This window comes from Schistocerca americana, chromosome 10 (assembly GCF_021461395.2).
Source record: "Schistocerca americana isolate TAMUIC-IGC-003095 chromosome 10, iqSchAmer2.1, whole genome shotgun sequence".
Lineage (NCBI taxonomy): Eukaryota > Metazoa > Arthropoda > Insecta > Orthoptera > Acrididae > Schistocerca > Schistocerca americana.
The window spans coordinates 119395425-119539603 of NC_060128.1; the positions used below are offsets into that span (position 1 = coordinate 119395425).

Consider the following 144179-nt stretch of genomic DNA (forward strand, 5'->3'; position numbering starts at 1 on the left):
CATATATGTTGTGGAACAATACTGTACCTACTGAATTAGTGTATCATGTAATACAAAACACGATAATCTTAAGAAGCATTTGCATATACTGTTCTTTAGCACACCAATGAGAACACATTTTAGCTTACAGCATTCCTTACCCATTACACATTCTTGTCTCTAAATTATTTTTTTAAAATCATTAATTGTTGTTTGTCAGACCGTTAGTCATAAAATTACGGCACTTTCTCAAGATGCCACATCCAGTGCAGCTTGAAATCCCATGGAGACATCAGAAGTGGCAGCAGATCTCACGAGAGCAGCAACTGTAGCGGAGACTTCAGTGTGGGGTGACAAGTGTCATGTCGTCTTGTTCCTCCTCAAAAGATGACAGTAAAACATTACCATTCTCTTCTGTGTCTTCAGCAGAATTGATAACTGGCTCTTCAGCAACATGGATGTTGTCATCTGTCTGTGTACGTTCTTCCATATTCGCAGTATGAGAGTACACCAATCAGTAGTAAACCTGTATAAGAGCGATGTCAGAATCCGAAGTTGTATCCATGTTATGAATAAGTTCAGGTACTGGATCATATGTTTCCTCTTCAGTTTCAGAGGAGTTATCAGGCCTGCTTAAGAGTTAGTTATGGTGTCTGTCGTAAGTGGATCCCAAGTAGCAGACATGTTCTGAACCGCTTGCAATTCATTCCAATGTGCAACTGTTTCTTGTAGTTCAATTGCACTGACAGCAGCCTAAACAAGTCAGCACCTGCAGTTACACTTCTCATTGAGGTGATTATTCCTCAGTCCAATGACTGCAGACAGCTAGTGGTGTTACATAGCTGGTAAGTAGTAGTTACAGATCATTGAACTGATGTGCTGAGCAGTGGTCTGATTTTTGTATTTTCCAATCACTGTTGGTTTGTGCTTCTCAGAATCATTGAATTGCAACACAAGATCATTGTGTGTCTCTCCTTGCTGCATTTTGATTCGTGATTTTTTTCACCACTGACATTTAACATTTTTTCAGGCAGGTTATAGAAAGTGCTAGTTTCATCTATATTAAACATCTCTTGGATGATACAAATGAGATATCTTGGATTTAAATTGTCATGACCACTCATTGGCATCTTCCTCATTTACTGCATGTGCCTCCCCACAGACACTGACAGTACTATTTTTATGCCTTTCCTGAAAACACTGTAGCCAGCCCTCAGGAAACACACACAAATAAGTTCCCTTTTTCTGGGTGATTTCTTGAAGCATGTGGCCAGGCAATAGAATTTTCTGTTAGCGTATGTTGGAACCATTCAAATATTAACTCCTCCACTACTTAGTGTTTGACTGGCCACATGATGTTATGAACAGCTTGCCACTTTTGTCTCTATTTTCTGTCTTGAACCTCTTACTGATGAAAGAATAGACTTCAGATTTATCACGGGATGCTAACACCCGGAGGTTGAAGATTAGCATAGCAGGGGAGGTACCCAACATCCCACCTGAGATGTTTCAGGCAGCTGCAAAGTAATCTCTAATGCAGTTCCAGGCTGTTGTGAATGCAGGTGGTTGTCACATCAAGCAACATTTGTAATGTGGAAGGTAAACATGGTACGCAGTTAAAAAATGTTACCCTCTCACAAGGAAATTAAAATGTGTTCCTTTCAATAGTTTATTTATTATCTCTCTTCCACATGTCATTACAAAGATGTTTCCACAAAGTTTCATTGCTCTATGGTTACTTGTTTTTCATGGGCCCCTCTCCAGCAGCAAAGTTTAATTATAACCACCCTGTACTCATTCAGTTTAGGCGAAGAATAAGATATGGATTATGTGATTTTAGTTTGTAATAGAAGTTGTCTGAAATTCAGTTTAAGCAGTAAATGTTTTGAAGTAATTCGACAGGGACTGAACAGCTAGTATGGGTTAACTGAGTTTTCAGATATCTGATTTCGAAATAACAGAGGTCTACTGTATGCTGTTTGCGTGTAGGGAGGTTTACACATTTTTGGATGATAGCTCTGGTGCTAAATTCCTTGTAAGATTATCCAAATGCTACCTCTGCTGCCCATCACGACTCCTGTTCGCATCTGATTTTATGACCTGCATGTCAGGAGCACACCCCCAAATGTGAGGACACTAGGAAGGCACTCGAATGGAACTTGACTTCAAAAGTGCCTCTCAATTGTTGCACTTGTGTCCAGTGAAGTAAAAAAAGCATTATGGCTTTAATTGATATGTGTAGGGAGGAGTTATGCTGAAGAAACTGCCAATTGTTACAACAAACATCTGCACCAGAAGCAGACATTTTGCCATCAAACAACTTGCTGCGGATCTTGCACCATGTGATAGCTTATGTAGGTAAACTAGCCATCTGTGCTAGTCAACAGTTCAGCATACAATAAAACAAATTTATGGTGAAACTTCCTCCCTCTGACACGGCATTTAACATGATCCGAATGCTAGCATCGTGTGTGCTCTGATAATTTCAGCGGAAGTCCCATTCACTCCAAAATTTCACATTGCCGTACTTGTCCTTCACTGAACATTGTCTCGCTGCTACTCACAGGGGAAGTCCTAAGACATTGCCAACCCATTTATCTCATATTGTACTTGAGAGGTCACTTGTGTACAATCTAAAATGAAAGACTTAAGATATTTTGGCTTCTCCTCCCCCCCCCCCCCCCCTTCCTCCTCCTCCTCCTCACATACACGGTTTTTTGAGAAGACCACCCCTAAAGTTCATGTCTTAATTGGCTTGAAAATGACAGGATCAATAGATAATTGAAAACTGGGTATTTTTCATAATTATACATGGCATCTGAAAATGAGTATTTTCTGGTAATCAAGGATACTGCTTATGTACGCATAAATGCTGTTCAACAAAAGCAACGGTGATGTAGTGGTGGAGGCATCTAGCTGGGGAGGAGAAAACCTGTGTTCAAATCCCAAATGCTTTGTCCAGTTTGCTTTTTTTTCCCTGTATCAACATTGGTGGATATAGAAGAGTTAATCAATAAAGAATAGTAATGAGGAAAGCAAATAAATTTCTCAAACGACTTGGACTAGTAGAGAATTAAAATTTTAATACTGGTTACCTTACGACGACTCTGTCACCCACTCTGCTACACATCCTCACTTTCCTTCAAACAACTGCATTGATGGTAACTGTAATATCAACATCTGAAACAAATATACCTGCAGCATCAAGACGTCTCACGGTTGCAATCTTAATGCAACTACATTTTTCCTTCTAAAGATTTGGCTGAAAACAGACCTCATTTACATTTCAAAATACAGTATTTCTTTTTCATTAATTAATTTTAATTCATACCACACATACAATAGCATTGTCGCAAAAATTAGTGCTGAAAGTTGATCGTGAATTACGCTATGAATTATTGCATCCACATGGTTGTACAGTTCCTGCTGGATTTCAGGGAGCACACTGAAATTCTGAAATGTCAAATAAAGTTCTGCATCATGCCTCATCGTAAACAAGCATCGCATGGTTGACTGTCTGTAGTCCCTCCTGATGAATTCACAGCAGTATTATTCAGAATTGTTGAATATAACAAGGCTTACAATTTTAGTCCTTCACTAATCCAAGTCATTTGAGAAATTTGCCTGCCTTGTTATTATTCCTTACTGATTATTTTACTAACTCTTGTACCAATTACGTTACTGAAAAAAAAACCACAAATAAAAAAAATACAAAATGTGTTTGAGAATCAAACATTGGTTCTCTGCTCACCTGTCAGGTACCTCGGTGGCTACCTTCTATACGCAAGTGCCAGTCACAACAGTTTCTTTCTGCGATTTCTGGGACCCCATATACAGGGAGCGGCAGAACTGCCTAACCTTTTTTAAGGAGCAATAAAAGTAAATCTGGATGTATAGAGAAAAAATGTTTTTATTTTCTAAATTAGTACAATATACCATTTTACATTCATTTAGTTTTGAAAATGATGACCTCAAGATGGCTGCCGTTAGCATCAATACATTATTGTAGACAATCCCTGAAGTTTCGAGCAGCTCTTGCACACATATCGCGGGGTATGGCATTTACTACATCAGTAATCCGCTCTTGTAACTTTGGTAGGGCATGAGGGTGGCTTTTGAAAACTTTTTTCTTCAGATATCCCCAAAGAAAGTAGTCTCAAATGCTCAAATCTGGTGACCATGCAGGCCACCCAACATCATCTCTCAAAGAGACAAGACGGCCCAGAAACATTTTTCTCAAAACACCAAGTGAAATTTGAGCTGTGTGAGCAGTAGCTCCATCCTGTTGGAACCACATGTCCCCCAATCCATGTTCTTCCACAATTTCGTCCATTCTGGGTTGCAGGAAATTTTGCAACATTGAAACATAACATGTTGAATTCACTGTCATGGTCACTCCTTCCTCAAAAATGTAAGGTCCTACGATCCCAAATTGTGATATGGCACACCACACTGTCACTTTAGGAGAATGTTGCAGACTTTCATGAATAATTCAGGTGTTATTTTCAGCGCAGTAGCGAAAGTTTTGGTTATTCACGCACCCACTAAGATGAAAATGTGCCTCGTCACTACTGAGGGAAGCTGCATTCTGAGGGATCTGAACAAGCGCTTGCTCACACAAATTTTGACGGTAGGTGTAGTCTGCTGGGCGTAATTGTTGAACAATCATTATTTTGAAAGGATGGAACTTCAAATCGCTTTGGACAATCCTCCTCAAACTGCAATCTGAAATCCCCAATGCAACAGCATGTTGTCGAGCAGAACATTGTGGCAATTGTTGAACTGCTGTTCTCACCCGCTGCACAATTTCTGTCTGATGATGGATTATTATGTTAACTGTGTTCTTGGACTCACAAGGGCCCACACTGGCAGAGTTCATGGAAAAGGGAACGACTGTCAACAGTGGGGGGGGGGGGGGGGGGGGGGGGGGGGGTTTATAGTGAATTATTGGCAAGAAGCTGAAGCCAACAATTCACACCAAACACAGGTTTTCTGTTGAAGAAGGTGTCGTCGTTGCATGACAATGCATGGCCACACACGGTCCGTCACACTATTGAAACCATCAACAAGATGAAATTTGAGGTATTGGAACACCCTCCCTACAGCCCAGACCTTTCTTTACGTGACTTTCACTTGTTTGGGCCACTCAAGGATGCTTTGTGTGGTTGCCAATTTGCCTCAGATGTGGACGGGCGAAATATGGTGCAAAAGTGGCTTCACGATCAACCACATACTTTTTATTTGGAAGGAATATGTAAGCTCGATAACCTTTGGGCCAAGTGCATTGAGGAGGAGGGAGAGTACATAGAAAAATGATGTGCATTGAATACCCCTAGCTTCATGTTAATAAACGGTAGAATGAAAAGTGTACATAATTTTTGACTCGCTGTCGTGTATAAGGAGGTAAATAGCAAAAAAAAAAAAAATGGAAATTGGTCCCAAGGTGCTTTGCTATGTGTTGGTACTGTCGCAGTAGAATATTTGACTTTGTTGTCAGTGGCACCTCAACTTACACTGCTTCATCACTATTAAAGTGAAGTGCTTGATGGTGTTCTTTAAATTTTGGAAACAGATGAAAATTGGGTGAGGCCAAATCAGAACTGTATGGAAGATGATTGATGACAGTGAACCTAATGCATCACATTGTTGCAGCACTTGTGTGTGGCCTGGCACTGTCGTATCAAAGGAGAGGATGCTCTATGTGCATTCACTGACATTTTTACATTACATGCTACAGTTTGGAGACCTCTCGCGGCAGAGGGTTGCAACTTGTATTAGCGAAGTGGTAAAGTCAACTGAGTAATATGCGTGACATGTAATATTTCTCCCGATACTGAGAACTGAAAAATTCGGAGGCATTACTTTTCAACACACCCTCGTATTTTGCATGTCTTCATTCCCTCTCACCTTATGCAATTATCTTTCAAGGCAGTGTACTTAAAGAAAAAAAAGAGAGTGTTTTGCGGAAGAGAGCATTAAGAATACTGTGTAAAGTAGATAACAGTGAATCGTGGACTTCTTACACTCACTTCCCAATACATTTACTCCTTAATGGTTATGTTGCTGATAATCAAAATCAGTTTTAACTGAACTATGATATACACAGTCACAATACAGGACACAAAAGCAATTTTCATGTAGTTTTCCTCCTTGCACAGCGTTCACAACTGAGTTATGTAATATGGTAGTAAGATATACAATAACTTTCCATCTTAACATAAAGCAAGAATTCAGGAACTGCTACCAGTTCAAAATTTTTTTTAATGTAGCTGTAATTTTTCACTCTGTACTGGAGTGTGTGCTGATATGAAACTTCTCGGCAGATTATAGCTGTGTACCAGAACAGGACTTGAAACCAAGACCTTTGCCTTTTGCAGGCGAGTACTCTACCAACTAAGCTACCCAAACATGGCTCACAGCCCCTCCTCACAGATTTACTTCTGCCATTACCTGATCTCCTACCTTTCAAACTTTTGTGAAACTTGTGAGACTAGAACTCCTGGAAGAAAAGACATTGCTTAACCACAGCCTGGACAATATTTCCAGCATGAATTTTTCAATCTGCAGTAAAGTCTGTGCTGATATGAAACTTCCTGGCTGATTAAAACTGTGTTCTGCTGTGGCACTCCGCTACAGAGTGAAACATTAATTATGGAAACATCTTTCAGGTGATGGTTAAGTCATATTTCCACTATACCCTTCTTCCGGGAATGCCAGACCCACAAGTTTCACAGAAGGACTTCTGTGAATTTTGGAAGGTAGGAGATGAGATACTGGCAGAAGTACAGCTCTGAGTGAACATCATGAGGCGTGCTTGGGTAGCTCAGTTAGTAGAGCTCTTGCCCACAAAATGCAAAGGTGCCAGGTTTTGAGTCCCAGGTCAGCACACATTTTTAAGCTGCCAGGAAGTTTCAGAAAAACAGCTCACTAGCCATTCTTTCTACATGTTATATTAACATGTAGATTCACACACACAGAAGTCATGTTGGCTGCATGGCAGTTAGCTGTGTTTGTTATAAAGCTGCATAATAAATAACAACACACTATAAATAAGACTCAGCACTTATAGATATGCAAATACTTCAAGGATACCATTGCAATCAAGTAAATATTAAGCTAATAACAGCAGATGATCAGCAGTTATGTAGTAAAACTGAGGAGGCACCAATGCTATATCTGTAGGTACCCGAATATCGGTGTATGCTTTGCAGTTCTGTGTGAATGGAGGAACGGAGGAAGCTTCCAGGCAGGAGGGCCACATTTGGAAGAGTAATCCAAATTCACAGAAATACAACAGACGGACTGAGGACAAGACAAGCGGCCAGGACAAGGACAAACAACTTATACCAGAATGAGACACTAAGTGAAGCCATCCCCACCACGATAATAAAAAGGCCGAGAACAGCAGAGAGATGAATCTGAGATGCGGCCAGAGAGAATAAGTGGACAACAAGCAAGGTAGTCATCAAACAGTCCTGACACAGTGAAGGTAAATCCAGTAGTTCCGAACACAAACAATGAACTGGATGGCTTCCTATATACCGGTTGCATGGAGTTGTATTGGCTGCTGTACTCACATGGTGTGACAGTGGCACCCTTGCCATGTGAGCACAGGGCAGTGCAGCTGCAGTGCCCTCTAATTGCTATCTAAGTCCATCTCCTCTTATGGGCATTCAACATCTGCAGTGCCCAGTACCAGAAGCAGATTTCCTACTAACTTATTCGATTCCTCATCCTTGCACACTAATTCGAAATGAGTGTCTTTAAGATATCCTCTGATCTCTGCCCCAGACAACATTTATACTGTCACTTTTTCAAAACTGAGCATCAGAAAATTTAGACATAGGTTAGTGAATGCAGAGCCATTTACATATCAAGCTTAAAAAAGTTGTCAATAAGTAGCAATTTTATAGATAGTGTGAGAAGAAAATCCTTGCTTCAATTTGCCAACTGTCTGTGTGCACAACATTTGTCATTCTGGGAATTAACATCTGTGTCTTGGACAACTTTTCTGCTTATAGCTTTTATCCCTAGTACATTTATCTGACTCGGATAAGAATTGATAGTACTTTTTGCAGTGGGTTTTCAGTCGTAATTGTATGGTAATAACTTTAAAATCCACATAGACTAATGGCGTGCATTTGGATGTTTAGCTGAGTTGTTGATAGAATGAACATCTTGACTGAACACTCAAAAGAACACCGTTAATTAATCACACCGAGAGAGCCCAAGAGATCACTCTCCACAGACTATAACATTCATATCTCACATAGTAAGTGTAAAATTTTGCATTTCACAAAGTTAAAAAAATGTAATATCCTACGACTATAATATCAATGAGTCGCTGTTGCAATTGGGTAACTAAAACAAATACCTGTATGTAACACTTTGATGGGATAAGAAAGGTAATGGTCACATAGGTTCAGTTGTGGATAAAGCAGGATGCAGACTTTGGTTTATTGGCGTAATACTGAGGAAGTTTAATCAGCCTACAAAGGAGACTGCTTACAAATCAGTCATGCCATTGGTTCTGGAATGTTGCTCAAGTGTGTGGGACCCATACCAGACAGGATTAGCAGGGGATATTGAACATATACAGAGAAGTTCTGCATGAATGGTAACAGGTTTGTTTAACCGTAGAAACACCAAGGGATTTTAGGTTACATGGAGCACCAACCAAGGGCAAATTTTGCCCGTGTTACAATAAGTTGTAAATCTTGTAATTTGTTGTAATATGTATTTATTTTATGTAATTCTGTTTCCATTGAGATATTAGTTTAACAGGAAATAGTGACAACATAATTGAAAGCTTAATTTTTTAACACTCATAGGGTGAATGTAACAACCAAGAATGGTCAAATCTTGGTCAATGAAAGTTTGTGTAAACAAGATAAGAAGGTTTTTAATTGAATACAAAGGCTGTCTAAAGTTTCTATGCACTCTTTGATCTATTAACTGAATAATACAGCTTTGTCACTGAGAGAAAGTTTCAAAAACAGAAATAAAAAAACACTTGCTAAAATACATGTTATTTCACATTGAAAACACTTTTCACTTGGAGAGAATATTTTCACATACAGATGACATTTACCTCCTACACACAAAATGGTTGATTCTGAACGAGTTTCACACAGATGGCACCCACAGCTTCCACATGTTAACTTGGTGAGATGTTGTCTCTTGCTCTCTGGTTACTTGCATTCTTCAAGCATAAGTAGCACCTTGCTTTCCTTGTTGGTTTTTCATTTGCAGCAATTTTTTTACTTCTAGTTTCTTTCCTAGGATCTCTCCCATCGCGCAAATAATAGGCAACTGGAGCCCTTTCAAATCCATGACTCGCTATACTACGTATGGTTTCAAAAGTTCGTAGCCTAATTCATGGAGATACAGTTTTCTGGCATTTGGTTTCCCTTCATTCCATTTAGGCGCATTCATCTTGAACAGTGTGTATGAATTAACTGCAGCTATATCAAGTAGGCTGTAGAACATTGACAGTGGCCATCTTCTCGTGCCTATTTTTGTAGAGTATGTCCTAACCATTTGATCTACGGTATCCACTCCTCCCTTAGTGGAATTATAGTACAGGCTTATGTTTGTTCTCTTTTTTGGTGTATCAACATCTACTCCTGCATTACGATGTTGTGTAGACAACATCAACAGATTTTCTTTGGTTTTTTCTTTGTGATGTAAGAGACAGTTGTTACTGGTGGCTTCTTAGAAGATGGGTGTGTGAATGTGAATTTGGAGGAATACAGCTCTCTGCCTGCCGTCATCTTAAGTTCCTGTGGTACATGTCTTCCGTTTGATTTGAGTGTCCCAACCAATGTAAGTTTGTAGTCTTGATATAGAATGTCCGCCAACTCCACAGAAGTGTAGAAGCGGTCAGTTGTGACATTGTAGCCTGTATTCTTTATTCGTTCCACCAGTCTCTTCACAATCTCAAGAGGACCTTGTTCACTGGCAGGTTTACTGTCTTTTCCAGCATACACTTCCATTTTTATTATGTATCATTCAGTTGCACTACAAAGCATTCTGGCTAATATTCCATATTTTCGAGATTTGTCTTTGAGGAAAACTTTGAAAGGACGACGACCTCTGAAAAGACAACATTTCATCAATTGTATTGTCAGGTCCATTTCTGAAGTACCTTGGGAATATTCCATTCAATACTTCACACAGTTGCGCAAATTTGTCACGTACACGTCTTTCTGACCTGGTACCTTTATCATCAAAGCGAAGAATTTTCAATAGCTGATATGTTCTTGTCTTACCCATAGCTCCTCTATAAATCGCTCTTCCCAATGAATTTGACCATAAATCAGATAAAGAAATATTGGTGTCCTGGTAAACCAATTAGAATTAAAATTTCCGTCAATGCATATATTTCAGAATCGCTAACAGGAGATACGTTTTCTCTTTCAGCTTCTTCATTTGTATGGTCAAGTATTTTCCATACTAATTCAGGAGTGAAATTTTTTAAAAATGATTCACATATGCACTTTCCCAGCACTGGTTATTCCTTGACGTTCATGAACTATGTTACCAAAATCCATTTTTCTATGTCGTGGAGCTTCTGCAAGATACACTCTGCCAGAACTTGTAACATATTTATCTGGAGCATTACCTGCATGGTTTGTTTCTTCTTCATTGTCCTCCGCTTCTTCACTGGAATTCTTTTCTACTTCTGTATGATCTGACTCAATATCACTTAAATCTGATAATTCGTCGTCGAGTAACAGTTCTGCAAGAACTTCTGCGTCGTTCAAGCCTCTATAACTAATCTTACAAAATCTACTTTAAAATAAAGGCATTGCTCAACTGTGACAAACTGCTAACAGTAATAATGGCAAGTCTAAAATCAACAATGAAAGTGAAACTCGACAATTAGACGCTCAACAAACCACTGTAAAACTCATGTTTGAGGTTGCCAACTGAATAAAAGAAAGAAAAGCGTAAGGGAAAATTTTGCCCATGCTTGGTGTTTTTAGCGAAGGTAATAAGAATTATGGTCACGTGGAGTACCAACCCAGGGCAAAATGTACCCTTGGGCGTAAAATTCCTATTTTGTACTTGCAATTATAAAACTTTAACCATAGAAACATACAGCATATAGACAAATAGAAAAAGACCCAAAAACATAGAAGGATATTTGCCATGAAATTTTTAAAAAATAAAAATGGTCGGGCAATTTTTGCCCGTGCTTGGTGTTTCTAGGGTTAATCCATGGGCGAGTGTCACAGAGATACTGAAGGAACTGAACTGGAAGACTCTTGAAGATAGATGTGTACCAGATGCAACTGTGGCGATGGTGTATGCAAGCCACAAACTTGGAACACTGCAGCAAACTGTGTGGAATATTTTGTGACAGCAGTTACATTTCAAACTGTACTGCCTGTAGCTTGTTCGACAATTAAAATCACAAGATTATGACCAGTACCTTAAATTTTGTATCCCAATTCAGGAAGCTCTTGAAGATGAACATTTTACCGCTCATCTGATATTCAGCGAAGAATCAACTTTTCCATTTATCCGGAAAGGTTAATTGTTACAGTGTGACAGTGTGTAGCACTGAAAATTCTCTTGAAATTATGGCGCATGAACAAGATTCACTAAAGGTTTCTAAAGAAACAGAGATTACTGCATAATAGGTTTTGCTCATATGTAAAGGCTGTTACTGACACTAAATTTAGTGTCAGGTCCCTAGCAAATGAGACAGGAACTGAAATTGAGGGTAGCAAAGCAAAAGAAGAAATACTTAACTCCATCTTCAACAGCTCCTTACAAAGAAAAACCCAGGGGAATTGCCCCAGTTTAATCCTTGTACCAATGAAAAAATGAATGAAGTAAGTATTAGTGTCAGTGGTGTTGAAAACAGCTGGAATCATTAAAATTGAACAAGGCTCCAGGCCCAGACAAAATCCCTGTCATATTCTATACTGAATTTGCAGCTGAGTTAGCCCCTCTTCTAACTATAATCCATCGTAGATCCCTCAAACAAAAAACGGTGCCCAGTTCTTGGAGAAAGGCACAGGTCACACCTGTCTACAAGAAAGATAGCAGAAGTGATCCACAAAACTGCAGTCCAGTATCCTTGACACCAATTTGCTGTAGAATCTTAGAACATATTCTGAACTTAAACATAATGAGGTATCTCAAACAGAGTGACCTTCACAATGCCAACCAGCATGGGTTGCAAAAACATCGATCATGTAAACCCAACTCTCCCTTTTCTCACATAACATCCTGAAATTTTCAGATCGAGCCAACCAGGTTGATGCCGTATTTCTAGATTTCCAAAAAGCATTTCATTCAGTACCACATGTACGCCTAATGTCAAAAGTACAATAATATTCGGCATCAAGTGAAATTTGAGACTGCTTTGAGGAGTTTTTGGTAGGGAGAACACAGCATGATGGAGAGTCATCATGAGATATAGTAACGTCCCAGGGAAGTGTGTTGGGGTATTTGCTGTTCATGTTGTATATTAATGACCTTGCAGACAATATTAATAGTAAAATCAGGCATTTTGCAAATGACATAGTCACTATGTATCTACTATTCATGATTCAAAAACTTGTTAGACCTACTGATAGGTAATACTAAAGTTAACACATTGCCCTGAGATGTAAGATACCATCCATGCACTTGAAAAAAGATTCATTGATATTCTGAACGCTCTGATAAACATTCTTATGAGTAAGATATTCAAAGAACAAAATGCAGAATTCAGTCTAAAATACAAAATTGAACCCTGGAGTTTTGTTAATCTTTTGGGGGAAGAAATGTGGTGCAGTATTGCCACATATCTTAAGAGAAAATTGAATCATAGCACTTTGTTCCATCTTTAGTAATTCAGTATAAAATTTAAAAAAGCATGAGAGGTTTTGAAATTTGAAAATAAGGATTTTACAGCTGTATATAACCTCTTAGGAACAGCATTGTTAGAAATAACTAACATCAAAGGATCATTTGACAAACTGCTTGAGGAAGCTTTAGATATCTGTGAAATATAGAGCACTGAGAGTATTTTCAATAACAAATGAATAAAAGCTTTATAGAAAAAAAGGGGGCAGGAGGCTGGGTATAGGAGTTGAAGTGTGGGATAAGTTTTGTCGAGTTGAGGATGATGGAAGTGACATGCATGGAGGAGAAGGAGGGGCTCCCTGATTAGATTCATGCTCTGGGCCCCGCATGACAGGTTACGTCACTGTACAAATCGGTTGATTCACAAAACGTCCAGACTCATGCTGGACGAGTGCATGTACTTTCTATCACATAAATCGTAGTGTTCAAACGCTTTAGCTCTACACAACCTAGAATTTTTTTCAGCAAGTGTTGTGGAACTAGTAGATCCAATGTAAAGTCGGAAAATCAGCTTTGCGATAAACATTGTTCTATTTCCTAAGTGGATTTTTCGTTCTTTGCGAACAACGTGATATTTTTTCACGCTGGGCTAACGTCCTGCTGCATAACATGACATTTTAGCTGCTAATATCTCTTGCATAGGATCCCACATCTGCACAGCCGCCAGTGTATTGTGTAAATCGTTCCGTTTCACACGAGTATTTTCCGTTCTTCTTACCTCTGAGACATTTTTCACTTTTTGTATCACTTGTTATGAATTTTAATAAATCAATTTAACGTCATTCAGTCTGGTCCCCTCAATCCCCACAAACCAACCAACCAACCAACGTCATTTACTTCTGTCAATTCCCATTCATTGTGACTTACACCGCTCCACAAGTTGTTTGAAACGTCGCGCCCTTGCGACTACACAAACGTTTCATAATGCTCGATCAGATTTCTTCTTAAATCGACTAGAGTGAAATCACAGTCTAACGTAACAGTCGCAACACTTCGCCTCGATTTTTTTGTTGCCTACTGCGCCAGCAGCACGCCAAGCGGCCAGTAAATTACACTGTTGAGTTCGACGCACTCGTGAAAGCGAAAGCAAATATTAGTTGCTTATTTTGTCTTGTACAATGGTTTTTACAAATGGGAGCGTAGCGTAGCGCAATAAATTTGAGTAACAAGAAGAAGAAGAAGATACCAAATCTCTTTTTTTTTTACGTTTCCTGTATACCATCATCTTACTCGCTTGCAGATTACATGTATATTAATGATTAATGTTTCGTTGTAGGAGTAGAAAATGGCTAGTGAATAGCAGACGAGAAGATCTTATGAAAAAAGGCCCTGTTTGCCTTTATAATAATGTTAAGTTTCGTCCGTTACACGTCGACCAAAACCAGTTCATGAATGCAGACAATAATAAAATCGTGTGGAATGCAGTTAATCACATTGTTTCACATTCCATATACGCCACGTCAACAGACGATGAAGAGACTGTCACAAAGGTTCGACACAATCCGTCTAAAAGTGTAAAACACTCCTATGGCACGGAAGCAGCCAGCTCAACTCTCCATACATCAGTGCCCAATTCGTCTGAATCGTCAACACAGACCTGCTTTGGTAATGAAGTGGTAAAATTAAGTGCAGTTATTCGTGTTTAGAAAAAGCGTGTGGAGTATCAGAGTGTGCAGCTCGCTAGACTTCGTGCAAAACTGTTATGGAACAAGAAAAGTGCCTAACATTTTAAGTAAAGACAGCAACAGAAACTGTATCAGAAGGATCAGGTGAAGAGAACAAACAAAATTTGAAGACTATAGGATCCAAATATTAAAAAAAAAAAAGATGCCCTTGGCTTGTTGTTAAACCAGATTAGTATGCCCAGGGCCGGCCTTAGCCATCGAGGTGCCCCGGGCGAGTCGTCCAGTTGGCGCCCTTTATTGTATAAATAGCGAACCTGGCAGTGCATTGCAACACAGTATTTGACTGTTTTCTAGAAATCGTCTTAAGTGGTTAATGGCGTCATCTTATGATCATAACATGGTTTTTTCCATCGTAAATTTGAGTATTTTATTTTTTTAAATGGAAATGAAATCCAAATAATCTGAAAGCCCGCTAAGACGCTCCATGTGAGTCTTGTGTAGCCTGTGACGTCAGTCCAGCATGCTGCTGTCGCTGCCGTAACAGTCAGTATAGCAGTGATATATTGTTTGGGCATTCACGTTTTGGGAAATTGTCTAAAAATATTGCGTAGTACTGCACTGTACATCTACAACAACTCCAGAAAATGGTTTTTGCATGTTCCAAACAAAGAAAAGATGCGTAAAATGTGGTTGAAACAGGCTCGTATATCCCAAATATTTCTTTTCTTTTCTGAAGCACCCCTGTACTAAAGCGAACAAAACAAAACAAAAATTATTCAAATTGGTCAAGCCATTTCTTTGTTTTGGTGAGACTAACACACAGCAATTGATTTTTATATATAGGATGTAATATGTATAACGAAAACACACTAATCTTGAATTGGGTACCATATTTTTATTGAATTTAATATAACTGTAAGCCATAAACCTATATTTTCTGTCACTCATCTGAACACAAAACATATTACGCCTAATGAAAAACAATTATAAACGACTAAAATTTTACTTTTCTCGCTTTTCTGTCGGCAAAGTCTCTGATCAGATTAGGAAAGTCCAGGTTTTCTGCAACTTCATTTTCAATGGACAGTGGGGCCAAACTGGTTAGTCTTGTTTGAGACATTGTAGACCACAAGTACGTTTTTATCAACTTCTGTTTGGAAAAACTGCGTTCGCCGCTTGCGACAGTCACTGGTATTGTTAGCAAAATACGTAACGTTATCCAGATGTTGGGATATAACTCTTGAAGATTATGCTTTTTTATGAAGTTTAAGGCTTCAATAGGCGTTGCCTGGCAGTCTTCGAGATAGTGTTGCAGGCCTAAAATTTCGTCGCACAGCAAATTTCCATCAATATCTGACTTCATGTTGACAGTTAACTTTTCTTGTAATTTAGAACAGCATTATATTAGTTCTTTTTTATTTTGTTTTTTTTTTTAATGTCAAACAAGAAACTCCACGTCACAGAAAATTCTTGCATCTGTTCAAATCTTTCTTTCATGGATATGTGCACGATGTCCAACAGTGCATTGAAAAACTCTACTTTAAACTTCTTTTTTGGGTCAGTTATTTGATCATCAACAGCCTCTTCACCCGGCCTGCTTTTAATACGTCTTAATCGCATTTGTGGTTTAAATAAGACTACGTATCAAGATCCGAAGCCAGTTTAGTTGCTGTTACAATAGCTTGTTCGAAACCTGTTTGTCTATATGTTTCCAAATAAGAGAAACAATGAAGCTGAAGTCTTTTAATTGTCCTTCTAGTGTTGTCGCTTCGTGTGACACCGCAGCATCGCTTTGTTCAGTAGCATCGGCCAAGGAAACCAAAGCGTCATGCATTTCGCATAATTGATAACGAACCGCTTTGACGCTATCAATTCGAGCTTCCCAGCGTGTGTCACTTACATTTTTCAGGGTGTATATCTTCAAATGGTCGGTCAAAGTTTTCCATCTATTTACCGATCCAGCAAATAGATTAAACATTTTTTGTAACATTCCGAACAGTGTCACGGATTTTACTGATGATTTTGCCGCATCACACAATACCAAATTATAACTATGGCATCCACATGGCACAAAAAAAGATAGTGGATTTAACTTCTTAATTCTGTTCTGGACGCCTTTATTTTTCCCCTTCATGTTCGCGCCGTTATCGTAGCCCTGTCCTCTGCAGTCATTAATGTTAAGGTCAAGATCACTCAATGTTTTTAAAATGCTTTCTGTGAGGCCTTCACCGGTTGTATCATCTATTTGCAGAAATGAGATGAAATGTTCTTTTACACTTACGCCATCCTCTGTTATGTCGGCGCATCTTAAAGTTATCGAAAGTTGTTCTTTGTGGCTTATATCTGGAGTACAGTCAGCTATGATTACATAATACTTTGAACCCTTTATGCGGGATACGATTGTAGACATAACGTGTGATGCCATGAGTTCTATTAATTCATTTTGTATATTTTTGCCGCAATAATGGTCAGCCAAATCACCATTCAATGCCAGTCTGACGTGCTCTTCCATGATTGGATCAAACTTTGCCAATAACTGTGCAAGACCTAAGAATTTTCCATTATTTGGGGTAAATAATTTATCTGATAACCCTCTGAATGCCATATTATTTTCAGCCAAATACAAAGTAATGTGCATCAATCTTTGAAGCACATTGCTCCATCGTAAACTTTCTTTAGAAATTAGCTTTTGTTCTTCCTTGTCAATAGTTAATCCAGCTTTAAACCTGATTTCAGCTTCAGTCCATTGAGTAAATGCTTTTTTGTGGTTAGGACTATTTTCATGCAGTTTCAGAGCTTCACTTAAATGTTTCCAATTTCTGAAACCCACAGTGGTAGTCAAATTAGTAGTTGACTTTAAGTCAAACAGTCGACAACAAAAGCAAAAGACACTGTCGTTTGATACAGAATAAACTAGCCACTGCGTCTGATAGTTTCTTCGTTTGATAGTTTTCTTGTGTAATGAGTTGAAGAGAAATGACGCCCATTTTCATCTTTTGGAAAGTTATTTAGACATACTTGTGAGGGTCCACATATTATTATGCGATCTATATCTCTAGCATTAAGTACTTTTGGCCACGTACCTACATTAGAAACATTGTATTCTTTTATTGCAAGAACGTTGACACTTTCAACGACCACAGATGTCATGTGTTGATTTTGACTTGGAGAAACATCAGAGGATTCATGCAAAGATGTACTGCGCTGGTCAATTTGATCACCTTCAATAGGTGATTGTATATTTTTTGTGTATAATTGTTCACAGTCTGAAGAAATATTTGCTGATACATGGACTTTTGATTCAATATCTGAAGTATTTGCCTTAGAATTTCCTTTAAGGTACTTATAAATATTCATGTGCTTTATAGTTTCTTCAAGAACTTTTTCTTTTTCAGCTTTTCTTTTCCGATTTTCTGAACCAGAAAGCTTTTTTTAATCATTTCCTTCTCTTCTGGCATGATTTAATAATTTGACAAATTATTGCTTGGACACTGCTCTATTTCGCGACCACAATATTCGATCTATAACAAATAAAGAAATTCACCTATCAGTAGACGTAACTAGAAAAAAACCTGAACTGAAAGATAAAAATGTTTTTCGCACCTACCAGAAAATTAAAATGTTGACACAGTCACGACACTCGTTTCACTCACAATTATTCAGCCACGAAAACATGACCGCTGCCTCCGACTCTTACTGACAATTACTGACATGCGGGTGCAAATCGTAGCGCTGCCAACATATGCAGTCTAACAAACATTGTGTGGCGCTGTATTATTTCAGTAAGTTAGGGGAGAATTCTCTATGAATGCAGTGCACGCATTGCATGATCTATTAATTAATGTACATGAGTCATTAAGTCACAAATATTCGATATAAATACATTCGTATTAATTAAATCATAATGTAATGTATATTTCACAGTCTGTATTTTCTTTTATTTGGAGCGACCGGTAGTTTCTGTTGTAAACGAGAGATGGTGCGGCTGCATGGGCTCTTCCTTGTTGCAGTTCTTGAAACAAATAAGAGAGGCGCTTTGGTAGAGCCCGTGCTAGCCCGCGTCAAACATGGATGGTTGCAGACAATACGAAGATTGCATTCAGCATGATTTCTCTTCTGCTACCCCGAATTCATGGCGCATTCGTGAGATTAGCGACGTACGTTGAATGAGACTGAATAATATTTTAGTTTTGCGAAATGAGTGATTGTAAATTATAATTTTTTTTTTTTTTACATGCGTTTAGTACGTGGCGCCCCTTGGGCCCCGGCGCCCTGGGCGATCATCCGAGTCGCCCCACCCTAAAGCCGGCGCTGAGTATGCCATCTGCAAGATGGAAAGACAAAAATAATCTGTTTGCTCTAAACTTATTATATTACAGCACTCAGGGATACAGGTTTCGTCAAAATGCTTTATGTTTCCATCAGTGTGTACATTACAGAGGTGTGTGGAAGACATACAAATAAAATGTGGGGTAAGTGACAATAAGTTCCACCTTTTAAAGCAGAAGGTACAGCATTTCTCCAATACTCATAAACTAGTGCATATGTCATTGGATGAAAAGTCTTTAATGGCAAATTTAACATATGACAGCACATCTGACAGTGTTGATGACTTGAAGTTTACACTCACATTACATTTCTCGCACTATCTGGCAGTTGCTTGTCCCACTTAGAATAATATAAAGATGAAGGTCGTACTTGTGGCAACAGGCGACAATGACTAAAACATAGCAGGCCTATGGGACGACAAATGGGGCGTCGACCACTTTGACATGTAGAGATATATGTCTGTGCTTATTATGTGTGAATCTATGTGTATATATTCCGTTGATATTAACGTGGTAAGCTGCAGTTCTGTCCAACATCAAAAGTGTTTCTTCATGGATGTATTGTAACTTGCCACTGGATTCATGAGTTTTATCACTATTTGCCCTTATTTAGAATCATTTTAAGAAACATCTGTCTTCTGATACTACACAAACACTTGGAGGGTAAAAATTATTCAAATATTTCGTAAATCACGTAGGAAAGGGATGCAAAACAAACACTGTACTTATGACGCATCTGAAGTTCTCCTTTCTCTACACCTGGAGCGCTCCAGCTGTCAAATAGTAACACTTGTTACAGCATTGAGTGTCGCGACTGTTATGTTAGACTGTGGTGAAATTGAGGTGGATGAATTGATGGATCACGTCGCTATTTCAATTTTTTATTTTTCGCCTTCAGTTTGTTACTCACAGGGACAGAGTTGACTGTTGTAAAAGTCCGTCTTTTTTTTTTTTTTTTTTCAGCCGAATCCCAGCAACGAGAGATAGCGTCGTCTACAGCGTATCGTCCTACACCAGGATTCAAAATTATGCAGATAGCTGGCATCCTGAAGGCAAATTCAAATTTGCTGTCACATCACGCCACTCCACACCAAAACATTCAGCATATATTTCAAATGGAGTCCTTCACAAAGTCCAAGTAGGTTAAAATAAATTCTAACCTCCTCGACACAGACCATCAACAGACGTCATGTCACCGTCAAGGTTTCTCAGGGAGAAACTTTTGACTACACCGTCAACTGCTAACATTGGAGTCAACCTGTTTCGTCGCTAATAGAGGCGGCCGTGGCTCGCACATATTATTGTAGTACATTTTGTGCCTTTGTTTCTTCTTCATCTTTTTTTTTTTTTTCTTTTTTTCTCGTGGCAAATTGCAAATGTTCCATGACGATCTCCTTATTTCTTCCACTCAGTGGTCACCCGCAAATGAGGTCAGATATCTGAAATTGAAACGTTATTTTGGTTTTACTGCAACAGAAAAGAGCTGACGCTTTCACTGTGTATAAATAGGAACATAAGTTGATGAAATAATTTTTATAAAATAACATTTTTAAAAGAAAAAATCAGCTCTAATGAAGGATAAAATTACAGTTATGTATAATATTATTGGTTACGTAAAGAAAAAAACATAATGGATAAGATAAACAGGCGTATTTTTCCCTTATAAACATTGTTTGGTGTGTTTGTATACTTTCACTAGCAAATAAATGTTGATATTTGGAAATGTTGTTTCACTTCTCAGCACTTTATCACACAAAGTTGGTCAAGATCATACAGTATAAAGTTTTCTTTGAACACTAATAAACTTTATCGTTATTAGTTTCTCATTCTGATACTATACTCTTGATATTTTGTATCACAGGTGGTATACCCACTATGCCGTAACTTCACTTTCACCGTTCGATATTGGGCTTCAGCAAATCGATGTGATGTGACTTGACGTCACGTCCAGTGTGAATACACCCTGACATGATAGTGACCTGACATGAAGTGGTAGTCTGTTAACTTCTACCATGAATCGACCTTATATCTAGTGTTAAGGAACCAACTAGGGGAAATGAATATTTCAAGAGACAGGTGGTCCTCAATTAGCAGTAATCGCGAGACGTTTATTGCCAGTCTGCATGTGATTTCAAACAACTGCATCGCCATTGATACTGGTATTTGTGTCTCAGAGCTGGGCAGCTGTGCTGCGTAGTTAGCTGCTGTCTTTTTGCAGCTAGGTTTTTATTAATACCTTTGTCCACACTATCAACATGTTGATTCTGATTTAGAGACATCACGTATGCTTAACAATTGCAGCAAACACTTCTCATAATGTATTCATATAACCTATTATGTCTAGTGATGACAACAATAGAGTGTTGTGTCATGCTGTACCATTAACACTTAATGTTTTAAGTAAACCAAGAGAAAGGTGTAGTCATCATTGGTGGACGAAATCTAGTATCCAAGAAGCAGAGAGAATAACCTGCTACGGGGACCAAAGAAGAAGGCGGTTTCAGTAACTTCATGATGGGCTCAGGTTTGAAACTGCAGTGAATATGACAGCTTTGAAGGAATGACACGCATTTGAGGAAATCAACTCCAGTGAACTGAAGACTAGTTGTTACTCATCATTTTTTGGGAAAGAGCATTGCTTATTGTATATTTGTTTAACATTTGGAAGTAAGCAACATTTTAGATAGTTTGTGGTGCAATGCGTGAAGACCTGAATGATTGTTTAAAGATGAAGGTAACTGAATAAAGTAAATAATTGAGAAATCATATGTTATCTAATTTTTATTTGAAATTGGGCTACAATGAAGAGTAAATCGTTGCATATCAGCACTTATTCCACAACTTCATTACTGTCTATGTTCCATATAGTGAATGCACTATGGAAATCTGTGGTTGTAGATGCTCCTGCCATATAGTGACAAAAATCAGACATACTAGTGGGGGAAATATAATCTATTACAGAACTGATGTACAGACTGTCAAACATGGTGTGTCACAAGGTACTGTACTCAGGACAATCCTATTCATTCTCCAGGTAAATTATTTCCTAGGCAATATAGAACAGAAACTAATACTGTATCGAGATGACATAATAATTATCTGCGTAGCTCAGACTAAGAATAAATTTCAAAAGGAAGTTCTAAATACTGAAAATTCAAATAAGTATCTACTACAAATCATTCTTTTTATAAATCACTGTAAAACGATGTATGGAGTGTTTCAAACCAGGGTGAAATATATAATGCAAATATTAAAATAAATAGAGAAGCAACTAACACAACACAACATTTTTAGGAACTATAATAGATAAGTATTTAACATTGGGGGGAAGACATGGATGCAGTGTGTAAAAAGATGAACACACAGATTTTTCTCATACACAAAGAGAAAGAAGAGGACAAGAAAATCCTCAGTATAATTATTTATGCACTCACGTTCCCCAATCTGTCCTATTCAACGTACATATGGGAAAGTGCACAATCTGGCAACTTAAAAAAAAGCCTATTTGTAATTCAGAAAAGAGCACTGAGGCCTAGACAAGATTTTTACAATCTTCTATTGTTACAGTGTACTCACGGTATTTATATCAGAATATTATAGCAGTAACAGTGAGTGATAATCACCTCCTTAATAAGGGCATACTTGACTATGTCACGAGAGTAAAGGAGCAAGGAGCAACATAGCAAATCTCAAATAGAACATCAGCACTCCATTTGAAGAAGGCAAGAGGTTTATTAATAAGATATCTAACTAAGTTAAGGAAATAAAAGGAACTGTTAGCTTTAAAACCGCTGAAAAGTATATCTTTCACAGAAAAATATATGTCTTGTATGAGTGAGTATCTACCATGGACCTAAATTTCAGATGTTACATTCTAAAAGAAAATATGTAACAACTTTTCATATACGCTATTTTTTCTTTAATTGTACATTTATTATTTAGTAATTGTAATTAAGCTCCATGTAACGTAAAATAATAATTGCAGTCTGAAAACATCCGTTACATCTGTCTGTATACAAAATTGTCTGGTATACTGAAAATTATGTTAGATTCCTCAGTGTATTAAATAAAGTTATAATAAAGGGTTAGAACCAGGAATGGAGCACCAGGACGAAAATCAGGACACCTCCAAAGTTAGTCTGTGATTGCCAGTGAACTGTGTAATCAGCAATTTCACAATGCCTCTGTGGCGAGAAGCTGCACATGCTCACACTGCTCCAGCTTGCAGGGAGTATCGCAGCATTATTACGATTAATGGGTAGTCACTCTGTTCCAAATTATTCGGCGTGACACACTAACAAAATCATCATCATGAAATCAGCAGGGGCAGCAGTGTTTAAGGATGCATGAAACAGCTCGTCATTGGCGAACAGATGGGTGGTTAGGTGACATCAAGCCTGTGCTGTCCATGCCATGCTAATGACGTGGACGCCTCTACCTCCGCCAGGGCACAAACCACTGCCTGTCGCCATGCATTTTGCTGCCATCTTGAGAAGTCTTGATGTCTAGTGAAGTTCAGGGTAACAGTGGTCTCTGCCCTCACCACGGAATCATCAGAAGTTTCATAGGTACAGGCGTCTGGAGTATGATACTGCCTGATGTCCTCATAGCTGCCACTGATGGTCAACTTGTAAGTAGGCTGTTTAGGTTTTTTTATTGGTAACGCCACCTCTGTATGAAAATCACTGGCTGTGCTGTGGGCAGTCTGTGTCTGCTTTGCATTGTTGTAATACTCGCCATTGTAGTGTTGGGCAGCGGCAGCTGGCTGTGAACAGCGCGTAGCGTTGCGCAGTTGGAGGTGAACCGCCAGCAGTGGTGGATGTGGGGAGAGAGATGGTGGAGTTTTGAAATTTGTCATGAACTGCTATATTTATATATGATGATATCAAGTTTGAATCTTTTACTTAGCTGGCAGTAGTGGCGCTTGCTGTATTGCAGTAGTGGGAGTAACGAAGATTTTTGTGAGGTAAGTGATTTAGTGATTTGTGAAAGGTATAGTTTAATGTTAGTCAGGGCCATTCTTTTGTAGGGAATTTTGAAAGTCAGATTGCGTTGCGCTAACAAAATATTGTGTGTCAGGTTAAGCACAGTCTCGTGTAGAATTGTTCAAAGGGGACGTTTCATAAACTTACCACAGCCTGGACACACGGGAACATGGCACTGCTGCAGCAGCAACAGCAGAAAACATACTCAGCAACCAGAGGCAACCACTCTTGGAAACGCCACGATATTCTCTATACCACAAACTAACGATTTTAAATAAGCCTCAATAAAGAAGCCATTCCAGCTACTCCCTGGACCTTCCCCAAATGTGCTGAAGTTACAATCAGTGTCAAAACAACTGCTGAGGATGAAAATTAAGATGATCAGTTGCAGGCAGTGTTATGGTAGCCAAGGAGGGAAAGAAGGGAACAGTCTCTTCCTAGTCCACCTACCCTAGGCACTAACACTGCGGCATTGGTCACCCTGTATTCAGGAAAATCAAGGGAGGATGTCTTTGTCGTGAGTCGTGCTTGTGTAGCTCAGGTGGCAGAGCACTTGCCTGCGAAAGGCAAAGATCCCAAGTCAGAGTCTCGGTCCGGCACACAGTTTTAATCTGACAGGGAGTTTCATATCAGCACACACTCCGCTGCAGAGTGAAAATCTCATTCTGGAAATATATCTATATACTATAATGTGCAACTAAACAGTACATTTGAAAAGCAGGGGGGAATTTATAGCGAGTTTTATAGACCATATTCAGAAAATTGACGGTACATATGACCTCACAGAGGATGATAATACCAAGAAAACCATGAGCAGACGACAGTTTACGCGTTTCTACAGGGATTACAACCAGAAATGTCACGAACGTGTAGAATGGAATCCAAAGACATAGGGAGAAACTTTAGTAGCGCTAGCTGAAATTTATGTGTTCATCAAACCAGGGAAAAGCAAGGCAGTTTTAATTCAGATGTTAATTGTTTTAGATACGGTCAAATAGGGCATGTGAAGTGTAATTGCAAATAGCAGCAGTGCTGTATAGGCAGATAATTGGGACGTTATGAACAGAATTGTAATGACAAAACCTCAAGAAGCGTGGAACGCGATCATAGAAGGGGCCTCACACCCCACAGTTAAGTAGGCCAGGGAGAGCTGTGCCCACTGTGCATTTCTCCCAGTAAGGATCAACACAAGTGAAAAATCAGTGGTAGATTTTTTTGTGGCCAGTTATGTAAAAAGAAAGTTGCTTACGTTTTTATTATATGTTGGAGCTCAGAAACCTGTAGCAAATAAGGATATACTTGGTAAAGTAGAATTAAATCGCAACTCTGCGCATTTAGTAGCTGCTAACCCAAGGTCAGAAGATACAGAAACCTGGCAATGCTGCAGCAGCAACAGAACATGCGGTCAGCAGCTGGAGGCCAACCCCCTCGGGAAACACCATGATGTTCTCTATCCCATCAACCAACGATTCTAAACAAGCTTCAGTAAAGAAGCCTTTATAACCATCATTGGTCCTTATTCATATTCATGTACATATTTCCTCAGCAGCGAATGTTAGCCCACACTAAGCCATTCTAGACACACTGTTATAATTGGCTTCAGAAGTATGCCCTCTCTACCAGCCCAGTTACAAAAGGAGTAGAATACACAGGGAATAATGGTATGCGTCAAAACAATGAAAAGGGTCTTATGACCATGAGTTATATGAAATGTGAACATGTGTTCAGAGGAGGTGCTCTTGGTATGTCATCCATGGCAATGCATTACTTGTTCTACAACAGACGACTGGCCGATAGTTAATATTAACTACAACCCCTGGCACGAAATACTGTGAGGTAGGAAGGCATCAGCAGCATGTGGTTGTGGATATGAGCATCAGTGTTGCATTGGCGCTCAGTGTCATACCAGGGTCAACAGTGTTCTGGGATACGGCCAAGCCATATCGATGTAAACATAAGGTCTGCAGTGAGTTGTTCTGTTTACATTGTGTTATTGTACAGTATTCTTGTTACATCTTTTTAAGTTCATGTACATTTCTCTTACCTCTAATTGCAGACCATGACGTTTGATCTACTTACAGGTCACATTTAAAGTAAAGTTGTACAATATATTTTCTCTCTTGCAGATACTCTGACACAACATAGCAGTGGAGGCCTTTTATTCCAAAAGGGAGAGGGCAGACATGATTTATGGCTATGGTTTAGCAGATGGCGTTAATCTGAGAGCCCGTAACCTGTACACTGAACAATTTCCAGCCCGCAGGGTACCATATGTTAAGCTGTTTAGCCAGATGTTCCAACGTCTTGGGGAAACAGGTCCCATAGCACCCAATAAAGAAGTCAGTGGAAGGTGTTGCTCAGTTCACACATCTGAAATGAAGGAGTGTGTTTTAAGTGCAGTGAATGGCAGTCCAGGAACCAGTTTGTGATTAATAGCAGCAGCTGAAGGTATTAGTCATCCTCTGGTCCTGATAGTACTTCGTGAGCAATTCTTTCACCCATGCCATGTTCAGTCCGTCCAGGCAGTTAGGTCACAACACCATCCTACCACAGTGCAGATCCACAGTGTGCTGCCAATATTTTGTTTACCAATGAGGCAGAGTTTACACAAGATAGCATTGTAAATTTCCATTCGGCCAAAGAAAATCCACATGCTGTCCAATAAATAAGGCGTCAGGATCGATTCTCAGTCAAAGTTGGGTAGATATTCTTGGTAATAGATCACTAGGGTCGTACATGCTACCACAGAGATTAACCAAGGCTTGTTATCACAGCTTTCTGCAGAACATACTATCTTGCTGGAGGATGTGCCATGTCAGGACAGACTACAGATGTGATTCATGGATGATGGTGCACCAGCACAGTTTCTCTGCATTTTGCTCCAGCACCTGATGAGGACATATGAAAACTGGTGGATTGGTAGAGGTGGTCCCAGACCATGGCCTTCTCATTTCCCTGACCTAAATCCACTGGACTTCTGACTATGGGGACACAGAGAGCAATTGCTCTATGCCACTCCAATAAATGATGTGCAGTCCTACATGATTGTGTCTTCCATGCATCTCAACACATTCAGAACCATTTAGGACGATTTCAGAGAGTGCATGAGTCCATACGCTGAAGGGCAGAGGTATCTGCTAAGGTGAATGGACACCATTTGAGCAAGTCCTCTGAGCAAATGGTCATATGTCAAATTGTATGCTTTGTAGGACCCATTGTTATAAGACATTTTTTTCCTTGTTTTTGTGTTTAAACTCACCCCCTGAAGTATTGGGTGCTTTAAACACCCTATACCAACATCCTCACAAACAAGAATATATATTTTTGTACAATTTCAATACCATATGCAAACACTCACAATTAAATCTCAATGACATCAGATTTAGAGGGTCTGGTTGTTTGGGGGGAAGAGACTAAACTGCGAGGTCATCGGTCTCATCAAATTAGTGAAGGATGGGAAAGGAAGTCGGCTCTACCCTTTCAAAGGAACCATCCCAGCATTTGCTTGGAACAATTTAGGGAAATCATGGAAAACCTAAGTCAGGATGGCCAGACGCGGGATTGAACCATCGTCCTCCCGAAAGCAAGTCCAATGTGCTAACCACTGCGCCACCTCGCTCAGTTATAGATGTTAGCCAGCACTGTGGAGTGGTGATATGAAGTAGTTGGCCACAAACATTTTTCCATTCAACCATTGTTGACGCTACCACAGAAAACTGTATCTGTGTTTCAGTCATGTTTGTAAAGTTTTGCAAACATCAATCACCTAATAGTAACAGGAAACATTGTAGGAAATATGTTGAAAACTCAGTGTGTACGCAGATACTTCCATTGTTCCTACTGATACTACTACTGTAGTGCTATAGCTACCGATAAATATTTAAAAAAATTCCTAAATTTATGTTTAAAAACTGATGCATGCAACACCAGTATGACAACAAACTCCAACAAAATTGCATGTTGCTTGGAAACAAATTTTAGGCTTATGGCTTCAATATAACTTCAAGTAACATATGCATGTAAATAAATTGAATGCTAAATAAATTATGGTATAGTCTACATTTAATATCTGTTAAAATAACTTTTCACACTGTCTGAATTGGCTAGTTTGCCCTATTTTATAGCATCCTATGGAATTATGTTATGGGGTAATTTTCCACCGAGATCATTAATTTTCTTAACTTAGAGAACAACTGAAAGAGCAAGTGGGGGGTAGCCACACAGTCTAGGGCATCTTGTCACGGTCCGTGTGGCTCCCCCTATCAGAAGTTCAAGTCCTCCCATGGGCATGGGTGTGTGTATTGTCCATAGCGTAAGTTAGTTTAATTTAGATTAACTAGTGTGTAGGCTTAGGGACCGGTGACCTCAGCAGCTGGTCCTAGAAGACCTTATCACAAATTTCCAAAAATTTCAAACATCATAAATCCTTCCAACTCCCCCATACATACACACTAGAAATTTGTAAATATGTCAGAAAGAATTTAAAAGACATAAATAAAAAGTTTAATATCCACTTTGATGTGCATGCAGTAAGATCGTTACCTAACAAAACTTTCACTTCAAACAGTGCTATACAGATTTACAACTGTATTCTACATAAGGTAGAAATTATATCATCACTCCCGTTCTGGTAAAACTCTCACACATTTTTAATGAATCATTGCTACTATTCAGTAGCAGAATTTTTAGAACATTTCAGATACAAGAGACTTGAAAAAAGACAGCACAAGCTCCTTTATGGATAAAATGGGGAAAATTCATGTATTTTCTGGAATAATGATTTTTTTTTTTTTTTTTACTTTTTGCAAATGTGTGTGCGTGTATGTGTGAGTGTGTGTGTGTGTGTGTGTGTGTGTGTGTGTGTGTGTCTGTGTGTGTGTGTGTGTCTGTGTGTGTGTGTGTGTGTGTGTGTGTGTGTGTGTCTGTTCATTCTGAATACCACAATCTAAAGAGCTTTTTTGATAAATAAATAAATTAACATTGTATTGATGAGTTTAGTACTGAGTAATGAGTGTGATGATTCAAGAGATTATCCACCATTTGAGAAGTAATAACACAGTATCAGCACTAAGAAAATAACAATAATAGTGGAATTTATTAATGATGATATCAATTTTATATTGGATGTTCTTGATAAAGGCTGTGCAGTTAATCCTACAGTGTGCTGGCAATTAAAACAATAGGAAAAGCATCAGAACATTTTTTAAAACATCAGCATTTATTTGCTCAAGAGAAAACATTTACATATAAACATAACAAAAGATAACAGTTAGTACTGTATTTCTGAATTACAAATTGTAGCTTATGTTCTTTGTTATTACTAAAGAATTACTGAGGTATTCTTTAGCTTGTCTGTTAGCAGTACATTTATTTTATCAGTCACGTTACTCATGAACTGTATGTTGAAGTAGTCAGTTTTTAGACTGGATTCGCTAATCATGTGTCATAATCAGTGCATCCCATACCTTTAGTTTAAACTTAGCTTGGCCATTGTGTGGGCTCTTTTTCTCCTCTTGTCTTCGTTTTCTCACATCAGTCCATAGTTGTTTGTCTACCTTTGCTTTGTTTTGGCATTTTCAGTATCTTACAGTAATTTCTTTCTTATCTACCCAATAGTGGCTATGTGTACCTTTGTAGTGTGTTTGTAGGTTTGAAGCTCCACTCCCTAGGTGCTTTGCTTTTTCTTTCTTTCTGCTTGTGGTCCACAACTGTGTATTTGAACTTGTTTGGTTCTTTCAATTCATTACAGTCCTTTTTTGTGTGTTTGTCTGTTCATGTATGCTTCATTATTGTACTCGGAATTTTTATTGTGGGATCCTGCCCACTCATGTAATATAGGAGGCCTAGCAAGCTGCTTTTTCGGATAGCTAAACAACAATTGAGGCAAATCTTATTAATGGAGTTTATTGCAATATGTAAAATTGACAGTACTTAATTTGTCTTTCTACAAAGATTGGTCGCAAGCAAATGGCAACATGTAAATAAACAATGTCCTTGTACATATACAATTTCCAAGCAATCAGTTAGTATAGGTCACAAGTCATGGCTCATCTTCTAGTGCAGATCTTCTAGTGCAGCTCCTCTAATGCAGCATAGGCTAGCTCTAGCAGAGCTTATATTCTCTTCCTCTAGGTGCTGCTCCTGTCATGGTGCTGTCCTAGTCAGCGTTCTATTGGCTAATGTCGTCTCACAGGCTTCTCTGCTGGTATGTTCCAGGCTGCCATTCTGGCGCTTGATGTTATCACACATACGATTTTTTCATTTGGCTTCTTCACAATATCTCTACGACATACTGAATGAGTTATTAAGTTCAGTATAGTTATTTTCAGTATACACTCCAGACAATCTTTCATGATACTCTGAAACTCTTGCAAAGGCTTATCAGTATCATTTTACCATCAATTTAGTATTAATATATATTATTCACTGATGAGTCTACAATTAATTGGAGGGCTAATTTCAATAGTGGTACAAGTCCATTACCTCCACTTTTCTGAATATAAAGCTTCTGAAATTAATGATCCAAACAATCAGAAAGAAAGGTTAATCTCTAGCAGGAAGCCATGTGCTTCAATATTTCTGGTATCTCAACTGCAAATTTTTCAGTGCCCGTTGAACTTTAGGATTCTGTATCTCAAAATGAACAAAAATGGACTTGTACCACTATTGAAATAAGTCCTTGAATTAGTCCATGAGTTTAACAATATACTTGATAGGTGCACAAGATTCTGTAATACTTTCCTATCATGCCCTGCTGTAATGTGCGACGATTTCTTCTTCGACTATTACCTATGTCTTGTTCCTTATTTGATGCCAACTAATGTACATATGCTTCAAACAGCTCTATACATGACCAGAAACCCAGATACAGTGAATGTTTGTATTTGGATAGAGTCAAGACATACACTCCCGGAAATTGAAATAAGAACACCGTGAATTCATTGTCCCAGGAAGGGGAAACTTTATTGACACATTCCTGGGGTCAGATACATCACATGATCACACTGACAGAACCACAGGCACATAGACACAGGCAACAGAGCATGCACAATGTCAGCACTAGTACAGTGTATCTCCACCTTTCGCAGCAATGCAGGCTACTATTCTCCCATGGAGACGATCGTAGAGATGCTGGATGTAGTCCTGTGGAACGGCTTGCCATGCCATTTCCACCTGGCGCCTCAGTTGGACCAGCGTTCGTGCTGGACGTGCAGACCGCGTGAGACGACGCTTCATCCAGTCCCAAACATGCTCAATGGGGGACAGATCTGGAGATCTTGCTGGCCAGGGTAGTTGACTTACACCTTCTAGAGCACGTTGGGTGGCACGGGATACATGCGGACGTGCATTGTCCTGTTGGAACAGCAAGTTCCCTTGCCGGTCTAGGAATGGTAGAACGATGGGTTCGATGACGGTTTGGATGTACCGTGCACTATTCAGTGTCCCCTCGACGATCACCAGTGGTGTACGGCCAGTGTAGGAGATCGCTCCCCACACCATGATGCCGGGTGTTGGCCCTGTGTGCCTCGGTCGTATGCAGTCCTGATTGTGGCGCTCACCTGCACGGCGCCAAACACGCATACGACCATCATTGGCACCAAGGCAGAAGCGACTCTCATCGCTGAAGACGACACGTCTCCATTCGTCCCTCCATTCACGCCTGTCGCGACACCACTGGAGGCGGGCTGCACGATGTTGGGGCGTGAGCGGAAGACGGCCTAACGGCGTGCGGGACCGTAGCCCAGCTTCATGGAGACGGTTGCGAATGGTCCTCGCCGATACCCCAGGAGCAACAGTGTCCCTAATTTGCTGGGAAGTGGCGGTGCGGTCCCCTACGGCACTGCGTAGGATCCTACGGTCTTGGCGTGCATCCGTGCGTCGCTGCGGTCCGGTCCCAGGTCGACGGGCACGTGCACCTTCCGCCGACCACTGGCGACAACATCGATGTACTGTGGAGACCTCACGCCCCACGTGTTGAGCAATTCGGCGGTACGTCCACCCGGCCTCCCGCATGCCCACTATACGCCCTCGCTCAAAGTCCGTCAACTGCACATACGGTTCACGTCCATGCTGTCGTGGCATGCTACCAGTGTTAAAGACTGCGATGGAGCTCCGTATGCCACGGCAAACTGGCTGACACTGACGGCGGCGGTGCACAAATGCTGCGCAGCTAGCGCCATTCGACGGCCAACACCGCGGTTCCTGGTGTGTCCGCTGTGCCGTGCGTGTGATCGTTGCTTGTACAGCCCTCTCGCAGTGTCCGGAGCAAGTATGGTGGGTCTGACACACCGGTGTCAATGTGTTCTTTTTTCCATTTCCAGGAGTGTATAATAATCTGCCAAAAGAGATAAAAATGTAAAGGAACTCTATAAATTTAAAACATATCTTAAAGAATATTTACTAAAATAGTTCTTACTCCAATGAAAGTTCATGCAACATAAATTTATTATAAAGTAAATAATCATGTTGACCAATAATAAGGGAGACCACGAGGATGGAACATGCTTGCAAGCAACACAGTGCATTGTAGTTTGTATTTTACTCCATGTAGTGCAGAACCCAGGTATATTTTTTGAAAAGTTTTATAATTCATTTATCTTGTCTGAAGCAGGCTCATTCTACCTTATATAATGCTGTGATATATTGTGTAAAGGATATTTGTACTATGAATTCCTTATGGATACCTTGTTTTTCCCCATTATTTTATGTACCTCTATTACAGTTGAAGCATAGACCCCCCCCCCCCCCCCCACACACACACACGTACATACACCACAAAAAGGGCCACAAGAAAGACTCTAATAAGTGCACATATATCTCATTATTACTGGTCACCTACAAAATTCTCTCCAAGGCATTACTCAACAGACAAGAAACACAAACTGATACGAAGATAGATGAATACCAAGCAGGCTTCAGAAAAGGGAGGTCCTGTATTAGTCAAATATGGAACCTGTGAACGCTCCTGAAGATCAGACAGACAAACAACACTGTAGTCACATACGTGGACTTTAAGAAGGCCTATGACTCCATAGCCAGGCCGATTCTCTTTGACATGTTAGAAGAATGTGGAGCAGACAGAAAAACTAGGACACTTATACAACAGGCACTTACAGACATCACATTCAAAATAAAATTTATGGGAGAAATCTGAGACCCATTCGAGATGCATATAGCGATCAGACAAGGAGACGGTCTCTCACCACTTTTATTCAGCGTTGTCTTGGACAAAGGTATCAAACAATGGGAAGAAAAAATAAAAAGAATTCAGTAAGGCAGAATGTATGGAAACAAGATGATCATAAAATGCCTGGCATTTGCAGATGACTTGGTAAAATGTTGCAACAATAGACAAGAAGCACTGGAATACTTACATGATGTCTCTGTGAAAATAGGTTTATAGATATTGTATGAGAAGACGGTGTAGATGGAAAGAAAGAACAACAACCACCACAACATGTACACAAAATACAGAAGGTTAACTCCATGGAAAAATTGAAATATCTTGGGGAATATATACGAATAGGAGGATCAAACAAGGCACCCAGCATACAAAGAACAGAAGAACTTCAGAAAATGTACAAACTGGGATGGTCACGCTACAATAAAAGAAATATTTTAAGGCAGGCTAAACTCAGGCACTTAAGTACAGTTTTACTTTGAAAAGCACCCTACACGTCAGAAACGGCCACAATCGGAGATTCAGGCATCACAGAGACACAAAAAGTAGAACATAAAATCATGAGAAAATTTTTGGAGCAGTACACAGAGATGGTATATCGATGAAGTGACAAAACAAAGAATTATATAAACGCACAGATATGATCAGAAAACAACGAGTAACATTCTATGGACACATACATAAAATCAATAACAACAGACTCACATAGTGGATTGTTTTTATCCAGAAAACAGTTCAACCAGAACAACCAAATGTATTCAAGAAATAAAAGAAGACCTAAAATAAGCAGGAATCAATAACAAAATGATAAATGAAAGAGACAAATTCAGAAACAAAATTATGGAAACGAAATCTGAAGTAAAGAAAACGAAGAAAATAGGCAAAATATGGACAGAGTGAAGCAAATAGGAACATAGCCAGAATTAAGAGGTTTTGAAAAAAAATGGAGAAAGAAACGATGAAAAAATGAATGACCAAGTAATGCTCAAGTTAACCACTGTCCTGCAGGCGAATATATATATATATATATATATATATATATATATATATATATATATATATATATATATAGTTTGTCACGAGAGGCACTGCGGCTGTGTTCCTTTCAGAGATATACTTTGGTTTTCTCGAAGGCATCCATAGATGTCGCTGTTGTCGAAGTAGTGCTGTGACTGCAGCAGCTATTGTAATAGGAGAATTAAAGCAGTTATTTATATTTTCTGCTGGTTTATTCATTGCAAATTAGGAAACTATTTCTATCTATTCTTTTTACATCGTGCCCACTTTATACACATTATTTACATAGCAGTATGCAGTATGAAAAGTACTTAAGAAGCCCCCCCCCCCCCCCCCCACAACACTACATAACTGTGCTGACGTGTAAAGAAAGCGAAGACTTGTCAACTACATACTAGTTATTTATATAGTGGCAGTATTACAAAAAGTACATAAACAGAAAACCCAACACCGTAAAATAAATGTGGAAGTTCTGTGATGTATGTTCTAATTTGCGCAATAAATTACAATTCACTGTCAGGAAAGTAAACTTCTTCCTTTACTCTTGAAACTAACTGAAACACGAGCTGAAATCCTGGACCAGTACCAGGAATATACTTCGTCTGCATGTCTTTATATGAAGATGTTCTTGTTTGGGTAAGAAATCTCATGGAAAACTATCATAGCTGGTAGACTTTGCTTTATACTTTATAGGCAGCTGACAGTCACCCACCTTTTAATTCTTTTGCATCTGTATCAGTCCTTCTTAATTTTTTCTGTCCTGACGATGAGTGGTAGTTCGTTTTTACGAGATAACCAATACGTTTTCAAGATTCAGTCCTATTTTCGTGTTTTATACTTAATTTGTAAATTATTGGCAATGACAAGTCCCAGAAGCTCTAGAAACTGTGATGGTAAATAATAAAAATTTTGAAGATGGCAGTACTCCAACCAAAACTGGGAACATGTGTATGTGTAAGTCTCTTTCCATTCGGTGGAAGGGTACCAACTATACGACCATGAACAATTACATTTTGTAGCGCTAACTGTGACTTATAGGTCTCCTGAAATCTATAAACGCCAGTCACTCATTATCTGACAATTAATATCAATATATTGCATCCCTTTTCGAGAGATCCTCAATCTGCTAGTGTCTTAGAACAGCATTTAGTTATTGGAAATAAGTTATAATGTAGTTATAATATAAAGCACGCCAAATACGAGACTGACGAGAGCTAATATAGCCCCAACCAGGTTCTTCGACCAAAGTATATCTTTGACAGTATGTTTAGCAATATTTGTCCTTTTTTCTCAGAGTTAATTAGTAGGAGAACAAAAATAGGATTTGCTTATTTGACCATCGGTGAGCCTTGCTACGAGCTTGAATAATTTATCACTTTATACGTGAAATGTGCCACTTGCTTCAAATCAATTAAGATTCTAGTTTAATCACTTTAACCTTCAAATCACCTTTATAATCACGTTCAAGTTTCAAGGTAATTGCTGTTAGTAGCAATGCATCACCTTCTTTGTCACCTACAACTTCCAACGAAAACATTTTCCCCGTATCTCATCTCTATCACACCTGTGTGTAATGACGACCTCTACACAAAGAAATTTCTCTACTGGTGAATGAATAAATAAATAAATCACAAACGGTATTATAAGGTTACATTTTGGATCCTTCGTTGTTTCTTAAACGCACAAATACCGAGCGAAACACACACACACACACACTTTTGTCTGCTAATGTGAATGATATTTTCTCATAGTATGATGATGTCTTAAAAATTGTTTATAAAGGATACGTTTTAGACAAATTTTCTCATGAATAGATACGTTATAAAGGAGTATGGTTTCTCTATTTGCATCACAACTTTACGTCATCTATACACAATGGACTGCAAAGTCACAGAGCAAAGAGATAGTCCCTATATCTCTTTCACATAGAGTAAATTAAAATTATACAGCAGTAAATATAATAAAATATTTTCAAAATAAGTAGTTTTTTGTGTCTTAACGTAATACACTATAATGAGGCTAGCATCTCAATTTGCGCTGTGTCGGTAAAATTAATAGATAACTTATTTTAAGTGAAAAGGAGAGGGATACAGTTTTCATAGGCCGTCACGACCGGTAAGCACCTGATGAGGTTACAGTTGATCGGACAATTTTTTTTTTGTGGAAGTTACTGTGATGTTAAATGATTCATTACATATCTTCATAAGTTAATTGTATGTTCGTTACGTTCTCACTGCAAAACCAACTTGAAGTGTGATTTCCGTTTAAACGACTGTATTACCTCCATGCATTTGTGTGTACGGATCGCCAGTATTTTGTCTTGGTTTCTGGTAATTGAATAACATACTCTCAAGAAAGAGAGCAAAGTGTGACTTCATACCAAATTTTTTGAGGCTCCCCTACAGAAGACAACAGTATAGCTCTGTCTGAAAGGAAAATGCGTCCCAAACAGCTTTCAGATGCTCCTTTTATTGTAAGTAACCTCTTATAAACAAAACTTAAAATTATTGTAGCCGTATGCATCAACAGATTATTTTGTACCTAAACTTACGAGCCAAGCTTGCAGTGTTAACGCTGGTGTTTACGTGCCATTTGAACACTGATAAAATTAATTTCGTTGCAGCCATCGTGGCAGTTAGATGTAAACAAACTTATATCTCTAATTTGGATTGTCTTTGTTTTTCGTTTCATTTACATCGACTTCCCGCTTCTGCGTCACGTGACCTTATAGTACGAAGAAGACATGGCCGACAAAGAAGATGTCGCGGAAAAGACTATCGCGGAGGATTTGGTTGTCACCAAATATAAAATGGCTGGTGACATCGTTAACAGTGAGTACATTTGTGTGAACGATGGAAAATTGCCTCACTGTGAATTTGGAATGTTTATAGTGTCCTTTGTGGGTATAGTCTGAAGAAGAACACGTCGGCCCATATGGGATGCTTGCGTTTGGCTGCTTGCTGCCATGTGGGCAGAGCTTATTTAATAGCTAGTGTGAGTTTAACTAGGATGATCCTTGTCCGGTTTGGTCTTTCTTCTCTTTCACTGTGATGGCTTTACGTACATTCGTCGATATGTGGATGTTTTGTTACATAAACAGCACATGTAACGCTTGGTCACCCATTACACCGCTACAGAATTCAGCTCAGTTAAATGTCTTGTGCAGTCGGTAGTGACTAGAGAATGAAGCTTTAATTAATTGTAAAGGATTTTCAACTGGTCACAAGACATTTACTTAGAATTCGCATGTACTGGGTAACTTTGAGTGCGTTTTTGTTGTAGAAGCAAGTTCTGACACCATTGATTTCTCTGCTCGCAATATTTGTGTGATTAGCATGTATTTCGATCTCTTGTAGGGGTCCTGAGGCAGGTTATTGATAGATGTGTTGCTGGTGCGTCTGTCAGAGAAATATGCGAGTTTGGGGACACGCTTATTTTGGATGAAACAAGCAAAGTTTTCAAGAAAGAAAAGGAACTTAAGAAAGGTATTGTTTAGTATATGGTATCGTCTAAACACGGTTTGCTTGATCTTGAGTATAAGATTGAATCTCAGGTTAACAGTATAAATTATACTTTCTCTCTTTCCAGGAATAGCATTCCCCACAAGTGTGTCTGTGAATAACTGTATTTGCCATTTTTCCCCCTCTCACGGTGAACCTGATGTTGAACTGAAGAATGATGACATGGTTAAAGTGTGAGTTACTTGGTTATTCTTAATATATATAAATGCTCTGAGGAAAAGTATTTTCTATACTGCCACATTTTTAAAATAGTGTATCTCTGTGAAGGATTCAGTCACCATGTTGTTTATGTTAACTGCAGTTTGTATATGAAAGTTCAAGTAGGCTAATACTGTTGCAAGTCTTAATGTTGATGCTAATTGTAGGAAAAATGTAACAATGAGGCAAGTGTATTCGAATCTTAGGTTTTGCAGAGGAGAACATAGCATTTAAATGTCACTCTGACTAAATTAGATACAGGTGGTTTTATAGAATTCATCTGATATTCATACACATAGAAAAAACATAATTAAAATTTAGTTGAGAACTTTAAATATTTAGTTTTTTCCCATGTGTGTGTGTGTGTAGGGGGGGGGGGGTGTTAAATGACTGTAAAGTATTTTCATGTAAGTTCTATTCTTATTTTTATACACTGATTTTGTAATTTTATCTAATAGTGATCTGGGTGCCCATGTTGACGGCTTTATTGCCGTTGTTGCCCACACGGTAGTAGTTGGTGCGAATCGCAATAATAAGGTGAAAGGTCGCAAAGCAGATGTAGTGTTGGCAGCTCATTATGCATCACAGGCAGCTCTGAGGCTTTTGAAACCAGGAAATGAGGTAATTTTTGAAAATCTATGTGTGTGCCTTGTTTAAGTTTACTCTTTTAAAGCATATGTCAGCCAAAGTTATATAAACTCTGAAAGTTATTTCTAGAGATACTAGACATGTTGATGTTGATCATGGATAAAGAGGAATGTTTGATACTGGCCCTTGGCTTTGACCAGTGATGTACAAAATGTGTGTGAAGCTTATTGAGGAACATGGCAGCTACACCTTCATATCAGTGGTGATTTTTTTCTAACAGGTTAAGCAATCACAACCATGTTTTTTGCTTTCACATTCAGTGACTTAGACAACCTTCAACCAGACTCGTGTGCTAACCTAACCTAGACCTTGGGCTAAGCTAGAGAGCAATCTGTCATCCCAACTACGCTTTTTACTTTCACTTCGTTTGGATTTGGTTTCGTAGCAGCCATTGTCACTGGGCAAAACAGACGGCTATCATCAAATATTCCTCAGTCTCTCAAGTGTATTATTGTGTATTTTCCCTGTTGCTGAACGTAATTGATAATTTCTGAAGATTTCTGGAACACGAGAGATGTAAAATCTTAATGTTACTGTTATTTGGGTGTTTTTAAGAAGCTATACTGGGAAATACGGAGTCAGATTCCACTCGTCTTCTTTGACCCATGATGTCACAAATAAGGCGAAAACGACCATCCACTGCGACTCCAACATGTGGCCAATGTCATTACGTAAACATAACACACGAAAATACATCGAATCCCCCCCCCCCCACACACACACACACACACACACACACACACACACACACACACACACACACACACTCTCCAAAAAAAAAAACTATCAAAATAACGGGACAAACATGGGAAATGGGGGCTTTTGGGTGGGGACCAACTAAATATAAACAAATTTAGATGCACAGCACTATACCAAATCACACAAAACTACAGAAAAACCGATACTGCAAAACTCTCCAAATTCGACTAAACACAATATCCTCTGGAAACTGACACTTCCGTTGTCTTACGTAGCTCAACAGCAGCTCCCAGTATCAGAACACCCAAAGCCACAACCACTCATTGGAGTCAAACACTTCCGTTGACCTATATAGGTCAACAGCAGCTCCCGATACCAGAACACCCACAATGATGACCACACCTTTGACTTGAACAGTTCCCTTCACGCACATACATCAACAGTGGCTCCTGAAACCAAAACACCCACAACTACAGCCACACCTTGGAATCGAACAGTTCCCTTCACCCACATAGGTCAACAGCGGCTCCCAGTTCGAAAACACCCACAGATACGACCACACATTGGAATCGAAAACTTCTCTTCAACTACATACCTACAAACTGATACACAATACCAAATCACCAATACCACAAACCACACAGTGGTTAGACACTGGACTCGCATTCGGAAGGACGACGGTTCAATCCCGCGTCCGGCCATCCTGATTTAGGTTTTCCGTGATTTCCCTAAATCACTCCAGGCAAATGCCGGGATGGTTCCTCTGAAAAGGCACGGCCGACTTCCTTCCCCATCCTTCCCTGTTCTGATGAGACTGATGACCATGCTATCTGGTCTCCTTCCCCCAACCAACCAACCACACAACTCAGAACCAGCCCCAGCAAAACACAACAAATACACTAAAAAAAAGGAAAATAAGAACTTACCACAACAAAGTTCCGGTGCTGCAACCTAGGTCAGCCACCACAATTGTACAAAGGCGCGCGCGCACACACACACACACACACACACACACACACACACACACACACACACACAGAGAGAGAGAGAGAGAGAGAGAGAGAGAGAGAGAGAGAGAGAGAGAGAGAGGAATCGTCTCATTAGCAAACAAAGGCAAGAGACTGCTATTTGTTGTTACTTACACTGCTGCTTTCTGTGATAATGATCAACAAGAACCAAATAATAGACTGCGTATGATGGAACATGTTCTGATTGAGAGTTAGGCGAAAATTTTTCTACGTTTGAAAATCTTTGCGGCCGCTTCTTTAGTACATCAAATTCTGCACAGAAATTAGTCATCTTAGATTTAAAATCTAGTCAGTTGCCGTGCTTCGTTTCTGACTGTGTCACTATTAGGCATAAGAATAATACGAAGATAAACATGACACGATACGTATATTCTTTCGCGTTTGCTGTTGTCTCACTCTATTTTTGTAGTTTATTAGGCAGACAGGATTTAAATGAGATAGCAAACACGAAAGAATACATGACAAAATGTTTATATTCGTATTATTCTTATGGTGAAGAGAATACTGCATGCGATTCACATTTCATCAGGTTCCTATTAGCAACCATCTCTTCTCACCGGGCAGGAAAAAATTCAGAGCGTAGAGTTGGCCATATTGACAAACATCCCAAACAGTCTTGCCAGTCGGATTTTCGTAGTACATTGAAATTCTGCTACATTCAAAGATGAACAATACGGAATTTGTATTTACTTCTTTGGGTAATGTATGAAAATGCAGTGGTCGAAATGTGGGGCGGAGAAAAAAAGCTCGTCTTCCACCCCTTTTTTCTTATTTATTTACTGATGCAGTGGTTTTGGCGCCAGTATTTATCTTTGTGCCTACAAAGCATGCCTGTGTAGCGCTACATATATTCGACGGCAGAAGTTAGTTGTCTCGGCGCCTACCAACATTTTTCAGAACTTCCACTTCCTTTGCACTCGATTCTAAGCTGCAGGCGGTTTTTTTGATTACAAAAACCGGAAAAAAAGTGCGGCTTAGATTCGAGTAAATACGGTACTCAAATTAACACACAACCTACAGCAAACAGCACAACAACGACTTTCACACAACAAACACTAAATCAGTTAACTCACTGAAAAAATTCTTCTCCATATACTTCCAAAACCAGAACAAGCAGTAACACCAAAGTGAACTCAATACACCACACAACATGAAACCCCTAAACACACCACCAGAGGGCACCACGAATAGCAACACGACAACACCTACAAACACGCCACCCTTACAAACCAGACTCCGCGCCGTCATGACGTCACACGCAACAACAGCCTTACATCACGGGTCAAAGCTGACGGGTGGGATCGGACACTTCCGTTGACCCAGTATACTGCACTCATACTTCCACACAGAGAAGAAAATGGTCTTGATTGAGAGCCGATTGCCGCTTTTGGATGTTACTAACTTTCTACAGCACTGGGTCGCTAACCAGACAGTAGCCAACGGTCAGTAATAGCCAAAAGATTTTTCTCACACTAATACTCGCCCAAAATTGTTGCTTTGTCTAGACGTTTTGCGTTTGTTGAGTGGGTGTCATTCAATTTGTATCTTGAATAGCTTGCTTTAGCAAAAATAATTCTGGCTTTTTAAAATTTGTCATTATTTCCCATTTCCTTGTTCTGAGGGAAGTTCTTGCATTATGTTTATTATTTGTAAGGCCACAGTTATGATTTGCAGTATTTGAGGTATTCAAGGGATGAGCAAGTATAAATACAGAATGCAGTCTGACAACTAGGTCTGTGCCAATTTAGAACACCGGTGTGTTCATTTCTTCCGGTGCATTTACAGGAGACCTAAAGACAATACGGCTGCCTTCATCTTGCTCTTTTAGGGTGATTCATTACCTGAAAAGGTCAAGGTGATGGTTTGCCGCTGTGACATTAAACCATACATCCCCCCCCCCCCCCCCCAAATCCCCATCCCACCCCCTGTGGTGCTTTAAGTGCTGGAAATTTGGGCACGTCTTCCCACTGAGATTCCAGCACCACATGTTGAGACTGCTAACATTCACTGCATCCGAATACTCCATGTGCGCCTCCACCCACTTGTATCAACTGTGGAGACCACCATGCCCCCTGCTCGCCAGACTGCGCAGTACTCCAAAAGGAGCAGAAAATCATAGAGTACAAGACCGTGACTGGTTGACGTACTAATAGGCTAAAAGTAAATTTGAACGATTACACACCATTCGACAAACAGTGGGCACCCCGGGCCACCAGAATACCTCTGTCACTTTGGTGGTAGGGGACAAATCTTCTTCTGTTGCTCCCAAAGCACCTACTTCTGGAGCAATACCACCCCCACTCCCCAAACGCAGGGGACATCGATTCCCTCCCCCCAGCCAGAGAAGCAACAGCCTCCTCCCGCTCCTCTCGTGCAGAAGGGGTCGCTTGGGAATCTCTCTTCCAAGGTCTCCACTAATGCCACAGCGGACGCTCGCCAGAGGCTAAAGCAGCACAAGCTGCTGGACAAAGAGTTTCAGTCTTCCTCCATGCCTGAAGCTACTTTGGAGACGTCCTCTCAGCAAACCCCTGAAGAGAAGTGAGAGGGCAAGCAAATCAAGAAGAGGACTGCTAAGAAACAGCATCTGGTGGCCCCAACACCACCACTCCCTACCAGTTTGGCATCTGAGGATGAGGTGAATATTTTAGTGTCCCCTGAGGACATGGATCTCTGTTGCCTCATCTGCAGTGGATACAAATACTCAACCGGTGGCAGCAGGTGATGCTGAGGCATAGCCTACCTCCTTGGGCAGCACATGCCTTCCCCGATTCCAGAAAGCGTCGTCGTCCAGAGAAACTGCTGGTTTTTTCTACCACCTTGCTGAGTTACGTCAACTTTCAAGCGTTACACCTGCTTTTTGTGTTGTCCTTCAGGAAACCTGGTTTTGTGCACTGTGGACCCCTGCCCTTCGTGCCTATCAGGGGTACTACAAAAACCGTCCTGCCTGTGACATTGATCAGGTGGAGATTGCATCTTCGTCCTTACCTCTGTTTGTAGTGAACCCGTGCCCCTTCAAACACCTTTAGAAGCTGTGGCTGTCAGGGTGAGGACACTACAGGAAATTACTGTCAATAACTTCTACCTCCCTCCAGATGGTGATGCACTGCCTCATTTATTGGCTGCACTCATTTCGCAACTCCCCCACCTTTTCTCCTTCTGGGTGATTCTAATGCCCATAATTCTTTGTGGGGTTGCACCAAGGTTACTGGCCACGGGAAAGATGTTGAGGACTTACTAACTCAACTTGATATTTGCCCCCTAAATACAGGTGCCCCCATGCATTTTAGTGTAGCACATGGCACCTATTCAGCCATTGATCTCTCGGTTTGCAGTCCTGGCTTTCTCCCATCTATCCACTGGAGAGCACATGACGTCTTGTGTAGTAGTGACCACATTCCACTCTTCGTGTCCCTACCCCAGCATCCCTCATCTCGATGCTTGAGCAGGTGGGCTTTTCCCAAGGTTAACTGGGACTCTTTCTTATCCGCTACCAATGTTAAGGATCCATTGCATGCCACCATCGATGAAGCGGTCCATGTCGTCACTAACACCGTTGTTGCTGCAGCTGAATCGAACAGTCCCTTCTTCCTCAGGTTGTCCGTGACAGAAGTCGGTGCTTTGGCGGTCGCCAGAAATTGTTGTGGCCATTGGAGACCGTAGGTGGGCCCTGCAGCGTCATAAGCGCCACTCCTCCCTGGAGAACCTTATTGCCTTCAAACAGCTCCGTGCCCAAGTTCGCCTTCTCAACAAACGAAGGAAGCAGGAGTGTTGAGAAAACTATGTCCCCACCAGTGGAACACGAATCTCCCCCTCTCAGGTTTGGACCAAGCTCCGCTGACTTTACAGCTATCTGGACTCTGCAGGTGTACCTGGAATTTCCACAAATGGAGCTGTATCTGCCAATCCAGAGGTAATTGCAGAGCATCTTGCTGAGCATTATGCTCGCATCTTTGTCTGAGAATTATCACCCCATCTTTTGTCTCCTCAAACAGAGGGTGGAACAGCAGCAGCTATCTTTTGCTCCGTGCCACCCTGAGCTGTAATGTTCCCTTTAGTGAGTGGGAATTTCTTCATGCCCTTGCTGACCGTCGTGACATCCCCTGTCCCAGACCGCATCCATTCGCAAATGCTGAAACATCTGACAGCGGATTCCCAACACCAACCGCGTATGGAGCGATGGCTAATTCCTGTCACAATGGTGGGAAACTGTCATCATTCCAGTGCTAAAGCCTGGGAAGAACCCACTAGATGTTGATAGCTATTGTCTCATCAGCCTCACCAATGTTCTGTGCAAGCTGCTGATGAGCTGGCAGTTGTGTTGGCTCCTTGAGTCTCGGGGGCCTTGTGCCTCTGCCGCAGGGTGGTTTTCGCCAAGGACTCTCCACCATCAACAAGTTGGTGTACCTGGAGTCTGCCATTCAGTTGGCCTTTTCCTGGCAACAGCACATCCTTGCTACTCTGCATGAGTGGGGTCTCCGGGTCCCTCTCCCGATTTTTTTTTTTTTTTTTTTTTTTTTTTTTTTTTTTTTAAAAAAAATTACAGAACTGTTTGTCATGCCGCAGTTTCAGAGTTTGCGTCAGTGTTTCCCGCAGTGCACTCCATACACAAGAGAATGAAATCTCGCAGGGCTCTGTCGTGAGTGTCCCACTCTTTTTAATTGCTGTCAATGGTCTCACGTTAGCAGTAGGATCGTCTGTATCTCCCCTCCTATACGTTGATATTTTTTGTATTTCCTTCTGCTCCTCTTCTGTTGTGGCAGGGAGCTATACAGAAGATGCAGTAATGGGCCCTCAGTCACAGCTTTCAGTTTTTGGCTGCCAAAACTTGTCATGCACTTCTGTCGTCACTGTACTGTCCACCCCCATGCAGAATTTTACCTCGATGATCAACTACTAGACGTAGTGGAGACTTGCTGCTTTTTGGGACTGGTCTTTGACATCCGGTTAACTTGGATTCCCCATCTTCGTCAGCTTAAGAACAAGTACTAGCGGCTTCTTAATCTTATTTGATGCCTGAGCCACACCGATAGGGGTGCTGATTGTCCTACTCTGCTGCAGTTGTACCAAGCCCTCGTACAGTCTCATTTTGATTATGGGAGGATGGTGTGTGGTTCAGCATCACCCTCTGCCCTGGGTGTGCTGGACCCTATCCGCCACTGTGGTGTTTGCCTCGTGATAGTAGCCTTCCGATGGAGCCCTGTGAACAGACTCCTTGTGGAAGCTGGCATTCCTCCATTGCAGCTCTGGTGGCAACTTGCTCGCAAATTATACCGCCCAGATACTTAGTTCGCCTTGCCATCTGAATTACCATCTCCTTTTCCCTGACATGGCAAAAAATCTCCTGCAACGGTGACCCAGAACTGGGAATCCTTACCACCTTTCCTGCGGGCCTGCTTCCATACACCTCCATGGTCCATACATCAGCCGTGGCATCGGCTGGACCTATTGCAAAGCTCCAAAGGCTCAGTTCCACCTGAGGCCCACCACTGGCAATTTCTCTCTCTGCTCAGTGAGTTTGAGGGCTCAGAAATAATCTGCACGGATGGATCAATGGTCGAAGGTGTCGTTGGCTACGCTCACATTAGCCATACTGACAGCGCTCCTTGCCGGATGGCTGCAGCGTTTTCACTGCAGAGTTGGTTGCCATCTGCCGTGCTCTTGTTGATCATATCTGCTCATAGTCGCCATCTGTAGTGATTCCTTAAGCAGCCTAGAAGCTCTCGACTAGTGCTTCCCTAGACATCCTGTGGTACTGACAATCCAGGAGACTCTTTATGCCCTCTGCAACAGTGTAAGCTCAGTGACCTTCATTTGGACCCCAGGACATGTCGAGGTACCAGGCAATGAACTTGCTGACCACCTGGCCAAACAGGCCACCAGTAAACCATCTCTTGAGATTGGCCCGCTGGAGACTGATTTGCAATCGCTCTTCTGTTGCAAAGTTCTCGCAGTCTGGGATACTGAATGGCGCACCCCGAGTACACCAACTATTTGATATTAAGGAGACATTGAATGTGTGGCAGTCATCCATGCAAGCAACTCGCAGGGAATCTGTTGTCCTTTGCAGGCTCCACTTCGGCCATACGTCACTAACACATGATTACCTCCTCCATCATGAGGACCCACCTCGGTGTCGCTGTGACTCCCACATGACTGTCATCCACATCTTGCTGGACTGTCCAGTTTTAGCCGTTGTGCAGTGTATTTTTAACCTTCCCAGCACCCTACCTACGGTGTTGGGCAACAATGCCTCAACGACAGATTTAGTTTTATGTTTTATTCGTGAGGGGGCTTACTATCGTGCCATGTAAGGGTGGTCATCAGGCCTTCTCTCAAAGGCCTCCACCCTCCCTCCATTTAACTCTGTCACCATTTCTTTGCCTTTGTTTGGCTTGGTGTCCGTCTTTTTCCTACATGTATTCAGCTCGCCTTGTCTTTTTGTGGTGGATATTGTGGCATGTTGCAGAGTAGCTGGTTCATCCTCTTTTATTCTAGTGATCAGCCAGCCAAGAACATCTCTATATGTTTTTAATGTGTACATTTTCCCCATTATTTGTTTGTCCCTTTTGTTTTCTCTTTAGATGTGGTTCCCCATTCCTTTTCTCCCTTTTACTTTCCCAAACGTACTTGGGGTGGTGGTCTACCTTGAGCCTTATTTGCATCAGGAAAAAGGCACTGATGACCCTGTAGTTTGGTCCCTTTATACGCCAAATCAACCAACTTAAGTACAGAAACTGGCATTATGGCATGTCAGCTTCAGAAACATGGAAATCAACATGGAGCTGCTCACGTTACTTTCCTCACTCAAAGCACGTCACAAAAATGTTACTGTTTAGTTGAACAATGTTTAACGTCCCAAAAATCAGTTAATTGTAAACACAGGAAAATTATTAAGCCTGCTGAAGAAATTAAATATAAATGGTTAAGTGACATAGTAACACACAGACTGCACAATGAAAAGCAAGGCCTTCTTTTCGCATACCTTGAAATGCAAAGTAAAGTAAAGTCTCATGATATTTTCATAAAATAAACTGCAGGCATGCAATTTAAGCCATCAGTTAGGCTTGCACTCATCTAAAAAGGAACTAGGCCCTCACAGTTTTCTACCTGAACAAGTAAGTTTTATAATAATTCTTTTGTTCAGTGTGCTCTGTGGAACATGTACTCTGAAAAGTAATTCAGAAAAGATCATTCTTGCCAAATGGTGCAATGCATATCTCCTCCCACCACATTTTTTGTGTTCTGTGTGAAACCTTCAGTACTCCAGCTATTGCTTACGTGTGGAGTGTTTTTTTTTTCCGAATTTATAACACGTAGCCTTCAGTCCATTATTTCACAGTATTTAAGATGATTTTGGTTGGTCCTCACTCAGATCAATGACACTCTCACTTTCACATCATTTTCTGTTTACTAGTCTATTTCTGTAATTCGTTTTCCTCCTAGCTGATATGAACTGTTAGTTGCCCCCAAGAGCACACACTTAACAGTAGAAGGAAGGCCTGTCTCCGTACGTGTGTGAAGCTGGAAATCTGAAATGAATCTCACCGTCTTCGGATAACTTGTGGGGATACTCATGATACAGAAGTCAGATGTTCTTTCTGGCGTCATATTGGAGCTACCAGTGTCTTTTTGTAATGCAGACTGTTACCACCACAAGAACTTCCCCCCCCTTTGACCACGTCATAGGACAACAAAATCAAGTGAATTGCAAAAACTTATTACCTTTGTTCTTTTTTTGCACACAGACTTACAGGTCGTTTACATCTAGTGAGTTGATATTCTTGTCGATAATCTCTTCCTTCAGTGTATTACGAAGTGATACTGTCTTAATTAAAGCAGAGAGTCCTACATACCCTTTACTGTAAAGCCCTATAAGGGCGTGAACATAGTACAGTATTTAAAGTTTCTCCAGGACTGACTTCCATAGACTGATGAGGGATTACATGAAAACTTGGAAAAGCAATGGGTCTACTGCGTATGTCGAGGTTCACCACAAAACAAGGTTGACAACAAAGTGTTTATCGTAGTTGTTGTGGGTTTTGCTTCCTAATAGAAACGTGGTCTAACATCATGGAAGCCGTATTTCGCACCTCTGATCACGGTGCCTAAATGGTGACTACTCTACTGCTATACTCTAGACAGGTCATCAGCAGTACTTTGAGTACCTAATCCATGCCTACCCTCTACGTCAATAGTAGCACAAGTAAATTAGCTCATGGAGGACAGGCCATCACCTCATGTGATTCCTGCAAAATCTTCTTGAGAGTCTTGACTCTAACATGTAGCCAGAAAGCAGCATCATTCTGATATCTTTTGGTAACAGGACCCTCCACAGGAATGCACGGACCAGTGGTCTGCCACCAGCCATGGATGGAGGAGCTCCAGGACTACACATTCCTTCAGTTCTTACCCACACAGTGGATAAGCCTAAGAAAATACCAACCCTCTAAAGGAGGTAATGAGAAAAACAAGAAATCTTGGGAAAAGACTACTCGGGAGATGACTGAGATGCGTCCCACACTATCAGACCTGGAATCTGTGTTTGTATATGTACTTCCACTCCCACTGGACCCTCCAGGGAGCCCACAACTCTTTTGCGAGTATGTGCTTAGTGAACATGAGGCTCCAACTATTGCAGCACTACTTCCCTTTGTGTGCTGCAAGCCTATACTTCCATTATCCCTTTTGCTCTCTACCTTTCTATTGGATAGTCTTCCTGGTGCAAACCCCCACTCGGACCTGGTACACGATTTAAGACCTAGTTCCCCATTTCACTTTCAGTGCTATTTACACTTGCTCATTAATCGGTACAAGGTCCCCATTTATGGGTTTGACTTTACATCACTCTTCCAAATTTTTTGGAAGTGCAAATTGTGCAGGAAAGGTTACCCAATGTGGTATATGTTCCACCTTTGTGCCTTTGTACGATTTCTTTTTAATAAGATTGTATGTTCAAAACCCAACACAGTACCTATTCTGGTATGTGGGGTGTGAAGTACCTGCATGATGGTAGCTCACTGGCCACGCAGGGATCACAGTGGTGGTGCCTGAGCTGGAAACTCCCCATGTGTGCCAAGTAGTATGTGCCCATCGTGACTGGGGCATGGGACTCTGAGCAGCAGATTTCTGGCCAGGTAGCCATTGGTGAGGTTGGGTGGCACCCATGGGGAGAGCCCCCATTTGGGGTGGGTGGCACCGTGGTGGTGGATGACTTGCATATGAAGTGGATGAAGCGTTCTACCACTGGCGGTCACACAGTCCCAGCAGTCTCTTCAGAAGATAAGGGCTTATTAAATGCAGATAGGTATGATGCCAAAATGTTTCCTTTCCTAGAAATCTGGAAATACCATGGGTGATAGGATTAAGTGACAAGTGGAGAAATTCCCCCCTCCCCACCTGTACCTGGTCTTTTTTATTATTTTTTTTAGCCAGAAAGCCATTATTATTTGTGGAGGATATAGAGGACAAATTTGGGGAAGTTTTAGCAATCTCCAAAATTAAACAGTGGATTAGTTTTGATTAAAACAGTATTCCCTGCGCACTAGTGGCCTTGACGCATTGGAAATACTGGTTCCCATCAGGGCACCGGAATTATGTGCTGTCTGGCTTGGTTAGTGCTTGGATGGGTCACTGTCCACGTCTACTGAGTGCCCTTGGCAAGTGGAGTGCAGTCAGCCCTCATAAGGTCAGTTGGGGAGCTACTTGGCTGAGAAGTAGCAACACTGGTCATGAAAACTGACAACGCCTGGGAGAACAGTGTGCTGACCACATGCAAATGTGTATCTGCACTTGGTGACACCTAAGGGCAGAGGAAGACATTATGATCAGTTGGTATTGTAGGGTCTTCATGGCCTGTTTGAAAGTTTTCTTAATTCCCTGCCCAGTTATGGGTGTTGCTAGCTTGTGACAAGCTCGGTGATGTTCCGCTGACTATCTCTCCTTGTAATACTTTAAATATGGTTTGGGTTGTTGTGTCCATGAGGGGCAGAGGACAATAGGGTTGCTACTGGTGTCATCTTGGCGTTCGAGGGCTATTCATTGCCTGAAAAGGTCAAGGTGGTGATACACCAATGTGGTGTGAAACTTTGTCCCTCTCCCCCTGTGTGGTGCTTTAAGTTCTGTGAAATTCAGACATATGTCTTCAAGTTGAGATGCCAGCCCAGGCAGTAGGGATTGTGGATGACTGTTGCACACAAATGTTTCTCGTGTCCCTCACAATTCTGTGTCAGCGGTGGAGAGCACCATTCTCCCTGCCCATCAGACTGCAATGTCTTTCAGAGGGAGAGGAAAAAATACAGAGTATAAGATTCAGGACAGATTAACATAGCAAAAGGCCAAGAAAAAGTGTACTCCCTACATGGATGACGGCAGTGTATGCTACAGCTACAACGATGTTGCAGTCTCTGACAACAGTATTCTCACCCATTATTCCTATTATAGACGGCCCTCAGGGCTGCTGGATCATGCCACTGCCCCCCCCCCCCCCTCCCCCCCCCCCCCCCCCCCCCCGCCATCCTCGCCTGCAATGTCCAGGTGCTCCCTCTGCTGTCTTCCCCACACCCATTGCAGGAGCAATGGCTTGCCACCCACCAGGAACATTGATCCCCATCCCCCAGCTGGAGTCGCATCACCCTTCTCTCATTTCTCAGGCCAGTCCCTCTGGACACAAGCCTCCAAGGTTTCTGATGTCTGCAACTGGATACCAGCCAGTGGCTGAAGGAGCCATAGGCTGCTTGATCGTAGGGCCTCACGATATTCATGAGTCCCTGAAACTAATTCAGAAAAGTCCTCCAGTCATCTAAACCGCCTAGGAGAAGAAAGATAAAGAGAAGTCTTCCAAGGAAGAGTTTCTGGTGGCCCCATACTATCGGATTCTACATATCCCTCTTCTGTTACCGAGATGGAGATGCTGGTGGCCCTGGAGGCCCCAGATCAAATGACAGAAAAGTGTCTTAGAAACTGTGTTCATACCACAATGGCTCAACTGGTGGCGGCAGTGGTGGCAGCAGTAGCAGCAGATGACCCTTCTTTCATTCACAGTACACAGACGGCATGATTCTCCTAAGGAATTGTAGCTGTTTTTTATTTTTCAACATCTTGCTGAACCACATCATCTCTTAAGTACCTCCCCACTTTTGCATTGCCCTTCAAGGAACTTGGCCTCCAGCACTGTGGACCCCTGTCCTTCATGGCTACCAGGGGTACTTCAAGAATCATGCTGACTGTGATAGGGTGTCGGGTGGAGTTTGCACATACGTTCTGCACTCTATGTAGGCTAGCAAACTTGTTTCTTGATACAACTTTGGATACTGTGGCTGTTCAGATAATGGCATCTCAGGATTTTACAATCTGTAATGTTGTATCTTCTTCCTGGTGGTGAAATGTCTCGGAAAGTGTTGTGTACATTGGTTTCCCATATCCTCCACTTTTTCCTAATCGTGGGTAACTCTTTGTTAGGTGGATCAGTGGTCACTGGTCATAGTAGACACACAAACTTACTGATGGATGTCAACCTTTGTCTTTTGAATGCAGGTGCCCCCCCACACTCCAGTGTGGCACATAGAACTTGCTCAGACATTGATCTTTCCATTTGCAGCCCTGGTCTTCTACCATCCATTCACTGGAGTGTCTGTGATGGCGTGTATGGGAGTGACCACTTTGCAGTCTGCATGTCACTCCCGTGGCTGCCCACCCGGATTGGCTCTCAACAATGTTTACTTAGGGTGCTTTAACTTCCACTAAATGGAGATATTGACACAGCTGATCAGAGTAAAACAGGAGCCATTTTGTTGGGCAACTGACATAGCGATCCCTTATTCTCCAGTATCTTCCTGTCTGAAGATAGTGCCTTGGTGGGCCCCAGAAATAGACAAAGCCATCAGATATCACAGATGGCTCTTCAAGGCAATAAGCAGAATCTGTTGACAGAGCACCACATTTTCTTTAAACATTCTGTGCCCCAGTCCATCACCTAATAAAATGACGGAATCAAGAATGCTGGGAATGGTACATGTCAACCATCAGACCACGTACCCTTCCTTCGCAGTTTTGGGCAAAGATCAGGCTCCTCTATTGATACCAGTTTCCTGCAGGTGTATCTGTTTACTAGAATAGTGATGTCTTCGGTGACTCGGATGCTGTTGCTGAACATGTTGCTCTTCATTATGCTCAAGCTCAGGTGTCTGGGAACTATCAGTCTGCCTTGTCCTCAAACAGTGGGTAGAGCAAATGAACGTATTCTTCAATACACACCACTTAGAGCCATACAATGGTCCATTCAGTGTGTGGGAATTCTTCAGTGCCCTAGCTCTTTGCCCTGATACAGCCCCAAGACCAAACCACATCCACAATCAAATGCTCCAACACCTATCTGTGGATTGTCAGTGTCATCCCCTTACCATCTTCAACCGTATCTGGAGCGAGAGAGAGTTCCCATCTCAGTAGCAAGAAAGCATCGTCGTCCTAGTACTGAAACTGGGTAAGCACCTTCTAGAAATGGACAGCTGTCACCCAGTTTGCCCCACCAATATTCTCTGCAAATTGCTCGAATGCATGGCTGTGTTGGCTCCATGAGTCTCTCTCTTCTGGCTCCCTCTCAGAGTGATTTTTGGCAAGGCCGTTCCACTCCTGATAATGTGGTTTGCCTGGACTTTGTTATATGGACAGCTTTTGACGATTGTCAATACCTTGGACTTGCCAAAGGCATATGACACCACATGGCGACATCACATTCTCGCTACCTTATGTGAGTGAAGTCTCTGGGACCTGCTCTGTCTGTAGCCTTGGCTTAATGACAGCTGCGAGGAGAAATCTGAAGATCCGCCACTTGGTCACTGTTCCGTACCTTCCAGTTTTCTCTCACTAATACCACTATCTTGTGAAAGGGTGCTGACATTGAAACTGTTTATTTCACCCAATTTCAAATCGTCCATCCAATATTTTCCCCTGGAAATACCAGTTGTGCATTTCTCTTGTGCGATGGTCCATCCTGACCCAGAAGTCTATTTCTGTAGCCAGTGCTTGGACGTTGTTGCACAGTCGTGATTGTTGGCTCTATCCATTGATAGAAAGCTGGCATGATAGTTTTCTACCCACCAAGCAAAAGCTTAACTTTCTCTGCTTCCTTGACCCTACATTTTGGGCTGTGGATCACAGTACTCTGAATTTACAAGGCCCTGGTCTCATCCTGACTGGTCTATGGTTGCCAGCTTCTCTGGCCTTAAAGTTATTGGACCTAGGCCATCATTGTGGAGAAATAGTGGCCATTAGTGCCTTCTGGACTAGTTAAGCAGGCAGTCTCCTTGCCAAAGTGTAAAACGAAGAAATGTGGACTTTTTGTCTAAAAAAAGGTGTTTAATTCAGAAGACTGATAAATAGTACTTTATACAAAGTATGCTCCCTTGTTTGTTATACATTTTTCCTGTATTTCGGGCAATTTGTGAATGCTACACCAGCAAAAATTTTCCCCTTTTGCTGCAAACCATTCATCGAGCCATTTTTCACATCTTCATACTAACTGAAGAGCTGCTCAGCAAGTGCATGACCCACCACTGCAAGCAAATGGTAATCGGAAGGAGCCAACTCTGGTGAGTAAGCTGCATGGGGTAGAACTTCTTAGTTGAGTCCACATAAAGTGTCGCAAACTGGTTTTGGTGTATGTGAAGGAGCATTGTTACAAAGAAAAATGACTTCGTGTTGAGTCCTTCGGTATTGTAACCTTTCTTCAAGCAGCGACTGGTTCAACTCGGTCAACTGTTGTTGGTAATATTTAGTATTAACTGTTTCACTAGGTTTTGACAGCTCATAATAGATCATGCCCCTCTGGTCCCACCAAACACAGAGCATCGTCTTTCTTCCAAAATGATTAGGTCTTGTGGTAGATCTGGATGGTGTGCCTAGATCTATCCATGATTTTTTGTTATTAGGATTCTCAAAATAAATCCACTTTTCATTCCCTGTTACTATACAATACAATTATGACATCCTTTTGTATCGAGCAAGCAAAATCTCATGTGCATTTTTGTACTTCTCGATATGCCTGTCGTTCACCTCTTGTGGTCCCATCTACTGGTCTTGTGAATCTTTCCCATCTCTCGTAGCTGATTGGAAACAGCTTGTTGACTAATGCTAAACTGTTTGGTGAGTTGTTTTTGTGTTTGTGAACCATCTTCATTCAACAATGCTTCCAATTCTACGTCTTCTTATTTTTTTGGTGTTTTTTCTCGTTCCTTGTTTACAACATTGAAGGCATCGTTTTTGAAGGGCTGAAACGATGGGGCATATGTATCTTGCAATGGAGCATGTTCTCCATAAACTTCTTGAAGTAATTTGTATGATTCAGCAGCAGTTTTCTTCAAATAGAAACAAAATTTAATGCTGTCTACAAATGTTCTTTGTTCGGTATAAACTTTGACAAATTGAACTCAACACTATGCACACTCTTTTTCCAATATGTCATGTATTGATGACACAACAAAATGCTGCAGTGTCAAATCTTTATAGCACAAATGACATTGGTGCTACATGTGATGTTTGAAATCCGCATTTCATAATTGTACTCCTGGTACCTCTTTCAGTTTCAGACTGTACGAACACTTGATCACTTAACGCGGTCACCATCCAACGATTTCCTAATCTGTTAGGTATACAAGGGTCATTAATGCCTAACACCCGCCTTCAAGTAGGATAACCATTTGCCAGGATCTCTGCCTAAGGCCGGTTTTACACTATCAGATTTATTTGTCAAAGATTTGATCAAAGACGTGATCAAATATTCGTCAAATATATTTGACAAAGATCTTTGACGTGGTGCTAAATGGGGATATTACACTGTCGTCATATTTTTCGTCAGTTCAAGATGGCTGACGACAATAACTTGTTATTAACAGCAGCAGTTGCATGTACCACAATTGCACTGTGTGCACTTGCGGAAGAGAAGAAGGGAGAGAAAAAAAAAAGGAAAAAAAAGGAAACGTACCTGCGTGAAGCCATGAGTTTTACGGCAACACGATCAAAGCATTCAACAAAACTTGTTACGTGGTCTTACAGTGGAGGACGTCAAGCCATACATCAGTTACTTAAGAATGGATGAGCATTCATTTCTGTTTGTTTTCAGTGAAGTGTATCCTCATATCGCAAAGCACAATACTCACTTAAGAACTGCTGTATCTGCAGAAGATAGGCTCACTGTAACACTCAGATTCCTTGCTACAGGAGATGGTTGTGTTAGGTCAGGCCTCCAATCTTCTTAATTTATTTTTGTATTCAGGGTGCCTCACATTGTAAAGTGCCTCATCAGCTTCATACATCTCTATTAATTTTGTAGTATTGGTACTCACCAATTGTATTTACCGGCAATGTTTTAAAAACACTAAAGATGACAGAACGCTGCAGCGATAATAGCGCTCAACGTGGTAACATGTCACATTGCAGTGAACAGCAGACAAGCAACTTCTTTGATCAAATCTACAGCGAGGCCCTAGATTTGATCAAATATGTGACGACATTTGACAGTTCCCTATTACACCATTAAATTCCTTTGACAAAGAAATTTGATAGTGTAATACTGGCCTAATGCCAGGATGTGCTCCCCATGTTGTACTCCCCTCCTCTCCCCTCCCCCTCTGGTTAATACCCAGACCATGAATTAAGACCTAAAGTTTGTCACCCTTGTGACCTTTCAGCATCTCACCCTCTCCGTTCTTCAGTGGCATTAGGGTGCTGCTGTCATTAACACTGGCAGCTCTAAAACTGTGGATGGATGGGATATGCTTTTACATCTCCTACCAGTTAAGAACTACTTTTGGAGCTGATAGCCATTAAAAGTCCTTCGTTCTACTAACGAGATCTCGCTCAACTGCATTTTAGTTTGTGTAGGTTCAATGAGCGGTCTCCAGACTATTAATCAATATTACTGATGTCACCCTGCAATACCTGCTATTCACAAACTTGTCTGAGCTAAGTCAAACTAACTACTTAGTTGTCTTATCTTTGGGCAATAAATGGCCAACCGTTAGTTATAGAAATGAATACTCCCTCAGTGTTTGCTTTGACGATCTGAGGTGCTGATTTACAGTTGGAAAATAAGCCCTTACCTCACTCAGGTCGCCGAAGTGGCGTCAAATCGAAAGACCTGCACCAGGCGAACGGTCTACCCGACGGGAGGCCCTAGCCACACGACATTTCCATTTTTACTCAGAGATGGAACATCATCTGATGAACTCTGATAAACTTCTTTTGAGGAGGCTACTCCGGCATGGAACTCCTTGTGTTCTTCCTGAAAGAAATCCACCATTGCATGTCGCCTCTGCATAGGTCATACCAGATTAAACCATGGTTTCGTCTTATTTAATCAGCCACCTCCTCATTGTCGTGGTGGTGGTTTACTCAGCAACTAACATCCTGGTGGACCGCTCCCTCCTTGTGGTTTTCTGCACCAGCACGGTCTTAGAGGTTATTTCTGTATACTGTTGAAGGATGACATATGGACAGTTGATCAGGTTCTTAGCTTCATTTGAGGTTTTACTCTCAGATCTAAATTTTGAAACCTCTTGTGTATGTGATGTTGGTCGGGAAATCTACCACTGCATACTGCTGTGAATGAATGGGAGTGGGGATCATGAACCTACCTTCTCTGCCAGTTGCTATGGTCATCCCTTTGTCTCTGTTTCTAATTGCTTGTAGATGCATTTAGCCCTGTTTTCTGTCACACAGCTGCTTTTTTAGGAGTGGCTCCGCTTATAACAGTCGAGTTAAAGTTGATTCATTGTACTTGATACTAGTTGACGATAAGAGCTGTTGAACAGGTTTTTAGACCACCTCTGAGAGGGAGCATTCTATTCCCATTTTCAATACTTTCAGTTTAACATGTGGGAAATAGAGCTCCAATCCCCTTACTTCGTCCTTGTCAACATAGGTCCACCCACTTAGTTACCTTATTTTACTGTTGTCAGTCCTACTGATGATCTTTGCATTTTTAACCTTTTTACTGTTACGGATCTCCTGAATAGGTGTTACAGTATTCATTCCTTTATTGTTTTACTTTTGTAGCAAGTTGCAGGAGTTTGGGATGGGGGGGGGGGGTTGTTCTTCTTGCCACAGATGAGTGCGGGGGGTGCCTCGAAAATTCTCTGGCCTGCAGATTGGCGCGGTCAGTACATTCCTGCCTCTCATTCAATTATTTCTAATTTCTAGCATCAAGATTGCTTTCAGTTCCTCAGTTTCTTCTACTTCTATACACTATCACAATTTGACCAAATTTCTGGATATCACCGCTCACGCCAAGTGGACTGTACCATAAGTGAAGGACAGATGCCCCTACTGTTACTCCCTTAACTCCTTGGCCCTATCAGCACCAAACTAATCAAAATGTTATAGAGTATTTGACAGTGTAAAAATGCCAGGGGGTGGAATAAAATATGGAAACGTCAAAAAACACATTACCATGACATACATAGGATACGACAATGGCCGGCATTAAAGACGGCTTGCTGTAGTCGTGGAGTAGATAAATACAGGCCCTGCAGAGTTGTCAAGGGAATCCAATACCTTTATTTCTGCAAAATAGTGACAAGTTCAGGTGACGATGGTGGAGGTGGATAGCAGCTGTGCAGCCTTCTCTCCAAAGTAGACCACGGAGGCTCAATAAAACTGGTATCTGGTGACAAGTGGCCAGGGGACATACGACAAGTCATCCTCGTGCTCACAAAACCAGTCCTGGCCGGTGCAGGCTGTATGAACAGGGCCCTGTTGTCTGAGAACACACCATCACCATTGGGAATAAACACTGTGCAATGATATGGAACTGATCAGCCAGAATGGTCACATAATCCTTGGCAGTAATGTGACCTTGCAGAGTGTGCCAGTGGTGCTTATACAATACCACAATACAGCTGCCCAAATCGCCACCAGGGCCCACCCTGCTCTCGAATCATAAACGTGACAAGAATTTGAAACTGTGTGAAATTAGACGCATCTGATCAAATTGTTCTCCCATAGTCCAGGTTTTACAGTTTTGGCACCACATTTTTGTGTCATGGGTATATGCATCACTGATCAGTGGTTTTGGAATTCCAGCTTGCCCTGCAGTTCCTTGCTTCTGGAGCTTTCTTCATGTTTTGGTGCTGACAGGGTTTGCGAATGTGACATTGTTCTGTAGTAATTTCTGCAACTGTCGTCAACTTATTTTTTGTCTCAGTCATCTTCATTGATGATCTTTTACGATCACTCATTGTACACTTGCACCTGTATTGTGACTTGACAGATAATGTTTTTTTTCCCCTGTATGTGGTATAGATCTTAGATAAGGTGCTTCTTGAAATACCACACTTAGCTACTTTGGCTACAGAAGCATCCATCATGTGAGCACCAAAAATGTGTTTGGAATTCACTCAGCTGTGACATAATCCACTTGCAATTTTGGAATGTAATGAGAACATTGCAGAGGTGTTGTTCGTGGTCCAGTAAGACAACGCAACATGCAGGCTTGGCTAGCACCTGCATTAATGTTCAAGTATGCATTTCTTGCAGTGTTTCCATATTTTTGCCCAACCTTTGCACAACCGTATCGTCCCTGGAAGACAGTGAGAATGGATCACACGCATTGTTTGTGCAACTGTTGTTTGCATGCACGTAGTAGTTGCTGTAGTGTCCACAAGAACACTAGAACAATATCATATCTGTACATTGTGTTTTTCTGCACATTGTTAACCTGTAGTCAAGTGTAAACAATGTATTCAATTGCAGTTAGCCACTGCTTATTCGTACTTGGTAGAGGTTAATATTGTTTGATTTATATCTTGTCTATTCCTTTTATAAAACAAGTGTCTTTGTATATATTGTATGTAACCTGTTCCAGACATTTGCTGTAACAGATGCTGTGCAGAAGGTGTGTGAGGCATACAAGTGCAAACCAATTGAGGGCATGCTGAGCCATCAGTTAAAGCAGTTTAAAATCGATGGTGAGAAGACGATAATACAGAATCCAAATGATGCGCAGAAGAAAGAGCAGGAGAAATTTGAGTTTGCTACACACGAAGTTTATGCAATGGACGTGCTCGTTAGTACAGGGGAAGGAATAGTGAGTATTAATTTGATGTTACGGCCTTCAATCTGTAGACTCTCTCCACATCTCTGTGCCAGCCATGCAACGCTACGCTCCATACAAATACGTTCAGGAATGACTTCCCAACACTTAAATTTGTATTGAGTGTTAACAAATTTCTTTTCTTCAGAAACATTTTTCTTGCTGCTGCCAGTCGGTATGTTATATCCTCTCTGTTTCACCCATCATCAGTTGATTTGCTCCCGAAATAGTGCCTCGTGTAAAATTTGGTCCCATGTACCATCCCAACCCCATCAGCATTATCTGATTTAATTGACTACACTTCATGATGTTTTATTTAATTTTCAAGGTGCTATCCATTCCATTCAACTGACGTATGTCCTATGCCGTATGTGATAGAGGAAAGTCATTGGCAATTCTCAGAAGTTTTTATTTTTTCTTCCTGTACTTTGCCTTCCCAAATTTCTCTTTGGTGTCCACCAGAACTTATGCACTGTGCAAATTGAATTTTATCAATGATGCGACTACAACCCTGTCTCACTCCCTTCTCAACTGCTACTATCTTTTAACATTCCAACTGTGGGTAATTTTTCTGTATATAATTGTAGACCAATTTTATTCAGTAATTTGAATAATTATAAGGATTGTATTATAGCAAAAAACTGAATTTAAAAGGAATTTTTAATTGAAATTTAGTTTACATGATGTAGGAAGTGTGAAATCGTGTTCAGGGCTACGAAGAAGATTTTTACTGATAATTTTTCTGAGTGTGGTGTAACTTAAAGCAAGGTCCAATACACAAGCTCATGAAAACAGTTAAAAGACTGATGTGTGAGTGAGTGAGTGTAAAGCACACTCCCAACATTCCAGAGGAACAGGAGAAGATCAGATGGGAAAATGTCTATTTTAGAGATATATACGGTTCAGAAATTATATCCCGCACGATAACAGCATGTCCTGCGGAATTGTAATGGAAAGAGTTGAACACACACCTGTGTGTCATCCATGGATGGAGGGTTAATTTTCATAGTCTTATAACGGCATTCTGCCTTCTGTACAAGTTACAACCATTTGTTTCCATTATTTTATCCCTCCTACCCTCTGAACTTTGAATGGAATATACCATTTGGCATTGTCACAGGCTTTCTGTAAATCTACAAAGGCCACATTGTTGGTTTCTCTTTCTTTAACCTGTTTTATAAGATAAATTGGAAGACCAATAGTGACTTGAGTGTTCATACATTACTCGAGAACCCGAACTGATGTCCTCTTAGGTTTGCTTTTCACCAGTTTTTCCATTTCTCTGTAAACAATATGCCAGTATATCATGACCATGGTATCTTAAGCTGGTTATTTGGCATTATTCACTTGTCGGGACCTGCCGTCTGTGGAGTTACAATTACTATGTTATTTCTGAAACCAGATTGTATTTTGCATATGAGGTGGAATAGTTTAGTTATCGCTCACTGTCCCAAGGGTCTCGGTAACTGAGAGGGAATGTTATCTGCTCCATGTGTGTTTTTCTGGATTAAGGTCTACCAGTGCCCTGTCAAATTATATTCACAGTATCATTTCTCCCATCTCATTTTCATGTTCTTCTGTTTCCTTTCCATAATATTGTCTTTAAGTTTATTTCCCCTGTATAGCCGTTCTCTATGTTCCTTTCAGCCTTCCCTCTTTTCTAAGTACTTCTTCATGAATTTTGTAACTGCTTCTATTTTCTTCAAAAGTTTGTTTTTCCACACCTATCTTTTCCAAAATCGTAGGTGCTACTACAGATTTTCATTTATACTTTGACCACTTTAGCTTTGCTGTTTGAAACTTTGTCAGTTTTAGATGACTGTGTTCCCATTTGCCTGCTCCATTTTTATATTTTTACATTTAGTCAATTAAATTCCACATCTCATGTTTATCAAAGGGGTGCCAGTGGGCCTTGTATTTTAATCTGTTGCATGGTCTGTTCTCTCCTCTGTTTCATCTCTTAAGGCTATCCATTCATCTTATGTTTTATTCCTTTCCCCTGTTTGTTAGTCATTGTGTTATGCTCCCTTTGAAGTTTTCAACGATCCGAGTCTTTTAATTTACGCAGTGTCATGTCCTAAAATTTCTATCCCTTTTCCTGCAATTTCTTTAGTTTAATGTGCAGGTCAGGACTGATAAAATATGGTCAGTCAACATATGGCACCCTGGAACTATTCAGCAATTTTAAATCTGTTTTTAGTATCCGTCTTAACATTTTATAATCTGAAACGTTCTGGTGTCGCCAGGTTTCTTCGCTGTTTAGACCCACCTTTAATGCATTTAAACTAAGTGTTAACAATGATTAAATGATGTGCTGTGTAAAATTCTATAGGACAGTTTTTGCATTCGTTCTTTTCTGCAGTCGGTATTCAGCAATTATTCTCTCCTATTTTTCTGACTATCAAATTCAATTTCCTTATAAAATTAAATTTTTGTCTCCTGTAATAATCTGGTTAATGTATATTGTCTTTGTCATCCATGTTGGACCATGGTTAGAAAACAGTGACCGCTTATGACACAAAGGATAATTTAAACCAATTATCTCAATCAGTCATTTTCATTTACTTCCACGACACGTTTTTGAGGGCTTACACTCCCATCTTCAGGTCAATCAGTGAATTACATTATTACATTTTTGTTTGCTGGGTGTGGCCAGTTTCCATTTCTGAGTTTCATTTCACTGCAAATAAGACACAAATTGCATTTGTTAAAATAATACTGCACTGGAAATATGAATTTTAAACAACGTTAAAGCTACTTGCAGGGTGCTCCATCAGTAAGAATCCTTATGGTTGCTGTAAATATAGATTCACATCTTTAGATGGTGCACAAACGTGAAACAACATAAACAGTTTAGAAAATGGACAGATGTAAGATGTAGAAATAGTGCCTGGTAATCAAATAGCACATATATCAGCTTATATCGTGAAACTGGACACACACAATGTAGGTAAGTGTTTAAATCTTGGCAACCTTTTTGATTAAGAATATCATATTGCAAAAAAATGTAAATAATTTAAAAAGCCCTAAACAAACATCTCAGTGTATTTATTTGTTGAAGTTTCTGCTTGGTGATCTGAGAGTTTTTTCCACGTTTTAAGTCAATAGAAACATAAATGGCAATAAAAATTACTGTGCATTACCGAGTTCCACAGTTCATTGGCACTGTCTCACCTTTTCCATTGAATAGTTCTCTCCACGTTTTCTGTTGTGGATAAAAATTTTGTCATTGAGGTTCAATTTGTGGCCTTCGTTTAGTTATGAAGTATTATTAGATTATCATCTACGTTGGCATAAACATATCCTATATCATTGTGAGGAGCTTTGGCAGATTATTGGGAGTGTTGTACATAAATGTTCTCTCTCTCTCTCTCTCTCTCTCTCTGTCTGTCTGTCTGTCTGTCTGTCTGTCTGTCTGTGTGTGTGTGTGTGTGTGTGTGTGTGTGTGTGTCTAACTTGGAAGCTTTATCCAGTCTGGCATCCGTACTGTCCTGGACACACAAGGAAAATTGACTTTTGCAGTCTATTACATAATTTATTGCTGGTGGAAAAAGTAACTCTTACATTATGTGGTCTCAGTACATTCCCAGTGTTCTGTGAACTGGCACCACAATAAGAAATGCATATTGTCCTGGTGTCTGTACGATTGTTGTTCGTAAACCATTTGTAGCTGTTGTTACTTGTTTAATTATTCCAATGTCAGGTTGAAGCATTTCATTGCTCTGTAAAGACAGCAAAGCACTGAATAACCATAAACCGGGTCACCAAGACCCAGTGGCCTGTTTCACATACTTTATTAGGTTTGCGGGTTGGCTCATCACATGATGCGATAGATGTGCTCGGAGTGCACAAAGTCAAAATTATGGCGCCTGTGACGTCAATGTTGATAGGAAAACACGACCATGTGATGGCATTCGTTTCTCGACATGCCATGACAACAAATTTTGCCTCAAAACTCAAGTTTTTGAGAGTAAGTTCACCCCATCCTCAGATGTTTACATTCATCTGTGTGTTGTGAAGGCTGTTACTTTACTTGCGACGATTTGCAGTAGTGTCTTAAAAACTTCAATAACAAAATTCTACAACACCATTAGCAGAGGAACAGTGTTCATGGTATAAATAAATATAAAAATCTGAATGTTAGGTGCCAAGCATCTTGAAATGTAGTCATGGAAAAATAAATGCCTAAAAAGCGAATGGTTGGAGCCATTTCAATGTAGCTTACGTTTAGTTTCAACACTTGCAGTGTTCTGATATGTCCACAGTGGGGAATAATTATTTACTAATGTTAATACGAGAAAAACATAGAAAAAATACATCAATGAGACAGACAATCCCAGTCAGGAAGCATTAGGAGAAATTTTGCAATCAGTTGTTCGCTGTAGTGAACCGCCCTTAAGAGGACCGCAGAAAATAGGTGGAAACATTGACAGTTCAGCTGTTTTAGCAATTTGCAATGACCCAGCCCAATACTCAGTTATTTTACCCAAAAGCAATATGTAGGCATACTAATTTGTGTTTTCAACAGCATGCACAAGAACATTCAGTTCACATGTGAATGTGAATACCAGAATTCAGCAGACTTCCTTTACCTCACCGTCCCCAGAAAAAACTGTGAATGTGCACTTAACATTTACAGTAAACCTGCAGTTGTGGACATAAATATCTATTCTTCTTCATGCCACCATCACACACACACACACAAATTAGCAACATGTAAATTCATGTTACACACATCTTGCAGAATGCCATTAAGCAGTGAAATGTTTCAAACTGACCTTAGAATAATTATACAGATAGAAATTGTAAATTGTTTTAAACCTGTGTGCACAGGCAAAATGTCCAATAGTTAGAAAAGGAACAAACAGCCACAAGGACAATTTTAAGAGGAAATTGGTAATATGTTGAGACGACAATGTAAGAGTTCCCTTTACACTAGCAATAAATTACCTAATATACTGCCAGTGAACGTAAAATCCAGACCAGATGAACCTCCGAAAATAGATTTTAAGGAACACACAAATGCATTCATGTATAACACTCCCAGTAAATCTGCCATAGCTATTCACATTTATCGACATGGGATACGCTTTCAACAACGTTGATAATAATCTAATAATACATTGTAAACTAAACAAAAGCCACAAATTGAATATCTATAAATTACTTCCTCCCCCCCTCCACCCCTTCCCCACATTTCTTTTGTAAGTTTGTGCGTGTCACACATGGGGCCTGGAGCTATTGCTGCCAATTCTTCTTTCCCTGGCTGCATTTCCTTCACCCTGCTGTCCTTCCCTCTCCTCGCTCCTTCCCTGTTGCCCCCTCCTTCCCTTTTCTCGGTGTTCTGATTTATGTCGACCTGGCTATCTACCTGGCTTCCTGTAATGGTTGCAATTTTGTTCCTTTTGCCTGTTTTTCAATTCTTTTTGGCAATTAGGTCGCCACTTGAGGTTTGACCTCAACTCCAAAATCTCCTGTTTTTAGTGGAAGCCATATGGTGAAGAACTCCCTCCATAGCATCTACAGTGTGGATTCCTCTCCCCCTTCCTTCTCCTCTCCCTTCCCCACTGTAGCCTCCTTCCACCCTGCTAGGTCACCAGCACGTGTAGCCAGTCCGTGTGGTGGGGCTGTTATGTACCCATATGGCTGAGCCCCCCTGACAACAGAGGGATCACATTACTGATATCTGAGCTGTTCCCTCCCCATGTATGCGAAGGAGTGGTTGCTCGTTTCCTTGGAGCCTCAAACTCCCAGCAACAGCCACCATGCCAGATGGCCCTTGCTGTGGCTGGGTGTCTCCCAGGGGAGAGCCCCTGGTCGGAGTGGGTGGTATTGGGGTGGATGCTTAGTGTATGAAGCATACCGAGCTGCAAAAATCTGGCCGTTTTCCAATGGCTATCTCTTCGAATGGTGAAGGATAATTGAATGCTGCTTCGTATGACCCAGCAGCCTTCCCTTTCCTGGCTACACCATGCGAGGAGGGCCAGGTTCACCATCTTGGGATGAAACCCTTTTCCTGTTTCCTCGTCTGTACTAGGACAGAGGGGTCACATTCACTGCCACAAAGCCATTGTTTTTCGTGGAAAATATCGAAGAAAAGTTTGGTGAAGTGGAGTCTTCTAGTAAGATGTGGTCGGGCTCCCTGTTGATCAAAGCTGCTTCTGCTACCCAATCCGCAGCTCTTCGTGCCTGTGATTATCTTGGCAATGTCCCAGAGTCTATCACTTCTCTTCAATCTCTGAATATGTTCCAGGGGACCTCATCCTGCAAATGGATTAGGAAGTCCGGTCTATTGTGGAGCAGCATGGTGCTAATTTTGTTAGATGTAGCAGTAGGGTTGCAAAGACAACCGCACTGATACTGTCTCCTTCATTCTGGCTTTCGAGGGGGATACCCTCCCAGAGAAGGTCAACATTATGTGCTACAGATGTGATGTGAAGCCCTACGTCCCTCCACCTATGCGGTGCTTTCGGTGCATGCGTTTTTAGGCATATGTCTTCCCACTGTGCGGCGGACCCTTTGTGTGGTGACTGTGGGCACCCACTCCATGAGGGAAGCCCCCATGTTCCGCCACCTGTGTGTGTCAATTGTGCTGACCACCACTCCCCTCGCTCGCTGGATTGCCTGACTTACAAGAGAGAAAAGTAGATGGAAGAATACAAGTCCCTGGGTGCTGAGGCTCGCCAAAAGTATGAGATACTCCATCCAGTGTTACTGTCTTCAACTTTTGCCTCTGTTACTTCATTTCCTCCTCCCCCTCATCCTGTTCCACTCTCCCGCCCCCTCCTGTGCACGACCTCCCATCAGAAAGACTGCAGAAGCCTGTATTCCTCCTGTGCCCTGCCCTCATCTACATTAGAAGAAGAAGAAGAAGAAGAAGATGAAACATTAATCCCAAGAAAAGGCACCCCTGGTGCCCCTGGAAGTGCCATCTCCCCCCTCGCAACCTGAGCCTTACATTTACGGATGTCACCCCTTTCCTTGCTGGTGATGACTACAGAGTGATCTGACCTACTCCTCGGATTCTTCATGACTACCTTGGACTCTTGTCACACGATCATTCAGTGGAATTGCAACGGATACTACCATCACATACCGGAAATGCGTCTTGTCTCCTGTTCTGTGTTGTCTTGTTTTTCAAGAAATGCATCTCCCTGATAACCATTGTCCAACATTTTGTGGATATAGGGCGTTCTGTCGTAACTGTGCTGGCCCTGGAGTAGTATCTGGTGGAGTCTGCACTTCGGTTCGCTCCAATGTCATTAGTGACTGGATCCCCCTATGTACCAACTTGGAAGCGATAGTGGTTAGAGTGCAAACGACTCCGGCAATCACCATCTGCAATATATACCTCCCTCCAAGTAGGCCACTTTCTTACGTTGCACAGTCTATCTTAATCCAGCAAGTCACATCCCCATTTCTCCTCCTTGGGGACTTCAGTGCCCGGAATCCGAGGGGGGGGGGAGAATGTCACTTCAATGGGAAGGGGTATCCTAATTGACCAACTTGTCACAGAACTCGATCTGTCTCCTCAATGATGGTTCTCCTCCCCACTTCAGTGCTACTGCTCATGGCGCCTTCTCTGCTATCAGTCTCACGATCTTCTCCCCTGCCCTCGTGGCTTCCCTATATTGGTCACCCCGTGATGATCTTTGTGACAGTGACCATTTTCTGGTGATTCTATCATTCCCCTGTTGCCGCCAGGCAGACAGGCCTCCACATTGTGCATTCTGCAGGGCCAGTTGGCCTTTACATACATCTGCTGTGAACTTTGACACCTCCCTCTCAAATTATACTGATGTAGCTGTGCAAGGCATCTCTGCCACTATTCTTCATGCTGCTGGCACTGCTGTCCCCCTGTCCACAGGTCCCACTCGTCATCGACCGGTACCGTGGTGGACCGAGGGTGTCGCAGTCACTGTCCAGGACCGCCAACAGGCGCTGCAACGATTTAAGCAACATCCTTCACAGGCCAATCTCCTCACTTTTAAGTGTGTCCGTGCTATGGCCCTTTACCTTATTAAGCGGAGTAAAAAGGAATGCTGAGAGTGCTATTTTTCCTGTCTAGGGACATATGCCTCTTCATAGCAGGTTTGGTCCAAGCTCTGTAACCTTTTGAGCCACCAGCGACAGTAAACTGTCCTAGGTCTGAACCTTCCAAGGTGCTCTGTGCACCGATCCATTGGTCCTCGCAGAACACCTCACGACACACTTTGCGACGGCACAGTCGTCCTCTTCCTATCCTACTACCTTTCTCCGGCAGAAACAGAGTGGAACAGACCCCCATCTGTTTGATCCCGCACCACGTTTAGCCCTATAATGCACCCTTCACTGAATGGGAATTGGCGCAGGATCTTAGCTCTTTACGAGACACAGCCCCAGGCCTTAATTCCATCCACAACCAGATGATCCAACAGTTGGATGTTCTCCACAGGCAACAGCTCCTCAGGTTCTTCAACCACATTTGGCTCACGGGTGCTTTTCCGTCACAATGGCGAGACAGTATAATTATCCCCGTCCTTTAGCCCAGGAAAACCCGCCCAATTAGCCTGACAAACATACTTTGTAAACTGCTCGAAAGGATGGTCAGCTTCAGATTATGCTGGGTACTCGAATCTCTGGGTCTTTTGTCCCCATATCAGTGTGGCTTCCACACAGGGTGATTTCCAATTTACCATTTACTCTGAATGGAATGAGCCATCCAACAGGCTTTTATTCATTGCCGGCACCTTCTTGCAGTCATCTTTGACCTACATAAGGTGTATGGCATGGCTTGTAGCCATCACATTTTGGATACCATCCATGACTGGGACTTCCATAGTCCCCTTCAGATTTTTATCCACGAGTTTTTATCTCGTGGGCTCTTCCGGGTCCGAGTTATCACTTCACTCAGTGATCCTCAGATTCAGGAGAATGGTATCCCACATGCTAAGTGTCACACTCTTCCTCATTGTCATCAATGGGCTTGTGACCTCTGTTGGTCCTCTGGTTACCACAGCATTGTACATACATGATTTTTGCATCTGGTGCAGCTCCCACTTGGTAGCATCTGCTGAGTGCAAGCTCCAAGGCACCATCTGACAGGCCTCTATGTGGGTGGGCCACTGCCCATGGCTTCAAGTTTTCCTGTTTCTTGGGCCTTATTTTTGATAACAAGCTCACAAGACTGCCCTATATTCGCCATCGGAAGACTATATGTATGCGGAAGCTTAATGCTCTCTGCCTCCTGGCCCACACATCTTGGAGTGCAGACCATTCCACTCTTCTCCATCCTTACCGTGCTCTGGTCTTGTCCAGACTAGATTATGGTAGTCATGTTTATGGCTCAGCAGCTCCTTCCACTTTGAAACTCCTTGATGCTGTCGATCATTGTGGGGTGCATTTGGTTATTGGTGCCTTTTGCACTAGTCCTATTGATAGTCTCCTCACAGAAGCAGGTATTCCCTCTCTACACATCCAACGGAGCCAGCTCCTTGTTTCTTACGCAGTTGCCATTCGCCCATTCCCTGACCATCCTGTGTACCCTGTGTTCTTCGCCAATGAGGGATGTCTTACTCCTAACACCTGCCCAAAGGTGGGATTGCCGGCGGGCACGCGTCTCACTTACCTATGTCGGGATCTCCATCTCCAGTCACTGGACTTCTCTCCGTGTCTTTCCTCATACCCCACCAGGATGGTGCTTAGGCTAGAGATTATAGAACTGATCTATTCCAGGGTCCTAAGGTCTCTGACACTCCTGTGGTTTACCGGCGTCTTGTACCATCCTTGCAGAGTTCCAGGGTGCCACCGTCTTTTACTCTGCTGGTTCTAAGACAGTTGATAATGTGGGATACACTTTCACTTTCCTACTGGCTTCGAACACTGTTTACTGCCGGGATCATGTAGTGTGTTCACAGCAAAGCTTCTGGTCATTCACAGGGCCCTTGTTTCTGTTTCTTGGACCTCCATCCACAGCATTTTGATTTGTTCAGACAAAATGAGCAGCATGCAGGCTGTTGACCGATGGTAATCTCGTCGCCCTTTGGTCTCTGCTATCCATGACCACCTCTCTGCCCTTGAGTGTGTGCCGCCTGTTCAGACATCTTTCTCTGGGTCTCAAGTCATGTGGGCATCCCAGGGAATGAACTGGCTAACTGTTTGCTAGAGAAGCAGATAATTAACCCCCATTTCCTTTCATGATTCCAGCTGCAGATATGTGGATCTATGTCAGATCTCAGTTTGCCCAAAAGTGGAATACTATGTGGAGCGCCACTGCTCATAGTTATAAACTCCGCACAGTCAAGGAGTCTACTGCAGTTTAGTGCTCTTCCTTCCACTCGTCTCAGGAGGAGTCCACTGTTTTAAGCATTGATCATACCCAGCTCACCCATTGTTTCCTCCTACGTAACGACCCACCCCTACAATGTGGTTGTGGAGCCAGACTGACGATATTTCACATATTGGTAGAATGTCCCCTTCTTTCGGTTCCTCATGTTAAGTATAGCCTTCCCGATTCCTTAAATTTAACATTAGCAGACGATTCATGGATGGTTGAACTGGTCCTGAGTTCCCTCCATGAAAGTGGTTATTATTTCCAGATGTAAGGTTCTATTTTAGTCTTGGAGCAGGGGCAGGGTGGTTGTGGTTGGGACTTATTTTAATCTTCTCGGTCTGTGGCTCCATGACTGCCTCCCTTTTTACCAGTTTTTTTTTATTATTTTATTTTTTAATTTTATTTGGTCTCACCTTTTATGCCTTTACTGTGTGTGTTTAATGATCATTATTTTATAATTTGAGTCCCTTGACTGGATCCGTCTACTTTTAGCAGACCCTCTTTCTTCTGTGACTCAATTCGGAGTCGCGGGACTGATGACCTCGCTGTTTATCCCAAAAGCCCTTTCAATTAATCAGTCAGTCAATCTACAAACTACTTGAAATTTTTCTTCGCAACAGAAAACATGACATGAAACTCAATGACAAAAATGTATGTGTGGCAATGAACTTTTCTAGAAGCCAGATTATACAGTAACTCCTACTACCACCTATTTTTGATTGACCTAAATCATGAAAACAAATCACAAATTACCAAACTTAAACATTTACAAATCAATGTACTGACATTTGCGCAGTATAAGTTAGTAATAAATGCACTTTGATTTACTGGGCACTGAATTTCTGCATGTGTACAGTACCTGGTCTGGTTATGTCCACTCGTGTTTGTGGAACACCTAAAGATGAAAATGTATATTTATGATGACCATCAGGATTCTTTCTGCTGGAACATGTAAGTAGCTTTACTATTGTTTAAAACTCAGAATTCCAGTGCCATATTATGTTAACAAATGTACATTACATCTTACTTATATCAAAATGAAATAGTAACTGACTACACCCAGCAAACTAAAATGTAATATAATCCACTGATCCACCTGAAGTAGAGGGTGTAAGCTCTAGAAACGAGTTTTCGAGGAGAAAAAAAGTAAGCGACTGATTCAGGTATATGTTCTAATTTATCTGTTGTTCCTCTGTCTTGTCTCACAGTCTTCTGGCTCCTACAACTATAAAGCAAATAAGTATATAAGTTTGTACTAATGTGAGGAAGAGTTGGCTCTCTCTCTCTCTCTCTCTCTCTCTCTCTCTCTCTCTCTCTCTGCTGCAAGAATACATTCACTACGCTGAAGAAAACCTTCTCAGTTTTCAAGCCTAGTCAATTCCAATAAAATTCTCGAGCATTCGATGGCTTGCTGTGGCCTTGCTCCCAGGAGCAAAACTACTTATTGATGGGACTGACACTATTCGCTGCTAAAATGCCTACGATTATATCTGCTGGTACCAATCAGAGGACAGAAACGATGTTTGTGCAGATGATGAGTTGGGGGCAGCTCACAGCAGCTCTGGCCCGCTGCGGGACTGAGTGATGTCAGGTGGCACGAGGGGCCAGTGCCACATTTGAAACTGCCACTCCCTCCTCCCTACAAGTGTTAAGCATCCACCGTTGCTTCGTTTCGATGTACAAAACCCGCCCCTACACCCTACTCAGTGTGTAGCACTGGTCTCTGTTAAAATTGTTGCTGTTCGTTACAGAAGGGCGGCTGAGATTAGAATGGAGTACCAGTATGTTGGCTCTTGAACCAAGGCTCTTGTGTTCTCAATTTGTATTTTGTATCCGTATTTGAGGCAATGCTCAGCTATGGCTGGCTTGTTGAGCTCCCTTTGCTTAATATCTCTCTTGTGCTCGGTTCAGTGCTCTGCAGTTGTGCGGATTGTCTGGCCTTTATAGATGACACTGCACTGACAAGGGCCACCGTACACACCAGGCATATGAGGAGCAATATCGTCTTTAACAGGGCGCAACATATCTTGTATCTCAGGAGTGGGGCTGGAACACTGGTCTAAATGCATTCCCCTGCAGTACAAGTCCTAACTTCCTGCTCATTGCCCGACTCTATGGCAGGAAAGCCACTGGCTTGGCTTTTTCTACCGGTTCACAAGGTGTCGTCCTCTGGACACCTGAAAGCATTTGCAATGTCACTTTTGCTGTAGCCATTCTCCCTGAACATGTGCCTCAAGTGCTAAATGGCTTAGGTGGTCGTTGTCAGAAATAACTTTGGCTCTGTGTATTAACATGTTAAGGACTGCTTTCTTGTGTACAAGGTTGTGAAAACTACCAGTGTTCAAATATTGATCAATGTACACTGAATGACCAAGCCGGCCTCCTGCCTTCCGCTCAACTAAAACATCTGAGAACGGTAGCTTGCCATCCTTCTCCATTTAAATGGTAAATTTAGTTTTGGAGTGGACACCATTCACGTGATCCACAAACTGCTGCAGTGTATTTTCATCGTGAGGCTGTATCAGGAAGGTGTCATTGACATACCGAAGGAAGCAAAACAGATGCAACACCACAGAGTGCTCCTGAAAGTCACCGAAGGAGGACACCTTGTGAATCGGCAGAAGCAGCCAAGCCAGCGGCTTTCCTGCCATGGGGTTGGACAACGAGCAGCAAATTACAACGTGTACTGCAGAGACATGGATGGAGACCGGTACTCCTGCCCACCCCCAAGATAAGAGATACGTTGTGCCCTGTTGAAGACAACATAGCTCTTCGTGTCTCTTGCGAGTGTGGCAGCATCTGTGTAGGCCAGACAGTTTGCACAATTGCAGAGCAATGTACTGAGCACAAGAGACATTAAGCAAAGGGAACTCCACAAGTCTGCCATAGCTGAGAATTGCCTTGCAAAAAATACAAAATACTTTTTGAAAACACAAGAGTCTTGGCTTGTGCGTCAACATACTGGATGTTGCTCTGGCCTCTCACACCACCTGACATCACATGGTCCCGTGGTGGGCCGGAGCAGCTATGAGGTGCCCAACTCGCCTTCCGTGCATGTCTCTTTTTAGTCCTCTCTGGTGTCTGTGATCGTAATCGTAGGTATATAAGCAGGTAATAGTACCAGCCTGGGCAGTCAGTAGTAGTGGAGCTAGCCACTGAAAGCTCATAAATTTTATTGGGATTGATGCTGCTTGAAAGAAAGATTTTATTCAGTCATTCAGCTGTGAAAGACTTGAAGGACACATTCACTATGCTGTTCGTTCATAGTTGCTCACCCTTATTTCTATTTTATTATTCATTATTAAAGCTACTTCATTGCTACTCCTGTTAAACATGTTCGTATTAGCTTTAAAAATTTGAAAGTGTGTGTGTGTGTGTGTGTGTGTGTGTGTGTGTGTGCGCGCGCGATTTTCAGTTCTTAATTCAGTAGATAATAAAGTTCCAGTTTCACTGTATTTCATGTTTAAGAGAATTGAAATTAACACTTTATTGATTGAAAGTTCGTTTTGTACAAGAACTCAATTGTAGTAAGTAGTGTTGTCGACATGAGAAACTTTCTCTGTAAAGTATGTAACAAATTCAGTGTGAGATGCATCATATGGTGGACTGAGAATGTAGGGGGGACATGTGAGGCTCGTTATATGCTGCACGAATATAACCATCTGTCCATACTAAGAAAAGAAATTAATCTTTCAAGTAATTCTGTATTACAAATATAGAGTTATATGGTGTAATGCAGTCTGTTTCAGTTCTTTCTGTCTTTCCTTTCTTAATTTTGTGACTAGGTTTTGAATGAAGTATTATACAAAAACAACTGTATTGAAATGATAGGTTTGTCGTGTTTGTGTTAATTTTGCTGCTCTCTTCATATTTGGTTGATAATGGAATTATACCTACAACAAGTAGTACAGGAAGGTAAGCTACAACAAGTAGTACAGGAAGGTAATGGTGCTGATCTGAAATTAAACTGTGTATCGATTGTACCACAGAAAAATTAGGTGATATTGATAACCTGTCCTCCACTTCAAAAACTTTTTTCTCCGTATGTATTGTTCGAATAAATAGCAAGAGAATCAGTCAGTTATGGCAAAACTGTTTCATTTCCAAACTGGACAATTACACTTCTTGTGTTGCTGAAATCGGCCGCTATTTTTAATAATACATTCTTGGTTTCTCATTAAATGTCACCACTGTCACAGGTACCAGATACAATTGTAGTTGTTCAGCTGTTGCCAACTTTCTGTAACCTTTGCAGTCCAGTTATTAGACTCACCTTTCAGATTTGTGTATCCCAGACATGAGCACTTAACAATGCCATTACTGGTTTTGATTGACAAGCCGGGTCTCCCTAGAGTTAGGTGGTGGGGGAGTGGGTTGAGAAAGATTGTTAATGGAAGTGGGTTGCAGGTGAGTAACTAGAATTCTGACTATTAAGTGTGGCAGTGATAACATCCTCTTTAATGGAAAACAGAGTCTGTTATCAGTAGTAGTAGTTTTTTCAGAAAACACTACTTTTAGAGATAGATTGCCTTTCATTGCTGTGCTTAGTATGTCTTACAAAATCAATAGTGAGAACGGTTATATGACAAATTTTCTGGTATTTTGACACTGTTTCTTAAATTTTAATGGGTGGAATTTGTACAAAAATATGGCTGCAGTGACGATATGATAAAATATCGAAATGTGTGTTTGTGTTTGATACATTGATTGTATTCTTATTTTTGTGTAGGGCAAGGAGACAGCTACTAGAGTTACCATATACAAGAAGACAGACGAGACATACCAGTTGAAGCTGAAGACTTCAAGAACATTCTTTAGCGAAGTTAGTCACAAGTATGGAACGATGCCATTCAATCTCCGTGGCTTTGAAGATGACAAAAAAGCAAAATTAGGTGTAATGGAATGTGTGAATCACAAACTCATTGAACCTTTCCAGGTGCTTTATGAAAAGTCGGGTAAGTTATAAAAGGGGCAGGAAAATTGAAGCACATAATTCACGTAATTATATTACAGACCTGATTTTTCCATGTAGTGAGGAGAAGACAGTGTGGTATTAAATGTTAACCCCAAGAGAAGTGTGTGCATTAAATGAAACTCTACTGGTGGAAATAAATTCTGGAAGAAAATTACATAAAAGGAAATTGCAATTTTAAAGTGTTATAATAGATAGTATATTTTAGAGAAGAAACAAAAAGGGAAAATCATGGGCCTGGAGACGATTTGTGGGGAAAGAAAATACCTGAACAAGTTGGTTCAGTAATTTGACAGGTGACTCATATTTGAGAGCTGTGCACTTCAAACTCCCATCTGGCCATCCGCTTTTAGGCTTTCTGTGTTGTTTCCCTTAATTACCTGCTATGTATATTTGGATGGTTCCTTTTGAAAGACCATCACCAATTTTCTGCATATGCTTGTTCCTTTGAATGACAAATACCCATTTTCTGCTTGTGCTGTCTGTAGTGACCTTGTCATCAACAGTTGAAACCTGAAATTCTCCTTCCTTCCAACAAGCATAACAGATTCTTTGACAGTAGGTTGTGTGTGTTCTGCTGAAGTGGTGGTATTCTGAGCATTAGTGAAAAGCTAAAACTGCTGGACGAGGATCTTAACTTGGATACCTGGGTTCAGGAGACAATGTGTTACTTCTTTTTTGTGTCCTCAGAACATACCCCCACAGTTACTTATGCAAAAACGTCTCAATCATAAAATATCATTATTTAAAATAACTGTTTGCAGCATACAGTAGGCATCTTCAGACTGATTGCACTGTAAAGATTATAAAAAAGCACGTAGTCATTAGATCAGTCAATCTTACATAAAATATACAAAGATTAAACTAAAAAGGCATGTTGTTTTACCCTTTTGCTGGAGCTGGTGATGTGCAGAGTAGCTGCGTGTTGTCAAAGTAACTGCTGCTAGTGGCTGTACATGTTTGATAGTGTGCCAATTTGCTGCATCACACCAGCTGCAGCCAGTGGAATCTTACTATATGTAAAAATATTTATGATGTGCAAATGAAGTACATTGGAAAACTAACTGTAGAAATATAAGTATATCTTTATAAAACTTATACTGTTCAAATAAATAGTTCTGGTCATTAATAAAATTGGTTAACTTTTAATAAACTTCATATACAAGAGCACCAATATGAAATGTCATGCGAATGTTGAATGCCAGCTGGTGGTTCTTGCCGATAGCGATATATTGGCGGCTGCTTGTCAGAGCGTGGTGCAGCATGCTGTTGCCTGTGTGTTGTTGTATGCTGCCTATTGGCATCCAGAGACGATGGTATATTGTGCTGTTTACATGGAGACATTGTCCAGGTTTCCATTACCTTGGTAGAATTGCCGTTTTGCTTGAAATTTTCGGCATTGTGCATAGAGAATATAATGATTCATGAAAGGTTGGGAGAATTGGATGACATTTACAACAATCATGTGCGAGTATCAGTGTAGCATGAGGGGAAATTTTTTTTTGGATAGTTAATTAAAATTTGTAGTAAGAGCTGTGTAGTTGTCAGTCGCAAAATACAGTGATGTTTCAAAAAGGTTTTTTTTCTGTAATATACAGTGTCAGTATCTAATTTGCACTATTGAGCTTGAAAATCAAGAATCCATAGATTTTCTTAACTATCTCCAATAATGGTACACATTTTTTGTCACCTTTAGAAGCCAAACTATGACAGACGCAATCATTAATGCAAAATATTGCCAGCAGCCGAAATACGAAAAAGCTTTTTTCTATCTGTGCTTAACAGAATGCTAAAATTACCACTTACACTTGATCAATAACATAAATGAGATGAATTTTTGAAGCAAGTTGTTTATGCTAATAACTGTGATCCAAAATCATACATTCCCTATTCCAGAAAGTAAAACAAAAAAACCACAGATTCCCATAAAGACATAGTCTAAATCGCTATAGCTCTGAAGTTTCCAGTAGAATTAACTTTTCAAGAATACCAACTTTATACCTGCAAATACCCTTTTAAATAAATTAAGACACTGTATTGGAAATGCCAATGAACACCTTCCTCACTCAGGTGTATGTAAACTGATGGGTGGTAACTGTGAAAAAAATATTCATTGGATGGGCTGGTTGTAATTTTAAAACACATTTTAAGGAACATATCTCCAGTATTTCACAAAATAAATCAATGTTCTGACAACACCTTTTTTTATAAGGAACACACAGTAGGTGACATCTCTGACTGCCTTAAAATATTACACACAAGCTTAAATGAGTTACTTTTGAACATACTTGAGGAGCTTGAAACTTTTATTCACAAGAAGAATAACTCTTAAATTCTTTTAAACAAACAGTTACTTTCCATCCCCAGAGGGTCCACAACTTTCATGTGTATATGTGCATGGCCAGCACAGGACCCTTCCCTTTCCATATCCTTCCCCCCTTTCCCTCCCCTCCCCTCCCCTTCCTCTTCTCTTCGGGAGTGTTTTGTGCCTATGTCCGAAGACAGACGCTTGTGACTGTAAGACATAGTTTCTCTTCTTTCATCTACTGGAAAGTCTCTGTCCTTACTTTATCCTTCTCTTTTCCTTGGTTCTTCTCTTTACCTTCTTCTCCACTGCGGTGTTTGAGAATTCTTCTCTTCTTTCCTTTCCTTTTCTTTGTGCCTCCTTTTCTCTTTCATCTGAAGGCCAACCCATGCGTAGCCAGTGACAGGGTAACGCGTAATTCCCAGCCCCGGTTAGACAAGTAGGACACATACATACCCCTGGTAAAGGCTGGGCCCAGGGAGGTGTGATTACCCAAGCTGCTACCTTCTGAATGTACCAATTGGTCCCTCCGTCCGTTTTTTTGGGGGGTGTGGACAATCACCTAAGGCGGGAGTGCCCTCAGTGAGGGCCCCAATAGGAAGGAGCGCTCCATCAGAGAAGTCGGTAATCATGGTGGATACATTCGCAATGCTTTCTTTTAATTCTAAAACTTCTGCCCACAGGAGAAATCTAGATGAGTCTCAGCCTCGGACAATTCTTCGATCAGTGCCAAAGTTCCTAGTTGTTTCTCGGTCTGACGAAGGTAGACTTCTCCCCAGTCAACCCTTTCATTATTCAGAAAGGCGTCGACACAATTGCAGGTTATGTAAAGTCTTGTTCCCAGGTACGAAATGGCACCTTGTTGTTAGAAATACAGTGCCCTGCAGGCACATAAATTGCTTTGAAGTAAACAGCTACACACTTTCCCTGTCCAGGTGAAAGTGCACCGCACTTTAAATTCATTGTGCGGGGTGGTTTATACAAGATAAGTTGACGGATTAGCCAATGAGGACATTCAACATTACCTGCCTGATCAGAGCGTAACGACCATACATAAAGTTATGAAAAGGAATTGGTACCGACCCGCACTCTCTTCTTGATGTTTGATAGAGTTCACCTTCCATTGAACATTAGGGTGGGATATGAGAATTTCAGTTCACCCTTACATCCTCAATCCTATGCATTGCTATCGGTGTCAGCAGTTTGGTCATACCAGCTAGTTGTGTTTCAATACGGCCATATGCTTTACAGGGATGCCCATGAGGGTGATTGTCCACCTCCATCCCCTTGTTGTATCAGCTGTATGGACGACCACACTGCTTCCTCTAGGGATTGCCCTATTTTTAAAGATAAACAAATTATTCTGGAAATCCGAGTGAAGGAAAAGGTGTCTATTTGCTGCTCGTAAGTTATTCGCCAGTAGAAAGCCCACTGTGCTCCCAGCGGGTAAATATAGCACTGTCCCAGCTCTCCTCGACCTACTAAGGAGGTAGCCACGCAGATTTGCGATCTCACCTTCAGCACTACTGTCGGCAGAGCGGACATCCCAAAGGTCGCCCGTTCAACCTCCCCACTATCACTCACTCACTCTATTCTCAACCTTCATTGGCTCCTGCTAAATCACGGACCCCAAGATTGGAAGCCCGGACTTCCAAAAAGGAGCCTACTTTTGAAGATTTTTTTACGGACCTGGACCTCACAACCATCGACTCCTCCATCTTGATGTCCTGCTTCCAAGAAGACTCATAAGAAACGAAGTTTCTCTCCTCCTCCGTCACGGCATATCTCTCCTACAGCACTACCCTGTGGTAGCCATCCTCAGCTGTCTTCCATTGTTGCCGAGACACACTGCGGGTGGCCGATCACTGGTGGCAGGAGCTGCCCCCGAACAATCTATGAAGCAGGATCTTCTGCCTTTGGCTGAATGCTGTTCCACACCATCTGCTGTCAGCTCTCGGTGGTCGTTGAGTTGACTGCAACCTTATGTGAATTATCCATTGGAATATCTGTGGAATTCACTCCAATTAGGATGAATTGTCGATCCTAGTACAATCCTACTCCCCAGTCTTCTGTCATCAGGAAACAAAGCTATGTCCCCATGATTGCTTTGTCTTACCTCATTTCCAGTCAGTTTGGTTTGGTCTCCCCTCTGTTGATGGCGCTCTGGCACACGGGGACGACTCTTCTCCATCATACTATCCATTATCACCCAATCCCCTCAAACAGTTCCTTCCAAGCTGTCGCTGTACGTCTTTCCCTTTCTGGATACACCTTATCTCTTTATACCATATATATTCCGTCATCCACATCAATGGCAAGAGCCAATCTCTTTCATCTCCTTGGTTAGCTTCCACCCTCCTATTTGCCGGTTGGGGATTTCCAATGCCCACCACCTGCTTTGGGGATCTCAATGTCCTTGTCTGAGAGGCTCCCATTGATTGACCTCTTCTACCAACAGAGCTTGTTTGCCTCAACAATGGGGAACCTCGGCACTTAGAATGGTTTGCTTTTGCTGATATACTCAATTGACCATTTTCAATGTCTCCTTTGATTACAGCCATAACTGCCATCTATGTGCCCACAACGCTGGCAGCAGATGGACACTTTTCTCTTCTCTAACAACAAATGATGCCTGTCAGTTGCCTGGCATTGACAATCAGGTCACTCATGTTACGGAAGTTGTTCGTACAGCTGTGGAACGTTCAATACAGTGTACCTCCCCTTTGCCCCAGCGCCCCCCAGTTCCTTGGTGGAATGAGGCGTCCCGTGACGCGATACGTGAATGAGATGTGCTCTTTGTGTTTTCTGCCATTATTCTAAGTTGGCCAACTGTATCCCTGTATCCGCTGTAAGCAGTTACGTGCACTATGCCGTTGCATCGTCTGTGATAGCAAGAAGGCAAGCTGGGACATCTTTACCAGCTCCTGTAACACCTTCTCCCTTATCTGTAGTTTGGAGTCGAATTTGATGGTTATCTGGCACATCTCGTTTCTCCCCGATCTTTGGGCTAACTGCCGCCAAGATACCTTAGTGGACCTAGTTGCAATTTCTAACTCATTGGGTCAACACTTTGCTGAGATTTTGAGCTCTTCAAATTACCCACCAGCCTTTCTCCCAAAGAAACGAGCAGCGGAAGTGCAACCTCTTGCTTTCTCCTCTCAAAAACCGCGAAAGCTATAATACTGTTTTTTCTATGCAGTAACTCCAACACACTCTTCCTCTCACTCTTCTGCCACGGGACCAAATGGCATCCACATCCAAATGTTCATACATTTATCATACTGTAGTTTGCATTACCTCATTCGCCTTTATAATCAAATTTGAACTGACAGTACCTTTGCAGAAGATAGTGAGAAGGTATCATCATTCTTGTTCCCAAACATGGAAAGGACAAACATCTCTCCTCTAGCTATTGCCCCATATCTCTCACGAGTAGTGTATGTAAGGTTTTGGAGACTATGGTAAATTTCCATTTAGGCTGGTGACTGGAGTCCTGAAACCTTTTAACGCCTGCCCAATGTAGTTTCCGAAAGAATGGTTCCACAGATGACCCTCTTGTTGCTCTCTCCACTTACATCATGAACAATTTTCTCAGGAGACGACAAATGGTAGCTAATTTTTTTATCTGGAGAGTACATACGATACCTGTTGGAGATCAGGCGTCCTCTGCACACTGTTCTCTTGGGACTTTCGAGGTCGGCTACCTCTTTTCATCCATGAATTTATGGCTGACTGGACATTTAAGGTGCGTATGAACACTACTCTCTCCCGCACTTTCTCCCAAGAAAATGGGGTGCCTCAGAGCTTCGCGCTAAGTGTTGTACTATTTGCCATCACTATAAATACAATTACAGATTGTCTCCTTCCCGATGTCTAGGGCTCCCTCTTTGTCGACGATTTTACAATCTACTACAGCTCTCAACAGACCAGCCTTCATGAACGACGTCTTCAAGGATGCCTCGATCGCCTCCACTCCTGGAGGATCGAAACCGGCTTCTGATTTTCTCCCAGTAAGACCGTCTGTAAATTTTTGGCGTCGTATGGAATTTAGTTTGCTTTCCTTACATCTAGGCCCTGTCGACTTTCCGTTCGCGGACATCGCAAAATTCTTAGAACTTGTGTTGTACAGAAAACCGTGCGGTCTTCCCATGTTTCATATTTTTTCGGCTCCCTTAGTACACTCGAAATTGGACTATGGAAGTGTAGTTTACTCCTCTGCACAGCCGTGTATTCTTTGGTGCCTAGACTCTGTCCACCACCATTGATTGCATTTTGGATCTGGAGCTTTTTACACCAGCCCTGTGGAGAGCCGTTAGGCTGAGACTGCTGAACCTCCGCTGTCCAATTGGTGAGCTGTCCTCCTGAGTCGTTAACGCTGGTCATTGGTCTTCCATGCCTGCTCATCTGACCCATGCCCTTTTTTTCAACACCACCTTGGATTTAGGGTATGCAGGCTGCCCTTCCTCTCGACTACCACCGGGAGTCCACTTCCGTCAACTGTTACATTCCCTTTCCTTCCAATTTCTTAAAACTTTCTTGCCAAATGGGAGGACGGAGCCACCGTGGCTTCACCCCCGGACCTGGACCCGTCTTCTCCGTGATGTTCACCAGGTTTCCAAGGATAGCCCCCCCCCCCCCCCAAGCGCCCCCCCACCCCCCCCACCTCTCAGAGTTTGTCAGGCATTTGCTGCTCTATGTGCCTAAATGGAGGATGCCACATTTATTTGCACTGACGGCTCAAAGACCACCTTTTGTGTTGGGAGTGCCTGTATTGTTGGCGACACACCTATTACATTTTGGCTTCCTGACCAGTGTTTGGTTTTTACTGCGGAGCTTTATGCTGTTGTCTGGGCTGTTCAATACATCTGTCACCATATGTGAGTACAGTATATTATATGCTCAGAGTCGTTAAGCTCTCTTCTAAACCTCAAAACTCTTTATCCTGTCCACCTTCTGGCACCACCGGATTCGGACTGCCTCCACATGCTCCATTTGAGGGCATCTCTGTGGCATTTCTGTGGATGCCAGGGCATGTTGGTATCCACGGAAATGAGGCAACCGATATAGCGACAATGGCTGCAGTCTCACCACCTCAGCCCGCTGTTTTCATGGTTCCCTTTGCCTATCTACAGAGCATTTTATGCCGTTGCGTAGCTCTTTTATAGCACACACATTGGTCTCCACTTCCCAATAATAAATTATGGGACGTAAAATCTCATCCCTTTGCTTGGACCTCTTTGTCGCGGCCTGCTTGTCGGGAGGAGGTAATTTTAACAAGACTCCAGATTGGGCGCTGTCTTTTTAGCCATTGATATGTTTTAAGTTGTGATCCTCCCCCGCTTTGTCACCACTGCTCTCAACCGTGGACGTTGAGACACTTTTTACTTCAGTGCCTTATTTTAATCCGCTACATGCCTGTTTACGGCTTCCCTTTTGGCAGGTGACACGCGCTCAGCCGATGGCGTCCTTGAGTTTGTGCCAGAGACATGACATCAGTCATTTGAAGCTCTTTTCAGAGAAAACAACCCCCCTTCAATAGTTGTTTTCTAAGATTCTTCCATTTTTAGTTTCCTTCCTTATTGAGTTTTGCTCCCATTGCTGCTGATTCAAATTCTGGTTTTTTACATTTCACTAAGCCACATAATGGGTGCTTACGACCATAGCAGTTTTGTGCCCTAAAACCATTATAAATAAAAAAAAGTTAATATTCACAAAATCTTTTTTTTTAATAATGTGAGGAGGATAGTTGTTTCTTTGTTTCCTCATGTAGTTAACTTATATAACAAATTTTTAAAAATATTTCACTGAACCTGTTAGATTCCACATTTCATTTTCTACCTGTTGACTCCGACACTTCTTTATATTTTATTTCCTAAATCTTTTACAAATGCTGACACTACATGTAACAAAACAAACAATTTTTAAAAATGCCATTGTATTTCTTTTACAACTGACATAGCCAAATTCCTCTTATAAATTTAACTTTTTTTATCTGATTTTCTCACACATTGCAAATGTCATCTGATTCTCCCAGTCTTTTACAAATAGTGGTATTCTCTACACACAACGTTGAAAATTCCTAGCAAAATGCCAATTCAATCAAAGTAATGGAAATCTGGACACCATCTCCATGCAAACAGCATAATCTACAAACATTTTTCAGTGCCAATAGACAATATACAATGTCACACAGGCAACAGCATGTTGCAGCATGGTCTCTGACAAGCAGCGCCCAACACATCGCCATTTCCATGGAAATGGCATTGGCTTGGGGTACTGTCCAGCACCACCAGCTGACATTCGATGTTCGCACAACCTTTTGTATTGGTGCACTTGAATTTAAAGTTTATTTAAAGTTAAATAAGTTTACTAATTACCTGTGCTATTGAAACACTTGAACTTTTATAATGATATGCATATACTGTACTGTTAGTTTTATATAAGAACGTAGGCATCCGCGGCCGGGGTCATAGTGATTAAAATTCTTCTGGGTATTATGTCGCAGCATTGCTAAAAACTAACAACAATAATAAACTAAAACCAACATTTCGGCCAAATTGCAACGGCCTTCCTCAGGGCACGACTGATTATGCATGGGGATAAGTGCTTCTATTTATTACAGACTATCGATGTCTGATGTCACTGTTGTAAATCTTTTAATTGGCCCTCTAATATGATTGGCTAGTCATGACGTAAGGGGAGATGGAAAGAAAGAGGCTATTCGTGGATGTCCATGTCGTCAAAAATTGGTAGCTGTACACCAATCAGCGATCGGCTTCTGGTTGGCAAGTTTTTCTCCTGGTGTGTGCGGAAGTGGACTGACAGATGCTCTACAGCTGTTTGTGCAGATAACGTCTGTGTCCCGTGTAGCTTCTGTCCCGCGACCGCTCACAGCCCGTTGGACTGGGATGGCCGGCAGCCAGGACACCGGGAGTTTGTAGCCATCTTCTCTGTTGATGTTGTCAGGCTGCTTAATAATTTCGATCGCCTCCCGTATTTTTGCTTCCTCGCATCCACGATTCTTTCGCCAGCACTCGGGCTTTGTGGAACCTGATAGGTTGTCCACAGTCAAGATGGTTTTCCGCTACCGCCGATTTATTATATTGTCGTAATCGTACATAGTTTTCATGTTCTACTACTCGTAACCTGACAGGTCTCCCTGTTTCTCCTATGTAGGCTGCTTCGCACTCACACCGTAGCTCGTAAATACCTGCAGTGTTAAGATTGTTGACTACATCCTTGGTGGAACCTATCATTTCATGGGTCCTGTGACTGCTTTGAAAAATCGGTTTGAAACCTCGTCGGCGGAGGATGTTGCCTAGCTGTTCACTGACACCTTTTACATATGGTAAGTGTACCAGTGGAAGCTTCTCTTCTGTGCCTTCTTCTCGTGTTCTGCTCCCTTTGGTTTTAGCTGCCTTTCTTATGATGTTATCATAGGTGTTGGCATGAAACGTGTTTTGTAGCTCGTTTAATTCTTCTTTGATGTTATTTTCATCTCTTATCCGGTAGGCTCGGGCAGTTAACGTATGCAGAACAGAATACTTTTGAGCTGGGTGGTGGTGGCTATCCGCCAAGGATGTAGTCAACAATCTTAACACTGCAGGTATTTACGAACTACAGTGTGTGTGGAACTGCCTACATAGGAGAAACAGGGAGACCTGTCAGCTTACGAGTAGCAGAACATGAACTCTATGTACGTTTACAACATAATAATAAATCGGCGATAGTGGAACACCACCGTGACAGCGGACAACCTATCAGGTTCCAGGAAGCCAGAGTGCTGGCGAAAGAATCGTGGATGCAAGAACACAAAATATGGGAGGCGATCGAAATTATTAAGCAGCTTGACAACATCAACAGAGAAGATGGCTACAAACTCCCGGTGTCCTGGCTGCCGGCCATCCCAGTCCAACAGGCTGCGAGCGGTTGCGGAGCAGAAGCTATACGGGACACGGACGTATCTGCACAAACAGCTGTAGAGCAACTGTCCGTCCACTTCCGCACACACCAGGAGGAAAACTTGCCAACCAGAAGCCGAACACTGATTGGCGTACAGCTACCAATTGTTGACGACATGGACATCCACGAATAGCCTCTTTCTTTCCATCTCCCCTTACGTCATGACTAGCCAATCATATTAGAGGGCCAATTAAAAGTTATAAAACAGTGATGTCAGACATCGATAGTCTGTAATAAATAGAAGCACCTATCCCCATGCATAACCAGTCGTGCCCTGAGGAAGGCCGTTGCAATTTGGCCGAAACGTTGGTTTTAGTTTATTATTGTTGTTAGTTTTTTTAGCAATGATAAGACATAATACCCAGAAGAATTTTAATCACTATTAGTTTTTATACCTCTGCATGTCATAAATATTTTTATGTAGAAAAAGATCCCTTTGCCTGCAGCTGATGTAGTGAAGTAAACTGGCACCCAAACGAGCACTATTTAACGCTTGACAGTGCAGCCACAAGTGGCAGTTATTGTTTTGGCAGCATGGATCTACTTAGCACATTGTCAGCTCCAGCAAATGGTTAAATTGTCATGTCGTTTTAGCTTATTCTTTTTATATTTTGTGTAAGACTGACTGACCTAATCACCATGCACTTTGTATAATCTTTACAGGGTAATTAATATGAAGATGGCCGAAACCAGTCATTTTAAATAACTGATACTTTGCGATCGTGACTGTTTCTTCATAAGTAATTCTGCCTAGAATGATCACTGATACTCCCAACCATATTGGTTGAAATCGTACTTCATAGTTCCAACTTAGGTACACAATTTTTCCACATGTGGTCAAACACAACTAAAGAGTGGAAGTATCATACTGGGTTGAATTGTGATTCTAATGAATTTAAATCTGAAGTTCTGAAAAGGTAAAGATTTCATCCACCTTGAAGGATGGTTTCAAAATCTGTACCTTATTATGCTCGATCCTCTAGGAGACAATATACCTTTCCTTTCTCCGTCACGGGAGCAGACTTGCCCAGTCAGTTGTGGGAGGACCCACATGTTATATTAATTTGAACAATGCTGCACTTCGGCACATTCAAATTTGCCGTTTTTTTTTTTTTTTTTTTTTTTTTTCTAGCCATGAATATGGTCATCTTTATGTATCAATTACTCTTTTCTCACCAAGGTGTTTCCATTTCTGCTACATCACTGGTAGTTTCTGCTACTATTTTGATTGCCACCAATAGTACACAAGTACAGAAAACTCAGTGTTTGGAATTCTTCTTTTATGCATTGTTTTCTCGGACTGCATATACATCATCCTATTATTTAGAGGGGCTCTTTTAGTTCTCGTTGTCGAGTGTTTTTTTTACATTCAACGAACAGTCTCTCTCCATGTATGTGAGATTATAAATTTAGGCACGAAGGTAATAACTTACTGAGCAGTAGAAGTGTGAAGTTGTCAAGACACAAAAAAGAACAAGAACTTTGCCAGCTCACACACACACACACACACACACACACACACACACACACACACACACACACACAGTTTGACTGTCTGAATCGGTTAGGTCAGATTAACAGTAGTAGTATTTGCTGTGATCTTGTGTAAGGATTTTTGGAATTTCTTATTTTACTGCCATTCTTTTGTGATAGAAAATGTTTTTTGACACATTGCAATCTAAACTTGTCTTTTCTGTCTCCCCCAGGTGAATTTGTTGCGCACTTCAAGTTCACTGTGTTACTGATGCCTAATGGTCCTCATCGCATAACGGGATTGCCATTCGAACAGGAGCTGTATCAGTCGGAACTTAATGTGGATGACCCAGATTTAAAGGTAAATGAGAAATGTTTGTATTAGGAAGACTAAAAGCTGAAGAAATAAGATTGTCATTTTGTGTGTGTCCATTACTCAAATGAAAACACTCGCTGCTGCCAAACAATGGAAACTCCAGGTAGGAGTATCAACAATGTATTAAAAGACAGATTGTTACTTACCGTAAAGGAAGACACACAAAGTTGCACATGGGCACAATTAAGACATTTACATATAGCTTTTGTCCACAGCCTTAATCAGTAAACACACACACACACACACACACACACACACACACACACACACTCTTTCTCTCTCTCTGTCTGTGAAGGCCATGGTGAGATCCCCAGCATATTAACGAAGAATACCAACAGTACTATCAGTTGTTGCCAAATTCATATCAGCACTTTCTGTTGCTCTAATACTAGTATTAGACATCTAATTGTAAGAAGCTGAAAGAGCTTGAGGATTTCAAACTGTGCTCTGCTTCTGTTCGTAAATTTGAAGAGAACATTGCACATAAAATAGAAACCTAAGTTAAACAAAATATTTATTGATTGAACAGTCCATTGGTGTACTGCCAGTGCACTCTGTCAACCTAGCACAATGTTTCTACAGTCAGTAGATCACTGAAATATTGCACATGCTGGACAGTGAAGCACTAGCATATTCATGGTCTTCCGGATCAACTACTACATTAGGAGAAATTTCAGAAATAACAAAAGTGATTCTTTATTGATATTACAAGGTAAAAGTTCTATCTGCTGAGGGTTGATGCGTACATCAAGAACATGGTGAATTGATGGAAAAATCTGGTGCGTGTGGTGGTGGTCCCAGTCTACAGGAATGTGACAAAACAGCAATCATTGTTTTGGAAAACCAGAATTTGTAAATAAGTTGTTTTCGATAAGCAGCTTACCTTTGTATATATTTAATACAGTTGAATGTTCCACAGGTCAGTATTCATTTTTTTCCCTCTCACACTTTTCACAAATAACATGATGATAGCAGCGCATACTAATCTGCCGAACTTTTTTGGATATAGATCAATTCTTTTATACTCCCATTAGCAGAACCAGCCCTGTATTGAGACCAGTGCATACCAAGTGGTCCTTTTTGTGCTGTAAGGCATTTAGCCATTGCTGGTACGTAGTAAAGTGCATTCATTTGGCGAGTTCTCTGCTAGTGTGATAGGTTCTTACGACATTTTGATGTGTGCCAAATCTCTATCCTTATCCAGAGATGATTGAGTTTCATACTGGTTGTTAATGATACTGCAAATTATTTTAGTCTTAATAGTGTAGGTGTGTGAAAGTACTTGTTGTTGTTGTTGTTGTTGTTGTTGTTGTGGTGTTCAGTCCTGAGACTGGTTTGATGCAGCTCTCCATGCTACTCTATCCTGTGAAAGCTGCTTCATCTCCCAGTACTTACTGCAACCTACATCCTTCTGAATCTGCTTAGTGTATTCATCTCTTGGTCTCCCTCTACAATTTTTACCCTCCACGCTGCCCTCCAAAGCTAAATTTGTGATCCCCTGATGCCTCAGAACATGTCCTACCAACCAGTCCCTTCTTCTTGTCAAGTTCTGCTACAAACTCCTCTTCTCCCCAATTCTATTCAATACCTCCTCATTAGTTATGTGATCTACCCATCTAATCTTCAGCATTCTTCTGTAGCACCACATTTCGAAAGCTTCTATTCTCTTCTTGTCCAAACTATTTATCGTCCATGTTTCACTTCCATACGTGGCTACACTCCATACAAATACTTTCAGAAACCACTTCCTGACACTTAAATCAATACTCGATGTTAACAAATTTTTCTTCTTCAGAAACGCTTTCCTTGCCATTGCAAGTCTACATTTTATATCCTCTCTACTTCGACCATCATCAGTTACTTTGCTCCCCAAATAGCAAAACTTCTTTACTACTTAAAGTGTCTCATTTCCTAATCTAATTCCCTCAGCATCACCCGACTTAATTCGACTACATTCCATTATCCTCGTTTTGCTTTTGTTGGTGGTCATCTTATATCCTCCTTTCAAGACACTGTCAATTCCGTTCAACTGCTCTTCCAGGTCCTTTGCTGTCTCTGACAGAATTACAATGTCATCGGCAAACCTCAAAGATTTTATTTTTTTGTTCTCCATGGATTTTAATTCCTACTCCGAATTTTTCTTTTGTTTCCTTTACTGCTTGCTCAATATACAGATTGAATAACATCGGGGAGAGACTACAACCCTGTCTCACTCCCTTCCCAACCACTGCTTCCCTTTCATTTCCCTTGACTCTTATAACTGCCATCTGGTTTCTGTACAAATTGTAAATAGCCTTTCGCTCCCTGTATTTTACCCCTACCACCTTCAGAAGTGAGAAAGAGAGTATTCCAGTCAACATTGTGAAAAGCTTTCCCTAAGTCTACAAATGCTAGAAACGTAGGTTTGCTTTTCCTTAATCTTTCTTCTAAGGTGAGTCGAAAGGTCGGTATCGCCTCATGTGTTCCAATATTTCTACGGAATCCAAACTGATCTTCCCTGAGCTCGGCTTCTACCAGTTTTTCCATTCATTTGTAAAGAATTCGCGTTAGTATTTTGCAGCTGTGACTTATTAAACTGATAGTTCGGTAACTTTCACATCTGTCAACACCTGCTTTCTTTGGGATTGGAATTGTTATATTCTTCTTGAAGTCTGAGGGTATTTCGCTTGTCTCATACATCTTGCTCACCATATGGTAGAGTTTTGTTAGGACTGGCTCTCCCAAGGCTGTCAGTAGTTCTAATGGAATGTTGTCTACTCCGGGGGCCTTGTTTCGACTCAGGTCTTTCACTGCTCTGTCAAACTCTTCACGCAGTATCATATCTCCCATTTCATCTTCATCTACATCCTCTTCCATTTCCATAATATTGTCCTCAAGAACATCGCCCTTGTATAGACCCTCTATATACTCCTTCCACCTTTCTGCTTTCCCTTCTTTGCTTATAACTGGGTTTCCATCTGAGCTCTTGATGTTCATACAAGTGGTTCTCTTATCTCCAAAGGTCTCTTTAATTTTCCTGTAGGCGGTATCTATCTTACCCCTAGTGAGATAGGCCTCTACATCCTTACATTTGTCCTCTAGCCATCCCTGCTTAGCCATTTTGCACTTCCTGTCGATCTCATTTTTGAGACGTTTGTATTCCTTTTTGCCTGCTTCACTTACTGCATTTTTATATTTTCTCCTTTCATCAATTAAATTCAATATTTCTTCTGTTACCCAAGGATTTCTACTAGCCCTCGTCTTTTTACCTACTTGATCCTCTGCTGCCTTCACTACTTCATCCCTCAAAGCTACCCATTCTTCTTCTACTGTATTTATTTCCCCCATTCCTGTCAATTGCTCCCTTATGCTCTCCCTGAATCTCTGTACAACCTCTGGTTCTTTCAGTTTATCCAGGTCCCATCTCCTTAAATTCCCACCTTTTTGCAGTTTCTTCGGTTTTAATCTACAGTTCATAACCAATAGATTGTGGTCAGTGCCCACATCTGCCCCTGTAAATGTCTTACAATTTAAAACCTGTTTCCTAAATCTCTGTCTTACAATTATATAATCTATCTGATACCTTCTAGTATCTCCAGGATTCTTCCATGTATACAACCTTCTTTCATGATTCTTGAACCAAGTGTTAGCTATGATTAAGTTACGCTCTGTGCAAAATTCTACCAGACAGATTCCTCTGTCATTTCTTACCCCCAATCCATATTCACTTACTATGTTTCCTTCTCTCCCTTTTCCTGCTCTCGAATTCCAGTCATCCATTCTGCTTTCCCTTCTTTGCTTAGAACTGGTTTTCCATCGGAGCTCTTGATATTCTTACAAGTGGCTCTCTCTTCTCCAAAGGTCTCTTTAACTATAGTTAAATTAACAGCATTTAAAATTTGGCATTACTTAAAGATTAAGCCATCTAGTGTACATTGGAAAAAAAAACACCCACTCACCCCACCCACCCGACTGCAGCTTTGCTTTTCCACTCTTCCTTCTTTCGGCATTTCTGGTCCCCCTTGAGATTTGACTTCCCATCAAAATGGTTTATGTAATGAGATCCATTTCGGGAAGAACTCCTTCCTTAGCATCTTCAGTGTGGGTTACTCTTGCTTCCTCTCCTTGTTTGTTGCCATAGCCTCTCAGCCATTTAAATTTCCACCACTCCTCCACAACCCCTGCTACCCCACTACATTCGTTGCTCAACTTTTTGGGGCTTCGGAACCCCAAGCAACAACAGCTGTGCCAGGTGGCCCTTGCGTTTGCTGTGTGGTGCCCACAGAGTAAGCCCTTGATTGGAGTAGGTGGTACCAGGGTGGATGCTCTGCATATGAAACGTACAAAGCTCCATGCATCTGGCTGCACTTCCATGGCCGTCTCTTCAGATAGGAACGATTCTGTGCTCCTACTTTTGCTTCCTCGACATTCCTGTCTCTGGTTGCTCCCTGGGATGAGAGCCAGTCTTGGCAATTTGAAGCGAAACTCTTTCCCCCTTAATTGGTTTGGTCCAGGACAGACAAAGCCCTTTGCCAGTACCGAACCTGTCTTTTTTTAAGGATACATAGGAGATAAGTTTGGTGAAGTTGACTCCTTTAATAAGATGTGATTTGGTTCCCTTCTGATCAGCTTCCTTTTGTGCTTGTGAGTGCTTAGGAGATATCCTAGTGAGCATTACTCCTCACCAGTCCTTGAATATGACACAGGACATTTTCTACAGGGCCTCTTCTTCAATCTAATGAGGACTCAGGACTAATCTAGTATTGTGGCATTCATTTCATCCAGGGAGCCCAAAGAGGTCCTAAGAACAATCATGTTGATACTGGCACTTTTATCCTGGCTTTTGAGTATACCCTTGTGAAAAAAGTCAGTTACAGTTTATCATTACTGCTTGATGTAGACGACTCCTGTTTTTGGCAACTGTGGCCACCCTGTCCATGTGGGGAGGCCTTGCACACCACCACCCGAGTGAGTGAACTGTTCCAGCCCATGTCTCATCGCTCCCCAGATTACTCAATCTATATAAAGGCAGGGAAGACTCAGGAATTAAAGACTCCCAACCATTTATCCTGAGGCACTATAGAAATTCGACCGTGTCCATCAGGCATCTCTAATGTCTACCGTTGCTACTGTGGAGTTCTTTTCTCCTCCTCTCTCTTCCATCCTGCCACCTTCCCTTTCCTCCTCCCTGATGGTTCCCATTCCCTCTCTACATGGAACTTCCCCTACTCCTTGGCCAGAGAAGAAACTCTCCTCTCCAGCCAGGGTCAGATCTGACATTTGTGCATGGATGTCACCCATCCTTACTGATGACACACTGAATCGGCACAGTGATTGATTCTGACCTGTTGGATGTCCATCTGGACTTTTGTACTGCTCTCCTCCAAAGGAGCTGTAATGGTTATTATCACCACCTTCTGGAATTGCAGCCTTTTCTGTCTCTTTGCTCTACTCTGTAGCTTGTGTTGTATTGCAGGAATCTCATATCATAGATGCTCAGTCACTGAATCTTTGTGGTTTCCAAGGCTTCTGCTGGAACTGGGTCAGCCCTTTGCAAGCCTAGAGTGGTGTCTGTACGTAGGTGTGTATGGACATTATTAGTTCCTAGGTTCCTCTTCAAACTGCACTGGAAGTGGTGGCCATTAGAATGTATTTGTACTCTGCAGTAACAGTATACAGACCTTATCTGCCCCCTGACTGGCCTCCTACACTTCCTTCAGTTTATGCCTGCCTCCAACAGCTCCCTCCTCAACCCTTCATTTTCTGTGGGGATTAGAACATCCATAAACCTCTATGGCATGGTACTACAATGACTGACAGAGGGAGGACTGTAGAAACATGCTGGCAAGGCTTGACCTTTCTTCTCAATACTGGAGCCCCCACAATAAGTGTCACACGACACTTTTTTGGCTGTTGATCATTCCATATGGAGCCCTGGATACACATTCCCTCCATTCAACAGGGCGTTCATGATGATTTGTGTGACCGGATTTTCTTATATTTTCTTCGGCGTCATTTGCCTGTGCGCCTTCCCAGGTGGGTCTTTACTAACACGGACTGGGGATGGCAGCCAAGGTAAAAGCACCCAACTGCTCCTCCACACGAAAGCATTGACGAATCTGTACAGAATTTGACTGACACCATCCTTTCAGCAGCTGCTTCAGCAATGCCTCCTTCCTCGGGTCTCCCTGATGGAAGACTGTGCCTTGGTGGACCCTCGAAATTGCTGCAGCTATTAAAGACTGCCATCTTGATCTCCATGTTACAAAACTGTCTGTGTTTATCCATCTCTCGAGCACCTCCTTACCTTTAAATGGCTTTGTGTCTGGGCCCTTTACCTAATTAAATTTTAGATATGGATTTGTTGGGAATGGTATGTTGCTGCCATAGAGCTACATACTCCCGCTTTGCAGATATGGGCAAAGATCAAGCAAATTTTTGGCCACTGTCCTACTACAGGTGTCTGGGTATTCCCTGAGCAGTGTTATCCTCACCAGCTCAGATACTGTCACTGAGGATTTTGCTCAGTGTTTCGCCCAGGCCTCAGCATTGGTCCACTATCCATCCAAATTCCATCATCTCAAACGCTGTCTGTAATGACTCAGTTTTCCCTGCTGTCGCCCGGAGCCCTATAATGCCCCGTTTAGCAAGCAGGAATTCGCCACTGTCCTTGCTCTCCATCGTGCCATGGCTCCAGGATCAAACCGGGTGCACATTCAAATGCTTCAGCATTTATCTGTGGCTAGCCAAAATCACATACTTGACCTTTTTAACCGTCTCTGAAGCTAGGGGAATTACCTTCCCAGTGGTGAGAAAGTGTAGTCATACCAATGTTGACATTGAGTTAACTGCCTCCTCAGGTGGACAGCCATTGTGCAATCAGTTTAACCATTGCCCCCTGCAAGTTACTTGAATGTATAATAAGTTGGAGGCTGTGTTGGATGCTCGAATACCAGCAGGCATGTTGGTTGCATCTCAAAGTTTTGATGCCTCAGCAATACCAACTGGTTTGTGGATCCCTCTACTCTGCTCGGGCTCTACAAGGCATTGGTCCAGTGCCATCTAGATTACAGGAGTCTCGCATATGGTTTGAGTATCACCTTTGACATTACAGATGCTACCTTCGTCAACCCTTGGTTTTAACTATCCCTAATTCTTTCTGCGCTCAAACAGTGTGTGCCCTCGGTGGTCTTTGTCTGGACCCTGTGTCATGTTGGGAATGAACTTGATGACAGGCTGGCCAAATTGGCTATGGCAAGCCGTCTCATGAGATCTGGTGTTAGGCCTTTGAACGGTATTAGTCAAGTTCTAAGGATTTAGAATGTGGAATGACATACTGTAACTTCACTGAACAACCTATGAGTGGTAAAAAAAAAGCACTCTGTCTTCAGGCCTCAAGTGGCCCATCGGGACCATCCGACTGCCGCGTCATCCTCAGTTAAGGATGTGGATAGGAGGGGTGTGCAGTCAGCACACCGCTCTCCCGGTCATTATGATAGTTTTCTTTGACCAGAGCCGCTACTATTCAGTCGAGTAGCTCCTCATTTGGCATCATGAGTCTGAGTGCACCCTTATGGGTGGTAAAGGACACTACAAATTCATGGAGGTCCTCCGTATGGGCCTCTTGTAGGTCTCCATCATCCTTTGCTGGCTGACATCGGCCATATTTGGCTGACTCATGATCATATCAGTCATGAGGATCCACTCAAATGTTGTTGTGCCCATTTAATGGTGGGCTTCGTTTTGATGGACTGTCATAACCTAGCTGCTCTGCGGCAGATACTTAATTTTCCTGACTCGCTACCCCTGGTGGTAGAGGATGATGCCTCAGTGGCTCATCTGGTTTTATGGTTTATTCGTGAAAGAGGTTTTTATCACTCTAAGGGAGGATGCCTCAGCCTTGTCAGCTCACTGAGGGGTTCGCAGGATGCCTTACCACCTATCTACTGACCAAGCAGTGACAGGTGGGCTTGGTGGTCTGCCCCAGCCGTCACCCTACCCGGTCTCTTGCTTTTCTTCCCCTTTCTTAAGTGTTCTGTTTTACTTGATGTTCTTCTGTGTTTTCCCGTGCTTCTCTAATCTCTTCTTGTCTATTTCATCAGTGTTTTCTGTGGGGTGCCACTGTAAGTGGCGGGAGGGTATGTTCCCCATCACACTTTCTACCTTTGGGGTTTTCTTTCCTTCAGTTTAGTGCACTAGGCCATGGTTTTGGTGACTTGGAATCCCAGGTAAGAGGGACCGATGATCTCATAGTTTGGTCCTTTCAATCGTTAAACCAGCCAACCAACCAACCTATGAATGGTCTCCACTCAACTGTACTTTTCATTTCCACTGCCTCATCTCTCTTCTAATTCTGTATCTATCCACCTCTTCTCTCTCTCTTACTGCCACTCCTCTTGCTGGCCATCAATATCTCCTCTTTATTTGGCTCCCATTGTTAATGTCTCATCACTCCCCCCCCCCCCCTCTCTCTCTCTCTCTCTCTCTCTCTCTCTCTCTCTCTCTCTCTCTCTCTCTCTCACACTCTCACACACACTCACACTCACTCACTCTCACTGTCTGTCCTACCATCACTGTCCTTTCTCTCTTCCACTGTCACTGTCCCTGCTATTGCATCCCAAAATTTTTGGTGAGGATAGTGGAATAGAGATGGAGGCAGCTGGTTCCCCATTTTTCTGTCAGTGTTTTAAAGAGGAACATATTTGCCTTTTTTGTACTCTAACAGGAATATTTTTCCTCTGGTGTGCTGCTTATATAAAGTGAATTCTATAGGTTGGTAAAGTTTAGACTCTTTATATACTTCGACACTTGTAAACTGCAAATAAGTATGCATAACGTAAGGTTAACACACAATCATGTGCTTTATATTGTTTCTGGATACTTTGCATACAGATCGCAATTCATCAATAATGCCTGGCTTTTGATTTGTATCTTAAGAGTAGAAATGTTATTTTATGGAATATGCAGTCCTATCAGTTTAACATAATTTTTGGATGTCACTGTAAGTTCTCTTTAGACATATTAAGACTATTTTCTTGCCCTGCCCCCTGCAGTACCACTTTGAATGTATTTGTGTAGGTGTGAAAATCACATTATACAGAGATTATATATAAAAACAAAGATGAGGTGACTTACCGAACAAAAGCGCTGGCAGGTCGATAGACACACAAACAAACACAAACACACACACAAAATTCAAGCTTTCGCAACAAACTGTTGCCTCATCAGGAAAGAGGGAAGGAGAGGGGAAGACGAAAGGAAGTGGGTTTTAAGGGAGAGGGTAAGGAGTCATTCCAATCCCGGGAGCGGAAAGACTTACCTTAGGGGGAAAAAAGGACAGGTATACACTCGCACACACGCACATATCCGTGTGCGAGTGTATACCTGTCCTTTTTTCCCCCTAAGGTAAGTCTTTCCGCTCCCGGGATTGGAATGACTCCTTACCCTCTCCCTTAAAACCCACTTCCTTTCGTCTTCCCCTCTCCTTCCCTCTTTCCTGATGAGGCAACAGTTTGTTGCGAAAGCTTGAATTTTGTGTGTGTGTTTGTGTTTGTTTGTGTGTCTATCGACCTGCCAGCGCTTTTGTTCGGTAAGTCACCTCATCTTTGTTTTTATATATAATTTTTCCCACGTGGAATGTTTCCTTCCATTACATTATACAGAGACATGCATCATGAAGTATTTTTGGTGGTTTCAGAATGCTTGTGATGACCTTGAACCTCTGGAGCATGGTAACAGATATTCAAGTAGTTTCGAACATTCCTGGCAATATCATCTTCATAACTTACAGTAAATATTTCGATGATATGCCATGAATAGAAAGTATAGGAATGCCTATTATCACAATTCTACTTTCTATACCCAAAAAGTCATGGTTTTTCGGAATTTACTCAGGAACTGCTCATTAACAAGTGTTACTTTTGTAAGCCACCTAAGGTCCGACCTAAACCAGACATAATGCAAGAGAACCAACCTATTTGTTGAATTTGCCCACTGGAGTAAGTATATAATGTTTAAATATTGATCCTATACTGGATAGCTACAGTATGCCCACCCTTCTGATAGTTACACAAGTGGTTGCTAGGGCAAGAGCTATCCAGAACTCTGGCCGCCTTTATCTCTGCAGTCAATAGAACCCAAGATGTGATGCCCTGAACAATTCCATTTTTGTGCACAGCTATTTGGAACATATCGCTGCTGTGCACTGTCGTACATGGACCGATATCATGTCAGCGGCTACAGCTGTTACTAGAATGGAATTCATTGGAAGTAGGTTGTTTCTGTTTGACAGCACATCTAGAACAATATTCTTTATATGGAAAGTCAAATTAGATCAGGCTTCAGTAACTAGCGGTTAACCAATACTAGTACACTGCTGCCCCCAGATTTATTACATGAACATTTTTTGAAACTCTCTGATTTTGCATTGTGCCGCTGAAAACTGTGTATTTCATGTTATTTTCCACTTTGTTTATACGAAATGTTCCTGTTCCTCATTATTTGCTATGGGACAATTTTCACAAAGTGCAGTGGGCAAAACACATATTGCCAGCCGACTTCCTGCTGTTAATCTTAGCCAGGGAATGCCTAACATGTGTCGCAGTGTCACTTGAAAAATGTAAACTAACACATACTTGTAATCACAGTACCATATGGTGTCCTGTAATTATAAGTAACACAATACTACTTTTGCTCCAGTTAAAACTTCCAAAATGCCAAATTTTATACGCTTTGTTTTGCTGTTTTCATTTGTGGATGACAGGATTTGTTTGTAGTTTCAGGAAACAAATAAGCCTGGTGGTTATGAAAAAAGAAGGAAAATCTTGATATTTTTACCAACTTTACTCTTCCAACAACGAACATTTTTCTTTCACTTTGTTCCCAACTGTGTCGTCAGTTTCGCTTGTATCAACCGTGTGACAGTGGGAGAGTCTGCAATAATAACTAGACAGTGAAATTATTAAACAATACTGCGGATTTATAAGTTACATATGCTACACATCTGATTATATTGACAGAAGTAAACATTCAGTTCATGCATCTAACATATTGTACCCTTCATTTCATGTGACACTTTGTCGTAGTTTGGACATTTTTTGTCACATTCATTTTGACTGTTACTATGAAATTTGTTTCAGGCCCTGCTGAATACCTCTGCTAATCCCAAGACAGCAAAGAAGAAGAAAAAGAAGGCAGAAAAGGCAATTTTAAATGACGCGCCTGTAGAGGTTGAGGGAGAAGCATAACATTTGTGCTTTTTTAAAAAATGTGGCTTGGATAATTGGTTCCGTGAACTTCAAAGAAATTTGTTCTGGACTTCGAATCGTGGAACGAGATTACCACTGAGCACTTTTAGTGTCAATCTTCCTGGACATCTGTTAGTTGGAGGAGATATGTACTTGCTTTTTGCCCTTCCTTTAAAGAAAAGAGAGAAATTGTTAACGTGTTGTGACGTTAAAATCTAACCTCTAAACTCCTTCAGCCTTCTGTTTTTGTATGTGTGAGTGTGACGAAAAGAAAAATCCATTACATCAGAAACTGTAATGGTTATGTGCAGTGGCTTTCCTGCGAAAGCTAATAAAGTTTTATTTTATTCTGAAACGACAGCGAGAGTTCTCGTAGTTGTGTGCATATTTTGTTTTCAGGCAGTTGTGTGCGTAATAAATCTGTCACTTTTTACAAACTGTTGAAACAGTGAAAAAATTACTTTGTCCCAGAAACTTCGGTGGACAGGAGTCTTCTTGTTTTTCTTTTAGACAAGATAAAATAACGATGTGATATCGATATAGGTACTCGATGACATGAATTCACATTAGGCACTTGTCTTTCCAGGGAAGCGTAGCATGGAATGTGAAATTTGGTTACTGCCTGTAAATAATAATGATACAAGGATTTTTTTTATTTTTCATTATGCTTCATTTACACTGTAGTATGCTTGATGTACTTTTTTCCTGTTGTGTGTACTTACAGAATTTCGGGTTAACTGAGAGTGTGTCTATGTGGAATGTATTTTCTTTTTAAGAATATTGCTCTGTACAACCATTAGATAAGTTTGTGGACACTAATGTAATTAAAGTATTACTATTTTTCAACTGAGAAAAATGCTCTCAGGAGGAGATAGCCTATTGAATTTGAAGATGTGTGCAAGTAAACGAGCTAATGGTACCTCCAGCCCAGTCAGATTTTGCAACATATAATAGGAGCCTCATGCACAATAAGTGATATTGACTAATTATTTGTTATTTCTTGGTTAGGTTTTGGTTTGAGATTTGTGCGATCTCTTAGTAATATGTGATAGTTTGAGTGAGTCATAAAAAAGTGCTTGTGTTGGAATCCAAATAGTTGTATTTTTTAATACCAGAAAACTAAATTTCTTTTGAGGAAGAGAGATTTGATTAAATGTTGTCTGTGTTTAATTTTTTATCACATGTGAACTGCTATATTTTCTTGTAAAGAATCCTCTACCCAGTCCTCCCTACCCTAGCTCCACCCCCCCCCCCTCTCTCTCTCTCTCTCTCTCTCTCTCTCTCTCTCTGTCTCTCTCTCTCTCTCTCTCTCTCTGTCTGTGCATTCTGAGTTCTCTAAATGATCCATAATTTCATGCTTGAACTGTTCCTAATACTCACCCAATCATAACATCACATAATTTTCCTCTTAATCTGTGGCATTATGTAAAATGTGTTTTGAAAAGGTGACATACAAATGTACAAACAGGGAAGTCATAAGTCATGCAATTAATCACTGTTCTGTAAAAGTATATTCTTTGTGGAGGGAACAAAACACTGATAATTATCTTGAGAGTAGAGCTAGTGCTGAAATATTTTTCCAGTCAACCAGTGTCACGATTCACAACAATTTTCATTACTCACTTTACAGTCTTGTGCAGCAAAAAGTGTTTTTTGTGTCAATGTGAGCAGGAATAATTTGGTTTTATATTTTGGTTATTGTATGTATGTGTGTGGGGAAAGGAACATACAGTGCCTCACAGCTTTGTCAGTATTTTTGTTTGTATGAGCATAAATGTGAAATAACAAACACACTGACAATCAAATACATCATCTTAAAATTATAATAAAGAAACATGACTGCTAGTTGACAGAAATACAAACTTTGTTTCATTTCCAGAGTTCAGCATGGGATTTCGCACATTATTGTAATGATGACCTATGCAGATGATAATGAGAAGCAAGAGGAAAGATGTAAATTTTTGGTATGTCATTTCAGCTGTTAGTTGGGTGACAACTTTTAATACAGAATCTTGTGTTTCTGGGACACACAATTGTGACTGAACATGACTCCATCAATAGGAAAAGGCAAATGCCAGGACAGGTCCTATAGTTACCTCACAGGAAAAGTGTGTATTGATCCTTGTCAGTAGTTGGTGTGGTTTGATAAAAATCAGATTTTTTGTCTGTTGTATATTGAAGTGAAAACTGGAGCAACCAGTAAGTGAGCTGAAACAACATCCAATCCAGTGCTGAAACCCCCCCCCCCCCTCTCTCTCTCTCTCTCTCTCTCTCTCTCTCTCTCTCTCTCTCTCTCTCTCTCTCTCTCTCTCTCTACCCCTCCCCTGTCATATATCACAGCAATTGAAGTAGTGGTGCTGTTCTACTGCAGATCATCTTCACTATCAGTTGCTATCTTCCTTATGGTTGGTGAAATGGCATAAAAGATCATTTTTGGTGGCAATTCCTTTAAGGAAAGAATCAGCTTATGGTTTCACATATTGCATAAATTTCTCATTTATACCAATGTGTTATTCCTTACATTAAAGAGTCAGCTGGTGGTGTACTACTGCATGATTAAAAGTTTAGTCAGTCCCTTTGCAGTTTCCTATGATAATGGTGTCATGTAGAGTTAACATAATATGCCCAAGTAAGACAAATGCACTGGTTACTTGTCACCAGTTGCACTCTTCACATTTATAGATATGCTATTATTAATAAGCATGACACTGACTATTTTGTAACAAATTTCAATAGTTGCCTACTTGCACATAAAAAATATGTAAAATAAGGAATGGCAGCCACTCATTTATATTTTGCTCCATGCATTTGTTCACTGTAGATGAGTGATTGCCTTTTCCTTGTTTTAAGCATTGCTACATCCAGGAATTTCTATTATTGTTAAAGCATTGCTTCCCAATGTGGGCTCTGTAGCTCACTGGAATATGCTCGACTACCCAGAGGCTCCTTCCATTAATATTGTAGACAGTTGTACCTCGTATATAGCTGGCAACAATATGGTAGTACATTTATCTATGAAAACTGTCATTTATTTAAAGTATAATTAGGACATACCTTGCTCAATTCTCCAAGGCCTCTCACACATGATGGGTACATCAGGAAGCAGGCTGTGGATCAGAGAGCTGAAGTTCTGCTCAGTTAAGTCACTTCTGTAGAATTACTTTTAAAACATTTCCCATTGAGGTGACAGTTTGTTACCACAGTTGTTTAGAAGAAACACCAAATATAAAATAGGAAGAATTGGCGCCACTAAGAAATTGGTTCTTTTTAAGTTAGTTTTCCATTGGCTTCAAAATACACTTTGAGCAGATATTACACAAATGTGAGACTCAAGGTGGCTGATACTGAGGTAAGCAAAATATAGTGTGTAAAAACATAGTATTATACTATGTCAAGTTAGAAATAGGATGTCAGTAAAAAAGAATACAAGTAGAAAAGTCTTTGAAGTTCAACAATTTATTTTCCAATTCTGTAAAATTGATACATTGGTAATGGCTCGAATGGACACAAGGGTGGACTGCATGTTGGTTTGTTTCCCAAGTCAAAATCCTTAGTGTATGTTCTACATAATACCAAACTTGCGATTTTTTTTAATTTGTCTGTGAGGTTTGGTACAGTACAAAATGACCAAATCTGTATTTGTGCAATGAAATGCTTTACATGAAAAAAATTGCAATTTGCATTATATTTAGATATGTACAGATGATCATTAGTAATTGACTGTATGGTGAAACTGCATGAACTGTGATAAGCATTGAAAGGCCAGTTGAAAGTGGCTCAGTGCTTCCCATTTGAAGGTTTCAAATTAACTCAGAACAGCAGTGATCCACCTAATTTATACAATGGAGATAGCGAATGGGTGATCATCTGGTTGACATGTGAAAGGTTAAATTTGAAACTGCCATAATTTAACACAGGAAAAATGAAAATAAACAAATATTGAAAGTAAAGCTACTTCAGATGATGCAACAGACTAACATTGGTGTGGTCTTCAGTCTGAAAACTGGTTTGGTGCAGCTCTCCAAGCTACTCTATCCTGCAACCTATGCTGCCGAAATATTACAGTAGAAAACCCGGGATGGAATGACGACTATTTTATGAAAAGGATAGATGTCAAATGCAGACAGGCAGAACCACTGTTACACATTTTACCTTTTGGCTGAAGGCCATCTTCACAAGTAGAAAAATGCAAGCAAAAGGGGAGAAATATCAGGTCAGGATTAAAGGAGAGCGTAGTGCAGTTGTAAGTGTTCGAAGAGATGTGGGAACAGGATAGGGAGGATGCTGGGTGCAGTCAGGAGATTTTTGGGGGGGGGGGGGGGCGGCGGTGAGTGAAGTGGATAAGGGGAATAAGACTAGTTGGTGTGTTGGTGGAATAGAAGGCTGTTTAGTGTGGGTGCAGGGAAGGATATAGGTGGACAACAGTAATGTGGGATATTTTGCAGGTTGAGTTCCCACCTGCACAGTTCAAAAAGCAGAAGGAAGAAACCAGATGGTGCTGGTTGTACAGCAATCACTGAATTGAGGAACATTGTCTTGGGCAGTATGTCCAGCAACTGGGTGTTCAAGCTCTCTCTAGGGCACAATTCGTTGGTGGCAATTCATTATGATAAGAAGTTTGTTGCTTGTCGGGCCCACATAGAATGCAACACAGTAGTTGCGTATTAGTTGGTGGCTCAAACGCCTTCTTTCACAGGTAGCCCTTCCTTTGATGCCTGTGACTGGACTGAAGTAAGTGGTAGTGGGTGAACCTATGGGGAACTTTCGCCGTTATCATCGCTGATTCGTGGGGTGGTGCATTATTCTGGCAAAAGAACACTTTTTTGTGTGCCAACCTTGATCTTTTTTTCAGCCAATGCAAGTTTAAAACGATCCAACAGTGAAGCACAATAGGGTCACAAAAACAGTAGCCATCACCTTACCAGCTGAAAGAATGGTCTTTGGCGTCTCCTGCACAGTTTCACCAGTTTTTGTACATTGTTGTGACTGCTGTTTCGACTCTGGTGTGTAGTGGTGGATCTAGGTTTCATTAGTAGCCACAAAACAGTCTTGTGGATTGTGGACATTACTTGACATTGTGTTGAAATGTTGTGCTGGATGCACTTATGGTTGACTGTGAGCAGTTGTGGAACCCACCTTGCATATAGTTTCTTCATAGTCATTATGCACTCGCTCAGGTGAGATTACTACTGTCTCAGCAGTCTCACGAATTTTTATTTGGCAGTCTTAAATTACAGATTTTGTCAGTGATTTCCTTTGTGGTAACCTCAATGGGTTGGCTGGAGTGTGCTTTGTCTTCTAGTGCTTGTCCAGTGATGTTTAATTTCATTAACCCAAAAGTACATGGTCTTCAGTGACAGTGCAGACCCTGCATGAACATCTAATTCTGTTTTGATTTGTGCGGCAGCCGACCCCTTCAGATGAGTGTTTATGATAACACAAGACACTTGTTTTCTCCGTTTTCAAACAATTGACACACTGACCAGTTCAGATGGCTGTCAACAATGAACTGCATGCTATACATAATTGAAATTCCTTATATGATCTGTGAACCATGGTGGCAGATAGTCCATTCTTTTGTGGAAATCTACTGCCCTCATTGGTCATGGTGACAAGGAAGGTGGTTTTAATGTTTGGAGCCAGTCGGGTGTTAGTAAAGCGTTAGATAGCAGAAAGGCCATGAGCAATGCAGATATTAGTGTTAAGGAATGGAGCATCAGTGGTGACGAGGGTGCTGGGTGGTAAAGGAAGAGGAACTATGGAGAGTTAGTAGAGGATATTATCTTTTATATAGCAGGGAAGATTACAGGTAACAAGCTGAAGGTTGGTCCATGACAGCAGGGGTTCTCTCAGTGGGAGCACAGTCACCAGTCACAGTGGGGGCAACCTAGGTGGTTAGGTTGATGCACTTTCGGAAGCTTGTAGAAGGTAAGAGTGTGGGGAATGGCAGGTGCAAGGAGAGGGATAGACTATGTGAAGAGGTTCTGGGATGAGGCTAAGGGTTTGAGGAGACTGGCGATCGTCTTGGATTTCTGGAATGGGATGACCATAGCACTGTTTGCAGGTGGACAAACCTGACAACTGGAAGTCTTTCCACTAGGTAATCCCTGTGGTTCAAAACCACAGTGGAGCCTTGGAGCCTTTGTCGGCAGGTAGAGTTACAAGGTTAGAATTTGTCTTTTAGGTGGTGGGTTGTGGTTCTTTCTGCGGGTGTTTTGGGTCGAGAATGTTGGTGAGGCAAGGTTTGCTAAGTTAAGAAATTCTGGAATGTTAAATGGGGTGATTTGGGATGGAGGAGTGAATGCAGTCAGGCAGGTTTCAACGATGTCTTTGGGATGAGTCTGGTAGGGTTGGTTGGTGAATAAAATGTGTCCCTGTAGAGACAGGGAGAAGGAAAAGTGGTCTTTAACCTGTACACTATGACTGAATTTGGGAGTTGGACAAAAGTAAGGCCTTAGGAAAGGACTGATACTTCTGTGGGATAAAAGCTTTTACAGGGTAGGTTCATGGCCATGTTTTGGGTCTGTTTAGGTTGTGGATTCTACAGGGTGTTTCAGAAGTGATGGTCAGTATTCAGGGATGATAATTCCAAACAGTCAAGTAAAATGGTCTCTAAAATGCATATCTTAAGAGATATGGGCAGCTCCTGAGCTTCAATACTGTGAAGCAAATCTCTTCTGGGATGAGCCTTTCCATGTTTTGAGACGTGGTAGTATGGACCAAAACAAGGAAAAGTCCAGTAAACATGCTCTAAAATGCATACCTTAGCAGTTTTTTGAGCATGTGTTAACTGGACATTTTTTCCTTGTTTTGGTCCATACTACCACACCCTAAAATATGGAAGCAAAGGGCTTGCAGTAGAAGAGATTTGTTTCACAATATTGAAGAGCAACAATATCTCATAGCTCTTAAGGTACGCGTTTTAGAGCCCATGTTTACTCAACTTTTTTTGTTTTGAATGATCAGTCCTGTCATATCCCTGAATATTGAGCACCACTTTTGAAACACCCTGTATATGATGGTGGGAGTATATGAGGGTGTGGCAAGTAGGTCTGTAAGTCAGGGTTTGCCAGCTATAAGGGAATGTGGAGGAGATTGGGAAGCTGCTGTAGAGATGGTAGTCCAAGGTAGGGATAGGAGAGATTTTTGAGATGGTGTTGTTGTAACTTTGCAGAACCAGAGAATTTTACATGTAGAGAGGAGGCATTGGAAAAAAGTTTGGGACTATTCACAAGGTTTTGCAGGAATAGGTTGGTGAGGGCCGTGGACTGGTAGAATTTGAACAGATATGGGTCCCTGTGGAAGGAGGTGTTGCAGCCGGAGTGGGTAATTTGAAGAAAGGACCATTTGGGGAGATTCTATGAGCTTAGCAACAATGCAGGAACAGTATGGAGGCTTGGGTTCTGTCTAGGAACGAGTAAAAAATATGTGGGAAAAATCATAAAAAGGCAAAAACAAACTAAAATCGTTAATTGATGACATCTTTGTGATCGGAACTGAAGGCACCCTACCACATTCCTGCAGAATTCAAATACCTTCTCCCCCATTCACTTCACTTCACCTGGTCCTGCTCAATGGAAAAAACCATATTCCTCAATCTTGACCTCTGACTCAAAGATGGCTACCTCTGTCCATATCAAACTTAACAACCACCACTTCAACAGCTGTCACCCATTCCATACCGAAAAGTCCCATCCATACAGCCTAGCCACTCATGGCCAAAGCACCTGTAGAGATGAGCAGTCCCTCTCTAATTGTGGCCTTCACAGACTGAAAATAACCTTCCAACCATAGACAGAAAAAGATCTCCCTTGCCTTATCTCTAGAGTCACCTAATATCTCTGAATCACATTCTCTGCCAAAGTTTCGACAACCTCTTGTCGTGCCCTGAGATGAGTAATATCATACCCATTTTCCTTCGCACAGTGCTATTCTGCCACCCACTGAACCTTCGCAATATCCTTGTCCATTCTTAATCCAACCTGGTCCCAACCCTCTTGCGTCATGGCTCCCGCCACTGCAATAGACTTACATTCAATACTTGTTTCATACATCTCCCACTACCACCTACTCCACTCTGGGCACGGCTATAATCTATCCCATCAAAGGCTGGGCCACATGTGAAAGCAGTCATGTGATCTGCAAACTAAGCTGCAGCCACTGTGCTGCTTTCTACATGGGCTAACTGACAAGCTTTGTCTTCTGGAAAACCCAGTTGCTGAACATGCTTCCCAACACAACATGCTACACTTCAATGACTGCTTTACAGCCGGTGCCATCTGGATCCTGCGCATCACCACCAGCTTCTCTGAACTCCACACGTGGGAGCTCTCCTTGTGGTACCTTACGTTCCCGTAACAGACCTGACCTCAGCCCTTGCCAGTACCTATCCCCTTCCCCTTTCTCACTCCAGCATTACACAGTCTTCTATTCAACCGGTGCACCCGACAGTCTTTATCCGGTCCTTTACTTCTCTACCTTCCCTCCCCATCCCCCAAAACCTCCTGACTGCACTTAGCAGCCCTACCTTGTCCCCACCCCATCCTTTTGTGCTCCCATAAGCAGCACTAGACCTTCCCCCTGCCTGCCCAGCCTCCTCCTTAACCTCATCATTCATAGATTGCTTTCCCCATCAGACGTAGTTGCTCGCAGTCTGTTTTCGTGTGTGTGTGTGTGTGTTTTCTCCTTGAGCTGGCCTTTCTGCCGAAAACTTAAATGTATAGCAATTTTTTTGTTGTGCCATTCTCTCAACATTTCGATATAGTGAGTACTGACTGCAATATTGGCATCCCCCACTTGGTTCTTTGATCTCATGAGAGATGAGACAAGACTTGGCTGTTTCTTCTCATTTCTCCCTGACATCAAGGCTTAATGTCTTTTATTTCCGAGTGTGAGGTTAACAATAATTTTAATCTTATTAACACTTTGACAGCAATGGGTTCATAATAATTAGACCCAATTACTGGATCTTTCTTCTCTGGCAATTGGAAAGTTGGTCTTCTTCACTCCCAGTCAAGTTTGTAATCATTTATTGTATTTTGGCTTATTAAGTTTATTATTTTCAATACTGGTTAAGAGCTGTAATGTTTGTAGTCCGTATTCCATTGTTGCAATGCTACAAAGACTTTCATGTTATTTTTTATGAAGGTAGTGTACTTCAAATTTTGTTTGAAGGGTGTTGAGTATGCTTGTATAATTGGTTATATAATCTTGTGATGTTTTCCTTCGGTTCCTAGTTTGGTTCTGTGCCACGGTTCGGTCAGAGGAATAGCCTGTTTTTGCATCTGATGTCAGCTGCTGGGCTTTTGTTTCAGTTGGTTGAGGCCTCTCTCTGAACTGGTCTTATGACTGTTGTTCCTTTGTTGTACTGTGCTTTGCATCCTTGCTCTTCATTGGTAAATTTCTAAGGACTTCTTGATGTTTTGGGCATCCTCTCCATGAGGCCATGTGATCTTGTTTGGAATCTGATTTGGGTGTCCTTGCAGGGGGGTTGTCTACACAACACTCTCATCATACAGGGAGGTGAAATTTTGCTGTAAGCTCAAATAATTTTTCTTTTTTTAAGTCTTCCTTTGGGGATATAATCTCGTACCCAATCCCTCCTGCGTGCACTATATTGGAGTCCATGAAATATTTTATCTTTAGAAAGAGTGATGATGTATATATAAAGTGGTATCAGCTCTCCTGCTTCATCTGTCTGTCTGTATTTGTATGCAGACTGTCACTGTATGGAAGCCTTTTTCCCTTCTTGCTTTTGTTTTATATCCCCCCCCCCCCCCCCCCCCCTTCCTTTCATCTGACTTATGCTGTCACATATTGAGTGGCGAATCTGTCATCTTCACTAAAAATTTAGTTAGAAAGGTGTGTTCATATTCAGTCAAGTGTACTTTGGAAAACAGCTGAACGGTCTGTAATTACAAATCATTACAATAAAAAAGAGCAAATAAAATAATTTACACTCCTCTTTGTGCCCAGCATCAACCAATTAACTTTTTGTCAACTGCTGGGGAATTATGCTCAGTGATTCTCAAATTTCAACAGATGTTGCATGATTTGCATGCATTTCAAATCAACAGAGAAATAACCACGAATGTTTCATTGCAGCATTTCCTCACTTAATTTAGTGAATGCAGCTTTGAAAACTGCTCATAATAATTGTTGGAAATGTTACTTTATGAAGGATTTTCCGTCAAGGAGAGGAACATTCTCAAATATCACTAGAGTTTTCCATGTTTCTTCTCAACTTTTGTTTTATAATGTAAGTTAGAAATATTGAAGTCATGAAGAGAGCATTTGAAGGTATGCTGCTGAAAGTAGAAACATTGAAAAAAATTAAACATCACTTAGAAAATTCATTTATGGAAGACTTCAATTCCTTATCAACCTTAAAATGTGTACCTAAAATTTTCTGTGAAGAGTTGTTTGAAATTAAAGATAGTCAGAGGTGGCCCATGTTTATCATTCAAAGTTACGGAGAGATCCATTTCGAGAAATTCTCAAGTGGCAATTGTGTTGGAAGAATTCGTGAGGGGGGGGGGGGGGGGGATACTAATTATCTGCTCCTTTGACAGCTGATGTAGTGAAAGAATTTTTTTGGATATTCTGAAAAACAATTCAATCTTGAAAAGGACAAACTTGATTTCTTTATGGTGATTAACTGAAAGTGCAAACCATGACTTCAAGGTTCATGCAGAAGCTGTTATGCATGTCTCATGGAAACGCTGCAGTTGAAAAAGGCTTTTCAGTTAAAGTTTTAGTTGAAAACTTGGGAAAAGATACAACTGTTACAGAAAGAAGTGTGTACAATGCAATATAATCGTTAGGGGGTTTACTTAATAGTGAGAAACAACCAAATGCGAACATTACACAATCAGTAATAATATCTGTGAAGAATGCTTAATCAAAAAGATTAGATGCCTTAAAGAAATTTCATGGAAATGAAGTGGTCAGTCTCAAAAGAACAGTTCAAGAAATAAGAGCTCAAAAATAAGTGAATATTGAAAAGGCAAAAGATAGTAGTTTTAGGTGTTGAAATTTCGAGTTTTAGCTAAGAAACTTTACACTGAATCTTTTACTGTGAAGTTTAACTTGACATGAATTTTGTATGTTCAAAATTGATATATTGTCTCAAGGACAACTGTAAGTTTTCACTGCATTACTATGTTAAAACAGTTTGTATTTTAACTGATGTGATGAAAAATAATCAAGTCATACATAGTTCCATTTCAACCACTTTTCAGGTTCATGAACTGTTTTTGTCCCTGTACCGCACATTTTCAAGACATCATGAATGTAATTAAAGAGGTAATAAAAATCATGAATCTGGTCCTTTGAAAGTCTGTACACCCCCTGTAAACCAATTATCAAGAACTCCATTGTCCCCTTGCACATAATTGTCTGTGGGGTAAGTAGCTTAAATTGTCAGAATGGAGTGAATGAACTGAATTAGTCCCCATGCTTAGAGCCATTGAATACTGCCCCACACAGACAGGTCGCAAATGAGTTTGATGTTTGGCGAAGTTTTGTGCCCACTTCAGTGAATTGTAAATAAGTCTTTATAAGACAGTTTTTATACGTGGTTCAGTATGAATAGTTTGTGCCAGGTGACAAATGGTTTTCTGGGCAGGGGTAGGGAGTTTGATTTTGGAAAAGTTTTACATCAGTCCACTTTGTCAGTGGGCATAATTTGTTTGCAAATACAAAATTCTTGTGTACAAGCATTTGATATTAAGCTGAGTGCTCTGACTTAGGGACATCAATATGTAAAATTCTTTACACTTACTTAGTCTGCTGTGGAAATCAAACCACCTTGCCACGAAATAAGACCCTGAAGCTTCATTGGCCATTTGAAACAAAGTAGAGGAGAGGTCATGTAAAGTCAAGACATATTACAAGGCTGACTAGAAAAATGAATACATGCATGTCCTGAGAAAACCCTATTAACAAGTTATAATAATGTATTGTGGCTAGGGCCTCCCGTCGGGTAGACCGTTCGCCTGGTGCAGGTGTTTCGAGTTGACGCCACTTCGGCAACTGACTGACTGAGTGAAGTAAGTTTCGCCATTAGGCTCTGCTGTGGCCGGCAGCCTTGTGGCAGTAAATGTGTTATGTTAGAACTCTCAAATATGAATTTTAAGATAATTTTGACACCTGTTGAGATACTTTCTCATATGTGCACACCCTCACTTAGTTCAAAATTGGTGTCTTAAATGAACATGAATACCTAGAGTGTTAATATGAAGAAAACAAAGTTGACGATAGTCTTACAGAAAAAGGGGAAGTAAATGAAGATGAGATGGGAGATACACTGCAAGAATTTTACAGAGCACTGAAGGAGAAAGTCGAAACAGTTCCTTGGAGTAGATGACATTTGCTCAAAATACTTGAAGTCCTTGGGAGAATTGGCCATGATGAAACTACTCTAAATCGTATGCAAGTTACGTGCACTTAGGTCTTAAAGTAGTGCTGAAAGATGTGAATATTCGTGAACCACCAGATTAACACATTGACTGCTGCACACTTAGTGATGGATGGTTTATAGTCGGGCAACGTACACAGTGTTATGCGAGACACACTGCTGTGGCTGGTGGTGGCCATATGAGAGAGAGAAGTTATGCAGGGAAGAAGAGGCTTGGGCGGAACAGACTGGAGTGGAGCATCAAACTAGTTTGGACGGAAGACCACAACAACGTTGTTAAATGTTAACAAGGAGATGGCTGGAGTGCGTGCTTACTATTATGTGATAGATGTACTGTGTGGTATATATACTTCATGTCCTGTGGAACACACACAAGATATGGTGACATTTACTCTGTCTGCAACAACTTATTTTATTTACCTTACCTATATTTGTTGGCATAAGTTGATCCCTGACAGTCCCAGCAGGCTGAGTGCAGGAGCTTCTCAGGCCTACCTCTACCAATAATGTAGCATGATTTTGGAAACGTGTCTGTGGCAATGCCTCAGTGTTGTCCAGCTATGTTGCCAACTACTGTTTTGCCTGAAGCCAATAGCACTTTGCAGTTGGAAGTTGGCAACATAACTGCGAGCTGTCGGAGTCGTCTTATGCTGCTTTAACTATAATTATATACATACTCACCATAAGATATTAGAGGAGTTCCAATGTTATACCAAACTTCACTTGCATGTCTGAAAGAACAGACTTTGTTTGATGACCAACTACTGCACAAAATAATTGGAAATATATTTGCTGACTGAATTCTTTGACACAAGCTGTAGTTGTTACAGACCTACTATCTTAGGTATAGATGAACTATCTATTAATGATGTGTAATTTTGTGCCAGATTGAGACTCGAACTGTGGTTTCCTGTTTATTGCAAGTGGTCGCTCTGACCATCCATGCACTCTCCACGGAACTATCCAAATGTCCATGTTACATTCTCTACATCCTTGTCCATTACATTTATCGCCTAATGTTCTCCAGCATTATTAATTGCATTCCTGCACCAGGGTACAACAGACATTGGTTAGGGAAGTGTTAGTAATATTTATCATATTAAAAAGCAAGTTATGCTAATCTGTCATGGGCTGAGATTAAGATTGACAAACATGTTCTCAACAAATACAAACTAAGTTACTAGCTCACCACCTGGTTTTAATGTTAGTGGGAAGGGTGGTATCTAATGTTATTCCAGGAATGGTGCATTTGTGACATGTGGCTCACACACTCATTTCAGAATAGCATATTTAGTTTTTATTTATCAGATCAAACAATGGAAAATCCAGGATGGAATAATGACATTATTATGAATAGGATCGATTGCTACTCAGCATAAACGGAAGATATTGAGTCACTGACTGTTAAACAATTGAGTGTTTGGCCAAAAGGCCTTCTTATAAAGTAGACAAAACAAACAAACACACACACACACTCTCTCTCTCTCTCTCTCTCTCTCTCTCTCTCTCTCTCTCTCTCTCTCTCATGCAAACACCCTTTGTGGGCAGTATGTTTGTGGCACAGATATAGCTTGGATCTGTTGCTTCTTAGGTCTGTAATACAGAATGTGCTGGCATCAAACTGCAGGAAATAAAATGCTTTCTGTAATGGAGCTTGAGAATCTTAAGATTTTGCATGTAATCAAAACAATCGCTCCGCATGCTCATTTTCTGCACACTTTGCTGCATCCATCTTTAAATAGAATTTTTTACTCATTTTATGTACATGGTTACTCTGAAACCATTTTTGCTTCTCCCATAAAATTTAACAAAACTGAGCAATAAAGTTTTCATTGCCTACCATTGAAATATCCGTTTACAGCCACCAAATGCATAAATTAAAATGTTTATTGAAAACCCTTAAATCCACTCCACATGACTCTTTCATATGCAGATGTAACTTAGGGAACAGTTCATATACAGTTTTTACAGACAACTCTGCATCTAAAAAATATGCTTATTCACTAGGATAATGCGAGATCCTCTATGAGAATGTTTTAATATGCTTCTCAATTATCGATAGGCCCACCTGGTGCGTTGGATTACTTTAAGTAGCATATCATCTCCTGTTATATGGTTGAACATTACTTTTTCACAGTTACAAATTCATTAGTTTCATTTGTAACGTCAAAAAGGCTGCAAAATTATGTCTGTCTGCAGGTTGGAAAATACCTATTTGCACACCTCCCACCCAGCATGTCTAGTCAATATGTGAAATTGCGAATTACATGCTCTTGGCTTAGGCTGGCGATTGCTTTTCCCGGGTCTTTCGCGCATCATGCCCTGCAAGACACCTATGTTGTGTGTTTTTACTTTCAAACTCATGAAATTTTCTGAAAATGTCTATCAGCTTATGTTAAGAAATCCTTTTGGAACACAGTATCGTACAGCTGAAATATTAATACACAAATATATATGCCTTCTGACAGAAATAATAATAACACTAGTCCGGGACCCACATTATTGCAAAGAACACAAAAAAAACGGTATGCTTGTAAAAGCATTAATATGTATAGAGCACGTGTGATTTTTTTGTACTGAAGCTGCATCTATGCTTCACGAAGACTCCCCTGCATATAACTCAGTTTTGCCAAAAAGTGGGCTTGTGTTGTTTTTCCAGTTACTGATTCTTATAATTTTCTTTATATCTGTGATAGTACTCACATAACTGTGGATTAGTGCAACACTTCTGCTGCATAGAACTGAAAAATTTAAGGGTCTGTGAAGGCTTTCTAATACCCACAGTTGTCAATCTATCTTCCTTAGCTGCTGCAGTAGGTATGGAAATGTCGCCACAAAAATTAATTTAAGTGATGTACAAAATTTACAGAACTTCGTGTCTACAAGGCTTTTCATATACACTTCACCCCCGTCTGATTTGCCGATGCTCTAAAAGAGTACGAAAATCTTGCGGTTTTACTGAACTTGTCTTCAGCTTTATCATCTCACAGTAATGATCTGAAATGCCATGACCTCTTACATATACTTTACAATTAGGTCTGCCAAGAAATGATGTGAGTATAAAATCTTATCACATATTTTTTCCATTTATCAAACTCAACATGAACAAGGTTCTGAAGTCTTTTGCAACATACAGTAGTCGTTGGGTAAAACAATCTCGCTTAATTTGAAACATCAGATTCCAATAACAATAATAGCCTTCATTATCAGGTTTGGTTAAATCCATGACGACAATTTGTGCAGAAAGTTAAGGAACATCAGGCTGTTCAAAGATAGTGGTTTATTATTTTCTCTCTCCTTTCACCCCAGGCTACAGATAACTTTATGGGAGATAATTTATATATGCCAACTCTTCCTACATAATTTGTGAATTACTAAGCACAGCATTCTCTCCTCAATCATTCGTAACACTATGACACAATGTTTTTCATTCCCTTGCTTTTTTTCACTCCTGCTTCATATGAAAGTTTGGACCACTATTCACATATTCAAAGACAAATTTCCATAAACTTTCTATTTATTTTGTAATAAAGGATTTTTTAATTTAGGAGGCTTCCATCTGAATGTGACAACAGTTTATTTTACACTTTGACTATTTACAAGACGAAAATTAGAAATATCACTCTTTCTTGTCAGTGCTATGTGCCTGCTGATTGGTCTGCTGGCTGCTGGACAACTGTTCTCTGAGCACATGGTATCCTTGTATGCTCCAGCCTGTCAACAGTGAGGGCAGCTCACTCAGGAAACTAAATGTTGCCTTCACTCCGGAATTCCACAGATATTGCGCATCATGAGACAGCTCTCCACTTTTAGGCAATTCTGGGATCTGTAATGAAAATTAATGACTGTATGTTACAAAATCCACATGGTCATTAAGATGTGTTAAATACTTGTGTTGTCCATCAGAAATGGTATAACTATATCCACACGATAACTGAAACAAAACAATCCTCAAAACATTCTGTAGCAATAGGGAATTCAGAGTGAGCATGTAGCATCCGAAGTTACATAACTTGACTGTCATACCTGTCCGAGTACTATAGCTTTCTGTACAATGACTTAGGTTAAAAGAATGGATGTATATATGATGTATTGAAGCTTCTAGTGAAAATTTTATGAATTTAATAAATTTCAGTTACAGCTTGATCATATAAAATATCAACATGTTATTGAAAATAAATATTCCAATTTACATGCCAAATTGTAATCAAACTGAAGAACCCGGAGTTGTTTCATGTAACCGTAGCTCATTTGTTAAGTAGAATTTCAACAAAAAGACGTTAACTTGTTGACTGTGTCACTTTTCCTGGAAAGGGTAGATTACAGCTGAGCTACTTTGAAATCACTAAATGTTATTCCGACTTGAAATTCTGCATTTTTAATTCAGAAATAAAGAAATTTACTCGGATGTGTAAGTGAAAAAAACACAGAAACAACTTCACAGTAGTACAGGGGAGAAGGGTCTCCTAGTTCACAGGAATTTCATTTCATTATAACGTAAATATATTCTATAATACAAAAGTCGTGGAATTTCTTTTCACCTGGATTACTTTGCAGGGCAACAACTGTCTGTAACAATTTCCACAGTGTGTTGTAACATGTAAACAAAGTTTATTTCTACGTGGTTTTAAGAGAGAGCTGAAAATACAGTGACCCATCTGTGATCATACTGGGTAGCAATGGGTTCCAGTTCCACTGATCAACGGAATATTAGGTTTATTGGCTTGTTGCTACGTATCTTCTTTCCATAATTTAATGTTCTATTTAATCAATTTGTGTTTGTGTGTGCCTTAAAGGCAAACTCTCATACTACACTGGAAACACGGGATCTGAAGGCCCTATCTTTATTATTATGCTATTACAAATGACATTTACGTAACACAGAATCGCAATAAAGGTAGCCTGTAACCCTTACCTTCATATCTATTGGAATCTGTTGTATTAATGGTCTCATATTTTCTTGTATTCTACGATGAAGTTCGGTCGTGCGGTTGCTGTCATTCCATACGCCTTGTTCTACCGTGTAATAAACAGCACCGCCAGCAACACCAGCTTTTAAGCCGAACCTTAAAATGAGTATGGCAAAACATGGAAATATCAACCAATAGTCGGTATGCAACGCTTTTGAACGAAACTTTAACAATCTTCTTTACAGTAATTATCCATTACTTATTTGGAATTAACGTATATCACTAATCCTACAGAGAAATTCTAAAAATGTCATTTCGCGCTTTCCATTCACCCTGTTATATTAAAATTATGAAAATGAACTCTATTATCACTTATTGGAAGAACCGAAGCGAAACCTTTGGGGTATACACTTACACTTCCCACTTACTTTATTAAGCCCCACACCATTGTAACGTGATAATGAACGTCGCAAATAATTTTCCTTCACCACCTATACCTCGCCATAAGGCGTAAACAAATAAAAATATTACTTTCTGCAAACCGATAGGCAAAGATAAAAATGCAGTAACAAATGACAACGTCTATGTTAGAAGTACGTTGAACGTTGAAGCAAATAAGTAATTCAGTATTTCAGCTGCCGAAAAATAGCAAAGAACCACCCGGCTACGAAAAATTATTTTAAATAAGGAAAAAGCGTGTGGAAATCACAGCTAAGAGAAGTAAATACAGAGAGAAAACTTCATAGGGAGAAACAAAATGGTTACAGAAAGTTGAAACTTCTAACCAGAAAACTGTTTCTATAATTTAATGTCATATTTATTACATTTCAGCTGTTTGTAGGAAAAATGTAATAAAACGGCGTTTGATCAAACGTTGACTTTACCAAAGAGTTTAAAGCGTACCTAATAACATCTTTGCCTACTGTAGCGAATACTGTTACTGGTTGCGGCAATTCAAGCTTCCACGCCCCCACATTCGTGGCGCGCACTTCGCTTAAGGCGGACATACGTGAATGTGATCGTATTCTCAGTTTCGGCTGTGTTGTCAGAGCCTAGTCCACTAGTGAAGTTACTAGGTTTCGTGTGGCGATAGAATCAAGAAATAGCATCCGACAACAAAGTGAGTACCTGTATGAAACTCTTGTCCGTCGAAGCATGTTTCCATTGTTTCATCTCCAAAATTACCTTGTTTTTTTTAAGAAATGTTAGTTTCAGTAACATTCATCAGGTGGCTCATCAAATGATGGCGAGAATCGATGTAATAAATGTGCTTTACGTTCTTGGGCATTCAGATGTCACTTTTTTTACACAGATTGTATTCTTTGTATAGTTGAATAACTGACTGCATGTCAGAGGCTTAAACTCAAAATCTGCGGGAAACGAGGAAAAACTTCCGAACCACTATACCGGCTATCCTCTGAAAATTACTGGAATCTGATCACCGGGAGCGCATGACACACATTCATATTTTTCTGTTAACACGAATTCCTTGCGAGAATGCCTTACAACTTGATGGTTTTTCATCATTTGAACTCTTGAAATTTCCTTTTTTTATGTTCTTTATTCACAGAATTGCACTTTGGCTATAAGAAACTAATAACTTTAAGATGCGATTAAATAGGAATAGTGCACTAGTTCAGTGTAAATCATCAGTCAATACTACCCAGTGATCTTAAGACACAAAGCAAAAGGAAGTACATTTCTGCCATTTGGCTATGGACACGAAGAGTTAGTGAGAATCGGCGGTGAGTTACACGCACATTTTTGTGTTAACGGCATTGCTATAATTATAGTGCTGCTATATAGTAACTTGTCCTCAAAAGAATTTCACATTAAATTCTTTAAAAAATCAGTTTAGCAAGAATCCCTTGAAATCTCGAGCAGGCCATGAATATGAATAATATTTTCGTTAAGGTCGAAACGGACTGAGGAATAACTGATGAGTAGTACAGCTATGGAGTCATCAAATCGGGTACTTACTATACAGTAACAGGTCTGCAAAAATCTGAGGCTATTGTGAGAAATCTTTCAGTGTAGTATCGAATCTGCAGGATAGTATCAGTTGGTCTTGGACTTTAAACCTGTTTCGTGTCGTTTACGATTGCTTTTATTGGATCACCCTAATAAACTCGATTGTTCTCGTGAGAGCAAAGAAACTGTAAATAGACATACCCTGTTGTCATGTAAACATTTGTTAAAGACGATTTTTTCAGGAGTCGGAGGTAGCAGTAATAGGAGTAATTTCTGAATCGATCTAAATCGCGAGAAACTATTCACTTGCAGATAATCGATTTTTTTCCTGCCAAGATTAACTCGATTGTATCGTGTTCCGTAGTACACGGTATTAAAAAAGTAGTACTTGTTGCACAATTTTCGAAAACCTTTCCCAAACTCAGACCGATACCGCTACATGGAATGTGCCAAAAGCTTTTTGCGATATATATTTAAAACGCTTAATAATATGAAATGTTACGTAACGTTCACAGAGAATTGTTACTACATAGTTTGATTTCGCTATTTGTGCAATACAATCTATTTTTGATTTATTTGTTCATCGATCTTTAAGTTTTTGTATGCAGTCGATGTCGTCATGAGCAACGTACAAGAGATATCATAAAGTATGGCTGACATGTTAAGAAACATACTTACACTATGGTACTGCACATAATAAAAGACCATACGTGACGAAACAACATTGGTGATGCGTAAATATTTTTCCATATGGTTGATAAGTAAATGTGGAACTAAATATTAAGGCACTTTGTTTCATACAATAAAAGAATATGAGCCCATACAACACGAGCGTAATTTATCAAGATATATTTGACCCGAGCATGTAATACGTAACTTACTATTCATCACTGGTATGGCGCTTGTACATTACTTCGTGATTTGACTTGCAATTTGGTGACGTTTATTTCTTGTCTACGGCTGGCACGTTGTGAGACCAGACCGGACAAGTGTGAGATATGTGCGAAGAACCTAAAGCCCGGAAGATTGATCACCTACCTTACTCGTGATTTATTTTATGTGGTCGTTCCATTTCAGATGCCCTGTACAGATAGATACTCCTAGATATTTTATGAAAGTAATTGCTTCCACTGATTGTTCTGCAGTCCTGTAATCATGCAATAAATGGCATTTCTATGCATTCGCAATACGTTTCATTTGTTTGTATTGAAGGAAAATTGACACTTCCTGCACCAAACGATGATCGTCGCAGGTCATCCTGTATTTCGCTACAATTTTCTAGCGTTGCGACTCCTCTGTGTACAACAGCACCATCTGCGAAAAACCTTATGCAACTTCCGACATTAACTCCAACGTCATTTATATACGCGGCGCAGATATTTTTATGTGTAGTACCATAGCATGAACACACCTCAGTGTGCTGGTTGTGTTTTCTCTGCACCAAACAGTCTACCTACAAGCATGTCACAAACTTTCCGACCTGATGTTTTCTGCACAGTGTAACTGCACCACCAAGTGGGCTATGCCTGTTAGTATAGATTGCCCCTTTTGCGGCCACGCCTCTACACTTCTGGACCTGACCTGCTGCTCAAGGGGAAATATGCATTAATGGTTTGTTACTCTTGACACCTATAGTTGGAGATACCAGTCAACTTAAACGTGTACGATTATTAACAATGGCGGATACAGAAAAACCTCGAGGGGGCGCTAAAGACACCTTGAGCTACCTTTACTTTTGTCGCAATAAAAAATAGTCAAATCACATGCAAAGTTTAAGAAAGTTTTATTTAAACTGATTATACATATATACAAGACCATGTCATCTTACGATATAAACAAGTTATAATTGTGGTTCTCTTCCTTAAATGATGAATTCTATGCTCCTATTCTTCCTGGAAAATTGGTTAATTTCACCGTCAATAGGACAATCAGTGTCAGGGTCAGTGTTCAACAGAGCTAAGCCATTAAGCCGATCCTCCTACATTGTCGATCTCAGCCATGTCTTTGTACGCCGCAATGTTGAAAAACTTCTTACTACTGTAGCAATAGATGCAGCTAGACAAGCAAATATCTTGTACAGCGTGTCCAAAGTAGGATAGTCAGATCTAGGACAAACAGACAGCGCTTGCATAACAGAATCACGATAATTAAGGGCGTTTATGCTCGTTTGCTTGTATTGAGGAATCTCTCCCATTAGTCTCTTTTTAATCACGAAACAATAGAATATTGTAAACTTTTCTCGGACAAATGCCAGACAGAATAAGGTATCGAGATCTCTAGAATGGCCGCGACTTTTGTCGTAGGTGTGTGTTTGCTATCTATGTGCGACACAGACACGTATAAAACACGATGACGCGGACGCGCGTGCTACGTAGGAAAGTAGAACACCTCGATAACTCGATTCAAGCGAGTCGACTGACTGAAGAAACGAATAGCGTGCGGGCTGATTGGCTGATGGGAAGGGGGGGGGGGGGCGGGTGGCCTTGCAAGGGGGAGGGGGGCGGAGGTAGCCCCTAAATGTATCCGCCACTGATCTGTAATAGCTATAATTATTTTTCTGTATATGACACAATACTGATGTAATGTAGGCCAGTACACCGTGCTCAGTCACCAATAGGAATATCCGCACTTACAACTTTTGCTACAGTGCTCTGTTTTCTATAAATCATCAATCCAACCACACAGTTGGTGTGATATAGAGGTGGGCAAACTCGTTCATCCTTGGGAACTAGTTCAATGGTGATCGTTTTTTTTGGGGGGGGGGGACCGTTCATTGTTACTCTTTCACCGTTCATTTGTGCTCGGATTATGGTTCTTATGAAAAATTGAAAATTAGTAGCATAGGTGACTGAATATGGAGGGCGCCAAGAGGGGGCACTTGCCTCTCCCCCCCCTGGAGTACAGAGTTTTTATTCATAGCAGAATTCTCGCACACTTGTAATTTTCGTGATTCTGCAAAACATCTCGTGTAGCAAACTGTAGCGTTATGTGGCTGACAGCAATGAAATAATATGAGGTGGCGCACAAGAAACCGGCCCCGGGTACAGACTGCTCGCCAATTACGCACGATTTGTTGACCGCTACGAGCAGAACAGATAAACATGTAATAATTAGGGACTGAAGAAATAACAAATAAGATAATGCAAACAACAACTTCGAAACAATAGATGATGATTGGTTGGCGACAATGAGCAATCGGGGCCGATTTTTCGTGCGCCGCCCTGTAGCACTGAAATACACTCCTGGAAATGGAAAAAAGAACACATTGACACCGGTGTGTCAGACCCACCGTACTTGCTCCGGACACTGCAAGAGGGCTGTACAAGCAATGATCACACGCACGGCACAGCGGACACACCAGGAACCGCTGTGTTGGCCGTCGAATGGCGCTAGCTGCGCAGCATTTGTGCACCGCCGCCGTCAGTGTCAGCCAGTTTGCCGTGGCATACGGAGCTCCATCGCAGTCTTTAACACTGGTAGCATGCCGCGACAGCGTGGACGTGAACCGTATGTGCAGTTGACGGACTTTGAGCGAGGGCGTATAGTGGGCATGCGGGAGGCCCGGTGGAAGTACCGCCGAATTGCTCAACACATGGGGCGTGAGGTCTCCACAGTACATCGATGTTGTCGCCAGTGGTCGGCGGAAAGTGCACGTGCCCGTCGACCTGGGATCGGACCGCAGCGACGCACGGATGCACGCCAAGACCGTAGGATCCTACGCAGTGCCGTAGGGGACCGCACCGCCACTTCCCAGCAAATTAGGGACACTGTTGCTCCTGGGGTATCGGCGAGGACCATTCGCAACCGTCTCCATGAAGCTGGGCTACGGTCCCGCACACCGTTAGGCCGTCTTCCGCTCACGCCCCAACATCGTGCAGCCCGCCTCCAGTGGTGTCGCGACAGGCGTGAATGGAGGGACGAATGGAGACGTGTCGTCTTCAGCGATGAGAGTCGCTTTTGCCTTGGTGCCAATGATGGTCGTATGCGTGTTTGGCGCCGTGCAGGTGAGCGGCACAATCAGGACTGCATACGACCGAGGCACACAGGGCCAACACCCGGCATCATGGTGTGGGGAGCGATCTCCTACACTGGCCGTACACCACTGGTGATCGTCGAGGGGACACTGAATAGTGCACGGTACATCCAAACCGTCATCGAACCCATCGTTCTACCATTCCTAGACCGGCAAGGGAACTTGCTGTTCCAACAGGACAATGCACGTCCGCATGTATCCCGTGCCACCCAACGTGCTCTAGAAGGTGTAAGTCAACTACCCTGGCCAGCAAGATCTCCGGATCTGTCCCCCATTGAGCATGTTTGGGACTGGATGAAGCGTCGTCTCACGCGGTCTGCACGTCCAGCACGAACGCTGGTCCAACTGAGGCGCCAGGTGGAAATGGCATGGCAAGCCGTTCCACAGGACTACATCCAGCATCTCTACGATCGTCTCCATGGGAGAATAGCAGCCTGCATTGCTGCGAAAGGTGGATATACACTGTACTAGTGCCGACATTGTGCATGCTCTGTTGCCTGTGTCTATGTGCCTGTGGTTCTGTCAGTGTGATCATGTGATGTATCTGACCCCAGGAATGTGTCAATAAAGTTTCCCCTTCCTGGTACAATGAATTCACGGTGTTCTTATTTCAATTTCCAGGAGTGTAATATTGTAGAAGTTATCATATTCTCTTTACAAAATATGACACCAGACACTCTATTGTGGAGCTCGGGCTTCATTCGGTTGTAAGTCGGTCTGCCTTCCATAACAATGAACATGCTCTTTTATCTTGGATAAAAAAAAAGACGGAAAATGGCCACTCTTATTGTAGTGTTGGCTGGAGCCAACACCATGTTACTAGAGGAGGCCAAAATGCACGCGTTTTAGCTCACGCAGCCTGGCGTGAGGAGGGAAGGATTATACTGACGTGAGGTCTGGAACGTGACAAGGAATTAGAATTCAGAAAGCGGACGGAATTAGTTTCATACTTAACTTTAATCCATTAATGAACGGTACATGATTCACAATATTATCTGTTCAGAATAGTAACTGAATATGGCGCCTTGCTAGGTCGTTGCAAATGACTTAGCTGAAGACTATGCTACACTGTCGTCTCTGCAAATGAGAGCGTCTGTAGTCAGTGAACCATCGCTAGCAAAGTCGGCTGTACAACTGGGGCGAGTGCTAGGTACTCTCTCTAGACCTGCCGTGTGGCGGCGCTCGGTCTGCAATCACTGATAGTGGCGACACGCGGGTCCGACGTATACTAACGGACCGCGGCCGATTTAAAGGCTACCACCTAGCAAGCGTGGTGTCTGGCGGTGACACCACACTTATGTGCCGTGATGACTTCCTTTGCATGTGTAATAACAAAAAATCATGCCTTTTTACAAGTATTTCTTCTGCTGTTTATCGAAATAGTGAAGTAAGCTGATATGCCGTTTCGTTACCTGAAAATATGTATGTATTACATACCACGTAATTCTTGTGTAATTTACGTAATTATAAAATACATTTTAACTACCGGTTGTGGACGCTGAATAGAATACGAAAAGAACCAGAAGTTCAGAATTCAAAAAAAGTTTTGAAACAGATCTAGAATTGGCATGCGAAGCGAACGAAACGAACAACTCGGTACTGAACTACACTCCTGGAAATTGAAATAAGAACACCGTGAATTCATTGTCCCAGGAAGGGGAAACTTTATTGACACATTCCTGGGGTCAGATACATCACATGATCACACTGACAGAACCACAGGCACATAGACACAGGCAACAGAGCATGCACAATGTCGGCACTAGTACAGTGTATATCCACCTTTCGCAGCAATGCAGGCTGCTATTCTCCCATGGAGACGATCGTAGAGATGCTGGATGTAGTCCTGTGGAACGGCTTGCCATGCCATTTCCACGTGGCGCCTCAGTTGGACCAGCGTTCGTGCTGGACGTGCAGACCGCGTGAGACGACGCTTCATCCAGTCCCAAACATGCTCAATGGGGGACAGATCCGGAGATCTTGCTGGCCAGGGTAGTTGACTTACACCTTCTAGAGCACGTTGGGTGGCACGGGATACATGCGGACGTGCATTGTCCTGTTGGAACAGCAGGTTCCCTTGCCGATCTAGGAATGGTAGAACGATGGGTTCGATGACGGTTTGGATGTACCGTGCACTATTCAGTGTCCCCTCGACGATCACCAGTGGTGTACGGCCAGTGTAGGAGATCGCTCCCCACACCATGATGCCGGGTGTTGGCCCTGTGTGCCTCGGTCGTATGCAGTCCTGATTGTGGCGCTCACCTGCACGGCGCCAAACACGCATACGACCATCATTGGCACCAAGGCAGAAGCGACTCTCATCGCTGAAGACGACACGTCTCCATTCGTCCCCAGCCCGCATCTCGTGGTCGTGCGGTAGCGTTCTCGCTTCCCACGCCCGGGTTCCCGGGTTCGATTCCCGGCGGGGTCAGGGATTTTCTCTGCCTCGTGATGGCTGGGTGTTGTGTGATGTCCTTAGGTTAGTTAGGTTTAAGTAGTTCTAAGTTCTAGGGGACTGATGACCTAAGATGTTAAGTCCCATAGTGCTCAGAGCCATTTGAACCATCCATTCGTCCCTCCATTCACGCCTGTCGCGACACCACTGGAGGCGGGCTGCACGATGTTGGGGCGTGAGCGGAAGACGGCCTAACGGTGTGCGGGACCGTAGCCCAGCTTCATGGAGGCGGTTGCGAATGGTCCTCGCCGATACCCCAGGAGCAACAGTGTCCCTAATTTGCTGGGAAGTGGCGGTGCGGTCCCCTACGGCACTGCGTAGGATCCTACGGTCTTGGCGTGCATCCGTGCGTCGCTGCGGTCCGGTCCCAGGTCGACGGGCACGTGCACCTTCCGCCGACCACTGGCGACAACATCGATGTACTGTGGAGACCTCACGCCCCACGTGTTGAGCAATTCGGCGGTACGTCCACCCGGCCTCCCGCATGCCCACTATACGCCCTCGCTCAAAGTCCGTCAACTGCACATACGGTTCACGTCCACGCTGTCGCGGCATGCTACCAGTGTTAAAGACTGCGATGGAGCTCCATATGCCACGGCAAACTGGCTGACACTGACGGCGGCGGTGCACAAATGCTGCGCAGCTAGCGCCATTCGACGGCCAACACCGCGGTTCCTGGTGTGTCCGCTGTGCCGTGCGTGTGATCATTGCTTGTACAGCCCTCTCGCAGTGTCCGGAGCAAGTATGGTGGGTCTGACACACCGGTGTCAATGTGTTCTTTTTTCCATTTCCAGGAGTGTATGAGCAGTCGGCAGTGGAACTGCGGCGAGTGGCCACGCGAAGAAGGACGAGTCCGGCCGAGCGAGACCGAGACCGAGACAGATAGGGGAACGGGACCGAGGCTGGAACGAGACCGGCCGACGTGCCGTTGCGGGAACGAGACCGACCGTTTCCCGTTCCCGGGAACTATAAGTAGAGAACTGCGAGCGAAGTGAACTATGAAATTCTGTCCTTAGAGTTCGTTCCTCGCTCCTTCCGTTCATCTTGGTGAACCATTCCTTTGGACCCATTACTTCGCGAACTACCCATCTCTGGTCTGATATCGCTAGTTGCCCAATTGTATGGAGGACAGACGAAGCACAACCGGAGTCAGGGAATATTTTCGATTTAATGCGCTCGTGTAACGTTTCGCATTTTTCACGAGAAATACGGAATGAAACGACCTTAACAAAGGCACAGTTCCTTCCAAAGCGGGTGCGGACACAAGAGAGTTGTCATGGCGTTCATGACTTCACACGCAAACATTATTGTGAAAGCGTTCGTATTTTTATGTACATCAGTTTCCAAATATCTTAGATAACTTCCAGAAAAAGTGGCATGAAAACCTAGTCTCGAAATTAGCAAAGAATTCGCATTCTGTGGGAAGATGAGTAAGGCAAGACAGAAAGTGAAACAACCTCAACAGAAAAAGGGATGAGGGGGGGGGGGGGGAGTCAGGAGACTAACTTCGCGAACGTGGGGGGAATCGAATGAAAGATATGGCTGGTAATGGTGAGCGCACACTACGATTCCGTATTGTATTAAATACAGGGGGGTCCCTTTCATACCTACCTCGTTTCAGGGTCCAGGAAAGAACCCACAGCAGATGTAAAAGTAAAATTGCACCATACGCTAGACAGTAGGCTGCATTGAAATGTAATTTAAATGTCTTGAATTAGGCCCAGTTCATTCTAACATATTACGTAATATGAATCATGTTCTTTTAATAAACGAGAGTTGGTAAATGTCGCAAAGAAACTTTTGTCAAACTTCGTCCTAAATATGAGACATGTTTCAGGTTTTCCATTATGTAACTGCTGGCGTGGAATGTGTTCATCATTTTGTCCAGCATTAAGTACAAAAATAAATCGCGACCACTAATGTCAGAAACGTCCATCAGCTTGCACGAACTGTTCACGACACAGTCACATAACGTGCTCAAATAAAATACTTTAACTACTAGAATGAGATTTTCACTCTGCAGCGGAGTGTGCACTGATATAAACTTCCGGGCAGATTAAAACTGTGTGCCGGACCGAGTCTCAAACTCGGGACCTTTGCCTTTCGCGGGCAAGTGCTCTACCAACTGAGCTACCCAAGCACGAGTCACGCCCCGTCCTCACAGCTTGCACTTACCCGCGAAAGGCAAAGGTCCCGAGTTCGAGTCTCGGTCCGGCACACAGTTTTAATCTGCCCGGAAGTTCCACTTTCACTTCTATTTTTACTATACTGTACTGAGATGTGGCTTTCCCTCTAACTTTAAAAACAATTTCTATATATTAGCTACATTTAGTAGGGAGCAACGTATCGCATTTTTCACTGCAAACCCTTCAAATTTTATGCTGCATAGTACTTGGAACTTAAGCATGCCAGTAACTGTGGACAGTATGGAAAGAATAGACATTTCATCATGGAATTGTGATATCAAAGTGTAGCATACGAAAAAATGAATTTTGTGCGCCACTTGGTTTCCTAAGAATCGAATGAAAGGTATTATGTACAGTAGCGAAGAAAACCCACAAATGAGAAACAAGTTGTTTTTAGCTTTTTACATGAGAAGGTGAACCTCTACTGAAAAAATAACTTTGGAAATTGATGTAGGTTTGCTTCATTTACACACGGTATTTTTTACAGTTTAACGAACTTTTATTGTTTGCCGCAAGAAAATCGGAAAAACTCTTTTCTCTCGTGTACTGCTATCAGCTGTAGTAACTTAAACAAAATGTGAATACAAATATTCAGTTCCTACTTGTGTGAAGTCGGAAAAACAAAATTTCAAATGGCAGTTATAAGAAGAACACTAGCGCCAAAAATGGAACAAAAACATAACATGTAGAACAACATCCACGAAAGCTGTCACTGAAGGTGCCTTACAAAAAATAGAGGCAAAACGCTTATAACATGAAAATAGTGTTTCATTTAGCTGTAACTGGACGGTCCAAAAGTAAAAATTAACATATCGTAACGCTATCAGCTGCTTTGTGGGATCTGCTCGTTACTTTCCTGTGTGGTCTTTTTGTCTTACTACTGCTCATTGTCCCTTCAGTCTGGAACCGCGCGACCGCTACGGTCGCAGGTTCGAATCCTGCCTCGGGTATGGATGTGTGTGATGTCCTTAGGTTAGTTAGGTTTAAGTAGTTCTAAGTTCTAGGGGACTGATGACCTCAGATGTTAAGTCCCATAGTGCTCAGAGCCATTTGAGCCATTTGAATAAAATAAACAAGACGAACCCTTTCGCTTTTGGCCTCAGACACAGCTGCTTACTCGGTTTCAATATTTCCATTCTGTATTCTATGATTAGGGTGTGGTAAGTTGGCCGTCGGCCCCTGAGTACCGATCGTTAAATTTCGACGCCATTCGGAACATTGCGTCGAGTTGTTCTGTGTTTCCAGTTGCTGCAACCGTCGGCGATGCAAAAGTTGCGACACCGTAATTACCTGACGAAGTGTCGTTCTGTTGACTGTGTGAGCGAATGATTAACAGTAGTAATTGTACTTGTATTGAAACGCGTTGTGGAATATCAGACAGAATCTCAAATGTAGAGCGTAAACGGAAGACTTTCCAAGTGCCAATTTTCCACAAAATGCGGCTTCAGTGCTGTCGTCCTCTCACAAGGGGAGGCCGCCAATTGTGAAATTCAGATTCAGTTCATACTGCGCATAATAAAAGCTCATGGACAGAGGTGTAATGTGGCAAAGCACCAAGATGCACTTCTCAGCCCATGTCGAGAAAATCGACAGTTCAAATAAACCGTTGCGGTGAAATACTCTCAACGATTAATAATTATCTACAGCGTCGTGGCGCAGCGGTAAGCGCCCGGGTTCGTAATCCGAAGGTCGCCGGATCGAATCTCGCACCATGCAACTTTTTTTTTTTTTAGTATTTGTTTTTTGTAATTCAAATGTGTGTACACACGCACACACACACACACACACACACACACACACACACACACACACACACACACACACACACACACACACACATATATATATATATATATATATATATATATATATATATATATATATATATTCCCGGCGGGCAACAATTATGAATATAGTAAGTTGTTGAAAGTCGTTTGTCGTGGAAAAACTGGCGACTTCGAACATCATTATGTTTTCCGCAAACAAAGTTGTATTTAAGAAATGTTATTAATTGTCTTCATAATGTTAACCACGTATAGTTCACGACCGAGCGAGGTGGCGCAGTGGTGGCGCACACTGGACTCGCATTCGGGAGGACGGCGGTTCAATCCCGTCTCCAGCCATCCTGATTTAGGTTTTCCGTGATTTCCCTAAATCGTTTCAGGCAAATGCCGGGATGGTTCCTTTGAAAGGGCACGGCCGATTTCCTTCCCAATCCTTCCCTAACCCGAGCTTGCGCTCCGTCTCTAATGACCTCGTTGTCGACGGGACGTTAAACACTAACCACCACCACCACGTATAGTTAACGGAAGACGTAGAAACGATATTCCGAAACAAATACGTATAGCGTAAGTCAAACGTTCGAATTAGAATAGAAACCCCACGAACAAAAATTTGCTGTGGCAGGTATGAAATATAAACTCCGTTACTCGCTCGTTACACTTGAAGGACAGATGTTGAATGGGCCGAAACGAGCCGCCGCATAACAGCGTAGTTGCCTGCTAACTTCGAAAGAAGGTAGATGCGGTCCCTAGCGCAACTTATAACATCGTCGAAAATCAGTGCGGACGTGAGAGCTTTGGTACACCATGTTAAACAAACGGAAAAATGGAGGCGGTACAATTGGAGAGCGATCCGCCTTCACCAACATGCATAAGCAATTCATTAATAGTTTTTACACACACACACACGTATATATATATATATATATATATTTGAATTACAAAAAACTAATAATAAAAAAATGTTGCATGGCGCGAGATTCGATCCGGCGACCTTCGGATTACGAACCCGAGCGCTTACCGCTGCGCCACGACGCTGTATAAAATTATTAATCGTAGAGAGTATTTCACCGCAACGGTTTCTTTTAACTGTCGATTTTCTCGACAACGGCTGAGAAGTGCATCTTGGTGCTTTGCCACATTACACCTCTGGCCATGAGCTTTTATTATGCGCAGTATGAATCGGATCTGAATTTCACAATTGGCGGCCTCCCCTTGTCAGTAGAAATCAGAAACAAGCGTCGTATACTCACCAGCGGGTTAGTGACGTCATCTCCGAACCCGCGTAGCCAACGAGGTGTTCTTACAACACCGACTCAAAGGAAGGCCTCGGCGCTTGTTGGTGACGTCACGTCAGCTAGGCACGGCGAACGCCAGGTCTGTTGCAGGCAGAAACGCCTGGGCATGCTTTTCACTATAAATCTCTTATTTTTGGACAGAATGTTTGGTATTGTTTTGGATTCTGCAGTTTTATTTAGATGAAAGATTTTCTCACTATCGTAAAGCTACAAATGAAGATCATAGTTCTGTATTACTGAATCCTGTCGAAACAAACGTAGATCAATATGAGAAGATGCTTTGCCCCATTGCAAGCTTCGGAAATTTTACATTCAAGTAACTATATTTACTTGATCCATTTTGTTATCGAAACTTTCCCCAACCCCCTTACAATGAACTCGTTTCTTTTATTTATTTATTTATTTTCGTTTGACATCGTCACTGGAAATGTGAACTAATTTACATGTGTAAATGTCCAACTGTCGCCAGTCATTAGACTACAATTGTTTTCAACCAAAGGAATTCTAAACAGGAAACAAAATAGCTTCATACATCGAAAATACTGCTGAGCTTAAACTTTTTTAAACGTGCACATTAGAAAAGATAAATATTCCCCTCTTGCAACTGAAAGGAGGAACTTTATAAGACAAAAAAATTTTATTTGATAAAACAAGTATCTCTCTTTTGCCTCTTCTTCTGTCCCCCCACCCCTTCCCCCAACGTGTACAATCGCAAGATATTTCATTAACATTCACTGCTCCTCACCCCATAGTCAATCAAGATACCTAAAGAAGAGCACGAATATGTTCACAGTTTCTTGTAAAAGCAACCCAATACAAACGTAACTTCCTCAGATTTACAAATAAGGTAAAGAAGCACGAATTCTGTTGCTGCTGGACCATGAAGTTGTTTTTGTATATCAATCCTTAAAACAGGTAGAAATTTAAGTTCAGGAGAACACTATTTGTTAAGAAGTGTAATGAATTGCACAATTAATTGATTGCAGAAATTTCTCAGGACAATGTGTGTTGGTCAACTACCGCCAATAGTTTCACATCTTCATGTGTCAGGGAGGGAGACACCACCATTATGAGTATGCCTGCAACAGACCTGGCGTTCGCCGTGCCTAGCTGACGTGACGTCACAAACAAGCGCCGAGGCCTTCCTTTGAGTCGGTGTTGGTTCCTAGCCCTGCAACGACTTTGTGACGTCACACTGGTCGGCTTGTCCGCCACACTTCGTGAATGATCGGCTCCGTGCAGGGCCCACAGGAGTTCAATATTCAACTGAAAAGATACCGACTAAAGGTCGTAATTTTGTCGTGTGCTATCGAGAACTTCCAAGCAATTAAACGAGCAGTCTATAATCACTAAACTCGTCTGAAACTGTTACTCGCTCCCCTCCGGAGACGGCTGCTGGCATTCGCAAGACCTGCAGTGTCACGTGCTGTGACGTACGGGCCACGACCTGTCTGTCTCGTGGGTCTCGCGAACTCGCAGTCTCCGTATGGCCGCAGACTCAACTGGTGAGCCCGCCTGTCATAACAGGAAAGGGGCCAAAATGGGGCCGTCAGTTACACTCAAACGCATATAACTTTATTTAGTTGTCCAAACAATACAGCAAAAATTTTTGAACTTTGTTATCGGCTGAATAGGCCACACTATTTTATGCCTTAAGGGCACAACCACTTAAATTTAAAAACGGCTGAAAGCCTTTAACTTAAAAATCAGACTCAAAACAGAATATTTAGAAGGCAGAAGGTCTCACGTAAGTAAGTTCTATAACTTGGCTGAAGGCCCAACAAATCTAACACTTGAAAAGCGCCGGCCCAAGTGGCCGTGCGGTTAAAGGCGCTGCAGTCTGGAACCGCAAGACCGCTACGGTCGCAGGTTCGAATCCTGCCTCGGGCATGGATGTTTGTGATGGCCTTAGGTTAGTTAGGTTTAACTAGTTCTAAGTTCTAAGGGACTAATGACCTCAGCAGTTGAGTCCCATAGTGCTCAGAGCCATTTGAACCATTTTTTTGAACTTGAAAACCACACAAGTTTAATCTAAAGACGGCTGAAGGTCCATGATTTAAGACTGCAGGTAAAATTAATTAAAAAAACACAAGGCAGAAGGCATTATCTTCAATTAGGCTGAAGGCCCCACACAGTCCGATACTTGAAAGACAAGAACTATTAATTTAAAAACGGCTGAAGGCCCATTACTTAAAACAACTAAAATAATTTTTAGTCGGCAGAAGGCCCAAAGCTTAATCTTTAAACAATATTTTACACAAGCTGAAGACCCAAACAATTCAAGAGTTATCAAGTAAGGAATTTAAATTTTAAAACGGCTGAAGGCCCACTATTTAAAACCCAACTAAAAGCATACAAATTCAAACCATCGCCTTTGAGCCATAAAAATACATGAACAAACACCAATAAGAAAAGGCAGTACAGCCAGCGGCGCACAGAAGTTTCCGGCCGTCGGTCTGCACTTGAAATATTAACGTTCGCTTAGGGGAGACAGGTAGTCGGCACCAACTATATCCGATGCGCCGGCAACCCAACTAGTCAACGGACCCCCCCCCGACAAGACGACTTGCTTTCCATCCGACCAGTGCACGAGGAACTCCAAAGCCAAAACGTAAAAGGCGTAGCCGCCCACAACCAAGTATGCATAAGCTGTAAAAACTACACACACGTGTTGGACAGCGACAACACGGTGAGGAAAGGACACTGCCTGAATTTTGCGTCAGCGGCCCGGGCAGGTAACCGGAACGCTAACGGCCACAAGGCAGAAAATTCCGCTGGTGCACTTGGACTTCAGATAACCAAAACACAGTTAAACTCCACCGGATGGTGGCCAAACTTTCGCCAACTCGAACACTCGCTACTCACGGGAATACCCCCAACAGCCAGCCATGAAAACCAACGGCACAATGTGAACAGTCTGGCTCCGGTAATTAAATCACCACTCAACTTTGGTGTCCTGGGTCGGTGAGCCACGAACCTCGTAGCAATCAGAACAGCTCCCACACACTCCGACACTGCGTAGAGACCGCCAGCGGGCCCGTCCCACTGCGCCGCGCGGAGATTTCCCGGCTGATCCACACCAACCGTCGGACTACCGCACACCGGCTAACCAGAAACTGTCAGCACCAGACCAAAGATAGTACAAGGTGCGAATATCGATACACACCGCTGCTGCCACACATAGAAAGAGGAAGAATTATGGCATAACCCCAATAACCGCGGGAAACCAAACGCAGAGTACCAGTCAAGGTTTAAACCAACGCATTAGCCGGGGCCAGCCCAGCTCACTTTATTTCACATAATCATGATTTCGACTTAACAGCCATTCTCAAGTGCAAGCTGAAATTTCACAAAATGTCCGGCCCGCCTGAACGACAGAAGCAAGTTGTACACCGAAGAGCCAAAGGAACTGATACAACTACCTAATATCGTATAGGGTCCTCGTGAACACGCAGAAGTACCGCAACACGACGTGGCATGGACTCTACTAATGTCTGAAGTAGTGCTGGTGGGAACTGACACCATGAATCCTGCAGGGCTGTCCACAAATCCGTAAGAGAACGAATGGGAGATCTCTTCTGAACAGCACGTTGGAAGGCATCCTAGACATGCTCAATAATGTTCATGTCTGGGGAGTCTGGTGGCCAGCGGAAGTGTATAAATTCAGAAGAGTGTTCCAGGAGCCACTCTGAGGCAATTCTGAATGTGTGGGGCGTCGCGTTGTCCTGCTGGAATTTCCCAAGTCCGTCGGAATGCACAATGGACATGAATGGAAGCAGGTGGTCAGACAGGATGCTTATTTACGTACGTGTCACCTGTCAGAGTCGTATCAGGGGTCCCATATCACTCCAACTGCACACGATCACAGAGCCTCCACCAGCTTGAACAGTCCCTTGCTGACATGCGAGGTCCATGTATTCATGAGGTTGTCTCCATCCGCTCGATACAATTTGAAATGAGACTCGTCCGACCAGGCAACATGTTTCCAGTTATGAACAGTCCAGTGTCGGTGTTGAGGCCCAGGCGACGCGTAAAGCTTTACGTCGTACAGTCATCAAGGGTAGACGAGTGAGCCTTCGGCTCCGAAAGCCCATATCGATGATGTTTCATTGAGTGGTTCTCACGCTGACACTTGTTGATGACCCAGCACTGAAATCTGCGGCAATTTGCGAAAGGGTTGCACTTCTCTGACGATGAACGATTCTCTTCAGTCGTCGTCGGTCCCATCCTTGCAGGATCTTTTTCCTGCCCCAGCGACGTCGAAGATTTGATGTTTTACGGATTCCTGATATTCATGGTACAGTCGTGAAATGGACATACGGCAAAATCCCCACTTCATCGCTACCTCGGAGATGCTGTGTCCCATCGGTCTTGCGCCGACTATGACACCACGTTCAAATTCACTTAAATCTAGATAACGTGCCATTGTAGCAGCAGTAACCAATCTATCAACTGCGCCAACACTTATTGTTTTATATAGGCTTTGCCGACCGCAGCGCCGTATTCTGTCTGTTTACATATCTCTGTATTTGAATACGAAAGCCCATACCAGTTCCTTTGGCGCTTCAGTGTACTCTCATATTATGCTGTTTTAATGGCTTGCTAAAGGCATACAAAGTTTGAAGTAAATCTGTGATGCCAACTTCGTGACCTCCCCCTGTAAGAAAGGTAACTTCGCGTCCTTGTACACCTATACAGTAAATATTATGTTGGAATGTATACCATTCAAATGACCAAAAAGCTGCTGCAGGGCCTCACTGCCATTGGACCAGATTAAAAATGTATCGTCAACATATCTGATGAAACAGGATGACCGGAAGGGAGCACTTTTCAATGCTCGTTATCCAAAATCGCCTTGAAAAAGTCAGCTAAGGCTGGTGGTAGTAGCGAACCTGTGGCTGTTCCATCAGTTATTTTATAATAATTTCGACCGTACAAAAGGTAAGTGGTAGTCAAAGTGTGCCGCAATAATTTCAAAATTTTGTGGGAGAAATGAGCGGGCAACAGTTTTAATGTAAAACTTCCTGGCAGATTAAAACTGTGTGTCGGACCGAGACTCGAACTCGGACCTTTGCCTTTCGCGGGCGAGTGCTCTACCATATGAGCTACCCAAGCACGACTCACGCCCCATCCTCACAGCTTTACTTCTGCCGGTATCTCGTCTCCTACCTTCCGAACTTTACAGAAGCTCTCCTGCGAACCTTGCAGAACTAGCACTCCTGAAAGAAAGGATATTGCGGAGACATGGTTCAGCCACAGTCTGGGGGATGTTTCAAGAATGAGATTTTCGCTCTACAGCGGAGTGTGCGCTGATGTGAAAGGGTTCGCAGGAGAGCTTCTGTAAAGTTTGGAAGGTAGGAGACAAGATATTGGCAGGAGTAAAACTGTGCGGACGGGGCGTGAGTCGTGCATGGGTAGTTCAGTTGGTAGAGCACTTGCCCGCGAAAGGCAAAGGTACCGAGTTTGAGTCTCGGTCCGGCACACAGTTTTAATCTGCCAGAAAGTTTCATATCAGCGCACACTCCGCTGCAGAGTGAAAATCTCATTGTAGTTTTAATGCATCTTGCGCTGAACCTTCGTAAACAGGGAGTCCATGTCAAACAGGGAGAATACTTCGAAACTGACCATGACTTTTGTCTGTCGTTTCCTTATCTGCTCTATGGTATCAATAAAACTCCGTGACTTTCTAATATGATGTCGACAGTGGCCGACTATAGGTGCCAATACTGACTGAAAGTATTTTTGTTTGTTACTGAGCAGGAAAACAACATTGTCAGGAAACTGTTAACGGCAGTTGACGTTTTTGGATTCGCATGTTAGTTTCTAAATTCATCATGTTATGAAATACGCCTGAGCACCGTGGGCCGCAAAAACACTTGATTCCGGCTGCGTGCTGTTTGACGACCGTTGTCTCAAAGAATTCATTTAACAGTCATCAGTACACCTCGAAACATGTGTAGCAGGAAGAATATCGAGTCTATATTCAGTTTCTTGCCATGGTCTTCATAGCTTGTTCTCTGTCACTGTGTAACCTCCCCCCTCACTTATCGACCTTAATGACAGTGAAAAATTAAACCGCGTGTACCTAATGGGAGTTTTGGAAAAGCAATCGTCACCGAAGTTAACCTGTCGGTAAAGAGGGAGGAAAGGGTTACATCTATATGAAAGGGAAAATGCAAATGAAACTGGTGGAAATTAATTTTGAAAAGGGGTAAAGTTAATAAAGAAGGTAAATGTGCAGCCGTTACGTTAACAATTAAGTAGCGGTAATTAGGTATTTGAGATTTGGGGGAAATCACGGTCGCCAGTCCTAAGGACAATTACTATAGTAACTGAAAAAGAAAGGTTATTACACATATAATTAGCACTAGAAGCGTGGCAACTGAAGGTTGACACGTGTAGTGTGAAAACTGAAAGTTTGTCAGAAGTAATAGATTTCGCTACACCCTGACTTAATTTAGCAAAAGAATTAATAAAACCGGAAAATCGAAAGTTAATTTAGTGACTGAAGTTAATAGTGAGCTTTCTTTCTGAAGCACATCGAAATTCAGTAACATACAGTTAGTCTTGGACTACCTCAACAATCATTTCAAAAGCTACTTGAATCTACGCAATTTAGAAATAAGAGATTTAACTTTGATCTTGAATTAAATGATTCTGAACAATTAACAATAGTAAAATGTAGTACGTACCAAGCTGAGCTGCAGTCACAGGTAAGCTAAATACGGTAACAAAGCTCGCACTCTTAATTCGTGCTTGTGTAATCTGAATATTGTAGCCAGCTCTGAGACTTTAACTGAACTTTGAAATTAAAGCAGTGAAATGGAATTATGCTGGCGTTTGAATTTCAACGACACTCGGGTTCATTTCGGAAAAGGAAGGGACCCTGCTTGGCAATGCAATTGGGACAATGAGCAACAAAGGTTCATGCTAAGTTGCTGTAATTTTAGTTACGAAAATGGAACAAGATTAAAAGCTGAGGTCTGCCATACAGCTCTAAAACTTTACGTGCGTCCAGTCTTCCTTGTCGGTTGATTGAAGGTTTGAAGCCGTCGGTCGAGGAGGTGGCGACAGTCACTCATTGTCGGCCGTCGCTGTTGCAGAAGCTGGATGTTGGCGCGCCTTCTTCTCGACACGGTCACCAGGCGAAACGGGCTCTTGATGTGCGCCAGCTAATGCTTCCCGTCCGCGACACCATGTCAGAAACTATCATCGCGAGTCGAGCGCAATTACATGCTGCCAAACCCCGAAAGCGCGGCAACTCGCGGGAGCGTCACACAACACCTGCTCCACTCGCTACTCCCGCCAGACTCTCCGACTGCTCAGCCCGCGCTCCACGCGGCAGAGTTAACACTACCAAAGATCCTACACACTTTGATTCTTCACACGACCTATCGACGTAATCGTTCGATAGCAGTTTTCCCTAGGCAAGACCCAGCGTAAAAATACAAATAATATTTACGAAACAAACCAATTATACATCGACATAAGTGCATAAATATATATATATCCAAACAGTAAAGCAATTACAATATATAAAGAGACAGAAATGTCATATCTTGAGGTAACAAAACAAGGAAAAAAATAATAGTACAATAGATGGAAATAGGAGGATATGCATTTCCGGCGTTACAACTGTTGCATTCACATCAGTGGTACATCGTATTAACATAAGAGTATATTCAATTTTAGTCGCATACACGCAGTCGTTCACGAATCCCCACAAGAAGTAATTCAGCGGGGTAATGTTGGGAGAACGTGTCCGATCCAGCGACTGGGAAATTTCGTATCCGGGAACTTGCGAACAGCCGTTGACCAAAGCGGCGGAAATCCAACTTGCTGAAAGATGATGTTGGGTTGCAAGTCTTGTATCTGATGGTGTACAATCTGCTGCAACATTTCCAGATAAACTGGCTCATTCACTGCGTTTTTTGCATAGCAGAATAGTCCCAAATCTACATCTACATCTGCATGGTTACTCTACAATGCACACTTAAGTGCCTGGCAGAGCGTTCATCGAACCATTAAATCCTGTCGTGCATTAGCCCACACCAGCTGAGGACTATGATAAACATTTTCAGTGAGATACATGAAATGAATCCGCAATTGCGAATAAGGACAACTATCAGCTGTAGACTGGAATGACGACAATTAAAATTTGCCGGTCCCGCGGTCTTTACATGTACACTCATGCTCATAAATTAAGGATAATGCTGATACATGGTGAAACAACGCTCTGGTGGGCGGTTTGCCGGCTTAAATCACCTCGGGGTATGACCATGCGGTGCATTTTACCCGCGGTCGTCGCACGGTGGCGCTGGCAGCAGTCCACATACGCAGAGATGTGTTGGTGCATGTCAGAGTACGGTGCAGCGGGTAAGTGTGCAGACGTTTTCAGACGTGCTAATGATGACTGTGTTTTGAAGAAGGCTCAAAGAAAACATATCGATGACGTTATGAGGGATAGAATACTAGGGCGACTGGAGGCTGGTCAAACACAGCAGGTCGTAGCACGGGCCCTCCGTGTGCCACAAAGTGTGATCTCAAAATTATGGCAACGATTCCAGCAGACAGGAAACGTGTCCAGACGCTACAGTACGGGACGTCCACAGTGTACAACACCACAAGAAGACCGATATCTCACCAACAGTGGCCGCAGACGACCACGGAGTACTGCAGGTAGCCTTGCTCGGGACCTTACCGCAGCCGCTGGGAACAGTTGTCTACAGACACACAGCCTACAGACGCGGAGACCTGAAAGGTGCATTCCACTGACCCCTGGTCACACGGGAACCCGTAAAGCCTGGTGTCAAGAACACAGTACGTGGTCATTGGAGCAGTGGTCCCATGTTACGTTCACGGACGAGTCCAGGTATAATCTGAACAGTGATTCTCGCCGGGTTTTCATCTGGCGTGAACCAAGAACCAGATACCAACCCCTTAACGTCATTGAATGGGACCTGTATGTAGGTCGTCGTTTGATGGTGTGGGGTGGGATTATGATTGTTGCACATACACCCCTGCATGTCTTTGACAGAGGAACTGTAACAGGTCAGGTGTATCGGGACGTCATTTTGCACCAGTATGTCCGCCTTTTCAGGGGTGCAGTGGGTCCCACCTTCCTCACGATGGATGACAACGCACGGCCCTACCGAGCTGCCATCGTGGAGGAGTACCTTGAAACAGAAGATACCAGGGGAATGGAGTGGCCTGCCTGTTCTCCAGACCTAAACCCCATCGAGCACGGCTGGGATGCCCTCGGTCAACGTATCGCTGCACACCTTCAAACCCCTAGGACACTTCGCGAGCTCCGACAGGCACTGGTGCAAGAATGGGAGGCTATACCCCAGCAGCTGCTCGACCACCTGATCCAGAGTATGCCAACCCGTTGTGCGGCCTGTGTACGTGTGCAAGGTGATCATATCCCATATCGATGTCGGGATACATACATAGGAAACAGTGGCGTTTTGTAGCACATGTGTTTCGGAACGGTTTTCTCAACTTATCACCAATACTGTGGACTTACATATCTGTGTCGTGTGTGTTCCCTATGTGGCTATGCTATTAGCGCCAGTTTTGTGTAGTGCCACGTTGTGTGGCACCACATTCTGCGATTATCCTTAATTTATGAGCTTGAGTGTACATGTAAAGACCGCCGGACCTACAAATTTTAATTGTCGTCATTCCAATCTGCAGCTGATGGTAGTTCTTATTAGCAACTGCGAATACGTTTCAGGACGGCTTTAGTCGCCACAGTGCCTGCATTGTAATCAGCGTAACACAGGCGCTGCAATATCGCATTTTCAATGAGAACGTGCGCATGTTGCGAGCCCGAAATGCGAACATTTTGCCGATTAACTATTCCTGATATATGAAAGGTTACTTCATCTGAGAATAAAGATTTTCCCAGGAAGCTGGCAGTCATGCCAATATGCTGCAGCATATCCGTAGCAAATTGTCAGCGTGGTTTGTCGTTCGGCATCAGATGTTGCATAATTTGCACTTTGTAAGCATGCAAACGGAGACGCTGTTCTTCTACACGATGCGGTGTTGCTCAGGGTACATTAAGTTGGCTAGATGCCTGCCGAAGTGACATACGTGGCCTTCTGAGAAACGCTTGTCTGATGTCCTCCACTGTCTCTTCCGCAACACTACGACGTGCAAAAATGGCTCTGAGCACTATGGGACTTAACATCTGAGGTCATCAGTCCCCTATACTTAGAACTACTTAAACCTAACTAACCCAAGGACATCACACACATCCATGCCCGAGGCAGGATTCGAACCTGCGACCGCAGCGGTCGCGCGGTTCCAGACTGAAGCGTCTAGAACCGCTCGGCCACTGCGGCCGGCTTACGACGTGCATCGCCAGAATGTTTCAGAATGCTTGCAGTTGCAGACACTTAACGATACTGTCCCTTAAGGGAGGTGGGACGTCAAACGGGCCAACTTGGATCAGGAGAGGCACCACAGGACATTTTAATTTCCACTGTCTATACTTTTGCAAAGAAATCCAGAAAACTTTGTGAGCTTGACCAGGAAGGATTCAGGATTGACACTCATAGCAGTTGAAGTTAAAAAACGTAGCAAAATAAATTTTTTTACAAGTAAATTTCATGATTTTTTCGCTTACTATTGACTGCATTTGTTGCTACAGGTACACTTTTCTTTATAAGTAAGAGAGATCGTTCGATGAATTTTGCGCAGCATACAAATCATGCTTACAGGTGTATAAAACTCTAGAATTTATTTATTTTATGAAAAAAATGAATGAGCTGTTACATTTTAAACTTCGTGTTAAGAAAAATCTCAAATTTTATTTTTAATTGTCTCAATTTTTACCACAGTCTAGTAGATTTGGAAAATTCTAGTATTGTTTGTATGCTGTGCAAATTTCATCGAAGAATCTGTCTTACTTGTGAAGGAAAGTATACCTATAGCAACAAATGCAGCCAGCACTAAGTGAAAAAAATGATGAAATTTCACATGTAAAAGAAATTTATTTTGTTATGTTTTTGAGCTTCCACTGCAATGAGTATGAATCCTGAATCCTTAGACGGCCTTTTTGGTCGAGCGGTTCTAGGCGCTTCAGTCTGGAACCGAGCGACCGCTATGGTCGCAGGTTCGAATCCTGCCTCGGGCGTGGATGTGTGTGATGTCCTTAAGTTAGTTAGATTTAAGTAGCTCTAAGTTCTAGGGGACTGATGACCTCAGATGTTAAGTACCATAGTGCTCAGAGCCATTTGAACCTGAATCCTTCCTGGTCATGCTGACAAAGTTTTATGAATTTATTTGTAAAAGTATAGACAGTGGAAATTAAATTGTCCTGTGGTGCCTCTCCTGCTCCAAGTCGGCCCGTTTGACGTCCTTCTCGCATTAATGTTGTTTTCACAGCTGGCGAATCACATCCATATAACCTACGATGATTTCTTCGCACAGTAATCGTCGGTTTTGTTTCTGCAAACCCCACTACTGCTGGCGCGCTACTGCAGAGTCACATTACTTGTTTCCACCTCTCGCCACATGAGCGTACATAATGTACCCAGGTGTTCCAGGTGTTAAGATGTGCGGAGGCATTGCGTTGCACTGACGAACTGACCTTTAAACATTTGAAAACGACACACTCGCCCGTCAACTTCATTGCGACACTGTACTCGTTCTTTATATCAGTGTGCGCCATTCAGGACTGCTTTCGGCACTTCATTTTCATGGATGACAGTGCGCGACCGCATCAAACTGCACAAGTGGAGAAGCTCTTGGAACGAGAGGATATTAGGCAACCGGACTGGCCTGCCCGTTCCTCCGACCTAAATCCCGTGGACCACGTGTCAAATTGTGTGCATATGGAGTATCGTCTCGGTTGTTGACTGGATTCGTGATTGCCGCTCAGAGAGGTCACAGTTCGTAGTGGTAGACGGTAAATCATAGAGTAGAACAGAAGTGATATCTGGCGTTCCGCAAGGTAGAGTCATAGGCCCTCTGCTGTTCCTGATTTACAAAAATGATCTAGGTGATAATCTGAGCACCCCCCTTAGAGTGTTTGCAGATGACGCTGTAATTTACCGTTTAGTAAAATCATCAGACGATCAATTCCAATTACAAAGTGATCTAGAGAGAATTTCTGTATGGTGCGAGAAGTGGCAATTGGCACTAAGCAAAGAAATGTGTGAGGTCATCCACATGGGTACTAAAAGAAATCCGATAAACTTTGGGTATACGATAAATCACACAAATCTAACGGCTGTCAATTCGACTAAATACCTGTTGTTGTTGTTGTGGTCTTCAGTCCTGAGACTGGTTTGATGCAGCTCTCCATGCTACTCTATCCTGTGCAAGCTGCTTCATCTCCCAGTACCTACTGCAACCTACATCCTTCTGAATCTGCTTAGTGTATTGATCTCTTGGTCTCCCTCTACGATTTTTACCCTCCACGCTGCCCTCCAATGTTAAATTTGTGATCCCTTGATGCCTCAAAACATGTCCTACCAACCGATCCCTTCTTCTAGTCAAGTTGTGCCACAAACTTCTCTTCTCCCCAATCCTATTCAATACCTCCTCATTAGTTACGTGATCTACCCACCTTATCTTCAGCATTCTTCTGTAGCACCACATTTCGAAAGCTTCTATTCTCTTCTTGTCCAAACTATTTATCGTCCATGTTTCACTTCCATACATGGCTACACTCCATACAAATACTTTCAGAAACGACTTCCTGACACTTAAATCTATACTCGATGTTAACAAATTTCTCTTCTTCAGAAACGATTTCCTTGCCATTGCCAGTCTACATTTTATATCCTCTCTACTTCGACCATCATCAGTTATTTTGCTCCCCAAATAGCAAAACTCCTTTACTACTTTAAGTGTCTCATTTCCTAATCTAATCCCCTCAGCATCACCCGATTTAATTTGACTACATTCCATTATCCTAGTTTTGCTTTTGTTGATGTTCATCTTATATCCTCCTTTCAAGACACTGTCCATGTCCTAAATACCTAGGAATTACAATTACGAACAGTTTAAATTGGATAGACCTCATAGATAATATTGTGGGGAAGGCGAAACAAAGACTGCGTGCGCTTTGTTGGCAGAACACGTAGAAGATGCGGGATACCCACTAAAGAGACAGCCTACATTACACTTGCCCGTCGTCTGCTGGAATATTGCTGCGCGGTGTGATATCCTTACAGGTATGATTGACGGAGGACATCGAAAAAGTGCAAAGAAAGGCGGCTCGTTTCGTGTTATCGCGCAATAGGGGTGAGAGTGTCACTGATATGATACCCGAGTTGGGGTGGCAGTCACTGAAACAAAGGCGGTTTTCTTTGCGGCAACATCTATTTACGAAATTTCAATCACCAACTTTCTCTTCCGAATGCGAAAATATTTTGTTGATACCCACCTACGTAGAGAGAAATAATCATCATAGTAAAATAAGAGGAATCAGAGCTCTAACGGAAAGATTTAGGTGTTCCTTTTCCCACGCGCCATTCGAGACTGGAATGGTAGAGAAGTACACTACTGGCCATTCAAATTGCTACACCAAGAAGAAATGCAGATGATAAACGAGTATTCATTGGACAAATATATTATACTAGAACTGACATGCGATTTCATGTTCACGCAATTTGGGTGCATATATCCTGAGAAATCAGTACCCAGAACAACCACCTCTGGCCGTAATAACGGCCTTGATACGCCTGGGCATTGAGTCAAACAGGGCTTGGATGCCGTGTTCAGGTACAGATGCCCATGCAGCTTCAACACGATACTACAGTTCATCAAGAGTATTCTGACGAGCCAGTTGCTCGGCCACCATTGACCAGACGTTTTCAATTGGTGAGAAATCTGGAGAATGTGCTGGCCAGGGCAGGAGTCGAACATTTTCTGTATCCAGAAAAGCCTGTACAGGACCTGCAACATGCGGTCGTGCATTATCCTGCTGAAATGTAGGGTTTCGCAGGGGTCGAATGGAGGGTACAGCCACGGGTCGTAACACATCTGAAATGTAACGTCCACTGTTCAAAGTGCCGTCAGAGAGGTGACCGAGACGTGTAACCAATGGCACCCCATACCATCACGCCGGGTGATACGCCAGTGTGGCGATGACGAATACACGCTTCAAATGGTTCAAATGGCTCTGAGCACTATGGGACTCAACATCTTAGGTCATAAGTCCCCTAGAAGTTAGAACTACTTAAACCTAACTAACCTAAGGACATCACACACACCCATGCCCGAGGCAGGATTCGAACCTGCGACCGTAGCGGTCCCGCGGTTCCGGACTGCAGCGCCAGAACCGCACGGCCACCGCGGCCGGCAATACACGCTTCCAATGTGCGTTCACCGCGATGTCGCCAAACAAGGATGCGACCATCACGATGCTGTAAACAGAACCTGGATTCATCCGAAAAAATGACGTTTTGCCATTCGTGCACCCTGGTTCGTCGTTGAGTACACGATCGCAGGCGCTCCTGTCTGTGATGCAGCGTCAAGGGTAACCGCAGCCATGGTCTCCGAGCTGATAGTCCATGCTGCTGCAAACGTCGTCGAACTGTTCGTGCGGATTGTTGTCTTGCAAACGTCCCCATCTGTTGACTCAGGGATCGAGACGTGGCTGCACGATCCGTTACAGCCATGCGGGTAAGATACCTGTCATCTCTACTGCTAGTGATACGAGGCCGTTGGGATCCAGCACGGCGTTCCGTATTACCCTCCTGAACCCACCGATTCCATATTCTGCTAACACTCATTGGATCTCGGCCAACGCGAGCAGCAATGTCGCGATACGATAACCCGCAATCTCGATAGGCTACAATTCGACCTTTATCAAAGTCGGAAACGTGATGATACGCATTTCTCCTCCTTACACGAGGCATCACAGCAACGTTTCACTAGGCAACGCCGGTCAACTGCTGTTTGTGTATGAGAAATCGGTTGGAAACTTTCCTCATGTCAGCACGTTGTAGGTGTCGCCACCGGTGCCAAACTTGTGTGAATGCTCTGAAAAGCTTATCACAGCATCTTCTTCCTGTCGGTTAAATTTCGCGTCTGTAGCACGTCATCTTCATGGTGCAGCGATTTTAATGGCCAGTAGTGTAGTATGAAAATGGTTAGATGAACCCTCTGCCAGGCAGTTAAGTGTGAATTGCAGAGTAACCATGAAGATGTAGTTGCAGATGCGTTGGCGAGACGTATTGGAGCACGACCACCCAACAGCAGTCAACCTACCCGGCGGAGGAATGGAAATATCCACGGGAGCACGTTGTAAAGCAACCATTGCCGTCCTTGGTGGTCACACACACTGTTAAAAACCGAGTCCTGCATTTTTGTAAGTCCAGGAGA

At 41.9% G+C, this 144179-nt stretch overlaps 2 protein-coding genes across 3 annotated transcripts; one reads left to right on the forward strand and one right to left on the reverse strand.

Moving 5' to 3' along the window:
- The first annotated feature begins 36087 nt into the window (after window positions 1–36087).
- LOC124552533 (proliferation-associated protein 2G4) lies at window positions 36088–98960 on the forward strand. Of its 2 annotated transcripts, none has more exons than XM_047126849.1 (9): window positions 36088–36094; window positions 36711–36810; window positions 37336–37464; window positions 37568–37673; window positions 38157–38319; window positions 58930–59151; window positions 74199–74424; window positions 86415–86542; window positions 97675–98936. In XM_047126849.1, the coding sequence occupies exons 2-9, from the start codon at window positions 36723–36725 to the stop codon at window positions 97780–97782; spliced, it is 1170 nt and encodes a 389-aa protein (XP_046982805.1). In that variant the 5' UTR covers window positions 36088–36094; window positions 36711–36722; the 3' UTR covers window positions 97783–98936. The 2 variants fall into 2 exon arrangements, with proteins under 2 accessions (XP_046982805.1, XP_046982804.1); XM_047126848.1 differs by lacking the exon at window positions 36088–36094 and adding an exon at window positions 36402–36452 and having other exon boundaries at window positions 97675–98960.
- A 14739-nt stretch (window positions 98961–113699) lies between these two features.
- On the reverse strand, window positions 113700–115699 carry LOC124552530 (MICOS complex subunit MIC13 homolog QIL1). Its single transcript, XM_047126844.1, has 3 exons — window positions 115539–115699; window positions 115116–115266; window positions 113700–114026 (listed from the first exon to the last, which is right to left on the reverse strand). Exons 1-3 carry the CDS (start codon window positions 115556–115558, stop codon window positions 113820–113822), a joined length of 378 nt encoding a protein of 125 aa, XP_046982800.1. The 5' UTR covers window positions 115559–115699; the 3' UTR covers window positions 113700–113819.
- Window positions 115700–144179: the final 28480 nt, after the last annotated feature.

Coding starts and splice junctions, on each gene's coding strand:
- LOC124552530 (XM_047126844.1), bottom strand. CDS start 115,558: ATGGTGTGGGGCTTAATAAA. Junction 115,267..115,538: donor ATGGTGTGGGGCTTAATAAA/GTAAGTGGGAAG, acceptor ACTCATTTTAAG/GTTCGGCTTAAAAGCTGGTG. Junction 114,027..115,115: donor AGATTCCAATAGATATGAAG/GTAAGGGTTACA, acceptor TTTTCATTACAG/ATCCCAGAATTGCCTAAAAG.
- LOC124552533 (XM_047126848.1), top strand. CDS start 36,417: ATGCGTCCCAAACAGCTTTCAGATGCTCCTTTTATT. Junction 36,811..37,335: donor GGCTGGTGACATCGTTAACA/GTGAGTACATTT, acceptor GATCTCTTGTAG/GGGTCCTGAGGCAGGTTATT. Junction 38,320..58,929: donor TTTTGAAACCAGGAAATGAG/GTAATTTTTGAA, acceptor AACCTGTTCCAG/ACATTTGCTGTAACAGATGC.